The sequence below is a fragment of the Pagrus major genome, chromosome 13 (genome assembly GCF_040436345.1).
Source record: "Pagrus major chromosome 13, Pma_NU_1.0".
Lineage (NCBI taxonomy): Eukaryota > Metazoa > Chordata > Actinopteri > Spariformes > Sparidae > Pagrus > Pagrus major.
In genome coordinates this window covers 15,026,268-15,170,446 of record NC_133227.1, presented here as the reverse complement: position 1 = coordinate 15,170,446, position 144,179 = coordinate 15,026,268, and positions in this window count along the sequence as shown.

Sequence of the window (144,179 nt, the reverse complement as noted above, 5' to 3'; positions counted from 1 at the left end):
ATAGAATAAGAAGATGCAATAGCTCACAACATGCTTAGGCCTGCTAGAATATGAAAAGGATGTTGACCCAGCAAAGAGACTACCTCTGTCCCAGGACTGATGCATGTTACTCACACACTTTCAAATACAACTTGCACATTCTACTCAAGCTGTGATTTCATAATAAGTCACACAGTCACTCAACCACCAGATTTGTAATTTGTTTTTCTGTATGTGTCTTTAGTTAAAATGCCACTGCATATAGTAAGAGATTAGGATTCAACGGATAAAAGGAACCAGAACACATGTAACCAGACAAACTGTGAGCGCTTAAAAGTAGTGGTAAATTGTTAAAAGCCTTTGGGGAAAAGATTTGAAGATGAAGATGTACGTGGTAGCACTTTAAAAAGGTTAAAAAGATTCCACAAGTTAAAAGACAGAACATTTGGTAACAGCCTTAAAACTGCATTTACATGCCACCCTGTCTTTCAGCTGATGCTTTAGCCAAATGGTTGCTAGCTTTAAAATTCTACAATATGATGTGTTAGGGCTTTGTGGTTTACTGTTAATCCCTCTATATTCAACTTTAAGTTAAATTTGCAGCACCCAACATGGTTTGTGGAGCAAGACAACATACAAAACTAGAGAAGGCAAGTTCTGAAGAACTTGCGGTTGTGAATGCTCCCTGTTGAGAAGCTGAAGCCAAATGCGGATTGCTGGCTTTGAAAACTTTGAATAATGTCAAGAATATATGAAATATGTTGAATATTTTAAGGTTTTTGAAGAGCTGACGCCAAATGCGGATTGCTGGCTTTGAAAACTTTGAATAATGTCCAGAATATCTAAAAACTGTGAAATAATTTAGGGTTTGTTGAAAAGCTGAGGCCAAACTGAATTGGTGGCTTGAATTTATTTGAAGTCTCATCTGAAGACAATGAAGCTTCCTAATGGTTGGGTGAGAATGAAGGATTAAAAATAGAATATAAGCTGTGAGCCAAACTGGAGTATGAAGAGATGTTACACTGAGAATGAATCAAATACTCTGAATGGGACGGAAAAGTGAAATAAATGTCAATGTATCAGTGATTGGGAACATTTAAATATTTAGATGGAGATTCTGGCTTGAATGAATGAAAAGATAATAGTTAAATATAGTTACAATGATGGGAAATATAGTCTGTGTATCACTGTGTGTATTAAACTGACTCATTGATAAATCTGTCTCTCTCTGTGTTGGCCCAATTGATCTCGGTTGCCACGGTGATGGTAACCAGGGTGGTCGCGGTAACGGACTGTGAGAGTTGATTTAATAGTGATTTTAGCTGAGGCTCACCTCACATTAACATGCTTCTCCATCCAAAACAGTAACTGCTGTCACTCAAAAATGATATGGTCGATACTATTAGAGTCTTGTAAATATTTTGTGGAATTTGTGTGTGTGTGTGGTCAAAAATGTGTCTTGTGGAGCAGTTCAGAAAAGTGGATGTGTTTGCCTGCCTCCAGATATTTTCCCTCTCAGTTTCATGGGAGTTAATGCGGCAGTGGGTCGGTGTTCCTGTCAGTTAAACGTCCACTGAGCCAAAAGTTTTTGTCCGATTGCCTCCAGAGAACCACTCTAGCGACCAGCACGAGTTTTCCTACAGGCTGATGTTGTCATTTTTCTGCTGGAGTGAAATTTGTGGAAGCGAGCGCGAGTTGAAGACGAGGTTTTCTGAATTTTTTTGAGCTCCTCCCCACTCTGTCAGTTGACTCCTCCACTCTGGCTGTCAACATTCCACCCCATACACACCAATGCAAAAATCTGAAAGTGGCTGAAAAGTTACCAATGTTTGAACTGTGACTGTGCAAAAAGTATGAATGCTGTGAGAAAGATGAATACAGGCTTGAATGTAGACAAATTGTGGAATATTTCAGAGTTTGAATGGAGTTTCTATCTGGAAGTGTGAATGACTAGATGAGCTTTGAAAATGCTTGAAAAAGTGTGAAATGTGGGAATTTTTGAACATTCCGTCATCTGCTTGAATGGGAAAAAATGGCCGAAAAACGTTGAATATCTCTGAAATTATGAACGATATGAATGAGAAAAATAGACGTGGTCGATTCCCAATTGAGATGAATATTTGGTGTTTGAATGGAGTGAATACGTTGAAAAATGTTGAAGGAGTTAAGGGCCAAACTTTCTGACCCGGAAGATATAATAATAAAACAGAAGAACATATGTTGTGAATGCCTCCTGCATTCACAACCAACAACATGGAGCACAGGGGCGATTCTAGGATCAGACCTAAAGGGGTGCTCAGATCCCACATGTAAAATTCTACTGTGGATTAAATTCACAAACAAACAAACAAACGATCTTCCCTATCTCTCCACTATCTCACCTGGTTCTTCCTTGTCTCTTTCTCTTTCCTACTCCCTCTCTCTTTGCACTGACAATGACCACATTTACATGACTACAATAATGTGATAACTGGGAATAATCAGGTTATGATAATAATCTGATTTGACATGTTTACATGCACTTTAGTAATGCGATAATGGAAAAAAAACAACGGTTTACATGATTCAGTCAATTATCTGGATTTCTTTCCAAGTACATGTTGTAAAGCTGTTTTGTTTATGTTTCTTCAAAACTTCCTGTCACCATGACATCACTCATCGCGGCGTTGCCGCCGGTCGGGCCTGTCCTTATGTAGGATTTGATGGGTTTGCAAAATAATGCTCTCCTTCCACTCTGCATCTGCATCCGCTAGGGGTTTCAACAACATCGGATTTCTTTTATGTTTTTACACATGCGCAGATGTAAAAGAATGTGACCGTTTGACTTACTGAGTTTCAATTTTTATATTTGGTTTGGGTGCCAGCCAGGTCTCTCTCCTGGCATTTAAGATTTGTCAGTCAAGGTTTTTGTTTAGTTTGTAGTTTTCAACATTCCCCACCACATTCGCTGAACTACCCACAAACCTATCTCAAAATCTCAAAATTCCACTTTGGGTTTTCTTTGTTACTTTTAGGTCCATTTCCAGAGAAAAAAGAAAATAAAGTCCAATTCAGTTCAGCACTTAAGCAAAATTAAGTGCTGAACTGAATTGGACTTTATTTCAAGCAAATAAAATCCAGGTTGTCACACTCCTTCCCCCCTGAGAGAAGCCTGAACATAGGAAAGGCATATTTTGTTTTGTTTTTAATAATACTATCCTCCTCCATACTTGAGGCAGGAAATCCAGGGAAATCTTCCTCGTCGCTTTCCTCTTCAAGAATTTCAAGGATCCATCGACGCTGTTCCCTGTCCATCTCCTCAGCTGTGAGATAGCACAGCCTGAGTTGGGCCACATTCACACCACGAAGGTCTTCTCCAGTGTCTTCCAAGCCACCTCAAAGTTTAAAGGACTGACTTTCCTGGTGACACGATATGGACCTTTCCACCATGGCGCAAGTTTGGCTGAAAAGGACTTATTAGCTTTTAAATAAGGGTGAGTACTGATCCAGACATGGTCTTTTTATGAAAAATTCCCATCTCTTCTCCCCTTGTCATAGTTCTGTTTTCGTCTTCATTTAGCTTTTTCCAGGTTGCCGCTTACCATTTTCTTGAACTCTGCTATCTGATTAGCTGTAGTGTATGCAGGTGTGTCAGGATCATGTAGCTGTGGGTTTAGCTCAGCATCCAAGGGGCCTTTAAAAGGTGGTCTGACGTTGAGCCCTACAGGTATAACTCCTGTGGACTCATGCACCACTGAGTTCAATGCGAAGCGGAATTTCGGTAAGTATTTGCCCCAGCTCTTGTGTTTTTCCTCCACATATGAAGCAATCATGGCTTTCACATTGCAGTTAATCCTCTCTGTTAGTTTAGGCAAGGTTAGTTTGAGGATGATAGGGAGAGGTGCCTTTCTGCTTAAGGTTCCACCACCTGCAGGTTTCCTCAAAGACAGATGACACAAACTGGGAACCTTGGTCTGAGAGGATGAAAGTTGGAACTCCTCAGTGAGTCAGAATCTCTCTTATTAGAATCTGGGATACTGTCTCTGCTGTTGCTTTGCGAAGGGGAAACATCTCAACCCGTCTTGTGTAATAGTCCACAAAGACAATGAGGTAGAGGTTGCCATTGGAGCATCATGGAAAGCATCCCATTACGTCAATTCCTAGCATCCCAAGGTCCATGTACCAATGTTTGTTGAAGTTTTCCAGGGGGTTTCCGGGTCTCACATTTGTAGAGCTGGCAAACATGGCAGCATCGCACATATTCTCTCACATCCAGGCACATCTTAGGCCAATACACAAGGGCTTGTAACCTTTTGTATGTTTTGTATCTCGCAAAATGGCCAGATAGAGGATCATGATAATGGAGAAGCTGTTGGCGGAGTGAAGAAGGAATGTATACCTGGTACAGGGTTTTGGAAGGTAATTGTACCACTCTGTATACTTTGTCCTTGGAGCAGAAGCCCTGCTGGAGTTCCACTGTGGACAGGAAGCTGGTGCATGACTGCCCTTGCAGCGCCAACATCACACTTCGGGGGGGGGGGGGGGTCAGTTAAGGCTAGGTTGGCTTGGTCGGACAGGATTTTCTTTGCTAGGAGATAGAGCAGCAGATTCAGAGGCAACAGGCTTGGATGTTCTTTCTCTGTTCATACTGCAGCTGGTTCTCTTGGTCCTTCTCCAGTTGCTTACCAAGGCAGACATGTCCACCGGCAGAGGTAACTCAGCTACTTCTCAACTGACTGGCCACTTGGGGGTTAATGTTTTTCAAAATCAACTTTATTATCTCTTTTTCAATGTTTGGTTTCCAGCGCTTGCATGGAAATTCTTCCAACTATGGATTTTATGGCGGCCCACATCCTACCAATCTCTGGAAGTCCGATGAAGCACATTACGCAGGGTGGCAATGAGCTCCTCAGCTGTGAGCGGATTGAGAGCAAAGAAATCTTCACACCTTTTCAGGTATTGGGTGGGTCTGGTGTATCATTCAGTTTCCCAAATGTTGGAAAATAACGTATAACAGGTCTTTCCCGGGAACCTACTCTTTAATTCCCCATGAATGGTGGATTCTCCATGTGACCCAATATTGTTCACTGCCATGTCAGGCTGTACGGTGGATTGTAATCTGGGGCAGTTTGAAATGAGTAGGACTTTTCTTTCTGTAAAGCCTCAGAGTGGGTTTGAACACTTGCATGGCCAAAGGTGGTGGTAACTTTAGCTGTTTTCATTTCCTCTGTCAGTGTATGTATTGTGTTTTTCGCAGTGGGAAAGCTCCTCCTGCAGGTGAGTCATGGCATCAGACAATGGGGCGAGAACAGAGTGAAGATCTTTCAGCAGGTCAGTATGATGGTGATTTAACCTCCAGCCAAGGGACGCATTAAACTGTGTTCACAGATATTCAAGCAGCTCATCCATGTTTGACAACTGCTTTTTGTTGTTCATGAAATAGGTCTGTCAGTGCGTGTTCAGTATGAGTTGTGATTTCTTTTATCATTTGTTACATTTTTTCCTTTTGCTCCTGCTGTTGGTGATGTTGGTCCTTTTTGAAGCTGCTGTTGAATCCCACAGCCAGGAGCCTTTCTCTCCAGGGCAGAAACTGCAGGCTGAGGTCCTCCTTTTCCATTGCTGTTGTCTTTGTTACCAGCATTTTTGAGGAGTTAAGAGACTACCAAGCTCAGCAAATACAGAAAGGTCCATGTCCAACAGTGTATGTTGTGGGAGGTATACAGTATACATGCACCAAATAAAACGGAATATTGGGGGAAAAAAATAGGTGTGTTTATCGGATTTCTCATAATCCGATAACGGTTTTTATCCGATTAGGCATATCGCATTATGCTGTTTACATGACCACTTGAATAATCTGGTAACTCTCTAAATCAGATAATGATCGGTTTATTAGTGTGCATGTAAACATGCTCAGTCATACACAAACATATCGTATCTATTAGGCTAGAAAATTACTTAAAAGGAGTAGTTATGACACAAATACATGTAAGAAGAGCTTGGGAAGAATCTGCATTTGATAACTGTAGCCTCTATCAATACAAGGCTTAGCAATGTGAAATCTCAAATAGTCAGCATATAGTAGCTGATTTGGTATTATAACTGTTGTGTTGACTACTTGCTTGACTTTTTGCTGTCTGTCTTTCTCTCCTCCTCTTTCCTTTTTTGTACTGTCAATCAAAAGGGCACATTTAACAACACGAGTATATATATGTTATAATTAGAAGTAGGAAGAAGGGGGACAATCTATATCAATTTCTAACATTATTCTGATTGAATATTGGGTTACTGTGGGCAGTGCAATCAGGTAACATCATGCCTCACTCTGACCTGAACCTGGCTGTTTTTGCTGAGAAAACTTCTTGACTGCCTCCAAATTCATCCTGCAACTTAAACAGAAGAATAGACAGAAAGAACTATTGAGATGTAACGTAATTAGCTGTTATCTATTCTAGAAACATCTTAACCTCACCTGTCTCTCCTCCGCTCTGCTTGGTGTGTACGAGGAACCCCGCCCAATGTGTGTTCAGGGTAAACAGAGAGAGTAGAGAAACCATCTTGATAGTAAATGACAGCAAAACACAGTAAAGACTCAATTGGAGTTGAGATGAAACAAGTGCAAACCATCACTTACAGTTTTCCCTTTTTCTTCCTGTTTCTTGTTACTGTGTATGTACACATAGTCTGCAGAATCTACACAGAGAGGTGATGCAATTTCCCCACAAAGCTGACTGCTGATTTAGATGGCATTCTTTTAGAACTGCTCCAGGGCAGGTCAGCTAGCAGCTTATCATGTTGTATGGTTCATAGTTTACCAGTAGGGTGAGCTTAAAATCTTCTTGCTAACCAACAAATCTCGCTTTGTTATTCAGAACTCCGGAGCAGCAATGGCACGAGCCATCAGCATGTAGCTATAAATACAACAGCACTCCCTTCCTGTGCTTGTGCCATGTCCTTCAAGTGTGCCCCTGCCTTTTCTATTTGATACCTGCCTGGTGTGCACATGATACCTCAGGAGGCTGCTACATGGAGGATGCAGGATGGGGGATGCATGGTGTGAGACCTACTACAAATACATGTCTACACCTGCTGTTTGTGCATGCTACATCCATCAGAACAGTAATGCTTATATATCATTTAAAATGACAAACCAAACATGTATTTTATGCTACAGAAGCCTAATATTACTCAGCATACTATACAGTAAGATAAAGTACGCTACTGGGTCCAATGATTTACCAGGGTCACATTGATTGATTGATTTCAGTATCTATTTTCTCATCACAAAACAGCCAAGTTTCCCAGCAAGCCAATCTCACAAATATGGCATTTTGAAGCTGACAGTAACATTATTCAACAAGAAGAAACCCATTTTTGGTTTCTGCTCAATGAGAGTCAGACTTAAGATTTAATTAGGAAGTCAGAATACAGCTCTGATACTGAGAACACTGAGCCTTGAAACTGCACAAGGAAGGATGTTTTTGTAACATTCATGCATACCACCTACACAGTAATCTAGGGAGGGAAGGATCCTGGCTGTGTGTCTGTAGTCACTAGCTGATTTATGCGGACAACCTAAGTGACTGAATAAAAAAAGGTATGTTTTGAATGAATCCATTGTGGGCTTAGCATCCAATATGTCTTGTTAGTATAACAGTGGGAATTCTAGACCTTTGTCATATATTTTGTTCAGTTTGACCTTACATTATCAAATGTTTCAAACATTGATCAAAAAAATCCACAAGTTTGCTCAAGGTTACAGTGTGTTTCATCGGGTTGCCTGTTGCTAACTCTGGGATAGGCAAGTCGGCCAAGGAGACTATACTTAACACGTAAAAAACTTTAAAATATTTCCTCCTCTTGAACATTTGTGCCTGAATCAAGTCAGGTATATTCTCAACACCAATGGTGGTTGTTTAATGGTGTATTCACCGCCATCGCAGTGAGACTGACCACTGGATCATTTGTTGTTTTCGTGGTAGTCAGTCAGTGCTTATCTGCCCCAAACAGACAGATTACCTTACTGTACATTAGCCATAAGCTAACGTTAGCGTGCAACAGCACACGAGGAGGATGTGTACTTTGTGCCTGTGTTTAGATTAAGGTTAACTCTCAGAATCTAGAACTCAACAAAGACTCCAGTTCTCTCTCTTCTTATCCCCTCTCCTCTCTACAACGTTATGTCCACAAAGTACATTTCCCCTCCAGCTCCAGTCAACATTACAATATGTAAAAACCTGACGATGGAGGTCGACTGCGCTTGCTGCTACAGTCAGGTTGACAAATAGGTCTGAAGTTAATCCACGTTTTAATGTTTAAGTGGTTTAAGATTAAGTGGCCTATATGGCAAAAAAACCCCAACCTTTTAGTTTGTAATTAAATTTTAATCAATTAAGGTCGAGGATCTAGCTCCCTCTATTGGCCAGTCTACAGTGCCCCAAGCCCAAGCCAAGAGAACACTGACATCATCAGGGTTTCTCAGACTTGACAAAGTTCCTTCAGAACCACAGAAGACATCATATAACTGTTTTCACAGGAACAGTTGTACTTCACCTGATGACAAAACTGGTCTTAATGTGTAAAATCAGTGGCCTCTTTTAATGTAGGGGCAGCTGTCACCCAGTTGTCTTTTCCCACTGTAGAATTTTTTTTAAAGAAGAAGGATGACATGTATGTGATTGTTTTCATGCATTGCTTGTTCCGGTGACCGTTCCCCTGTGTCATCCAAACAAGGGAGAACAGATTACAGCTCCTAGAACACACCTGAGGCCATTGGGTTGTGTTAGCCTATGCTGGCAGCCTGTAGGCAGCCTGACCTTCAGGGAAAGTGAAGGAAGGAGCATGGTTTGGCAGATGCTTGAGGTACCATCCATCTTTTGATTGAGGAATCATATTATAACAGATGTAAGCATTGCCTCGGTGGGTAAATTGCCAATTTATGGGTATGTAATTAATTTTTGGGTTGAGAAGAAGGTAATTACCACCCAGGCATGAAAGTGATACGTATGTAGGAGGTGTTCATTAAAAGGCCTTGCTTCAAAGGGACAGAGTGGCACCCGGTTCGGATGCAGTGGGATTAAATAATTGAGCTAAACTTCATAACAGGTAACATTACTCTTACAGTGAACTACAAGTTCAGAGATAGAGAGAGAGAATTTGCTGACAGTGGGTTTTAATAGTAATTTAGGAAGGTTGATGAATGGGAAACAATATGTTTATGTATCTTATTTTAGAACATGCTTTGTTAGCTCAGGAGAGTCACACCCAACAGAGGTCTTTGGTTGCCACAAGTCTATGAAGTACTTTTCTCTCCTCAATAAACTAGTAACCCAACTAGTCTTTATTGTTTTGTTTTGTTACACCCCCTGGCATCTCATACAGATGTACATAGTATTCTTTAAGCATCTATATGAGGCACATCTGCACTAAAACAGTATTGTAGTTTAAAAAGTGATGAAGAGTAGGGAGAAGGTCAGGAGACAGGTGGGTAAAAAAGGGTACTGCTGTTTATGTCGTCTGCATGTTGAAGTCCAAGCTTACCTTTTTTAACCTATGTGTGTAAGTTTACACAACATATGTTGCGTATGTAAGTACAATGAATCACATAACGTACCTATGTAAGTTATGCCATGTACATAATGTAAAATGAACCCCAATCTAACCAAGTAGTTTTGGTGACAAAAGCTGACCAAGTTGTAGCCATTCACACTGTTAACCACATACTAGAAAGGCTTTCCAGCTTTCTTTGCTAAAGGGTACCTTGTGCATTACATGAGATGTGTGCGAGGTGCTGTAAAACAAAGTTGATATTTGACAACCTGGAAATGAGAACAGGTTTTGGACCCTCAGCTCCCTTGACAAAAGTATATGAAGCTTGTTCGTCTTGCTTGACTTTCTTCACCCGGTAGTCACTAATTGTTGGCAGGTAGTGTATTATGAGTGTAGGTGAGCCTTGTTTACTGAAAAAGCTGCCTGCTTCAATGTGAAATTGATTGGTATTTATGAGAGTGGAATTTGCAGCCCATATCACCAAAACATTGCTGTAAAAAAAGAAGCTCCTGATAATCAATAGAAAACTGATTCAGTCTTACAATAAAATAATAAACACTGATCACTGGAGGTTTGAAGCTGCATCATAAGATTTTGGCTGTAAGTGAAAAGATACATAGACACATTTTTAACTGCTTTTAAAGTTGCTCTGCAATGTCAATGTCTGCTACAACTGCCTTCTAAAATATCCTGCTTGCATGGGGCTACATTACCTTTGACATGAAGTCATATAACTGTCCATCTGATATTTGATGAATGTACGTCCAATATTGGCTTTCCTTCAAGAAATGAAATTAAAAAAACATACAGTCTAAACTCTAAATAACATTCATGTTGAATTGTTTTTTGATCCTACAAAATGTACCACAAACTATCTCTAGTTTTAAAATGATAGGTTCGCTTGAAAGCATAGCAGCCTGGTAGAGTAATCATAAGGATGTGTGACTATTTGTGAAGTGACTGGTACCAGATGACCCTGTGCCCTTTATCTGATGGGCACTCAGTGACAAATCAACCCGTGATCTGTTTCAACAAGAAAACACATGGGATCACAGAGGGACACAAGGGTAACTTAAAGGAATTGTTTGAAACGTGCTAAGAAACTGCTGTCATGGTGTTTGAGATAACACAAAAGTGATGGAGATAATGAAAAGTAAAGGCTGTGAAGGTTGGTGGACAAAAAACTACCACTAAAATTAAATTGCCATTTTTTTAAACTATATTTTCTTCCTCCTTCTGCAAATATATAATTTTCCAATAGTTTTTATTTTAAATCAAAGTCAAATCTAAGTCACTTTGTGATTCCAGCAAATACATACTCTATTTAAACTATATATCAACTATACCCCAAGTAGTGATAAAATCATTAACAAATACAAACAACAAAATTGGTTTTGTTAAGAACCTATTTTTTTTCATGACAAAAATGTGATCAGGATGATAAGACAAAACAGGGTTCAATTAACAATAATTATGACTAAATCTTCATACAGTATCGTTGGGGAAAGAGGTGATGAAATTACTGTGTTTTATTGCTGTCATTGGATGGCTGTACATTTCTCTTCATGCACCCCTGAATCATCTGTGACTGCACACCAGCAATGCACCATCAGTAGTGTGAAAGCCTGGAGCAAACTGCACCCTCCAGTTGTAGGAGAATGCCAACGTCAGACAGTGATGGGAAAAGTACATGGTGACAACAGCAGGACTTGGTCGGAAAAACCAAGTTGACATTTGGAGCCACTTCATATATAATGCAGCAGAGATAAAAAGTGAGTTTGTGACATTAGACAATAACATAACAATATTTTGAGGAGAGGATAATACAAGCCTGAAGGTACACCTCAAGGCACTCCAAACTGAAACAGAAAATGTTAAGGATGAGATGTTTAATAATATAACATTTTTGCTAATACTAACTTAGGTCCACTGAGTTAAGGCAGTGGTGTGAAATTACGTGACAACATGTGCACATGGGGGTTTAACATTGCGAATATTTTCAGTCCAAATTTATATAAATGGTAGTGTACAAACTACAATAACACTAATAAATACCAGTATAACACATTCTATAACTCTATCCGTTACAACACAACCACTCAGGCCTAAAAATAACAGAACTGTAAACATCTCCATAACAGTTCTTTTAGCCAAAAGCAATAACTAGACAAAGTCAAAGGTTCTTCATATTTTTAATAACTAATCTTTTGAATGTTGACTAAATTGAGACTAAGATGTTCATTGTTTTAGTAGACTATAATAAAAAGCATAATAACTGAATTTGATGAAAGTGAATACTCATTTTATTGATATATGCTCTCACCATGATAGTAAAGGTTTGTTTTTTTTTCTTTGATCAGTATCAATAAGCTTCTTTAAACCTATTTTGATTGAAGGTTGTAAAACAATTAAACATGAAAACCCATTTGGTGTGTAGTTTTTTTATTTGTAGTTCGACCATATACGTTGACTGAGAAAGCAGCTTACTATGACTCACGTTTATGTTACTTGTTTGGCAGCGACCTCTAGTGGCTGTATACACTATTACTGCAACTCTGCAAGAGCAACTCTGTCACAGTAGCAAACTTAACACAGTAACTCTCCCTTTCAACCTCAAAATTGGCCACTTGAACACAATATCTGGCTAGATTAATAAAGTGCCACTAAATGCATGCTCAGTCTGATTATTGAGCCAAGCTGAAAGCAAAATTAACACAATTTAACATAAAAGTCTTAAAAAAATTTACAGTATATAATGTTGAATCATTTTACATGTTGTACACATTGTTCTGAATGTAATTAGCTAAAATGCTGTGTGCTTATATGCTATAGTTTTATAAGAGAAATATTCAAATCGATCTGGAATCATGTTGGTGTCCTCATGTCTGCCAGGGTTAGGGTTAGTGTAGTAAGTAGTAGCCTAATCAGCCTATCACAGATTCTAAGGCAGGATAGATCTTTCTCACGGCAGATATTTTGACAGCAGGCAGGTTGTAAATTACACCCGTGCATCCTGCATGTGAAAAAAGGGTTAACCCATCGAAAAGGTAGAATTAAAATACATCAACATTAACCACAGAAATAGCTCAACGATATCTATAGGTGAATTTTCTAGTTTGTAATAGCAACATGATGTATGTTTGAGAAATATACAATTTGTAAAACATTTACTTCCCTTACAGAGATTTCAGTTGACAGTTTGTGTTGTCATGAAATTTCTGTTAAAAAGTTCTGTCGCACCATTTAATTACAATGAACACAAGGAATGGTTAAGAATATGCAATGCGTAAACCCTGCTCTGCTTTGACTGATCTCATTCTTCATACAAGAATAAACTATCGATTGCACATTGTTTGCCACAAGCAAAACTAAATCTTCCCACCTGTACTAACACAGCTGTTTCTGCAAGACACTGATTAGAGGCATGGTTTCACTCCAAGTTAAATTAGGCAATCCAGCAATCTATGCATGCTCTAAAATGGAAATTCACAGAGATGTCTCTTATCTGCAGTTGTGAGGAGCAGCAATTGGAAACAAACTCAAGTCTACACAGCAATTATTACTGATTGCTGATGGACTCTTGATTTGCTGTAGAATTAGAAGAGCAGAGAGCACCACTTGTCACTGTGAATATTTACTGAAAGCTGATATACAAATTAAGCCCCAATGGTTAAATGACTGCTGCTGGTTAGACAGTATAATTAAAGGTGGTGATGAAAGTATACATCATTTTAGGATTTATAGCACTTTTTTCCTCTTCTAGAAAGTGTTTGCTATTCTGAAAGTTTGGCAATGTTTTGAATTTAGGTGTTGTTTTAAAGGACAACCCCATCACTGATATCAGAGATACATCCACAAATAAAGCTCTATTAGAAAAAGCTGGTTTTTAAATAGCTTGATAAGGAGTTACTTTACCTAACATACAGTAGGTGGGGACCAGTTGGGGTGACATACTGACTACTCCCAGAGCTTGTTGGTGAATTGCTCACTGGCAAGCTATGTGGTAGCTCAGTAAAGGTGCGTTCACACCGGACCTTTTATTTTTGTTGCTGGCGACAAGTTTACATATTAAATCAATGCAAACGAGCGACTGAGCGATTAATCGCTCAGGTGAAAAATCGCTGGGGCTCCGAGCGACAGCGAAGGAGTGACGGAGCGAAAAAGCGCTCAATCGCTCTGTCGCTCGAGATGAGAAATCCCAAGTCTCTGGCCGTCAGTTGCTTGTCGCTCAGCGCTGATAGGCTGCTGTAATCTATGTGTAACTATGACAACTACTAAAACCATGGAAACGTAATACAACTCCACCGGTCCGGAAGTGCAAAGCCGGCTTTACGTTGACACACACACACACACACACAGCCACTCGCCAGAGACAAATGGCCAGGCGCTCCTCAGCTGGGATGGAGCACCTGTAGTTGGTGTCCAACCGGGCAATCCTGCCTCCGATTCTCACCAACAGCTCGTCAAACTGGGCCGTTGTCAGCCGCATATACCGTTGAAAACGGTTGGCGTCCAGACGCAGCTCCTGGAATAGCTGGTGGTATTCACTCAGATCAGTGCGCATCTTGAGTATGTTGTGGACCCAAACCCGACGACGCTTGGTTGTACGGTGCTTGTGGGACTTCCACAACAGGTAAACGGTGGCAACAGGTACAATGTCAGCCATGCTGGACCAATACAAACGGGAAGAAATGAGCGCCTCAGAGCGACGTGAAATTCACTGGAATCGCTTGAATGACGTCATCAGAGCGATCTGTTGAATTGTGCCGACGAGCGACTGCAGCTGAGCGACAGAGTGATTTTTTTGGAGCGACAAGAGCGGCAGCGACAAAAATAAAAAGTCTGGTGTGAACGCACCTAAACAATAACTGCCAAACTTTCCTCTATTTTCTCTCAACAATCTATTTACTTTCCTTCTTTGTCTATCAAAACAGCCTTATCAGGTGCAGTGTCCAGCCACTAACAGATTTTTTGCCATGCTAGCAGCGTTTTTTTTTTTTTTTTAACTTGATGCGCCAAATGGTTTATTATACAGAAACAACTGGGAAGTTGTCTTTGGAAAATGTCTGGAAAAGGGCAGGCACTTTTAAAAAATGCTTGGTGACTATACTTTACTAGGTGATTGGATGAACCATCTGTCTATCAAAGGCTAACTTCAACCAACAAGATCAACAGGAGAGACTTCTACCAGCAGAACCGGTTGGGAAATCAAACTCTTACTGAAGCCTGGGAGAAGCCTTTGGTGTCATTCTGTGCTCTTCTCTTACTGAAATTTACTCTCTAGTTCAGATAGAACTGATGCCATAGCAGCTACACTTACCTCTTTAAACTTTGCAAGATCACATGATCTTGCAAGTCCAACTGCCTCACAAGGTAAGCATTTTCTAGGGAAAGCAATGTTTGTACATTAGTCTGTCAGTCCAAGTTAGATCTTCTCAACAAGCACTGAGTTGAATGCCATCACATTTTACATTAATGACCCCTAGAGGATGAATCCTCCTGACCTCACTGATCCACTGACTTTTCCTGTAGCGCCATGATGAGGTTGACGTTTGTGGTTGTGACTGAAATATCTTGTATATATATATATATATATATATATGTTTGTTTATGACATGCCTGTAAAGGCAATCACATTACCATCATTCACTTGAATGGTGAACATTGTAAATATATATCTGCTAAATATCAGCATGCTAACATCCTGACATTAGCATTTAGGTCAAAGCCTCACCCCTTCGGAAGACAGAAATACGGTCTTTATGAAGACTGGATTGAATCGCAGCTCATCAGAAGGGGATTTGAGTAGTGTTTGAACTTGATCCAAACATTAAACAGTTTTAACACACACACTCCAGCTGATCTCAAACCAGTATTCACCACTGTACAAATGACAGATAAATGATTGTTGCGATTGTAAATATCTTGGCAGTGCTGTCAAGTTACTAGACTTCACACATAACATGATAAATATACTCTAAAACACACACTTTCCCACTTCACATTCTTGTTGTTTGTGTTACTGCTGGGAAAATAACAGGAGAGATTGCACTGATACACAGAGGAGGTATCTTGTATGTATGCAAACATTACTGTTGCCTTTCTGTTCCTGTAAACCAGTGTGTACTGCATAAAGATGGAGTTAGATGCCTGACAGGTTGACATATCATTCGACCGTTTACTGTTTCTGTATCATCAGTAGGCCGACACAATGTCCGGGTATCAAACTGGGTCAGACAAAATCAGTTGATACCTCCTATCAAAACCACTCACACTTTGCTCTGAGCCATTTTCCCAGCGCTGAATGTTTGGAGCTTCAGCAGGACGCAGCCGGCATCAGACTGCTGAAAAATAGAAGAAATGAGCCGTAGAAATGGAGCGTTTATACTTCTGCCGACATGCTTGGGGGAGTTTGAGAGGGGATATTTGTTAGCTTTAGGAAGATTTCTGTGACTCTCCTGATGGGGGCTGACAAGAGAACAGTTCATGTAAGGATTTTCTTGGAAAAAGTTGATGCTTAAGAGGTGTGAAACCTTCCATCAATATGATCAAAAGCCCAGGATTGAAAGATACAGACAGAGCAAAGCAGGAAAAGGCAAGGTCATGTCTAAATGAAAAAAAGCTGCTGTTTAATTATCCCAGGTGGAACCTTGGGGTCCATCTTTTATACTGATGGCCCACCAAGTGACCCTTTGATATCTTTCTGCTGCATGGAAGAGATACAGAGACAAAAAGCCCAATGCAACAAAACAGCCAACACAACAGCCTAGAATGCCATCTATCTGCATTCATAGTTTCCATATTTCCCAGTTTAGGTGTTGCAGTAGTTACACTGGAGTTACGTAGAGCACTAGGACATGACCTTTTCATTGAAAGAGAAGAGAGCCTTTAAATGGCTTTGTGAGTTCATGAAATGTTTTCAGTTTAGTTTTATTTATTTTTTTAACATTCTGTCTATCAGTATTTCACTGTTTAACGTGAATGGGAGGTTATAGGTTTTATCTTTTGATTGAGAAGAAGAAATTCAGTAATAAATAAGTGTTTCTGAAGTGTTTTTTTTTTTTTTTTTTTGTTGCTGCTGTTGACTTGCTTTAACTAAGAACTTGACTTGACAAAACCTTTGACTTGACTTTCCCAGCTGAGAACCAGGCCACAAAACAAGATGGAAGCAAATATTTTAAATTAAGAAATCAAGTTTATGAATGAATTTTTACAGTCAGAACAGCCAGTTCATTTTAAATGCCTCAAAGCACACAAGGAAATCACAAAAATCTGAATTGGAGTAAATAATGCTTCACCAGCAGAACCAAATTGTTTACAGTATCAACTTTTGTTTCACTAGAATACATTTGTTGTTCCAAATACCTGACCTCTCTCTTTACATGGATGGTATAAACCTGATAAAGTATGTTGATGAATAGATATGAGTTTACAATTACTTCCAATTCTTCCTTGGCATTGATGAGTTGTATAGCAGAGTGTACAGTTGTTCTGATGATGTAACTTCATCATTGGCTCACTCAATCTAGGACAGACTTTTGACTTTAACAGGGATGACTCCGTTTACCAGCGAAAAAAAAACTAAAACAAAGCAGCCCAAGTAGACCAATCACAGTGGCCAGAGATGATCCATTGCCATTCTGGCCAGTGCATGAGCGTCTACCAGGTGTGTGACTGGGTGTGTCACGTACTGCTCTTTTCCCAATCCACTATGTTTAATAAGTAACAAGTGAAACCTGGATGGTATGAAAGCAAAAAATAAATACATGTGTGAGTCACAGAAGAGAAAATCAATTCTTGAATGCCAGACATACAGTAACAGAAAGGGCAGAGCAAATATTGTCTGTGACATGTTACATTGCAGAGACTGTAACAGTCCAGATCCACCATGTAATGGCCTCAAAACAGCAAAAGCAGTACATGCCCCTTTGGTGATGTGGAGAAAACTTTAGGGTAAAAAAAACGGTGGTCTAGGATCAGAATGTCCACTGGTGACTGATTTAGAGCTTTGATGAGCGAAGACAGGCAGTGTCAGAGGGTTAGAGCCAAAACCTCAATTTGACTGCTGCTGTAACTCACATCTACAACCCGACCAACTGGAAGTTGGAAATGGAATTTGAAATTATGCAGGATACACTGATTTGTAAGCTACTCCTTAAAACTCATTTGCCTTGAACTACTTTTGCCGGATTTGCTTTTAATGTTGCTCTCTTTTTACTTGCCACAACATGCTAATAATCTCCTGTCAGCCTTCACATTTAGTACTTTCCATTTCTTATTTGTTTTGTTTTCACAGACCTCCTCTGCAATTATGACAAATTACTGGAGGTCCACAGGTAATACTAGTCCCATGCGATTAGAGCTCTAGAAAACCCTACCTCAGGGCTATAAAAAGGCAGTAAAACACCTGGTTGTTCTTATAAGTAGACAGATTTTGTCAATAACTGATCTAGTAGAAAGAATGGGGAAGCCATATCAGTAAGAGACTAGACTGTGACACAACACCGTCACACCATCTAGTGAATGCTCATCCACTCAATCAATCACACTTGTTTTACCTCACTTTCTATCACTCTCCCTCTTCACCTTCTTTGCCTCCTCCTTCAGCTGGGTCCTTTTTCTTTTGCAGTGTAGAGTTTTCACAGTTATTCCAGTGTTTCCACCATTACCTGGGGATATATAGCGAACGGGTGAAACGATGACTCTTCCTGTTTTGGTTGGGTAAGGGTTAGAATGGCAGATGCCCTTCCTTTGTACCATAATTTGTCATTTGTTTTTGGCAGGAAAAATCCAGTCTGTTGGTAGGCTGAATAGCATAGTGGAAGTGAGGTTTATAGGGAACTAATCTTTATACGTGTCATCTTCCTATGCCATGACACAATGCAATCTGGATTTACTTCAGAATGATAAATTAAGGCAAAAAAGTTGTCTATTGCCAGTTAAAGTTATGTACATAATGTTGGTACATTCATAACTGAATTTAGAAAAGTAACATAGTTATTTCAACCCAAATCACAACATTTTTAGACCTAACCAAAGTGTGAGTGTACGACTAAGTGTCACTGACACAGTGCAACAGTCGTTGTTTTGGGAGCGGTGTTATTTTGGGGGTCAGGATGAGGATGTGTTGGGCTTGTGTTGTTATTTCATTAACTGCAAAAATAGAAAAAATAAAATCTGAAGACCTTTCAATCATTATTAAAAAAATATAGATGTGAGTTTATCATCTAGATGATACTATCACATCTAATATTATAACTATATTGTAATCATAACGACCCCCATTTTCTCTTATTCAACACTGGCCCTTTCAGTCTGTCTGGTGATCTTTAGAAAATTGAAAATGAAATGTTAAAAGGAGGCTAAGGTAAGAGGGGAATCTTCTTAGTGTGATGTAAATTACAATACTGTGACAGTAAATCTCTACTTCGGCTGTAGGCACTAATGCACTTATGAAGAAGATCAAAAGAGTATCCGATACCAAAAGTGAAGAGATATGAAATAAACTTGATTGGAAGCCTAATAATTAAGCAGGCCTGTAATCAGATTAGAACATAGACAAAAGTATTTCACTCTCACAGTTTGATGTGTATACAAATATTTGAACACTTTCTCTCTTCTGGAAGATCTTTTGCATACTGATTAGGCTCATCACATTTAGACACATTTCCCCAAGCCTCCTGTGCTCCATTATTCCTCACTTGCTTCAAGCTGTTATTTCCAGTCACCCCCTTGCCAGAATTCTAATGATAAAATAGCAGAACTGCAGATACCGCTGCTCCACAATCACTCCAAGGTATTAGTATCACCACTGAGTGAACTGGTGGTCAAGGGCTGTCACCTGCAAATTCTTCCCACAATTGACATCCCATTCCTTCAAGGGGAGTTAAAAGGCACTTTAACCAGACCTGCTGAACTGTAAAGGAATATAAATGGAGCTACAACCCCAACTCAAGCCTGCTCCTATTCTCTCCATTTCCTATTTGGGGGTGTTCTGCTGTGTGTGAATTAATATTCTGACGAAGAAGCCATTTTCAATTACTGAGAGGGGTTTCTTCTGTAACTGAGGCCAGCTAAAGTTAATAAATGTAATGCCTCAAGTCCACAATGATGCAGATTGAATATTTTGGTCACAGAGCTGCGACTGACTCTACAAGGGATGGCTTCCATTCCTTACAAATATATGGTATCTAATATGAGAAACCAATCGTTTCTGCTATGCATTTAAAATAAATTGCTGTGGCTCACATTGCTGTCATGAGCACACTGTGAAGAGTGCACTTGATGTGTCCCCAAGTAAACATAGAGCTAATCAAATAATGACAGCATTGACTAAACTACCCCTCTCTTTGGAGTTATTGGTGTCTGAATACAGTCATTGTATTTAGAAATATACAGCATGAGCTGTAATATGTAGGTTATGTAGGTAGGTAGGATGAATTGTTAGGGCTACGTGGCCCTCCAAGTTTTTCCAGAGGCACACTTCAAACCGGTTTATGAGAACTCTTGGTTGTTTCAATGTATCATTGTCCTTTTCAATTGGTACTAGTTTGCTGATATCAGATGTATTCTGGTGCCTTTTAACAGGTGGTTTGATACATTTTTCTATCTTATTAGAACAGCTTTGTGGCACAGGCTCCTGATCTACATTTTGGGGGGGACAAAAGTGTGCGCTGCTGCTTTGTTCCATTCTCCACACAACTTCACATCCCACTGGGAGCGTTTCAGAAGCTGAACATCATGCCCGCCTGATGTTGACTTGCTCAGACTGTATTAATTTCATCATTTCGCCTTGATTTTTGTGCTTCTACTGTGGTTGAGTAGGCTACGTACTTAAATCGTTTCATTATTTGTCTGTTTTAAATGTGTTTATTGATAATATTTCCGACTTTGTTGTACTGTAGAACTCGAGTTGGCACCAGGAGTTTCATTTTGAAAGCTGACCAGATGCACTATGCCACTGTCTGACTTCCTTTCTGGCTCGATCTGCTCTGAGTAGATTGACGTGGCTATGGTCTGCTTCCATCAAAAATAGACTTGGCACGTATTCTCCGCAGAGCTGAGCAGAGAGCAGCCTCTGGGACGCTGCTGAAAGGTGCTGTTGCACAGCAGGTGGAAACATGAGCAATGGTTAGAACGGCCACGATCAGGTCTGGCGACCATATTGAGGCTGTAATGCACCCACGAAAGGCCCGATGGAAACTGGGGGTTAGTCTAATTTCCCATCTTACTTTCCTCTTTCCTGTCTTGTTGTGACCCACCTTAACTCAGCTGTGTGTATGTGTGCAAGCTATGTGTCTGGGTGCAAGGTACCAGTGAGCGTGTGGTATGGTTTCAGGTAATCTCTTAATAAACAAGTGTAACAGATTTGGTAATGAAAGACTGACACAGTGCTCTGAGAAATGCAGCAAGTGGATAGGCATGGTAAAAGTATGTGGGGAGACTAAACTATTAATTTGGGTGGGACTTATAATATCAGGGACCTCCATGGTTATTGCTGATTCATGCATGAGAGTTGTGCTTTTTGACATGTTTCAGTGTTGCATTCGATGGCATATGATGCTGGGAATTTAACTAAAGTCCAGCAGTAAAGTTGCTGCACTTGGTACTCAGTGCAGACAGGGCAGGGCAGGAGCATGGGTTGCTAATGTTAAAGCTCCACTAGATAGTGGCCAGGTAATGAAGCAGTGTTCTTCTTCATTTGATGACTTGATTGATAGCGTGAAGTTGTGAACGAATTGTGAGCAATGCTTTTCAATCTCCTACACAAAAATGACAAATGGCAGAAATCACCACAGCTGAAGACGGCATATTGGAAATGTCCGGTCACATTTACATAAATGCTGTTTATGGCAACTAATGATGTAAAAGGGTCTTGAAGGGTTGTCCCATTTTAACCACTACCCTTTGTTACCCTTTGTCTGAGGGGCAAGGGGGCACTCGCAAATGAGGGGAAGAGGTAGAAATTGGAAATGGGATTGAGCCTTTTTCTCTCCTTACACAAGAGCAATTTGAGCTGCTAGTCTTATCGATGTTGTCGCTGTTGTTGCTCTGCTGACATGACGTGACCTGACATGCATATGAAGAAATGGAAATCACCAGAAAAATAAACCTTCACAACATGTTCGCACACTGAACCGTGACTGGACTTCTCAGTGTTTCAGAATCTCCCCACGCTGCAGGCTGCCTCGCTATCCTTGCTATCCTCTGCCCTCATCCTGTTTGACCTGTCTGCTGCATTTGACACAGTCCACCACTACCTCCTCCTGCCTGGCAATCATGCAGAACTTGGACACTGGGAAAGTGAGGCTGGGAGAGCACAGTTAATTTCCTGTTAAGCCAAATGTACCTAGCAGGTTTCTTCAGCCTACTCTCTTTCTGTTTTCTTTACAATGTGGACGGCTCATCATGGTGTGTTGCACAAAGTCTCCAATTGCTCTGTGGACAAATAGGTAATCTTCCTGTGATATAAAAGGTTGAAAACCACAGCTCTCATGCCTGGCTGCCATCTCTGGTTCAATTCTTCCAACGACCCAAAGCTGCTGAACTTACTGATGTAATATTACACATCAGTGTAATCAAAGTCTTTAAACCTGAATTATTCCCCCTGAAATAAGCTTTCAATAGAAATTCATTGAACCGTGTAAAATTGACATTAAAAAAAAAATCTATGCTGAAACATGAAGTAGAAAACAAGATATTTAATGAATACCTGGACTATTAAATAAAGAAATCATTTGATTGCAAAGAAACATTCAGCCATGCATGAACTGCAGAACTTTTGCAGTTTGCAGAACTTGTGCATCAAATTGTGGAGCAAATTTTCCTGATTATAACTGAGTATCCTGAGTATTAACTTACGTCAACATAAATTTGTTGTGTGGTTAAAAGAAATTGCATGTCATCATAAGTGCTACTTATTTAACTACGCCAAAAGGACACAGCAAAAATGAAATCTTATTTTTTCTTTAACATATTACAGAAAAGGAACTTTACAATATATATGCATATCAGAACAGATAATATACATTACAGCAGAACCGAGAGAATGAGAGAAGGTAAGTTCTGAAGAACTGAAAGCAGAGGCAATAATGTTTGTATTACTATCTATCATGTGTTTTCATTGCTGTAGCAACGACAAAAACAATCTTATTAACCTGCAAACTGCTTGAGGCTGTTCCTCAAATTAAAAACTAATTAAAATAAAATGTATCCGTGGAAGAGAGTATTTAAACCTTGATAAGCTAATGAAATCATAAGTCTGGTAATCAATATGCATGAACAAGAAAAATAAACAAAATCAGCAATTAAGCTTGTGATCTCAGCAGAATACAGGGCTTTCAGACATTGTATATTCATCTGACATGGATGATTATGTAGAACTTTCAGTCTGGCACCTGTGGTGGGTGAGTATCATTCACGTGTTGCAAGGTATGCATATACTTACACTCATGTAATTGTCTGACTCAGTTTTGCGTGTATGTGTGTTTGCATGTGTACATGCACCAGGGCCTGGCACAGGAGTTTGCTTGCACTCTGGCCTGCTCACTAATTAGTGGCTGTAATCTGCAGGCTCACTCTAGGATCTTGGTTTCAAGGGCACCTGGGTCCCTGAGCATTGGTGCCCACCTGCCCAGCCGTCTGCCTCCCCACCGACACACAGATGGTTTGGAGCAGCACGTGCTCTTCGTTACCGGCTCCTTCTGAGTGAACTGTAACATCACTCCATCAAGGAGATAAAGACCTTTGTGAGACATGGCATTAAACTCTTCCTTAAATTTCCTGTCTGCTAGCCCAATTATTATAGACAGGGAGGTTGTATGTTCAAAGACAGATCAGTGTCTCCTTTGAATGGAAATCAGACCAGCAATCGTTTATATACTTAGGTACCAATTGAAAAGTCCATCGATTAAGTGAAATTAAGTTAGTGGCTGACTCTGGTTCATGGGTTTGTTTTTGTCTGAGTTATGTAAAGCATTGAGCTGTGATTCATAAAATGTGCCCCAGAGTTTTCTCATTATTTGCTGTTTGTGGAGCAGCTCCAGGATTTGTAACAGGGTGACATCATCACAGCAGTCTCTGTCCAGACTAAGAAGATTTGTAAAACATGAGTTAAAACTAAGCTCTAAAATTTCTATTTTAGGGTATACATTTCCCATTAATTCTTTGCACATATGCTCAATCATAAAATATATAGGTATAGATTAATCAATCTATTGATTTGTGTGGTCCTGTACTCCTGCTGCCTGCTGAAAGTGAGAGCAGCATAAGAACCCAGACCCATTTCTCCTTAAAGGAAAAGTATGGGGGATATACCACAGACCAAGTGGACCACGTAGAACACATTTCTGATGTTTTTTTTAAAAATACTACCCCTTAATGTCAAAGATCTGTGATGTTACATATTTGTCACATTGGGCGTTCATGGTAAACGTATTCCTTATTTAAAAATAAATCAACTTGACAGTTTTTTCTGCTTAGTAAAACAAATTTGCATTTTTATTTGCATTTCCTCAACATATATAAAAATTGTGACTTTAATAGTGCAATTTAACAACAAATTCTTGTTCAGATTTGTTTTTTATGTCACAAAATATACAAACTGAATGAAAATAAATAACACTGCCTCGTTGGAAGGCTTCTCAATAAGCTACTGTAACTGAACAACAGACTTATGTACTTCAGAACACATACATAGTGCAAAAAAACTCAAAAATGCTGAAGGGAAACACAACTTTTGTATTATCAGCACCGTGTTTCAACCATTTTTCTCAGTTCTTACATCTGTTACGCAGCTTCTGCAGTTTAGCCTTCTTTCCTCTGTGAAGCAAAGACGCACATCGCATTTCTCGCAGAGGTGGTGGTTGCATTGATTTTGCACAATTTGCAGCGGCCACGCTTGTCACATTTCATAGCCCAGTGTGCCTGGTCAGTGCGAACATCATCTGGAACTCCAACACGAACTCTCTTGGGAAGTGGTGGTGGAGGTGTGGCGTTAAGTGATGGGCGGCCTCTTTGTGCCTGCCAAAGAATGAGGCTAGTGGCAACCTCTGCCTGGAAGCTCCTTTGTTTCATTGGCTTTGGGACACCAAGTAGTTTACAGTCATGGCGGTAGATCAACCATGCATTAACAAGGCCTAACATGATGGTTTGCCAGAACAGGTAGAGGTACCACCTCCGTGACCTCATGTGGTACTTGTGCCTTGCAACTCATGCATCAAGGAGGTCCACCCCCCCATGAATGTGTTGTACTCCTTCACAATGTGTGGCCTGTTGACCTCCACAAATACCTTGTCTGATTTGCTCCAGCGTCGAGCTTTGTCCTGAGGCTCAACTGCACAGTAGGATGAGATCAGGGTAACAGATTTGTTGTCGTACCACTTGACAATGACCATGCTTTCCTCTTTCTCCACCCTGGCATCAACAGATCCTCTGCCTCTCTTGACAAGACTTTTCTCATCTTCAAGCTGACAACCAGCCAAGCAATTGCTACGCAGTGTTCCTACAAAGTAGATCTGTTGCTGAAAAAGCTTGAGCACCAGTGGTGCTGAAGAAAAAAGATTCTCTGCATATACTTTGTTGTTTTGGTTTGATGGGAGAGTTTCACACAGCTTGACCACAACATCACCTCGCATGCCAAGTAAGGTTTTTTTTCCAGTGCCACCTTCATAGACTGCAAAATCGCAGAGGATTCCCAAGGAAGAGCAGCAGCCCCAAACTTTTAATCCCCAAGGGTGGGGCTTGCCCTTCACATACATTATACATTATTGGGCTGTGTGTCCCTCTGAAGGACACCATTTGCTCATCAATAGAGTTGTGCTCTTCTGGGGTGATATCCAGTCATTGTTTGCAAAACATATCCAGCCATGGACAGATCTTCCAACACTTATCCTCTGCTTGCCTGTTTGACAAATCAGTGTTGTCAGTGAAATGCAGAGATGTTAGCAGGTTCTGAAAACAGTTGCGTGACATGTTGTCAGCCACCATAGGACACCTTGTGTCATTTTCCCAGTATGCACGATTTCCCGGCAGTTGGCAAAGGCCCATGAGTAGGTAGAGGCCAATCAATATTTCCAGTTCTTTAACAGTGGTGTCAACATTGTTGTGATATTCAGATTTTTGTACACTGTACAAATTTGTTTGTTCCTTCAGTAACTCAAGCATTTCTGGTGTTATGAACTTTCTGAAATACTCCAGGGGAGTAAGAAGATTGTCTGGAGGCGTGACACCTGGTCCTTTGAATGTGCACTCAGGGGCTTCAAAAGGTTTCTTTCTCCAAGAAAATTGTTTTTTTCCTCGGACGGTTCCTTGTTCAGTTCCTTGTTTTTTTCCTTGGACGGCTGTATTTTGCTGCCCTGGGTCCATGTTTGGTTGTGGTACTTCATCTAAATCACTTGATTCACTACTGTCTGAATCACCACTCTCACTTGACTCATCACTCTCCATGTCTTTGTTGTTGGGAGTGTAATTAGGGTCGTCAGGGTCTTCATCCGAGCTATCTTCACATCCCTCAAACTCACTATCATCTCCCAAGATGATCTCCAGTGCATTCTGAAGAGTGTATTGCGTATTCTTGTTCATACTGAATGAAAGAAACAATAAAAAATACAAAAAATAAGAAGAATAAAACAATTACATTAAAATGGGACCAGCATAGGATAGAAAAAAATTGTTTGTTTTATTTACAGATATGCAATTTCTTTCCCGTAATATATTTTATTAATAACTAAACAATTTGACATTATTTTTTGTTTATATTTGTTCAAATGTACTTTAAATTGAACAACAGAAAATATATTAATTCAAAATTATTGAAACAGCAAAATTAATTGAGCTGCTTATTACCATTTTTGTTATTGTGACAAATATGTCACAGCAGGTTTTCCATAACTATTCCAAGGCTAAAAGCCCAATGTGACGTATACATCACAGCAATATTTTCGTAACTTGTTTTATATTAATTTGTTCAAGAAATATGGTCAGAACAGGTTAAATGTAATACAGAACCGCTATTAAAGCATTAGAATTGTTAAATGAGTTTAAACCTTTAGTAACAAAAAACAAGCTTTTTGAAATTAGCTACTTCCTTCACTTTTGTTTACCAGTCACACCGCCATTTTGGAGAAGTCACATCCTGCCACAGTCACATGACTGTCACATGACCACCACACCAGGATGTTTAGTATATGTCACTTAGGGATTCATGAGTTAAAATCAAGTATAAAGCTGTATAAGGAAGATTCTAGGCCATTTAAAGTGTGTGTTGCACGGGTGTCACCATGGGTTATTATAAAGATGTTAGACATCAACATTAACATTATTCAGATTTAACATATAAGACATTGGTTATAAACATAGTCCATATTAATAATGGAGAAAGAGAGAAACAACATGGCCATCCGCCACATTTCACGTGATGAAGTACTGCGTTGTATACTAATGTTACTGCACTAGATAGCTGGCATAATTAAAAACTGCATTTCATCATTACGAACAAGTTAGATCAGTAAAAATACAAATTTGTTCATTTTTTATAGATTATTTTAGTATTGCCTGGCAATCATCTGGGTGAATAAGATGTCCAGAACATCATTGGTACCCATCTACAGAGCCCAAAGAATACTAAAAGACAACACCCAGCCCAGCTACAGTCTGTTTGCCCTGCTGCCGTCAGGCAAAAGATACAGAATTATCTGCTAGTACAACCAGATCACAGTCTTCATGATGTAATGGCTTGTGTGCTTCACATTTAGTTTTTTTTTTTTTTTTTTAAGTTGAAGTTTGCAACAAGTGAGCAGCTGAGAACTACCTGATTTCCTAGAAACTGTCAAAAGTAAGGTTACATTGAAAGCAAAGGTAAAAGTAGAAAATCATTCATGTCTTAGAACAGTTTGCATTCACATGTGCGGTCGGCTGTGTTACGGCTCTGCCAGGGCAGCGAAGCTGATCGGTTTCACTCTAGTCTATGTGTTAACTTCCACCGGGTCCGCTGCGCTGCGTGTCTGCTGCCTCCCAGCTCCAGCAGTCCACAGCCCTCCGGAGCAGATACGCAGGACTTCTATATCTATGTCGCGGGTGATTATGTAAATATTGCGGGAACTCCTCCTGCGCCGTGGCGAACTCAAAACGCAGCTGGTGGGGGTTGCAGGATGACGGACGACGGAGCAAAACCGTACCAGAACCGTAATGCAGCGGACATGCATCCAGTGAAATCTTAGCGTTATGTTGTCCTGCATCATCAGCCCACATCTGTAAATCAAATTCTGGAGACTGACAGCAATTCCTGACCATACTTATTACCAGGTTGTCAAGTACCGACATTTTGTTACACTCCTCAGTGTCTGAATGAGACACACCGGGCTTACGTCACGTATGGAATTTAAGCCAGGCATGTAACTTCACATACTTATTTGAACCTAAACTATCATCTTTTGCTGGAGAGTAACTAACCACTACATCAGCTACTACTAACAAAGTAGCCACGTGTGACCTAACCTAACAGTAACCACCTGTGACCGTTTCATAACATTAACCATGTGTTGGAATGTCTTTCTGGCAGATAGGCTTTCTTTCAGTCTCATAAAGGGTACCTTTTGTGCTGTATGAGATGCAGAGGCATGACAAAAAGTTGTTAAGAGTGAGAATAGGTTGGAGCGCCCTGGTAACTCATCTGGAAGAGTGTGCACCTCATGTACAGAGGCTGAGCCCTCAGCAATGGCCCAAGTTCGATTCCAACCTGTGGCCCTTTGCTGCATGTCTTCCCCTCTCTTTCTCCCCCTTTCCAGTCTGACTCTCCCAGCTGTCCTATTAAAATAACACTAAAAGCCCCAATAATAATAATAAAAACGGGTTGGCAATTCACGTAGTGAATTACCAAAATCGATGTGCTTATTTATGAACCCTGGTGTCAAAAAGAGTTCCCAAATTAGCTGCAAATTATTAGTCCTGAATGCAACTGGACCTCAAGGATGCTGCCTTGGGAAGAGCAGCAAGCTGGGAATGTGTTGCAGTCCAAAGAAGCTGCTGATCAAAGATTTTTCTGTTCTTCATGGCATTGAGTGTCGGTATTTGTGCACATATTGAGTATAATAAATGTCCTCACTCTTCTTCTTTCCATGGCTGCCCTTGGTTTTTTGTAAGCACTGGACCTTGTCTGCATAAACAATGAGAAACAGATAGCAATGGGACAAAAAGATGTATTTTTTGTACTAGACGCAGATAGCACTGTGTGGTCGCCAGATTTAACTCTTTCACTAAATTAACCAGATGGACAAATTCCTGTTGGGATGGCACCAAGCAGGTTCTAAAGATGTGAAAAACCCCTTATCTCAGATGTTAACCTGACTGTGCAAAGTAAATTACAAAACATACCCTCTCTTTAATCATTCCTGGATTTTTTTGCATCGAGTAGGTACGTCTAGCTTGTCATAATAATAGCCTGAAATTGTAACCCTGTCACTCCCCCCTGACCTGCAATAACCCTGTTCCTGCCATTCCCCATCATCTGAAGGTATCCACAAGATCTGTTGTTTTTGCGCCCCCCATTCATTGTCTATGTTGCAAGCAGTGCAATGCATTCTGGTAGTGGCGTGTTGTGTTTGGAGAGACAGGGCATCATGGTGCCCGCTCCTCATTTGCATGAAGTTGAATTCTGGTTACTTTATGCAAATCAGCGGCGTCTGATACAACACATCACCTGATTTCAAGAAAAGCTATAATAACTTGTCGAGTTCAAATGAAGTCAGATAATGTTATTGTATGACTTATTTCACGCCTAAACTGTCTTCAGAAACACATTTTACTGAGCCTTTATTTGTATTATAAGAGAAAGTTTCCAAATGAGTTTCCATGCTGGTCCGGTTTAAAATCCCAAAGCAGCAGCCCAAGTGGTCTGTTTTGGTCAGGCGTGCAAAGCTGGGTGGCAAAGTGTCATGTGGCCTCGCATCAAACGACGCCTGTCGACACGTACCCTGACTGCCCCACCTACCTGGGGCAAATTCAGCCCCGAGAAGACATAGTGAAAATGTATTTACACTTTACTGCTGATTGTTTAATATCTCTGACACACCCACCAAGCACGTGGCACACTATTTCACACCCTTTTCAACAATAAATGTTAAATTCGAAGACCAAAACAAAACAGTGCACGCCATTATCAGATTAAGCAAACCCCTGTTCCCACTTCCTTCATTACCCATGCAGAATATATACTGGCCCATTTCCACCTGGTCCCTGCCAGATTGTCATGTGTGCTTCTTACTAAGTAGTCCAGCCACTTCATCTGCCTGCCTACTAGGGCTGTCGATGAATATTCTAAATTCGAATATATATTTGAATATTTAAAAAAAACGGAGATTTGATTGTGAAAATTAATATTCGACTGTGGAAAAAAACACATCAGCGGCTGCTTTGCGAGTGGGCGCACTGCATGACGGGTCAGGGACAGGTCACTTGCACAGCGTCACTTACAGCTGAAAGTGAGATGCGACAAAAACGAGAGAGAAAAACGAAATGGCAGAAAGTTCAGAGCCAAACTCGGCAGCAGAGAGAGTGGTTTGGACTCCAAGCAACCTAAAAAGCCCCGGTTGGAAATACTTCGGATTTTGGTCAGTAGACGGCAAAAATGCGGAGCCTCGAGATAAAGTTGTATGCAAGCTGTGTAAGCTACAGTTAGCTTACCATTCCACCACTAGCAACATGAGGGCAGTTTGCGCATAGAGAGAGAGGGGGCGAGTGAGAGTGAGGTCTACGGTCTTAAAAGTTTTACGGTATAGGCCATTAGTTCATTTACTTATTTTGTAATGTGTAGGTATGTTTTCAAAGCCATGTTAAAACTGAAATAAAAGTACCTATACAAGTAGCCAGTGTTGGGCAAGCTACTTGGAAAGTGTAGTGAGCTAAGCTACCAGTTACTCTACATTAAATTAAGCTTCACTACACCGAAGCTACCCCCCAGAAAAATGTAGCAAGCTAAGCTACAGCAACATGGCAAAAGTAGATTAACTACATCGAAGCTATTTTTTTTTTTATATTGGAACAACTTCATTCCAAGGCAAAGCTATCTCAGTGATCAATAAAACTGTCAATCAGCTCACGTTCCATTTCCATGGAGGCCATTTTAGTTGGGTGGACCCTCTACAAAAGAAATAAAATTCTACAATTTTGTATATTGTATTATTCAACTACCAATGCACACTTAATTCTAACATCCATGGACAATCATGCACCTTACTACCATAGCAATATCCACCTGACTTGCACTAATGTACAGTGTCCTACACTGTAGCACATTAACATAATTAAACAGTGTATACTCAGCAAATAGTATATTATAGTTATAGTTTTCATTAGGGTTCTCTAGGCTGTATTCTAGTTTCAGCTTTTATATTTATATTTTATATTTGAGTTATTCTATTTAGTTATTTATATAATTCAGCCTTTTAATTGTATTTGTTTCTTTTACCTACCTCATTGTTTTTGTATTTTGAATCATGTCAAGTGGCTGTAACACTTTAAATTCCCTTTGGGATTAATAAAGTACTCTATCCATCTACCAGTATCCCATATAATTGGCAGTTTCAAAAGTGGTATTTTTAGGCCCACTCTGTACTAGTAGCTATATCTACATACATTTTAAGTTGATAATTTTGACTAACCACCATACTTTGATTTTGTGTTTCTCTGTTCCCTCATTTCCCCACCTCTTACCTCCTATATGTAACGTTACTGTATTTGTTTATTATTTAAGTTTGTCTTTTGCAAGTTGTTAGCTGGTGTTTGCAGACTGCACTGACTTGTGATAATTAGCTTGGTTGGCGATGGTTGTGTTAGCTTATTCTGGAATCACCTGAATGTGTGTTCTTAAATTTGTGTTCGAAGTCTTGGACGTTGAGAGCAGCTTCTTCTTGGGGTTGCACAGCAAGCACCTGAACACATAATTTTTCTCTGTTGTTTCATTCAAACTCATGTATTTCTCGAGGTACGGCCACGGCGACTCCCTCGGGATCAATTCGTCTCCGTCCTCCTCACCCTCTGCCATCTTTCCATCAAGTATCGTAACTCACTCAAGCAAGCTAACTTGTCTGTATTCCCCTGCAGCAGAGACGTTGTAGCCAGCCCAAGGATTGGTCCGTGATGTCACCGTCATACGGAAGTGCTTCTGTCGGCTCCACATACACGGCCGTGTATGGCGGTGGCGTCACTGACTGATCCTTTTATTTCAGACCGCAGCAGAAAGCTCCGCTACGCTGAGCTTCAGAGATGTTTGTAAAAATGTAGCTTGTGTGGACGCTACCGCACTACTTGGTTAATAAAAGAGCTAAGCTACTGAAAAGCTATTTGATTCAGAAAACAGCGACGCTACCACCACGCTACTGAGAAATGTAGTTAAACTAGTAACGCCGCTACTTGTAGCGACGCTACTGCCCAACACTGCAAGTAGCTATGTCTTGTTGTAATAGTTTGTCCTCCTGTTATTGACATAATGCGCAAATATAGATATTCGAAATGGTTCGAACCTATGTGTGTTTTTTTAGAGGGAATATTCGAACGTCATTTTGGAGCAATTTTGACAGCCCTACTGCCGACCCACCAGCCCTCTGGGTGACTCTTGGACTTCTGCCCTTTTGCCCGCCCTATGCTTTTTCTTGCCCGGTTTCCTGCCTGTTTGTTGACTCTGAAAAGATTAGCTTTTATGTTTATCTTCTTAGTCTCTGGGTTGGTTTTTGGGTCTAAATATGCATCCAAATTTTCCAATTGGGCCCCTCATCCACACTCACTCCAGCACCACCATCACTCACCCACAATTAGCTCTAAAACCAACATGGGCAATATCAAATATTGGTCATTTGCCTTTGTAGTACTCACCACATATGTGTACAACGGAGGCTAAAAAAACTTTGATGAAACTGTCTAAGAAGTCAGTGGGGGGAGAAATGTTTCACTTCTCTAGGCGGAGTGGCTTGAGAGATGACGGGAGGTAGGGTGATGATGCAGCAAGAGACCACTAGTCAGGCTCAAACCCTGGGCCTCTGCAGGGTGTCTGTATATGGGTCGCACGCTCTATCTACTGAGCTACTGGGGTACGTTGGGAAGAGACATTTTAACCAGAGCAGAAAGATCTTCATTGACTGATTTCATGTGTTTAAACACACTTAATAAACACAAGGTCTTTGTTTTAATGACTGAATAAACTGAATAAACAAATGGTCAATTTCAGAATAATATACGTATAGAATTATAATTATTGATGCATTAGTATGTTCCTAAGTTTAGGGCTGCAGCATTTAAAGGATTGACTAATTTTAATAACTGTATATACTGCTGGGTGGCTTAACCTATAATAATATAACCTAGCTACAACTTAACCCCATTAAAAAAACGTATGTGAATTTTTTAATATTGCTTTTGACCAGATTTACAGCAATATTTGTGACTTTTGTGATATTTACTTCTCTTGTAAAAATATAATTTCAATGTTAAATCTAAATGTTAAATATTAAATCTAAATCTAAATGTTAAATATAAAAGTTAAATATAAATCTAAATGTTAAATATAAATCTAAATGTTAAATATAAATCTAAATGATAAATCTAAATCTAAATGTTAAATCTAAATCTAAACCTAAATGTTAAATCTAAATCTAAATCTAAATGTTAAATCTAAATGCTAAATGTTAAATCTAAATGTCACGGGTGAAACTAAATATTTAGCTAATATGCAAATTCACACTGCCTGTCACCCGAAGTACCAAAATAAAAGCTACCGAGTGCTGTGGTGGCTCTACTGTGGTGTATGCTGTAGCTGTGCTAGCCCTTTTCAAACAGAGAAGCCGCATTATCACCGGAGCGGCGGTTTGCCAATTCTCCGCTGTTGGTTGTTCACACAGAGCCAAGCAGCGCTGGCGTAAAGACGAACCGCTGTGTAATTCACACAGAAAGCCGACACTGCGGCTCCTAAAGAGGCGTGGCGGTACACGTCATGTTGATGACGTTTTTGTGTGTTTTTTTCAAGGTATTTCCCCAGGTGTCCTCCATTGATAGGAGTCCTGTCAATCTAAACATGTACCCGCTGACTGTTTATAATCATATGGATGCTGTTATAATGTGCTGGGATTGAGATCCTGACCCACCAAACATCTAGCTGCTTGGCTCTGTGTGAACAAACACAATGGAGAATTGGCGAACCACCATCGAACCACGACAATGCGGCGAGTCTGTGAAAAGGGCTACTGTCGCTGTCGTTGCGGACGCATTGCTGAACCTCTGTATTGCCGCCAAAATGGCCCGACCAATGTTTCCAGCTGAGTCTCTGGACATGGTGGCAGGCAACATGAGAGCACGGTGAGGAGACGTGACTAACAGTGCAGCGCAATCACTCGCCTGACTACCCGAAGAAGACCGCGGATAGCGCTTGTTCGCGACAATGAGCTTTTATTTTGGTACTTCCGGTGACAGGCAGTGTGAATTTGCATATTAGCTAAATATTTAGTTTCACCATGACATTTAGATTTAACATTTAGCATTTAGATTTAGATTTAGATTTAACATTTAGATTTAACATTTAGCATTTATATTTATATTTAACATTTAAATTTAACATTTATATTTATATTTAACATTTATATTTATATTTAACATTTATATTTAGATTTAGATTTAACATTTAACATTTAGATTTAAATTTAACATTTAGATTTAGATTTAACATTTAGATTTAGATTTAACCCTCTAGGCGCCAGAGTTTATTTAGGAAAATATTCCGTTTGGATTGTAAGATTTCAAAAGGCTGTAGCTTGGAAGTGGTGAGAGATAAATTCATAGTGTAAATGAGAAAAATATTCATAATGACCTAAAGTTTGTGATGGGAGTAAATTTAATCATCTAATTTGCATGTTGTGACGTCACCAGGTGACTGAAAGTAACTTTCAGTAAAACTGATTTTTGAACATATTTACACAGAAAAAAAATATTTATATTGTCATCTCATCCTCAAAATAAAGGAACAGGAGTTTGATTGGAGTAAATTTACTAATCTAATGTGTATATCACCAGGTAAAATTCAGTAAAACGGAATTCTGAACATATTTACACAGTAGATTTTTTTTTTTTTCATCCTCTCATCCTCAGAGTAAATGAACAGGAATCTGATAGGAGTAAATGTCCTAATCTAGCTTGTAAAAAGAAAAGAAAACTCTCGCCGTGATCAGCGTGTGTTGCTTGTGTGACAGTGTGTGCAGCTGCAGCATCGTCAGTCACTCGTCTCTGACGAGCGATCGTCATCAGAGGGCAAATCGTCCCTTCTGAATCGCGATCAGCAAAGATCTGTGCAAGCACCTCATCCGCACTGTAAAGTCTTTTGGGCATTTTGTTTTTTATTACAAAAATCGCTGTCTGTCTCTCGATCTGTCCAGCACACTTCTGCCACCGCTCCGCGGCTCTCTCCTCTCCCACTCTGCCCGCTTAGCCGCTGCCGCTCCGACAGCCGGTGTTGGGTTTCAAACTTTTTTTTCTCAGGTATTTTGCATAGAAACACACCCCCAAATGACGTCAGGATTGAAGCTGTATCTATTGGCTATCTAGTGGTAGCAAGCAGTAACAGCACAAGGCAGTAGATTTAAAGATATGGGCTGTTTTAATGAGCAATGTTGCCTGTCGCAGTAATGCGACTTTGGCGCCTAGAGGGTTAACATTTAGATTTAATATTTAAAATTTAGATTTTTTATTTAGATTTAACATTGACATTATATTTTAACAAGAGAAGTAAATATCACAAAGTTCACAAATATTGCTGTAAATCTGGTCAAAAGTAACATTTTAAAATTAACATATGTTTTTTAAATGTGTTTTTTTGCTAAATGTGTCGAAAAGTTGCTGTTTATTTTAGCATGCGCAACTTTACAATCGGCGCCCCATACTAAAGCTTTAAAATAAATCTAGTGGGGAAAAATGTGATACATTTGCCACTGAGATGTAATTGGGAAGAAGAATATGGTCTAGGTTTAAAGGGTACTTATGCTGTATATGATTTTTGTGAGGGAAGCACCAATTTATGGTGACACCCTGCAAGTTAATGAATGGGCTGTCTACAGTGGAATCTAAGCACACCCCCAGGAGGAGGGGGGGACTCCCAGTGGCTGGGAGCCGGCTGGCAGTCGGCTGGCAGCCGAAAGGCAGTTGGTTAGCAGGGGGTTACAGCTGTAACTGTATACATATGTACATATATAGAACGTGGATGACTTATAAGGCATGAATGAATTGTGAATGTAGTCATTAAACTATAGCCACCAAAAAGCATGAATCAAAGGATTAATATTTTAAAAATGATTCAACAACACAAAAAAGGGGAAATCTTCACTAAGATAAATAATAACAAAATAAACATTTTAAAATTAGCTCTGCATCTACTCTCAGATTGAATGCATTAAAGTTATTTCCTGTTTTTCTTTGGTGATGGATGGGCTGATGATGAGGAAAACTTCCAGGAAAGGCTTACCTCAGGCCATAGAGGAGACAGTGCGTGTGTTCTCCAGTCTTGATGCATTCAGTGACTTGTGGTTTATTCATGTAGTAAATAACAGGCTTTCCTTTTGCCTTTACAAATCCTCTTTCTTCTCAGTTAGGAGATCATTCTGGAGTTTTCTTCAGCTCTCAGTAAAAAGTGAAAACAAAAGGCAACACCTAGTCAGGCTGTCAGCCGCATGGCCAAGCAGGGGGCTTCACAATGGAGAGACCAAAAAGGATGGCGAGCAAAAAGCCAAGAGTCAGATCCTTGGTGCTCTTTTACTGATTGTTAATGAATTCCTTCGTGCGAAAAGAGAACTGGTCTCTGCTTAAAGGGGAATAATTTGATTTCTATATAATATTTGAATTATACGTGATTGCAAATTGGAAAGTCACTCGTTCTGTCTTAAATATATGCAACAAATCAGAAGAACCAATGGTCTAAGAGTCTGTAAGATGAATAACAAAGAGTAACAAGTAACATAACATAAACATTTTCTTATCTGTAGCACAGGATTATATAACAGCGAAGTACATCTAAAATGATAATGATAATAGAAGTCAAATCATAAGTAAATACTGGTTAACATTAATACACTCGGGGTACTGTAGCAGATTTTGAAGCAGGGTTAGTTTCATAATATCAAAATGATTACATGTTCTGAAACACAATATATATATTTACACACTAAAGTAGATAGTTGACCAGCATAAACTACATTACTCTGCTTATGGCTGGGTGTTTTTCCCCTAGGATGGACAAGTATCTGCCTCAGTGCGTTGGTAGGTTTGAAGTGAACCAGGATATGTTTATGGAAGATCCTCCTGAGTTTCTCAGATATTCCTGCGACATAAGGAATGACAATGTTGTTACGTTTTTCCGCCTCTTCCTCTCTGTCTACTCTGGATATTTTAGAGGTTTTGACTGGTCCAGTTTGGGTTGCCACAAGTGCTCCCCTGATGTGCTTCTGTTCCTTCTCCTTCCCCTCTGTCTTTGTGGGCAGACAAAACAACCCCTTCATAAATGGATGGCACAACACAAGAGGGCTTCCTCCTCAGGTCAAGACCCTGCTGTCCACTTACATCTGAAGGAGAAAAATCATTCCTTTGAGGACAACAATGTAAACATCTTGGCCAGAGAAGACAGATGGCTGAAAGAGGAGTAAAAGAATCCATCTATGTCAAACTGGAACGGCCATTTTTGAACAGAGGAGGTGGCCTAAGACATTACTTATCACCCACCTACAATGCAGTACTGAGTTCCCTCCCCAGACAGCTTAACAACCATTCACACCTGGGCTAACCTAGCCCTAGCAACCCACATGAAGGCCGGTTGGGTCAACTCTGAAACTCAGAGCTTAGAGTGTCCTTAACGACTCTGTAAGGACACTCCCACACATAGTTTAAAAGGCTGCAACTCCCCTCCAGTTAGTTACAACTGAAGAAGCCTCTTGGATGAGAGGTGAAATGGCTTCAAGAAACTGAAACATGTCCAGCTGCCTGTGATACAGCACTTAGAATTACCAGGGTGACCTGGGTGACTGAGAACCTTCATCAACAAGGAGAAATCAGTTATTTCAAAACAGAGAGATTTTCTTTCATATTAGACTGTGATAGTTAACAGGTATATTCCTCCGTTTACACTTAAACATAAAAAGATGCCCTCCAATGAATGAGTGAATAGAGAAAATAAAATCAAACATGGATTGAAAAAATATCGAATGTATCAAATGACATTAAATCATGATTGAACAAATACATTTACTCGTGTTATGTCATTCTTGAGGGCTATACTATAATTGAGGTACTGGTCAAATGTTGTGCAGAACTGAAATGCTTCAGTATATGGTCTTTAACTGAGGTAACAATGACAGTAATTCAAACAAAAGCTCACTCATCTCTCCGTCAGTGGACCTGCTCTGCGTGGGGAAATTCAGCTCTCGCTCAGTTTCTGTTAGAGGTGATATTATAGGAACAGATTATGTCTTACTTACTTAAGGCCAGATAATAATCTTTTTTTTTTTTTTTTTATCTAGTTAAATGAGCATTATGGCATTACCCAACTTAATCTAGCTAAATTGTTATTTACTGGTCTGCCTACCCCCTCACCTTTACTATTTGCTCAGCTTCCCCTGTCACATGTTGCTTTTTCACTTCATTAGATCCACCAGCTATAGGAAAAAATCAGCAACTCCCACTGCTGTAGTTGACAAACTGAGAACACATGTGTGTGGGTGGTAGGTTTTCAAAGAAGCATCCACATATGTCTTTGTCTTCTCTGCTGAAAAGATGAGTACATCTAGGAGAGGGTTAACAAGTCTCAGGTGCCACTTGTCCTCTCCTGCAGCAGCTCATTGTCTCCATCTGCCTCTTGCGCATCACTCAATCCCACCCTTAAGTGTCACTGTGACACTCTCTTGTAAAAAAGAAAAACATCACAGGGGGAAAAGTATAACTGATTATACAATTTTAGTTATTCATAGTGCCTTTGCTTGGAAAAGTAACAAAGCTGAGGGATAAAACATCTATCTTTGTTGAAACTTTGAGTCTACCCATATGATGAACAGAATGTAGAAACTAATATCAAAGCAGCTTTGGAAACTGTTTGGAACTGATATTGGAAGAAATATTTTGAAGTCCAATTTTGCAAAATGATAAAAGGGGCGGTGATGGATGACTGCAGCTGACATCTCAACTTGCCTACATTCAATGTTTAGGCAATTGTATCCACATTTATTAAAACCCCAAATGTTTGCTGGGTTTGTTTTAAGATGAAGCACCTATCTTTGAAGCACTGCAATATTATACAGCCTGCAACAGTGTTGCTCTGTCTTCTGCCAGTGAGGGGCAGCTGCTGTAACAAGTGATGTGGTGGTAAATAAAATGTGTAAAATCTTCCTTTACTGACATTTGCTTCCTTTATAGCATTTAGGAAAGGCACATGTCATGGAGATTGGATTGAATTTTTCAAAAAGGATGACTTTAGTCCTCAAGGACATTGTATTTGAGAGTTTTCTACTTCAGTATTGTACTGAACATGCCTAAGTTTCATATTGCCAAAGTCCAGCCCGTCGACTGTGAAAGCAGCTTATTACGACCCATATTTGTGTTTCTTGTTAAGCAGCGACCTCTTGCAATTGTAGTAATTATTGCAACTGCAAAGGAGAAAGTGAGTACAAGTACACAGAGTGAAAAGTCCATATCATTATATAGGGAGGTCAGGGCAGTTCAAAATCAGTATGTCTCATATCTTAGAGTGTGACAATTGTTACGAGCAGTAATGTGATGCACCACTTCCAGACAAAGCACTGAGTGTGTTTTGAGCAAACATACCCACACAAATCTGATCCAAGGGAACATGGCACTGAATCATGATGCAAATACCTACTGCTACTCCGAACTGATAACATCAATGAAACTAAACTGGTAGATGAGAAAGTAACAGAAAGATTGATGCATGCAAACCATGTTGGCCAGCTGGATTTTCATTATCACTATGTGTATTCAGTTTACAAAGAGGCATCATTTCCATCAGAAGTATATTTGAGGTTGCTTATATTTGCAGCTCAACTCCGCGCATGTCTCAGTAAGGGAGGCCAGACTGGACTCCATTACCAAGCTGTCAGTACGTGATAATGGCAAGGGCACTGCTTTAAAAGCGATAATGACGGCAATAAGATTGGCCTCGACTGATGGCAGCAACTAACATAAACCACTGACTATGAAAATTAATGGATTCTGCTTACTCCCACATCATGTTTAAGTGCTCTAAGTTGAACTAATAACCTCTGGCCTAGAAAATATCAAGCATAAAATATATTGAGAAATAAGACTAAACTGTGCATTCCCTGCCTGTTCAGTTACTTTTTTCTGATTGTGCAGTTACATCACCCTGTGAGCCAGCATTCAACATAATTGTATATGTAGCTTAAAGTGCAACAACCGTTGCCAGAGTGCATGGCACACAGGTGGGAGGAGAGGTGCAAATAGGTGGGAGGTTCATTCAAATAAAGCAATGCAAAGAAATTTTTCGGTATCTTGGTGGAAAATGTGTCTTAGACGTGCTTAGAATAGACATCTCTCAATAATCTGCATTAAAAACAACAATTAATGCAGGAACATCAGTAAATCTGTCTGCCTTTATCTAAAAAATAATTATTATTATAGTATTTGATGTCCACAGCTGCTATATACTGAATGAAAAGCTTCTCCTTAAGTTCATTAAATCCCCGCAGAATCTGAAGGCAGCAGGACACATATGTTGACAAATCTGCAGCGTCTGACTGGAGAAGTGAAGCGCCAGAGCACAGTGTCTTTACACACAAACGTCTGTTGCGTTTACTTCGATGAAATCACATACAAATGAAACAAGGTTGCTACAGAGCTACCAATTAGACACATTAGACGTTTCAGCTATACTTAAGCATTCTACCTGTTTATATGGGCGTCACTGCAGTTCATTAATCTTGTGTCACAGCCTCTTTTCCATCTTCTTCTTTTTCCAAATTCAGCTGTTATTATTATGAAGCCGACCCCTGCTGTATCACATTTGAGGATGATGAGATAAAGAAGAGGTGGATTGATTTTGTCAAGTCCCATTTTACACCGGAAAAAGAAATAATTGGACTTTTCATCAGACAAACTGGGATCCACAGTAATCCACTGTTACTGGTAAATGGGGATTTCTCCCTCTCTGGCCTTCATCCTCCTGTCCCATCGACATCTAGTGTCATCTCCAGCAGTAACATTACCTGCCACCAATGACTGTAATTTTCCTTGTGTGCTTGCCATACCAACAGTAGGTAACTTAGTACACAGTAACTCAAACTACTTTTTGTATAAGGTGCAGCGACCCCCTAACATGATTTTACACTGTGTAGCCTAGCCTAATCCATTTCATATAAAGTTAGCTCATGTTGCATGTACATGTAACTTAACAGTTACTGTTATGTTGACAAATGACCGAAGGAAACAACTAAGTGAACTATTTCACAAACTGCAGCCATATTTAGTATTAAGGTCATGAAGAATGACATATTAAGTGTCCTTCTGACTTGCAAATGTTTCCCTGCAAGGTAAAAACCGTAATGGTTGTCCTCTTGGTCCAGTTGAGATTTTTTTTCACTTACATGCAATCATAAGTGCTTCTCATACTATTCATACATCTGAGGTCTTCAGAGGGCAGTACGCTACACGATATTTATTGGATTGGGGAAACAGACATCTCATTTAAGGCTCCATGTTCCCTTTTTTTTATTTATTTTATATTCAACTCCCCAGACACATTTGCTGATGCCAACCAGTCATAAACTGGCATGTATGCTGCCTCTGCATTATTTTTCTCCTCACTTTTGCAAATGTATCCACCATGATATCTTTTCCATAAACACTGTGTGACAGCGCTGATTTCCCCAGAGTCATATTATATAAGGTGAAATTGGTTCAAAGTCCCTTGAGTAATACACTACCAGTCTCCTTGTATTTTGAGCTCAACCTCACCCAATAACTCTGTGTACGTGCACACATAAACACAGGCACATATAAACACAGGCACACACATACAAATACACACAATAAACTTCTCCCAAAGGCACACCAAGTAAGACAGCATGACGTTTCTCACTTTCCCTGAAGTTCACTTTAAGTCTGTTTTCCTAGTCTTAAATAGAATGGTGGCTCTAAATTGCAAGAAAACAAAAAAAAAAAAAAAGAAACCCAACCGTATCACTCAACACTTTGCATTTTCTAAACATTTTTGTTTTCATAATCTCCTGTAGCAGACTGGTAATAAGCAATACTTGAGATTATTAATGCTTGAAAAGCATTAATAATCTACTAATTTAGTCTACTCTTACATTTCCACAGCAAATAGTAATGTCAGGAAATTACATTTCTATACTGTTATAATATATCCCAGATCCACAATACATTTAGCATCATTTTCTTGAGGCACAGTAAGTTTTTCTCCCTCTAAGCCCATTTTGGCTACTAAGTGCACTTGAATGGGAGAAGAAGTCATAAGGGGTGTATCAGTGATTGTATAATTGTTTTCATTTGATATTGATTTGCACCATCTGCAAGGCAATGCCAACATGCTATGACAAGTGGCTCCATCTTATGCCTGGTGCAAAGTGGCACTCAGCGCAGCTCAAGTGTCATTGCTAGCGCCCACGTTGTGTAAATAGCAAATGTTCTGGTGCCCACCTGTGCACCCCTGGGCCTGTTGGTCTTAACCTGAGGTGTGGTCTGGCGTGTTGATGGCAGATTGCAATCTTGAGGCAGCAGAAAGTGACTGCGCCATAGACCAACCAAAAGCTGGTCTAAAGTCAAAAGCGCAGACTGTATACTGCTATTTAGAGGACGCATTAGATGCGCCTGCACAGGTGGGTTTACACTGTTCATACGCTCTGATTTTATGATTTGAGAGGCTGCTTTAAGCAGTGACGTGCGGTGAGGTTCATGGCTGGTGCGGCAGCTAGTAGTGGCACTTCCTGCCTTTCACTCCAGTTGCCGGTGTCTGAGGCAACTCCGTAACGTTAGTCTGAAGCAAACCTTTCAGCTCCGGTGTTGGTCTTCCTTTATTTATTACCTCCTGTTTTGATTGAAAGTCCAGTTTAGAAAATTGTTTGAGCTTGGATATAAAATCCTCCATTGTAAATCCAGGCAGGGCGAGAGGGGGAAAAAATATCCCTGCACTTGACTCGCTCGTAACCATGGACTCTAAGATTGTTGCTAGCTCGCCGTCACTTACTCTGCAGCTGAAGAGTAGCATTTAGAAGTTCTGGGCTCATGAGTGCCCCCTACCTTGAGGCAAGAGAACTGCCTGCCTCACCCAGTGCCTCTTCACTGCCGTTGTAAGATCGCTGAGCACACGAAACAGGTTATAAACATATATTATATACATCAGCTAAACTATGGGAAGTCAGGGGGGGCATATATTAAAAGTGTTTGAAACATTTGATTGGCGACATACAGAGAGACAGTGACACGCTCTCATTGCATGGCAGAGCACAGTTTGTGAGGGATTGCGCAATCCAAGGTGAGGCTCAGCTTGCTGCTGCCTCTCCTGACCGCACGTCACTGGCTTTAAGTTATTTCAAACATTTTCATGAACGCAATTATGTCACTGTAACAAATATGATGGCACATTTAATCAGCAAAACTAAAAGCTGTAGTTATAAACTCTCCAAAGGAAATGAGTCAGGGTAATGTCATTAATATTTTCCTCCTTAAGGACGTATTTCTCCCCTCTCATCCCAAACCGTTATTGATCAGGATGATACTTTTTATGACCTGTCCTGCCTGATCCACTGACTTAGGTCAGCGCACACACAGAGAGGCGCTCAGCAGCGCTCCTCCTCCTGCTCCTCAGTTAAATATCAGTGTATTTTTTTATATACAGTCAAACAGAGTTGTTGATGGGACAGATGATTTTGAAACGGTGAGGCAGAGGGTCACTGGTTTATATGTGTCAGGCCCAGGTGCACCTGGCTCTTAAAGGGAATGGGAGACTACACTCAGATTGGTTTGATTTATGATCCACCCAAAACACACCCATGACTAATTCAGACTCTAAATACCACCTCTTTGCGCCCAGATTACCCACCATTTAACTAGCAAAATGGACTTGGACACACCCTAAACGCACTAGCGCGCTGTGCTTTAAATCGAGCAACATAGAACATCTAAATAAGGCCCTAGTTGAACAACACATTGTGCAAGGCACTTTCCCATCTAGTCCATGTTGTTTTAAAGCTGCAATGATGGATATTTGGCCACTACAGCACAAAACAAGACAAATGGGACGTTCACAGATAGACACTCAAAAGTTGGGACAGTGATGCTGCTATTCATTAAAATGGGAAGTGGAGTTACAGAGATTTAATAGGCAGCCAGCAGCAATACAGGGGAATGTTTGCTCTCTGATGAATTGCAAGTGACAACCAGGCTTTTTGATTCACACAGAAACTAAGTTGTCCACAATTCTGCTCCAAAATAGGAGTGGGGATCACTTCAGGTGAGACTACAGGATCATAATGCTGATCAGTTCTGCCTGTTTAGGCATCATTGTTGTTTTAAAGCAGTTTCAAGTTTGCATTCTGCACAGACAAAACAAAGCTATTCTCTAATTGGGGTAACAAACCTTGCTGCAGAAAACAAACAACTTCCTTGTGTGTAGTACGACAGCTCCATCAGAGAATAACTGTCCATTCAGAGAAGAGTATGTAAATGACATACTCAACATAACACAACCACAAAGCTAGAGCTTCATGAGAGGCCAGAGACTACTGACTACTTCATGTATGAGTAGGAGTCTATATCCATAGTAGCAGCTCTGTGAGGCTATAGTGGTACTTTAAGCTGAATGAAAATGGCAACATGCTAAAATGGTCACAAGAATAACACTAGCATATTGATGTTTAGCAGGTATCATGATGGTAGGCATTATACTTGCTTAGCATCATCATGTTAGCATTGTCACTGTGAGCTTCTCAGCATGCTGATCTTAGCGTTTAGCTCTCAATAGTTTTTGTTTTGTTTTACTTTCGGGACAGGCTCCCTGTGGGTGTTAGTGACAGCAGCAATATCCCAAGTCGGTTGGTTGTATGACCAAAAGAATGATCTAATGAGGTTAGATAGCTTTGGGTGTTTCCTATGTAATCCATAATCACGTGTTCACTTTATGATTGCCTTTGTTTTAAGTTGATTTAAACCTACTGTCTCATTAAAAATGCAAATTGTTTACATGTTAAAAGTGCCAATGCGACAAAAGTATGCTGTTGCGCTCAGAGAATCTGTTTCTACTTGTAGTATGCTCATCATGTCTCCCGGTTCTTTGTAGTCAACTGAGTTTTCCAATAATATAACGTGTAGCCTGAATCTATAGGCACTTCTCATTCACTGACAAACATATATCTCACTTTTCACAGCACTTGCGTGGCACAAATCCAGATTTTTTAGTGTGTGTTTTTTGACCTGATTTTTCTTATTCTTAAACAGAACTTTGACTCTTGGGTGCCTGACTGTGAGGAACCCTGGTGTCTTGTGACAAGGTCGTATGGACTGTGTAATACAGAGACAACTTCTCTCTTCCTTTTAACTTCCTGTCCCACATCTCCCTAATCTAATTTTGTAGACTCTGTTCAGACTCATGTTGCATAATCATATTTTGGCAAGTGAATGTCATTGATGAAAACAGAACAGAAAGTTAAAGTCCATTAGCAACACATCTGTTTCTGCTGAACCCTTTGGCTGAATGTGTACATATTCTGATATAGTGAATGCAATGAGTATTGTCGGCCCAAAAACTTGTTAAATTTGGTGATTTTTTTTTTCCCTCCCAGAAATAGCATTCGCATGTATGTAAGTGAACTAATGCCAATGCCATTATTTTAGCACATTACACAGGTTTTTGGTTTATCACTAACGGGCCATAATCCTCAAAGACAATATGAAAACTGTCCCTTATGTGGGGTTTAGCACTCCTCTCTCAGAGTTATACCAATTACAGATGTCTTCATACTAATACAGTCTGGACACCAAGTCTTGACACTAAATCAGCTAATGCTGAATAATGGCAAACAACAAACACATCACAGGTTATTGGCTGACAATTTCAAAAATCAAAACCACTGTTAGAGTATCACAGTCAGCAGTTAGAACTGCAGCAGTGGCTGTGACTCAGAGCTCAAGGAGGCAATTATTGGTCCTCAGTCAAATCTGAACACACAGACATAATACATATCATATATTTTTAGATACGATAAGACTTACGCAATATCCATTGCAAATAAATTTCTACAAATTTACACATTAAACATTTTCAAGTTAATGTAAAATAGTGAAGTGTAGTTTCAACAATTTGAATATTAGGTTTTACTTCATCTCAATAAACACTGCAGAGAATGTTCCTATATTTATCACTCACTATTACACCTTAGATCACTATCTTCTTTTGCATATAATGTGCATATAATGTCACTGTCAACAATGTCTACAATACTATATAATAGATATTCTAGCAGTATCTGTTGGAAAAGAATAATAACACTATCTGCAGATTTTTTGTTTTGTTTTTTACATTTGACCTTTTGCTTTTCTCATTACTTACTTGTTTTAACATTGATTGTTGTGTGTTTGTGGGTTGAGAGGCTTTCATAAATCTGCTTGGAAATCATAGGGGGAAAAAAAATATAATCATAATTCATTCATAATTTCTGTGATTCTTTGTATGTGTATTCATAGTTTCACCAATTTCTTATTTTCCCTGGATTGGTTGCGATTTGCTCTGAACATCCAAGAAACCCTAAGGATGATTTACGACATGTATTCATTTAAATAGTTGTTGCAAAATGTTTACAATAATAACATTTAATATTTTTTTTTATCCAAACAAAGAATTGTTCATTTTGAAATATTAATATCTTCACTATTTTTACTTTCTTGCAGCCAAATTTGTATTCTGTGAAGTATGAATATAATTTTCTATCTAAATAGTTGTTTGGTCCTGCATAGAAAAATTAGCCCTTTTCACAGAGAGATTCTGCTTTATCACCACAACAATTTCACACTGAAACAAGCAAACGTTGACATAAAGCCACTCCAGTGTGTCATTTCATACATCAGGTTGACGTTGCAGAATCAAAAGCGGTGTGACGGTATACATCATAACGTTGAGATCTGAGTGTTTTTTTTATTGTGTTTCCACCTGTTAATCTAAACATGTATCCACCGACTGTTTATAATCACATGGATGCAGTTATAATGTGTTGTGATTGAGATCCTGACCCACCATGCATCGTGGAAAGTGACAACAAGTTACGTTCTTTGCTCTAAATTACATCACATAATCACCATCAGAAAATAGCGACGTCTGGCTCTCACACGCGAGGAGGGATGCTGTTTTCAAGGGAAAGTTCACTGAAGTCTCTGTCTGGAGGGCTGACCGTCGAGGTGATTTTTTTCAATGCCAGTTGCCAGAGACACGATGTTAAAGTTTTTTGCTCTGAATCACGATACATAATCACCGCCATTCAACTACAGGAGCCGCCTGGTTCTCGCTGCTGGGGACAGACGCTGTTTTTTGTGCAGAAATGTGGCGAAGAGGCAGTAGGACAGACAGACATATGACAGACACTTTTCCACGTATAAATGCAGATTTTTTTTCCTCATAAGATGCTGAAGACACTACCTGCTACCTCATTACTGTTGTTTGGTCCTGTAACGTTGCCCTGTGTTTTGAAGTGTGGGACATTACTTTTATTTATGAGTGAAGGATCCGTTTAGTTGTTAGACTGTGAACTCAACAGACCGACACACTCCTGTCCTATGCTGTCAGCATTTCCATGGGGCTAGTGAGTGCCACAGCTAAATATAGCTTTAGAACTTAATACACTTTACACAATTTATTTTGACTTTACATTTTCCCAAGAAGGATTGTTTTAATTCTGTCGGATTTTTTATGTGAAAGTGATAATTTTCAATTCCAGACAGATAGTATGAAAAAAATAAGATTATAAAAGGTTAAGTATTATAATACTCAATCAATTATTAATCTTAATTACTTTTCACTGGCTGTAATACCACATTCAGTGTTTCTACTCTGTAGCTAGATATTTGTACTGTGTAAGGTTCTGCTACCTTTGTTTGATACCTATTGAGCCTGTTTTTCATTGGGTGCAGGAAATATACAAGTACAATAGGATTTTGCAAGGTCCCATGAATTTAATAGAAGTTTTTACATGATTTTTAGAGAAAGTTGAACATGGAAAAGTTTTGAATAGACTAAATCACAGTGTTCAAGTCTGAAACCTCTTCAAGAAACTGAAACAAGTCTAGTTGCCTACGATATAGCACTTAGAATTACCATGACCTGGATGACCGAGAACCTTCATCAACAAAACTTTAATTTGTTTTGATCTCAATACTGTCTGTGTCTGACTGTCTGAATCCTTTAGTGTCAGACTTTACACAAATATGAAATTGTCACCAAAAGATGTGCTCAATCATAAGCATTTATAGTATTATCATGGAGCTAATCAAATAACAATCATTGTCCGAAAGCATTAACATCAGCCATTTTCTTCATGAAGAAAAAATATTTCTTACTGCAGTAGTTTTGAACAATATGGGATAATGGTTGCCATTGCAGAGATCATTGTTAACCGTAACATCAAGGCTGATAAAGGTAAGTCAGTCAGTCAGGATCCATTATTGTAACACATCTAGAGCTGTTATTTACAGTCACTCCAGATGTCCTCAGTATCCTTCCCCAACCTCTCTAGCCTCAGCAATATTCCAAACAGATAAAAGCCTTTTCATGCCATGCATACACAACTCCTGTGAAATTTCATCTCATCAAACTTTAAAGAAAGATGAAGGACATCAATCCTCTCTAATGTGCTCCCATCAAAGCATGTTCTTGACATATAGCACTTCCAGATGTGATTTCAGCTCGCAGCAGAGAGCTTGGCCCGGTGCCACAGGTGTTTAAGACCTCAGCCAAATGGAGGCTGCTCTCCCATGTGGAGTCAAACATGATTAATGAATTGACTTCCTTGACAAGTGTGACAGGCCAGGTTGACAGCTGATGTCTCCCTTATGATACATCAGTCACTTGGAAGACTTCTGCACACAAGACAAGGGCATGAGGTGTCAGCCTCCCAGGCGGAAACTGTTGCATATGTGAACTAAATATAGGCCCTCTAAACTGGCTTTATTTATGAATTCGATTTTAGTCTGTAGCTTAGACATTAATTTGAATTTGATTGTTGTTATGGAGACAAAATATGATCACTTTGGCTGTATGTCTCCAAGGCCAAAATCAAATAAATTGAGAAAGTCTTCTAGTTTTATAATTAATAACACATTCAGGAGCTTGTTTAATAAAGGTCAACTGACAAATCCAACAAGGAATTTAAAATGTGGCTGTTGCTTTCTCTTTGAATATTATTTGTTGTTAAATTGTTAACGTTTCAGCTATTAGAGAGTGTTTTAATTGATGTTTGGTGAAAAATTAATCTATGGCTGGTAGAGGTTTTGAGTGATTTGTATATATTTGACTGATAACTGGTTTGATAGTAAATTGTACTACTGTTGTTTACAATACTATTTGGATGTAGTATTGATGATAATAAATTTAGTTTGTCTTAAACCGACACCAATCCTTATCTGCTGATATTCATTCAAAATAGTTTGATTGGTGGACTCCATAAAGGCCAGTCAGAGGATCCCATCAGATAAGCACACAAGACTTTCTTTACGCGTTGCTCATATGCCATGACATGCTGGAGGGCTGCATATTCTTACACTCGTGATGGAGGGGGGCGCTGGGGTGGCCAGAGATTTTATCAGGGTGGCTGTGGTCTGGCTACATCTTGGGGACACCACTGGATGAAGAGACTATCGCTTAGCAAATGACAAACTGAAATGACTACTACTGCCTATGCTGACAACAATGGAGCGTGTTCTTCCATGCTGTTACCATATTTAACTCTGTCACCACAGCAATATGTCAGCACTACAATCACTGGCTGTCTACTCAGCACAAGACCTAACGTTACGTGAATTATTCTGTGGTACCAGTCCTATTATCCCCTCAGTCACAAACAGCTTGCTGACAGGACCTCACAAATTCTTTTGTGCTGGTTAAACCAACAGGACACTGAAAATCCGTACTGAAATCAGCAGGAGTAGAATTATAGTTAGTTAGCTGCTAACAGAAGATGAGTAGCAGAGTCGTGCAGTGTGTTAAGGTAAGGGTGCTAGCAGTTAAGAGAATTTAGAATAATTTACAGCTGAGCTAAACACACAGCAGGACTGAGAGTTTCTGTTCAGAGGAACATTAAGTGTTAAACAGTGAACTGAAGTTTAATGTGACACCAGAGTTTACAGTACATAAATGTACTGACGTACCTTTGTTGAGTATAATTTGGAGGTAAAAGTACTTTGAGTCAAGAATACAGACACTTTACATCAGTGTATATTTTATCAAACTCAGGGGTGTCATTTTGTGGTGAAAAGTGGGGCTCAGATTAAAAAAATAATAAATGGTATTTGTAAGGCAATGTAATGGGGGATCATATGAAAAAGTGAGGAGACATTCTATTGCAAGCAGCACTGCACTGTAAGTCACCAAAAGATCAAGCAAATAAGATGAAATCATCATGTTTTGCAGGTTATTCTAGCTAGATACCTAATCAGTCCACCTAATGTATATCATTGTTTTTTACAGTATATGCTGATCACATCTATTGTCTCGAACTATAACAATAATAGTTCCTGCACATGTTGTAGGCTGTTGCTTAGCCTTAGTTTGTAATATAACAATTAATGGACAATTTTGTCATTATTTCTCACTTGAATCAGCAGCAGCCAGCTGTCAGAGAGGAAAGTAACCAGATACATGCTATGACCAGGGGTGTATCAAGATTATTTTCATGTAGGGGGCACAGTGGGGGAGAACAGATAAGTAGGGAGGACCACCCAAAAGCCACAGCCACTATGCATTCTGCCACCAAATTCTCTTTTCATAATTTATACTGCGCAATGGAAACAATTACTTTTCTTAAATTGTACAGTTTTAAGTGTATTTATCAGTAATCTTCAATGACACTTGCCCCAAGCAGGCATGCCTGTGAGTTATCTGGCGTTGAAAGAACACAATGATCAGAGGGAGGCAGGTGTCCCCCTGTGCACCCACAGAAGATCTGAATCTAGCTGTGACCAGGTGGAATATGGCTTCAGGCCACAAAGAATAAAGACTGAGACCCAGATTTTTTCATAAATGTTGTGCTACTCAATTATGTGCTCCTTTTATTTTTTCTTAATTCTGCTTTTTATAGTTCACTGATACATTTTAATTTTGTTCTAAACCTGTTTCTTTAAATCCATCAAATTATATAATTATTTATTTTTTCAACATTTTTTCGGTGCTTTAATTATGCCACTAATAACTAACAGCTATGGTTGTATAAAGTAAAGAAATTTGCTTTTGCTCAATTATTGGTATTAACCAATACTCCCTCAAGCAATCGGTAATTGGCCCTGATTTGGCTCTTGATTGGAGCACTCTTAGTCATCACATTTTTAAAGTCATCACTCTCATTAACAGAATCGTTTTGCTGGACGAGTAAAAACCTGCTGAAATCATTTTCAGAATTGGTCTGGCACTACACAGTGTTCTCACTTGTAATTCTTATAGCTAGTTCTCCTCGATCGCGCTTCAATAAATGTTTAAGTGTAAAACATCAAAGTCTCCTGAACCTTCATCATTAACGAGTTTACCAGTTCTTAAGAATTCCTTCACATCCACCATTTTATGAAGTGGAATAGACTTGATGATGGATGAAGGATTCATTTGACACAATTATGCAAAAACGAACACACCGTCAAAAATTTCGACAACACATTGTGTGAACCTGCAATCTCAACCAAGTTGATGGGTTGATCAAACTCAGCAGGCAGATTTCAAATAGAGAAGAAATAAATCAAAAATTACCCAAGATTTATATGTACAAGTACCAAACAGCCAGTGATGTCTCTGAACGATCCCCTCTTGAGGACCTCTTTGACCGTCAAAACAATTAGCATACATTGGACAATGTGAAAACACCATTTCCCCAGTAGCAAGTTATTTAAATGTATTGCATAAAGTTATATTAAAGACTATGTTTAGTGCCCGATGGCATCAATTTACTACTCCCAATATTATCAGTCAGGTACAAAAAAAATATTGTAAAAATAATTACGATAAGAGAAAGTACACAAGTCAAAACAAACACTGCAAAAATGACATTTTATTTATTTGACTTAAATCATTTTAAAATGTATTTATGTACTATTAATATAATAGTTTTTATAATGTTTTTTTCCTGAAATGTTTACAAGGAAGTGCAATACTTTAAACTTGTAAAAAACATATTAGAATGGGTATCAAAAGACGGATATAATTAATATACACAGAATCTGTAAATTTGTATCGAACATGAGCATCCATACAGCACAATAAATCTTCCTTTAAGCAACACCTCAAGCTGGGGAAATTCATGCGGATGTCCACAGACATCTTTCACTGCTGTTCAACCATAATGGTATTTAAAGCTTCTCAAAATGCTTAGGGACATCCCAAATCATGCGTGTCAGTGTTTGGGTGTCTCAGCATTATGCGAACAGACAGCAAAGGAGAAGTTGAGCAAACTGTGTCCCACTACCATGTACTCCTTCAAAAATTTGCTCAAGCAGCGTTGAAAAGGTCATTACATACAGTTGCTCCCAACTGTTTCAGTCTTCACACAATATCATGAAGAACACATAGTGTGTTGGGTTGTTTGCATGGTAACACCTCTCATCAGCAGTGGTGCTGAGCTTGACAACAGTATCTATATTACCAAGGTGACACTTTGCATAGTTGTCATAAGTTAGTGTTTTAAAGCATATGATATAAAAACAAAACTCACTCACCCACTCAAAACCAATATTTGCATGCCAAACATACAATATGCAGTAAACGGTTTAAAAATAATTAATCCATACATACGTTTTATTTGAGAAGTTGATTGCCACTGTTTGCAGGTAAGAAACTCAACAGGATTATAAAGCTGTATATGTCGTTATCATATCACTGATAGGAGTTATCCATTTATCATGCAGAGCCACAGATAAAAAGTTAAAAGTGCCATTTTTGAGAGCAACAGATGTGCTTGTGCTCCTTTAAAGCTGGCTGATTACATTACATTGTAATTCAAGAAAGTTAACAGAAGCTTACAGACTAGCTGTTCTGGTCTCGCCTCTAATGTAGTATAATCAATAATTAAAGCTGCTGGAAGCATGGTCGTCATTTTAGCAAACCTTCTGTCCGCCTTTCAGTTAGCAGTTTCATCCCTCCTCTCTACATCAACACATGAACATGCAGCAGTAATCACCAGACGTAGCAGCAGACAGGAGGACCGTGCCCTCTGCGCATTCATGAGCGGACAGGACCGCCTCTTTATGGAGTTCTCTGTCCTGATTGGATAAAGTAGGCAGGGATATCAGAATTATATTTTTATGCATGAGCAGGAGGAGGAGAGACATGAGTTACTGACCAAACACTCTCAACAGTGATTACTGTTGGAATATAGAGCTTGTTTGCATTTATTTTAATAAAAAAAAAATATATCACTTACGGTAGCTTAAATTATGGTTATTAAGTTAACAAAGAAACCAGTTTTTCTGAAAGATAATTACTTGATGATTTTTTAAAAACCCAGAGGGCCATGTAATAAGAGCACTGAAACACTCACGTAACCATCTGGACAGCATAAGTATTCAGTTTACGGCACAGACTAAAACAGTCCAAGAAGTCCAAATAAGAGTAAGGAGTAAGGAGTAAGATGGGGTGGACGGTCAGGACAAACAAGCACAAGGTTTTTATCCATGAGACTCCTTAACAAACCTAGTTAAGTTATGTCAAATACATAATAATAAGTTGAAGTTGAAGTTACATCGATAATGTAGGTATGTTCGTAACTGCAGTTATGTACAGTACATAAGAGCTTATAACTGAAGTAATGAATGTACATTAGGTATGTAACAATGTTATATTAACCGTAAACCACAATGTTTTTCTAAGCCTGACCAAACTGTGAGCAATTGATGAAGGTCTGGTGCGCCTTTCCTTGGTACATTGCAAAAGACATGTTGTTTTAGGAACTGTGATACTGTATATGTGGTTTTGGGAGTCACTAGCGATTGACCCATTTTGTTGTTTAGGTATGATGAGGTGTTGGATAGGTCATATCTTCTTGCTGAATTTCTGTGATGGCAACCAGTGATTGTTATCAAGCTACTTTCCAGTATTTGTTTTTGCATACACAACAATGCATTTATATTTTTTTCTCATGTCAGTTTTTTTCTCAAATCAAGCAAGAAGATGTGGCATCTTCTTGCTTGAAGACAAGTGTAGTCTGTTTGGATTGGAAAATAAATGGAAAAAGTTTAAATCTTTTCATTGAGTGCTGGACAAAATTTTTATTTTCCATTGTCACGTTTAATCTGGATAATTTAAGTCTTAGAGTATTTTGTAAACACCTTCAAATTTGTGGCAAGTGTTGTTAAATGACCGTCTGGGATTAGATAGCCAGAGATGTATCTTCAAGAAAAAAGGATACTGAGCTCTGTGACGCTGAAGTAATGTGAGGTGTAAACTGTGGCTAGGTTTTGTCTGGTTCACAGGATATGTCTTTGATGCTTGTGTATAATGAATACACTGAACACATGAATCGGAAAATAATCTAAATTGTATGTGCTGATACATGGAATAATTTCTGTGAAAGCTTTAAAAATAGGCAAATACGTAAACCTTCATATCTGCAAATGTTGCCCTGTTACAGACCTCCTATCCATCCTATAACCGACATTTCATTGTGTCTAAAATAATCCTGAGCGACTACGTGCACCAAGACCAGTAACGCTTGTCCCAAAGCCTTTAAATCCACTGGGTCATCCTTTCTGACTTTGCCCTGTGGAAGATGTTCCTGTTTAACAAATATGACCTCATCATTGCCTAGTGGAAGTCCGAGTAGCACCAATAGCAGTGACACAGTGTTGAGGGGCTGGTGCCTGCATTGCTAAAGGCAACATAACACCGAATGAGATGTGACAGCTGAAAGAGAAAACAGGCCCAGCTGATGGGGCTAAAACGAGAACAGAAGGTCCTCTGTATCATAATGCTTTACTATGTTCACAGTGGGTGTACAGTATGAAACATATGGGTGAATATTTGTGAATTATGGAGAATCTGCATAAAGATTAGGTTTATCGTGATAATTTTTAATTACATTTCACAGATTGTATGTGTCCAGTGTTCAGCAATTACTGGTCTCCAAAAATATGATATTGTGAAGAATGAGGAACAAGGAGGCTTCACATCGACTGTTAGTAAAAGATCTGAGCTGCCCTCATGAGGTAAAGGGAGGAGGTGTGTGTGTGTGTGTGGATGGGGTCTTGTTGAAATTGTTGTTTCATCAATAAATAATGGCAGACAGAACTCTGAAGGCCACACAGTGCCTCTGATCTATGATCAAACAGAAAGCAGTGTCCTGCTCTCAGACTACAAATACAGCCACGCGTCATGCATCAAAAGCACACACAGATGCATGCGTCGGCACAAGCACGAAGAGGGAAGTCAAACTCTTATGGAAATCTTAACAGTTAGAAAGTAAGAAAGTAACAAAAGCCTTTAAAGTTTGAAATGGGGTCATTTTTCTCCATCATGCTAATCACAGCTCCCTTGACTCTGTAGCTTTCTCAGTTTTGTGCAGCTTTCTTTGCATCTGCTTCTCAAAGCTTCCCACTGATTCACGGTACTCACAAAGCTTCTTATTTCTAGCAGGTAGATTTGAGGGCTCCAGCTAGTTTTCTGGCACTCAGACGCCAAGTGAGTGCTTGAACCTTTTCTTGTCGGGTGCGATATCCTGGCTTTGCTCCACACACTCTGTTCAATAAGGAGAACTGCTCCGGCTTCTCTGGACCCGAATGTTTTTCACCTTCCTTTCTGATGTGTGGAGTGTTGCTGCTGATCTGTCTGCTGCCTCTTTTCATCTCCTCTTTGTCCCCTCAGGGAATGGATCTCTCAGGCTGGTGGCCTTCCAGGTTTTTACCTCCAGACTTTCGGTTTTCTGCCAATTATGTTGGTACCAGCTTGTGTAACCATCTGTATTAGTCCCATACTTAAAAAAAAAAATACTATTGCATGATAGGATAACAACATTTCCTCATTATGCTAATAACTGTGATGGTCTGTGTAATTTCACACAGATATGTTTATGAATTTGTTAAGTTTAGGCACAAAAAACAACTTGTTTAGGGCAAGAGAACGATCACAGTTTAGGTTGAAATAACTGGATCGTTAAGTCGCGGTGGGAACTGTCAACTGTTTCCAGAGCTGACATTTTGGCAGACAAAAATCCTAATTCCTATTTCTATGATTTGCTTTTGGGCATCCATGAGCATAATTTATGGTAGGTGGGGGTGGTGGGGATATGTCTGATTACCTACAATTGTCTCTATCACTAGCTTGATATTAACTGCATGCACTCAAAAAATTATTCAAATTAAATTAAATTAAATAATTTTAAATAATTTTACTTTTAAGTATAATAATTGAAAAATTGAATCTACTTAATTTAAGCAGACTAAGTTATTGAATTCATTCACATAAACGCAACATGATGGAAATACTTTGCATTTAATTATATACTTACGTATATTTATCCTATATGTAATTGCAATACATAAAGTCAGTGTTTGAAGGATTTTTTTTCTTTGAGTGCATGCATTTAAATTATAATAATTTCCATTAATTTCCTGGATGAGAAAAAGGTATTTGCTCTCTTTCATCCCGACTCCTTTGCACGCAGCGCTGTGATTTCTGGAGTGCATTTTGGATGAATCGGAAACAGAGCTTGAGAATAGAGTGCAAGATAATCCAGGCTGTCGTGTCACAGGTGCTTTGCCTTCTGTGATCACAAGCTTATGGTACCGCCATCAAATTAAAACATCAAATGAGGAGCCTTATTTATAAAACTCTGCAGAGAATCCACACTACAGTAAATCTTTGCCTACATACAAATTAAAAAATGCCAAGAAAAATTTGTACGCTTGCCAGTACACAGTTACCTTTGATAAATCCCATATCAACTTGGAAATGTGCACATGTGGATCTGCCACATATACCGCCCCCTTAACACCCATATTCAACCATAAATGGTCAATGCAAAGCACCTTATGAATGTTAATGCATGGAAATGAGCCAGCTGATCAGTGGTTCTTCACAGTGACTCATGGCCACAACTGAGAGGAAGATGAAGAGAAGGGATTTTTGAAGCACAGAAAACAAGGTGTTTATGTTGAGGTGGAGGTTAAGAAATGCTTGTTAATTCTTTCATTCACGTTGTCCTCAAGCCGTGTGAGGACAGTGAAAGTCATGGAGCATAAGGCACAAGTGGCACCACAGTACTGAAATATTTAGAGCAATCGGCACTTAGCAAAATCGTCGCAACAATCAGTGGTATCCCTCACCCTGGGATATCACTTGAAAATTATAGTCTGATATGGGAACACAATTTATTTATTGATGTTTTGTTGCAGTCAAATTGGCCTGCGTTATGTTTAGGACTTGGACTAAAGCAGGGTTTAGTTCAACAATCAGCTCCGGCTGCCCTCTTTGCACTTACCTCACACTTCCAACTAATGGTTCCTACTTTTAACCTCTGTGCCTCTTCTTCCTGCCTGTGTGCACCTGAATATCAGAGACCTTCTTTGTAGAAGGTATTCACTGCTCTGTGATGACATGACTGTTTGAATGTACAGGGCTGTTTATGAGAGAAGGCAAAGAAGTCCCATCTTTAGAAACCTCATGATTTTCAAGGTCACAGTGACAGTATTGAAACAAGTACAGTTCATTTCATTAGGCTTGAGTTGTTTAAACTATAACAGACTAAAGCAGCACCTCCAGCTTCTACTACTAATCTACTACCGTTCAAGTTTGTGTGCCACCAACAGTTTAGAGCTGAACTCAAACTGACTTCTGCTCCTCTGCATTTAACTTCTTTTTTCATCTTTCTATTCTCATTTCTCTTTTATGTGGCAACATCCTGAAGCAAAGATGTTTTCTTTCACATTTCTGTTCAGCTCAGAAAAGGTTGATGTTCCTGACCTTTTGGATTCTCACACTCTGCTGTGCAGTAGGAGAACATGCTCTGCTTCTGCTGTGTTGCTTTGCTGTATCATCTCTGCTTCATATTTTGCTATTTCTTTTACAGAAAAATGCAAATGCACAAAAAATTGTTTCATTCCTGACCTTTAACCCATCATTATTAAGCCATCAACTCATAAATTAATCTGTTCAAACATAATGTAGTAGCGAGATAAGATTATTGCTATTTGTACACTGTACTATTCCTCCAAACAGTAATTCAAAAATAATCAGCTTACCAAACATGCAGAATATGTACATATCTGGTAAATTCCTAAATTAGGAATAGCACTGCTAAGCTAACTTGGTGACAAACACAGTTCATTTCCAATAATTTATTCACAATAAATGCATCATGACAGTTGGTCAGTGGGAAATTGTGAAGCAGCAACTGCAGAAAAGGTTTGGTTTGCATCTTCTTTAACTTAACACAGCTCCAATACAGCATAAAGTGATGGTTAGCAGTACAACAAGACTGATATTTGGTACAATTTAACTAAACTCCAAACCAGAGAAATTTAGGATGAATCTTTTTTGTTTATTGTTTCTGTTGTTTGTTAATATTTTCCCTTTTTACCCCAGACTTTGTTGTGCTGGTCAATTCTAAATTAAACAGCCTGTGCAGACTTGGGAGGGCCAAGTCTGCACAGGCTGTTTAATTTAGAATTGACCGGATACACTATGCCATTCCCGTGTCTGACTTCATTCCCAGCTCGATCTGCTCCGTGCAGCTTGATGCTGCTTCTATCAGCTTCCGTCAAGAATAGCAAAGCTGGTGGAACCACAAATACTATCTACAATGGCCACAATCAGCTCCAGCAGCCGGGTCATGGCTGTAACGTGACGCAGAAAAATGACTGAAACAATAAATTGACTTTTTTTTTTTAGATTGACAGCTAGAGCTGCAACACTTAGTTCACTGATTAGACGGAGACTTTGCTGTTATGAACAATGAAAGCTTAAATTTAGAAAAATGTTCAAGAGTTCCCTGAGTCATTAATGCTTGAAGTCACTTATCACACAATTTGGGGGTTTTGTAACCCTGGGGAAGTGCTTATAAGGTCACTGCCAAATCCAAACAAACACAGCACTGGTACAGAGCTGAGTTATAGGCAGGCAACACATGAAATAGCACCAAACATTAACTTATTCATTAAAAATAGTTATTGCTTTTTCTTATCAGTATGAGTTTAAACCACAATCCAGGGAAGCTGTAGTGTCAGTCTGTTGGTTACGGCTGTATTCTGAGGGACTTGCTTCCAGCACTTGTATAAACAGTGAAACAGTGCCATGACCGCACTGTGACTCGATTCAGAAACACACTCTTGGCAGTTAACAAAAGTGAGTTCTTTTGAAGGGTGCACAGAGTTTCTTCTGTAAAATGCAGCCTATGAGTGTGCAACACTGTGTTGGTAGGAACGTCCAACACTCACTGGCCTGGATACTTAAGCAGGGTATCGCACCTGTGTCATTATTGTATGGCAGTGTGTATGGGCAGGGACTGATATTTTGTTCTACAACTTTAGAGATGTTGCACTTTACAAGCAAGTATGACCACCTACAGATGTATTGATGATTTGCTCCACGGAAAAAATGTTGTGACTGATTGGTGGATAGAAAGCTCTTCGATAATGATTATGAAATGTCTTGTCATGCTAGCAGTTTAAACTGTAGAAACTGTGATACATTTCAAAATGACAAGAAAACCTCATTAAAGGAGCCACTTCAGAAAACACCGGTGGCAGCGACTTGACAACTGCGCAGTAAGCTTCAATAACAGGCTGGCCACACTGGCTGCATGAGCAGCACGTGTGCATGGCGCTATACTCGGCTTTTTCATTTCAGCATCCATGTTAACAGGTTAGAGCAGACACACTGGAAGCTGAGTCGCCTCTCACGTGTGTGTTGAGCGAGGCTGCCGTGGCACGTAATCTAGAGATTCGGAGTTTCGCCTATTTTTACCGCAAGACACAAAGGGTTCTCAGCAAAGATAGACCTGAAATCGACCTGTAGACAGTCAAATCGACATCATACCTGTGCTTTGCTGCAGTTTTGCTATATGTCACAGACATGAAGAGAATACACACAACAGATGAACGGCAGTTTTTTTCTTGTGCACTCTCTTTTTCTTTCTCTCCCTCCATCTCTCTCCCCCTCCTGCTTTCTCACTCTTTCAGTCGGGGTAAAGGAAAATCACATCATCATATTTGATGATTATCAAAGGCCAGCTACATGTTAACAGATAGGGAAGGAGGAACCGCACTGCAGCAGCAACACTGCCTGTGTGGACACACGCATAAGTGAGCCACAGCAGCTCAGCAACACAGCCATCACGCACCACACAAGCAGCCATAGTGTCCAGCCTGTAAGTGCTGCATTTCCCCTTGTATGCCACACAGAGGTTTGGGCTCAATTAACAAATGAATACATTTTATTTACATTAAGTTTCTTACAGCAGAGCCATCCCTAAGAAGCAGCGCAAACACACACTTCTTGTTCTCAAAGTAATATGTACGTGTCATATTCATGCTGTCACGGTGTTCGTATATCCCTGAACTGTTTCCATAACAGTGTGCTGAACGACATAGTCACTGCCTGGATTATGTTCAGAGACATTTAGGTCAGGTCAGGTATTAATTAACAGCATTTCCTCATATTAAAGGAAAATGTTATTCCGTCAACATTATTTTTCAAAACGTATTTGCTGTTGTAAATTAGTTGTATGTAAAGATAATTTCAAGGATGTTTGGCTGTGTTAGCAAAGTTGTCAACTCGCCACGTTTTGCTCATAAGCCAAGTCAGACCATTTCAACAGAGGTTTTGCCAGTGACATGTGGCAGTTAGGTGTTATTGTCACTGGTTCAGGTTACATTAGGTGAGTGTGCTATAAGTGTTCTCAGCTGAGTGCATCAACAATTACCTGAGCATGCATGTTTGCTTAGTTTTTAAGACATAACATTGTTATGACATGCCGAGTTCTGGTTGCAGTGAGCACATCATCTGACAAGATGTTTCAGAAACCTGGGATTTGCATTTATACCAGTTGTGTTGCACTCAGGAACTCCGAGGGTCACCAAATTGAATAAAATACAAATGTATATGTAATGTTGCTTTAAGGGATCATCCAAGTGATTACATCCAGAGGGTTGCACAAATGTCTACCAAATGCAATGGCAATCAGTTAAATAGTTGTTGGTGTCCTCTATAATCAGAAACTTAGGGTTGAAGACAGAGGCAGGGGTACAGAATTGTGCAACAGAAACCATACAAATGTGTGAGGCTATAAGTAAAAGGCAGACAAGGCTCAAGGCGTGTTAATTATGTACTGTCAATTTGAACTTTTGATATGTACCATACTTGTGTATCTTGAATCAACCTTATGTTCCAGTGTCAGATTCTGCATTTTATCAATCGATGCATCTTATTTTTTCCAGATACTGAACAACTTCATCAAAGGTTTGCTTTTTTATATGATGACTTTTCTATCAATAAATGTAACTACCCTTTAATCTATTGATGTATGTATAAAACTAGATAGATCAATACAAATAAATGTAAATATATTGAAATTTAGTCTGTGTTTTGTATCCCTCCCCTGTGAAGCTTATTTTAAAACCAGAGCAGGGAGAGATCAATGCTTCTTCCCCGTAGGCAACCACGAAGAAACAGAGCTTGCAGGTGGATTCTGAGGTGGATGCTGGGTTTGACATGCATCGGCAGCAGCAGCAGAAATGAGCAGCGTGTTTGTCTCATATGACATCAGAAAGTACGGAATCTGAACAAATAATCTTTCAGACCAACATTATATTCATGAGCTTATTTGTTCAAGACCCTCATACAGCTGCAGGACCAGTTGACTACAACACAAAATTATTATTATAAATAGACTTAACGCAGTCCACCACATAAATATCAGATAATACTGTAACAGTTGCATTGACCCTTAATGATCTGGGAACAATAGTTCATGGTCCCAGATAATGGCAAAGCTACGTTGGAGCTGTTTTGCTGCTTTAATTCTCACCTCTGTGTTGCTTCTCCAAGTTTGTTTTTGAGTGTGGGATGGCCTCATTGTTGCTCCTTATGGCCTCATATGGCAATGGCGGCACATACAGATGCCAGTGGCACCTTCAAATTCCACTACATTTTTGTTGTTTAACAGTTTTATTTATTTATCTTTTTTTTATTGCTGAAAAAAGGTTTTGGATTAAGAGCAGCAGACTTTGAGAGGATCACTTCCCATGGCACTTTCGACCATCCAACCTGAACAGCTAGACAGACAGACCAAGTGAGAAGAGAGGGGAAAGATCCAGGATGGGAGCCATGCTAATCCAGCTTGGCGTTAAGGCTGCTCCTGGCTAATGCCTGGTCGCAGGAAAACATGATAGAATGAAGGAGCTTATATCTTTCATTTTGTTATGCAATGCTGTGTTGTACAATGAAAAATAAATTATCTTGAACCTTGGACATATCAGGGTGGAATTAGCTACCACAGCTGGGGTTCTGAACGGTTACACCCGCCTTTCCGAAACCCCGCTGTTCCGAAAATAGACTTCCATTCTTCGTAATGGCGGGGTTTCCCATTTTTTCTAAAGACCCCCGCTATTCCAAAAAGGCTATTGGGGAACCCCTGACCCTAACCCTATTGGGAAGTAATTGGAACTTGAAAGTCGGATTCGGAACAGCGGTGTTTCGGAGTGGGGGTGTTTCGGAATGGAGGGGTTTCGCAATGGAGGTGTTTCGGAATGGAAGGGCCGTCCCCGTTCTGAACAACTATCAGTGAGCTTATTTTGGCCTGGGCACCACAATGAGGCGAAGAACACACTGCACTAAAATCTTACTTGGACAACTTACACACAGGGGAGATGATGAACAGTGTTTTTTCAGCTTTACAAGAGAAAAGACTGCAAGCCACAATCACATACATTTGACAGCCTCTGGCTCTGCAAAGATGATGTAGCTCATGTGTTAGCAATCTACTGCCAAATGAATAATTCACTAAATATTCACTAAGCATTGCTCTTGTTTGGCCTCCAGAAACTCCTAAGAAAGCCTCTTTAGCTGCTGTGGTCATCGGCTAGTCGCTAACTGTATCTGAAAATTGAAGTCTAGTCCAAGGAGTGTTAACCTGCATTCTTTCTAATGGCCAAGAGAGGGCAAGTCCTTCTGGTTTCTTACTTGTTTGTAAGCTGATGAGAAGATGATCCTACTTCTCACTTAATTAGTTACCTCAATAAAGAGTTTCCTGATGAGTTTATGGTCTTAATCGCTTAATCATTTGAAGTCCTCAACACAGGATAGTGTCCATTTTGTAAATTATGATCCCATTTAGTTTAAAATAGACAAGGGTATGATTTAGGTTATGGCGCTTCTACCACAGTGTGTCCTCAGGTTCTAAGTCAGATCCAGTTAGGATTTCCTCTCCTGCTCTACTCTTGTCCAAATATGTTCATTTCTGTCAAAAAAACCCCCAACAAGATAGCAATGGCCATAATGCCAAAGCAAGGGCTTCCAAATGGTAGACCACAAAGTGGTTGACGTCAAAACTTGGTCTGCAGTTAGATGACAATTTGTGTGTGTGTGTGTTGTTGTTGTTGTTGTTGTACAGCTGTCTGCTGCAGTAGGAAACACCCTTGATGAGAGTGCTGATAGTGAACCAAAACAGTTACTGTAAGTTGTGTGAGAGAAATGAAAAACAACGAGCTGAAAGACACTAATGAGGTCTGTGGAGCCGAGGAGAACTGCAGAGTTGGTGGTAATTCTTAAACGACCAGCAGTTTGACCCATTCTCTGTATGATAATATTGATTAGCGCAGGAGCAGAGACTTCATCAGCTGTCACTCTAATATACTGACTCACATGTCCCTGTAGCTGTTTTTACACTGCTGCCCAACAGACTGGATCAGTGAACACAAATACTTAATCAGTGCACACAACTGGAACCAGCCAATGGCCAAAGATTTTCAAGTGGTTCATTACAGTAATGAATCTCTTTTACAAGCATTAAGCATATAACGGAATCAATATCAGAAGGAGACTTCAAGCTTGATCTGATGCCCTGCTTCAACATCACTGAGTTTGAATAATTACAGGACCCATTGAGTCTGCTTTAGTACGTGGAAATAAAAACACATAAATGAAATCCATAACTGACCTGATGGTATTATTAGAATGATGTAACCAACAACCACCACTTACTACACTAAAAAATGTAATTGTTATATGTAAAGTATGGGGGAAAAAATGGAATTGTCATCTTAAAGCCATATTAACAATGACTACTATCAGTCAGCAACCATTTCAGAAAAAAAAATATAGATAAAAGAGTTGATGAAGGTTTGCTCTGAATGGAAACAGCCCTCGATGAAACTGAGCACATTTGTATGCACCATGAACACTGCCATACTATAGCTCCAATACCTTTTAAACCAATTGGTTTCTGCTTTAGCAATCTCTTCTCATATTAAAGCCTTGCAGCCTCATGACACTTGAATGCTTGTTCTTGCCTGTGCCATCCGTCGCCTATTCAGTGACAATCTATTACTTGCATCCATTCAAAGAGTGTGATGCTCTCATTGAGCCACCAATGTTCAGTGAATGCTCGCTGGGGATTGTTCACTGATGCCAAGGGACAGTGTTCTCACAAATGTATCCCCTCCAATGAATGTTAGCCTGTGTCCGCTATTGTTACAATGCCGTGGCTGGGTGTAAGTAGTGACTCACTGTCAATGATTGTTCCATTGTAAAGCTTTCCAGACAACACTCCAATTTCCCAAATCCCAAGTAGATTATGTGCCATCTGACTTTGTTAGTGGTTTTTGAATAAAATTTAAAGAAACTCTCTTTTGATTTGTGTGTCTGGGACTCATTCCTTGAAGTCTTGAAGCATATACTAGGAACAGATTGGGGTTTAGGGTTGAAAATTAACATCTAATGTGAATTCATCTGGTAAAATATAGGTGCAAACTTTCTTTAAATAGAAGTAGCTACATATATGTGAGAGTGACAGGTGGAGTAACGCTTCACTGAATTTCAAGACAACACAGACATAAGAAATATGCAGCTTTGCCTTTCATTGGGGTTAACAGCTAAAACTGCTTAGCACGTTTGATATATTTCTGGAGTTTGAAGAGCCTTGCTTCACTCATACTGACAAAATATGAATGTGTGAAAAACTGCATGAGTGATGTGATCTCCAGGACGGGTGTCAACATGATAAATTGTCACACTTTCCATCTTCTTTACAGACATAAGTTGTGTCAACTGTGAGTAATATGAGGCCATAAAAGTTGACGTTTCATACATTTCAGGGAATCAACAACAGCAAAAATAACTTTGACTGTGCTGGGCTGCATACTGTTTTCAAACAGGGCTCCCTGGATTCTTCTGTGAGATGAAGGGCACTGTGGTTAGCATGATATACAATCACAATTTAGGCTAAGTGACAATTGATGGTATAAATATTAAGTAGAAACGGATACATACACTGATTATCAACAGCTAATAAACTTAAGCTTTAATTTTCACAACCAATTTGACTCAGATAATTGCAATTCATCATTTTGAGTTTTTGGGATCAATGAGCAGAAGCGAGCTGTGATGTTGTCTAAAGTTGGCTGCAGGCGTGTCATTATGATAAATGGCTCAATCAGCTAAAGCTGAGGGGGCTTTACCTTATGAGTCACACACAGATCAGAAAAGTTGAGAGAGTTTTGGACACAACTTTATCTCGTACCACAATCACTTTGATAAATATGCAGCCTCAAGGGGAGCATCATGTATTGAGCAGGAATTAGAGTGTGGAAAAGAGTTTACCTCGAGCAGCAGTTTGTTTCAAGGATAACACTGGTGTAAGTCTTTTGCTTTTGTTATTAATTCTACTGAAGAGTCCAAACACACCATGCATTACAATGTCTCGTTTAATGCAGATTTGCCTCAACTCTGGGAAGTTAGAAGCAACTATGAAAATCTTCTTAAACTACAGTAAAGCCATTTACAGAGATAAAGTGCTGCCCTTACCTTTGTAATACATCATGTTAAACAACATAGGAACAATGCAAATTTTCTGTATAAGACCACAAAATGTCATTCTGTCATTCTGACTTGAATTTAAAGAACACTTTACATATTTTCTGTAGCAACAGAACATGTGAATCATGTTGAGACATTGTCCGCAGTTACAACTTTCACACATTCGACACTTGTCCATGTCAGACGTGTTCTAACCTACTCAATATACTCTTTTTAGTTTAGGTGAGTGTTGGAACAGGGGTAGAGTGTGCAGGACATGACACAAAAAACATGCTGCAGAAATTGCCACGTTTTGTTTATAGGACATCAAAGATTACGGACGAGGTACAGACCAGCCTCATCTGAAAGATGACCATATAGGTTGACTGTGAAAGCAACTTGTTGTGACTCATATTTATGTTTTTTGTTATGCGGACCTCTAGTGACCGAAGTAATTATTATGGCAGCAAAGGAGGAAGTCAGGCGAGATAGTACATAAAGTGACGAGTCTGTATAGGGAGGAGGATTGGGACAGATGTTTGGGTAAAACAAGCACGGGACTTTCATCCAGGAGACCGCTGTTACATCATGTACATTATGTAACTCAAGTTACATACATAACGTAGCTACATTCGTTGCTGAAGTTGCATAAGTAACATTTATACTAAGCCAAATCACAAAGTTTTCCTAAACCTAACCAGTGAGTCTATGATGAAGATCCAGTACCCCTGTCGCTTGTGTGCTCCAACATTCATGTTGCTTTGGGAATGGTAATAGATGTCCTTTAGGGGGTGACTGACAATCGACTTATTCAGTCATTTAGGTATGAGGATGTGTTGTGAGGTATGATAGAAACGTCTTCAACACTCCTATTCACTTCTCTCATGGGCTCAATTGGACATTACAAGGACTTTGTACCAAGGAGCTGTCAGGGTGAAGTCTGTTTAATGTCTGGGCCAACTGATTCAGACATTTGCGTTCTCACACACAGCTCCTCCGGGTAGGTGGAGATAAGTTCAGGGTTGCAATGCATGTGTGAGAGGGACTGTAAGTGAAAAACAATGGACTAATCCAATCATCTCATGAAATGAAGCACTAGATGTTATGCTTCTATAGACCATTTATCCCTTTGTGAGTTACTTTCATAGCCATTCTGTCACACCGCGATGAGGGGTGTCTCGTCTTGGGATTTTTTTGTCTTGTGAATTTCATGTTTTATTTTGAAAAGTAACTCTCCTCTCGTTTCAGGTCACTTGCCCTTCCTCTTGTGTCACCGGTCTGAAGTCTCCCCTGATTGTTTCCACCTGTTTCCCATTACCCTCTTGTGCTTATAGTCTGCGTCTCCCCGTACTCTTGTGCCAGAGTATCTCGTTTGTTCGTGTGCCTCCAGCCCCATGGTCAAAGTTCATGTCTCGTTCTTGTCTGCAGCATCTAAGTTGGTATTCCTTTTTTTCCTTATCTCCTCTTAAGTAGAGTGATTTTGAGTTGTAATTTTTCCAGAGCAGTGTTAAAGCTAGCCTTGTTTTATAACCTTTTGTTTCCCTCTGTTGGAGTGGTTTTGTGTTCATAGTTTTTTTTTTTTTTTCCTTGAAATAGTGTAGCCTAATTTTATAAGCCTTGTACCTCCCTTTGGTTGGAGCGCTTTTTGTTATTACATTTTCATAGCTAAGATTCCTCGTCAGAGTAGATCAATTTTCAGCCTTTTTGTTTCCTCCCTTTGGAGTGATTTTCTGTTGCGTTTTGAATTTTATTTTTTCCCTGTGCCTTTCCAGATAGTCTAGAGTTGATAGCCTATTTGTTTATCACTCTGTCTTAAAGTAAAATCACAGAAATAAAGCCTGCTTGATCTGCGAATTCCTCTGCATCTGAGTCCTCCTTTTAGTCCAGGCCTGACACATTCAAGTATTTCATGTATTCTGTTTACTTTTTCTTTTTTTTTTCTTATTTTTTAGGAGTTTTTGACACCAAAAATGAGGGTCTACTCTAGGCTGAGACCCGTCTTCCATCCAAGATTCGTGGGAATCTGTTTAGTAGTTTTTGCGTATTTTTTGTGAAACAAACAGACACAGGTGAAAACATAACTTCCTTGGCAGAGGTAAAAATTCATCTATGCTTAGGCCTGGAGGGTCGCTGGTCTTGCAATACACTGACAGAAACCCTGATTTGTGTGTTTGTCAACTCATCGAGGAGAAGAAAGACTGAGAGAAGAAAGAGCAAGAAGTGCAGCTCGTATCTATGTATCGATCATGTATCGTGCAGCAAATTAATATTGAACCTGTTTCAAATATTCTGAATCGATATGTATTGAAGAATCAATATTTTTGACAACACTACAGTGTAGTGTTTAATGATTTGACTGTTAATGTGCATCACAGTGACCTGAAGCCACCAATGATGGAGTAGATCAGTTGCAGTCATCAGGGGCGTATTAAGTCAACATCACTGTATGACATTGTAAACTGAGAAATGTTGCTTCCTTTGTACCATAAGTCACAGTTGATGTTCTTTCATCCCTGATTGCCTTTTGGTCCACTCAAAATACCATAAATAACTTAACCCGCTATATAAAACCAGCAGATACTGCAAAAGTACACAGACATAGGTGTGAATGTGGCATTTAATTGTATCCTGTGTACAAAATTAAATAGTTTCATTTTTCATCGCAATAACAACGCCAAAATCTTAAGGCATTTAAGCTTCAATATTAAAGCTGCTTGAGGCAAAAAGCACTTGTGCTCCTTAATGGTGTTAAATTAAATTAAATGAGCTGATAAAGCTGTTTCATGTGACATTCTTTAGAAATGTGTGCTGCTTTCATGGTATTTAATATCAAAGGGTGTCAAAATACACACAATACTCAGCAATTCTTATTAATTGGACTGACATCAGCAAAGTACTGCTTGGGGATCATCAAGCATCCTCATAATTACACTTTACCCAGACTAATGGAAAAGAGAATGTCTTAGAGAACGTTCATTCACACAGGCTCACTTAAGGATGTTTAACTTGAGGCAGATAGATTCCTTCTTGTACAAGCCAGAATACGGAATTCACTTTGAACATCTAAACTTGGACTGGACTTGGACAGCTTAATTTGCTGATGCAAATGAGTGTTGTGGTACTTTCTCAACCCGTCTGAACTCAGAAATGTGCATGGTCATTTCCCTCTGTTCTTTGCAGACACAGAAAATGAAGGCAAAGCTTTTACAGGCTCAAAATACAGTCGGAGTGACAGTCCAATTAATTCAAATAAATAAAAGATAAACAGAGCCAACAACAGGGTGTATGTTGCAGCAAGACATGTCATTCAGCTAACACACTCCCTGGCCTGCATTCTCAAATGCATTGTCATAGGAAATGGTTTGCACTGTTTTATGTCAAAATAAGCTCTTTCCTTGTACCTTTGACACACACATACAGTTTCATGACCAGAACTTCAAAGTGTCTCCTTTTTTCAAGAGCTACTGCCAAGGTGCCCTTGAGCAACGCAGGTATAAGATGCAGCTGCTCAGTCAGTACCGTAGATGTACGTATAATGGCACGTGGCAGCTCCCAGGTGTGAAGGTATGTATAGAATGTGTATGAACGTGAAGCAGAGCAATGCTGAAAATGAACATGCAGACTCAGCAAAATCCATTCCTGGTTGAATAAAGCAGGGAAAGAAGCACAGAAGATAAGGCTTGATTTTTGTGTTACACAGTTTAGTACTAACAGTTTTCCATATTCAAAATCACCAGATGCAAATACCTGTAAAAGCAACATCACAAGACCACACGATAACATTGTGACTAAAATGAAATGTTAACTGTGTTTACATGGTCCTCAATAGGCTGCTAAATTCTGCAACCCTTAAAGGAATAGTTTGACATTTTTGAAATACACTTGTTTTCCTCGGAATTGGATGAGACAGTCATTTCCATTTGTCAAACATGACGTTTTAATCTGTTCAGCCCAATAATCTTTCCCCTAACCCTGGCCAAGCCTTAACCATATTGTTAAATAAACTTGACTAAAACAGACAACTTTTTTTTTTTTTAACAGAGATGTATAATGGCTTTAGAAGGGACAGACTAATAATGTTGTCCTACTTGCTTATTGGAATTGAATTGAAATTGAAAATAATTCCTTAAAGGCTTCTGGAACTATGAATAGTGAGAAATGCTTGGTTATCACACCTTGGGTTGGGTACCGTACAGAACTCAGTACTTTTAAAGATACCAACCGAATTTCATCAATACTACGACTACCACTACTACTGAATACTGATCCAAGTTAGATTAATTGGTGCCAAATTTTGGTACCTCAACGCACATCTTTAGAATAATGTTATAGGGAGAAATGCAGAGAGTGACATGTCACCCCTGCAACACGGGTTAGGTGTTTCAGTGAGTCGGGCCAACGCTCACTGCAATATCTGTAATGTAAAACACAAAGCTGACCAGGGACACATATCGACCACGAGGAAACACCAGGTCAAACATAAAGTATAGCTAAACGATGACGAGTGTACCACGTTTGAGCCTGAGAGTCAGCTGACGTTAGCATGCATGCAGCCACAGCTGTGCTAGTTCTTGGAGAGTTGAACCCTCTTACATGAACTACAAGGAACCATCATCTTCATCGACATCTTTATGCATGCAATTAGCCGGTTTGAGAATTTGTGGTTGAAGATAACTAGGCTTTTTTTACTGTCTTGGTTGACGTTATATTAGCATTTTTACTGGCATTACCAAAAACTCATGTCCTTACCAACATGCTGTTTAGTATGCTACAGCAGAATTTGAGGTGTTATAGTGTGACAGAAACCCTTGTATTAAACCAATAGTATGTGAATTGCATACTCTGAAATATTACAGATTGCCAGCACTGCTGTAGTGACATGACTACGTTTCTTCTTCTTCCATGAAAGTTACTTTTTAGTCCAATACTGTGCTGGTATTCATCACGTTTTTCATTTTAGTCCATTTATCCAGGTTGAGAAAAGTGCACAGAGTAGAAACAGTTTCTCCAGCATGCTTCCAGGTATTTGAACAGCTTGCTTCTTTGAAGCAATGCCAGTCGTACTTGGTGACTTATTTTTTACAAGTGAAATTACATTTTCAAAAGATACCGTTGGGTACCAGTACCAGGTGACAGTATTGGCTCAAATGTGAACAGTACCCAACCCTAATCACACCACATATACAAAGCTCATTCTGTCTCATGATTAGTTTTTGACAGGTAACCACATGGACATAGAAAAAACACATGAAAAAAAAACACAAAAAACACATTTCTCCAATGAGAAACTAATGATACATTTTTGATTAAACTGTCATGATCTCCACAGCTTTTTGGTGTTAATAGTTTGCATACATTAGCACGTCCATTGCAGTGTATCAGACCAAAATATAAAACTGCACAGAGCAATTCAAACTGAACTTGGATCAGCATGGGTAGGTAGGTTCAACACTGAATAATGAATAAATGTATTTGCAGAACAGTTGGTGAATTGCACAAACATTTGTAACATGCTGAGTGCACATGCAGTCTGAGGTTTGCATGTACTGCAGGGGGACCTTGGGCAACACCCAAGACTAAGACAACTGACAGAACTGATGTCAAAATATGCAATATGAAGATATTTCATACTCAGTGGAGCAGCTCCAGATTGTCACCTTTCTATTTTTCCAATTTTCTGTATGAATATTTTCTTTAAATATATTTCACTCTCTCTCGTGCTGTTTCTCTTTGTTTTACAGCCAACCTTCAGCACATTTTCAACTGGTCTTAGCCAAAATACTGTTTGCCTTGCATGGCCTGTGATTTGCCAAATGACTTCTGATAATGCTGTCTGTTGTGGATTTGATAAGGGTTTCATATTAAATGACATGAGCATGTGTGATGTGTGTTTGTCGCCAGTCACTGATAGTGTCAACAACAAGGCTACAATGCAGCCAAACAGAGAAAGCCTCATGCAGTTATTTCTGGTTACAATACAAGAAACAACAAACAAACAAATGAGTAGTGTTACTAATTACTTTTCTTAGGGAGTGATAAGAAAAGCAATTCTTCAAATTTTTTGAGAAAAAGTGACTTTGTTTCCCACTGACAACGCCAACACTGTACACATGTATTTACCACAGCTCCAATTTCACCTGAGTGAGAACACCTACTGCACACCTACACACAGCACCCTCACACTGTGGTAAGTGGACTCCACAGTCTGTGTGATGGAGTCACGACACTTAAGTGAGATTGATAGACAAGGTGAAGAAAGGCATTATTGGTTTATTTAACTATAATAATGCAACCCAGCAAATTCAAGAGTGCTGCAACAAGTCAGGCACCAGACCCAATCTGTCAAATTACATTCAGCCTGGTATGATACTGCTTGGTCAGTTATGTGAGATACAATGACTGCCATGGACGGAATGTTATCACTGTGGACTGAATCCAATAGCGTGCAGCATGGTTGTTTTGTGGGAAGTACAAATTCTGAAACTGAGATAAAATGTATGGCCAACTTTTATGAAAAAAGATGCCTCTCACTCTAAAAACTGCTCTCTCTGATCCGGGCCCTAAAGCTGTCATCACACCATGTTGCAATGCAATAGCTTGGCTCAACTACCCATCCATTGGGATGATTGGATACAATTGTGGGTAATGGATTTATTGATAGCCAATAATATATTGTTGTACCATGATGCAAAGATACAAGAGCCGATTGTCCTGCCAAACTGGGAGTGCTTGCTGTACTCCAGGGGCTGTCCTGGGCTATAAACTAAACAGACAAAGGTGGTGCCACTTTCATGTTGTGGAAAAAAAACCTCCCAAAAATACTGAGCAAGGAGGAATAGAAAATATATCTCCTGTTGAAAGTAGTTATGTTTTTGTTTGACAAAGTTGGCAGACAGAGAGCAATGGACTTCACTTGACATATTGTTTTCATCTGATGGAAAACCCTTATTTTTGAACCCTTATAGACTAAAGAAATATAAATTATCGAGGAGTGGACACAATTAGGACTTTATGACTGCTTCAAAGGTAGAGTCACCACCTTTTTCCATCTCTTCTGCTTACCATGCTGACAAATCTGATAGAGTCATTCTTTGGTTCTTCTGTTTTTTGTTAAATGAACTGAAAGATTGAAATGTGGAGAATCTAACTGGTCTAACCATGTATAGTATGTCCATATTGTCAAATGTTAAAACATTTATATCATTATAAGCTGCTTTAAACTAGTTTAAATTGGTAGTTGGTGACCTGGTGGGTCTGACCAGGTTGAAAAACACTTGTAACGGGTCATAGTAATTGTAATATTACCACAAATCCTATTGGAAATCCTTAAGTACTAAAAGTAACATATTACTGTTACATGTTACTTTTGTATACTACTGCTAACAAGATATGACGTATAATTTGAAGGATTTACAGTTCTCGGGGAGTATATGTTGTTATTATATATTATATATATATTATATATATATATATATATATATATATATATATATATATATATATATAATTATTATAAAATATATATATATATATATATATATATATATATATATATATATATATATATATATATATATATAGATAGATATAGATATATATATATATAGATATAGATATATATTATATATTGTATATGTTAAAAAGTAGTATATAGCCTTTTGTGGCTCCAGAGGAAGCTGCATGTAATCTGATTTCCAGTGGTCTAGCATTGCATTCCTGTAATACTGTTGGACTCATTATACACAGTTTAAAAACAAATGATAAGAATCGATACAGCAGAAACAGAGATATTGTCGTTTTTCTTATTCTACACATTCTTCTTCCCTTTCAAAACCTGGCGCCGACATTACCCACAATGCAACTTGAGTGACATCACTGGAGGTAAATTATTAGATTACATGCAGCCTCCTCTGGAGCCACTAAAGACTTACACTAATTTTTCACATATGCAGGAGTACACCCAAAGACATCTAAACACACTTTAATGTGTAAAATTTGTGGTGTTACCCTTTAAGGTTAAGACAGGCTTAAAGATCCCTTACAGAACTTGTTTGCAGGATTTGGAACCTGAGCTGGTAGAATTAAAGGTAAATGCACACACCCATGCATCACATTATTTCCCTGTCAGACTCCTTGACATAATCTCTTTCATATAATCCCTGTGAGGAGAGAGAACATATTTCTCTCACTTCAGGTGCTTTGGGCACATATTTGCATTTACAGACGTCAGACTCATTTAACATAATTTCAGGACACCAGGCTCCCCCGTGACACCACTGGGGAGCTTTTTTTGCTCATCGTGTCCGAGTCCAGGTTTTCCTGTCAGGACTCCTTTATGTGAGAATATTGGGACTAAAGGTTAAAGGGTAATGCTGGCATTATATACACGCATCAATACACAATGTTAACTCCTAAAAAAAAAGCACTTCTGTGCTCCCCACTCCACCGACCAACATATCTTGATTGCTTACACATACTACTTCATTACGGACATAACCCTTCAATAATATTGACACATGCATACATTGTTAGGATTAACTGATCAATATTTCTTCCAAATGGCAGTTAATAAAAATAGATTTTAACATCCATGAATAACAAATGGTTATTTTCTTGACAATCCTGAGCTTTAAAAAAGACAAACAAAAAACTGCGACTACTTTGAATTTTCAAGTTAATTTAAACTAAGAAGTGATTAAGTTCCTGCAGGAAATCTTTGACATCAGGACTCAATGTAATTTTCCCAAAGACTTGCAAGCAGACAAGTCTATGAGGTGAACTTTTTCTCCATTCTTCGGGAGACTGAACCAACACAGAAAGCTTCCCCATAAACTAAAAATCAAGTTCTCATCGCTGGATGTCCCAACAAGCCGCACAGAGTAACTCTGACAGATGATGATGACAGAGAGCGTAACAAAGAAAACAGTATTAGGCTGTTTCAACAGTGCACCACTCTGGGTTAACAGGGGCTGATAAGCCACAGACAAGAATACAGAAAGATGTAAACATGGACATAGATAGACAGACACAGGGGAATAGAAAAAGTCTTACCTGGGAACACAAGCACAGCAAACACCCATGACAGGATGATGAAACATACTGAATTATACATGCTTCCTAAGCAGTGCTGATTCTGATCTGCTCGTTTGTTTTAGAGATGCTCTTTTGTATCTTCTCACAACAGGGCTTCAGAGAGCTGCCCACTTTGCTTTTTTTTCTTTCTCTGCCTTTTCCCTGAATGTCAGTTTAGATAGCTTTTCATCCCCACTGGCGGGCTGTATTGAAGATGCTTTAAATCCAGTGCAAGTAGTAGTTGGCGACACACACACACAGAGAGGCTGGCTCCTCACGCAGTATTCGATCTCCCTCTCTTCCACGTACTACAGCACACAGAGGGACCAGCACTCTGCATGACTGGGGGGAGAGGAGGGGGAGGGCAGTCTCTGCTCAACTGCCATTGGCTGAAGTGTTTGTCGATTATCCGCGAACAGTCCTAGCTCTGTTTTTTTTTTTTTTTTTCTTTTTTCTTGGTGGCTTTGCATCCTCAACCGTGCTTTTTCCTTTCTTTGCCCTCTGACAGAACTAGAGCAGGATTAACAAAGATGATGCAGGATTAATATTCAATTAAGGCTAAATAAATATCAGCCTCCTTATTAATGCAAAAGGTGACCTGGGATTGGGGCAATTTTCTGAAAATCATCCCTTGATATGATTCTTGGTGTTGTCAGACTTGTCATGAATGTGCTTTATTGAGGGATTTGGATGCAGTATTATGACAGTTTGGACTGCTGTGCCTGGTTAAAGTACATAGCTATGTTAATTTCTGTAGAATAGAAACACTGCTGGACAGAGAGGAACATAATGAGGTGTTACACTCTGTGTGATGAGATTCTCCCTCAAATTCTCGAAGGAGTCAAAGGAGCTGATATGTGATTCATTTAAAAAACTGGTTGGAATTCCCTGCCCCAGGAGTGTAATATATTCTTCTGCTTAAAATGACCCATTTTCCAAATTGTAGTTAGTAGGGTTAGTTTGATCCAGCTGGGATCAGCTGTCATCAGAAACGGACGTCGGCTCACATGATGCTTGGGGGAAAGGATGTCTAATTTCTCTTAAAATGTATTTCCTCGTTTCCTCTCTCTTCCCATGGTTTCCTTGTGCGATTTTATATACATTAATTAAAAGTCTGAAACCCTCGACATAGAGTGAAATATTGCAAAGCGTTGTTCTACTCCTACCTTTATGAGCTGCTGCAGCCCCTCACACTGAAGCACTTGCCAGGTGACATCGACTTAATCTGTGAGGATTCAGGGCATAAGATATAAGGCCTCTCGTTGGGGGATGGGCTAAAGACACAATGGTAAGATTCATGTTTTATTTTTTAATTTTTTAAAGTGTTTTCCTACAGTGTGTTTTTATTGTACAAGAAGCTTCTAGAAGGAAGACTGGTTGGTTGGCAAATGGACATATTTTTGCTTAGCGCACAGCTACTCCCCTTACCTTTTCAGTGTGAGCATCTCCTATTAGTTGGTTACATAGTCCTTGATGGAGTTGAGGAGTCTATAGTGAAACATTTTAAACTTGAATGCATTTCAAACAGTTTTAATGAAAGTGCAGTTTCCACTTAGTAGTGAGCTCGGTCATAAGTACTGTTAAGTGTAAAATTAAACTACTTTGGAGTGCTTGATTTTCCTTTTTGACTTGAATATTACTTGAACTGGACACACTATTATTTAGAGACTCTTATGCAATGCAAAAATGGCATTAATGTTGCACAGGACAAAATGCACTGACACCGCTGGCATTGGCATTGCTAGCAGCTGGGAAGCCAGTAAAGGGATCGTGTTCATGTCTCTGCACTACCCCCGAATGAAGGAGAATTGGATCATTGGGGGTTTGTGTAAAATCTCCAGTAAAGCTACTTGAGTAGGTTACTTCATGTGTATTAAAGGAAGCATGTGGCAGTCTACATGTAGAAACAGCTTCTTGTTTTTGTTTAACTGACTTAAAAAACAAGACTCTGAGACATATAGTCATTTGCACACATCCTCTCATTTTGTAAAAATGAAAGCAACATTAAGGTATGTGTCATTTTACTGGAATCCCTTCAAGGACCGTTCGAGAGCATTCTGGGACCCACCACCTTAAACACAGAGGCAGGCCACTTCACTCTATGCACTTTCATTATTGGTAAACTTTCTTTTTATTAAACCAGTGACAAAAACTGGCAAAACTCCCAGTCCCTTTTCATATGCAAATGTATCCTGTGGCAACCTCTTAATAACTTTATTATACCTAATTGCCAGAGATAGTTGTCCCAGAGTGCAAAAAAATTGAAAATGTCTTCATAATATATAGAAGGATAGCATTATGTCTAATGAAGCTGACATAGCAAATGTCATGAATTCAATCAACAGTTTTGATAAAGGTAGAAATATATGCTTTCATCATGCATGATGCGAGAGGTTCCACACCTTGATTAGATGAAAACAGACCATGGAACCTGCTGAGACCTATCAGTGTCCACTTAAGGTCAAAGTCCTCCTTCTCCTGTCCCTGATTTCTTTTCTTCGCTCAAAGACCATCAAACATCTCTGGCACATATACATCTGATAAAGAAAATGTGAGAATGTTGCCATTGTGAGGAATTTCTTTGTCATCTTTACAACATGGTTCTATTGAGATTGACTACAGTGTCTGTCACAGCCACCCCGACCCCCCCTTTTTGACTTGCAATGTTTATTTTGTTGAACCATCTGAGGGAGTTGAGCAAAAGAAAAATGACTTTCCAAAAGAGTGTCAAAGAGTAACCTGATTGTTTGTTTTTAAATTCTCTTTCATGACCTGAAGATTGTTCATCATACCCTTTTCAATGAAGAAGAAGAAGAAGAAGAAGAAGAAGAAGAAGCATAAATCAAATTGTGCTTCTTTGTGATTTTATCCATTAATATTGCCTTTTCTTATAGATAAAAAAAAAAGTTAAGTTGACCCAGTGATGATTAAGAAAAATGTATTTCTCCTCCTATTTTTGTGAATGCACCATGACCTCCTACGGACATCCACTCCAGTGGATGTCTGCAACAGTTTTCTCGTTTTTTGCAGTGATAATACTATCATGGTACAGCCGAAATAAAAGGGATGCTCCACTCAAACATAATTTTACCTCTTTTCAATATATTGGCAATTTAAGGGAACATATTGAAAGAAAGACAGATAAAAAAGTATATATTTATTGAGAAGCCTAGCTGATAATGTAGAATAATTAGTAAATGTAATGTTATTCATTCTCAGAGACCATTCTATTCATTGCGAAAATTCACAATAGAAGATAGATGGAGCTGACAAGCAGTGAAGATGATTCTGTGGTCCTCCTGCGTCTTGAGCAAAGAAAAAGAAAGTGCTGGGTCCATCCCCCTCTCTTCTCCCATGATCTTCCCTCTTGTTGTGGACATATACTGTTTGTCTCGCATGTTGCCATACAGTAACACTGTCTAATGTACATATAATAAAATTACTGTCATGTACTCTCAATTTAAGCCAATCAGAAGAAATAGATACATTCAAGGAGGATTGATGGAACAGGACAATGGTTTGGAAAGAGTAGTAACAAAAATAGCTTTATTGGCAACAGTGCCACCTTTAAGTGCAAAACATAAAATATTTCAGATATGACTGAATTCCTTTCTTGTATCAGAAGTTATCAACAACTCAGAAAATTAAACTGAATAACGCTTAATAGAACAACAAAACACTTCACAGTATGAGTTACGAAATATGGGCCCAAAATAATAAACAAAACAAGAAAGAAAATTCAAAAAGAGTCCAAAGTCAAGTCTGGATTAAGTCTTCAGTGTGTTTGTGTAATAGTTCATCTTCAGTGTGTTGTGTAATTGTTCATCTACCCGGGTAGTGTGATTTTATGTTTTATGTCTTATCTGTATGAAGAGATGTTTTTTCCAATGCACAGTGAAGCTCCCGTTGACGTCACACCCTCCACACGTACAGGCCTGCGTCCCGCTCCACGATCCACCGGTCTAGGCTCTGGCTCTCCATCAGAATCCACTCATACAAAAAAACCAACCTGCATAGGGCAGTAGTAGTAGCATCTCTTTTAAATAAAATCTTATTCATCTCATTAACCTCTCTTCTTCATGTATTTATCTTTTTATCTATTTACCTTAACTGTACAGTATTAACTCTTTTTTTTATCTTAAATCAATGAACATGAATTATTCAATGACAAAGTATCATATACAGCTGCACAATAACCTTTTAACAGCCAACACACAATTATGTATATGAATTTTAAATGGTTTGTCATCACAGCTTAAAGCTATGGTCTACGATCTGAGAAAGATTTGAAAAAAGCATCCCTCCACACACACACCCCTCCCCTCTGTGCTCCTTAATCCCTCCCCTCCGAGCTCGTATCGCTCTCCCCTCGGAGCCTCCCGCGACACACCCCCTCCCGCAACAAGCAACAAGAGCAACAAGCCGGCCGGCAGAAACCAAATACGGTGCCAGCTTGAATGCGGAGTAACGATGTCGGATTCACAGGTAAAGTTACTACAATGCACGTTGAAACTAACGTAAATCTTGTAAGTCATTACGATGTCCACAGCTAAGCTCCACAGCCAAGCTAGTGTAACGTCATTAGCATGTTACAGCTACGTTACGTTACAGCTAGGTAATAAGTTACTATTTATCAACAGCTAAGTTAGTCACTTCTAAAAGTTATTGAGGGCCAAGAGACTAACAGATGCTGCCGTTAGCTTTAATCGTAACGATTGCTTCCACATTGTGGCTGAAAAATAAACCTACATGAGCCTCGGACCAGCTGTGTCCCAGCTGTTGTCTGAGTGGCACCACGACCGCGACACAAACGTGCCCTGTAAACTGTAATCTCTTGTTTATGACAGATAAGACACACAAATACACACATCGTAACGCCTATATGATAATCCATCATATTGATTTAGCAAAGGCTTCGTTGAAAACAAACGGACAAGACCAGGAGGAGGGTTAGCAAAACAGTTGAGTAGTGACCGGGCAAGAGGTTTTTATGGAGAAATAAATCCAGACAGGATGAATGAAACCCCAATGTGAAGCGGAGGGTTTCATTCATCTTACTTGCACTGCTGCTTCATTTAGCTGCCACGAGCAAATAAATAGGCTGATTTGTTGTAAACATGATAGCAATGTTAGCTTACAAGGCTAACATAGAGGCTAACGTCTCTAAATTGCTTCGACACCGCCTAATAACACGGACAAAAACGGCAGCTTTCACAGTCATAAGCCAGCATCGGCATGAAAGTTATCTTTGTTACAGCATCCACAATAAAGACGACGAAAGATTACCTGTTCAACAGAAACTCTGCTGTATCAGAATAGCTTTAGCTTGCATTACTTGCTGCTTCATTTAGCTGCCACGAGCAAATACATAGGCTGATTTGGTGTAAACATGATAGCAATGTTAGCTTGTTGTTAGCTTACAATGCTAACATAGAGGCTAACGTCTCCGTCGAACAAATAAACAAGTGTTGACAATACTGCAGAGACAGAAATTGTCTCGACACCGTCTAATAACACAGAAAAAAACTAACGGCAGCTTTCACAGTCATAAGCCAGCATCGGCATGAAAGTTATCTGTGTCACAACATCCACAATAAAGACAAAAGATTTACCTGTTCAACAGACACTCCGCTGTATCAGCATCGGGTCCATATCTTCACGGAGCTTTCGCCACCGTTCAAATCCAATGTTTACTCGGGTTTGAGCCCTCTTTGTTTACATCTCCGCTTTGTGTCTGTCTTTTCAGTGACAGACTTTCGCTTTCTTTCAGCCTTTGCCGGTGGGGCAAGCTCTGCTTTCCCTCCGTACCTGAACTGCTCAGGGCAAAACAAACCTCTTGTCCGCTTGTAGTTTCAAATGCGGAAGTGGGTCGGGACGAGGCGTGAGCAGGAGAGTGCGCGAGGGGAATGGATGGGAAAATTGACCAATAGGAGCCATGCGGGCCGCATGACTCCTATTGGTCAATTTCTTTTCAGTTTTGCAGGCGCTAGAGAGAATGGATTTATTTGGTTCCTTTTACTCTTCACATTGTGTAGGTCATACTATTGGGCCATAACCATCATCTAAATAATGTTAATAATAATGATCAATCTTTCAAATCGTAGACCATAGCTTTAATGTACACAAATTATGAAATCAATGACTTTCAATAATGTTTTTACCCAAGAAAATGAAATGAATTATCTTCTGTAAACTCAATTGCACACAGCTGCGTGTGTTTTAGCTCAACAACCAGCTCAACCCAGTTTAAACCAGCTTTCTTAGCTGTATAGCATGTGCTAGTGCAATTAACACAGATGTCATTTTTTTCCCACAGGAATACACAATAAAATACATTTTCAACCTCACACACGTTTATCTGTCTCCATTTGGCTTTTAAACACTATCACAGAAGCATAACTGTACACAGTGGAGACATATTCAATAAAATAAATAAGCAAGTAAGCCGTTGTCGGCATCGCTAGCATGCTACACTAATCGTTCATAGCATTTACTCACCAGAGTTTTCACTCGATAAAAATCAATATCCACACGGTCAGGTTTGGCAAGAAAAACCCCTCTTCCTTGTACGGAAGTCCTCCAAACTGATAACTCGAACAAAATTGTAGTTTTAACAACTTTACAGGCAGTTATCAACTTTATCAAACTCGCTCGTCTCTCGTGTGGTGCTCTGGTCTGCATCGGTCCATGGAAAAAACAAGGAAACTAGGGGCGCTGCCAGCGTTTGTGTGGGATGAATGCGCACCCTGCTGGTGAAACCATGCTACTACATCTGAAATCTACTAGGCTGTATAGCTCTTCACATTGTTAAGCTGTAAAAATTGGGGATTACACTGTGTGTGTAACTAATGGGTGTTACATCCTCCCCTCCTGAATCAGCGTGCGTCCCTGCGATGCATAACTTTACATATGTAACATCTGACCAATCTTAGGTGTAGAAGTGAAGTCAAGAGCTTGCGTAACAACTTAGTCTAAACTGTTCAGAATAGAGTGCATAACAAAGGCTAAGGCTAACCCTAACCCCTCACCCTGGTTCATGCATTTCCTGTACAGGACGCCATTGTCTAGTACGAGTTGGTCAAACACTCGAAGCATGAGTTGAACTTCTCGATCTTCTTGTTGACGAACACGATAAGTGAGACATTTCCCCTTACTGACAATGTCCATGACTCTACTGATTTGAGGATTGTTTCTTTGCTCTGCAGCCCAATCCTGCTGCGACATCTGTGGTAAGGTGCTGGAACCAGGCAGCAGGTCAGCCTGCGAGAATTCAGCTGGAATAGTACTCACATCAATGGCAAGACACTCTACTGTGACGGATGAGTGGCTGCCCTCTTCATCATCTGGGGTACTGTGTAGCTTGTGTCTCTAACAAATAGCTTTGAAAGCTTCTTTGGGGAAACTGAGCTCATCTCCTTTGTGTACAAACTTGGAAATGAACTGTCTAACTCTGTTGTCCTCGACTTGAGCACTTTGATCAGTTTCAGCAGGATCATGTGGCCATCTGGATAATCTGTCGTCGTCAGCATTATGTTTGCCAGCTCTGTACTGTATACTGAAGTTGAAATTGGATAAGGCAGCGAGCCACCTGTGTCCTGCACGTCGAGCTTGGCTGATGTCAAAACATAAGTCAGAGAATTGTTATCCATCATGACCATGAACTCTACACCGTCAAGGTAATCGAAAAATTTGTCAGTGACAGCCCATTTAAGAGCTAAAAATTCAAGTTTGTGAGTGGGGTAACGCCGCTCACAGTTTGACAAGCCTCAACTTGCATAGGCAATTACCCTCATCTCACCATCTTGTTCCTGATAAAGAGATGCCCCGAGCCCATGCAGGCTGGCATTAGTGTGCAAGACATATGACTTACTGGGATTGACGAAGCCAAGCACCGGGGCAGTTGTCAACTTTTCGATGAGTGCTTTAAATGCATCCTCACAGTCTGAGGTCCATCGCTCATTGACGGGTCATTTTAGGTCAGAGTTCGAGAAGCACTTTGAACTTGTGGACTTCTTCCGAGGTGGAAGGTAACCAGCAGTCAAGGCATGGAGTGGTTTGGCAATTTTCGCGTAATCCTTAACGAACCTCCCGTAATATCCAGTGAATCCTAAGAAAGATTTCAGCTCACTGATGTTGGTTGGCCAGGTCGTCAGAGGGGAAATTTTTTCTGGGTCAGTCTCTAGTCCATTTTCTGAGACAACATGACCCACATATTTCACTGACTTTTTGAAGAAATGGCACTTCTCAGGCAATAACTTAAGGCCAAACTCCTTCAATCTGTTTAAGACATGCATGAGGTGACATTCATGTTCCTCAAGTGTGTCAGCGAACACAATGAGGTCATCAAGACTTCTTTGAGGTTGAGAGAGCCCATGCATTTCTCCATAACTCGTTGGAAAGTTGAGGGGGCGTTCGTGACCCCCTGGGGCATCCTGTTAATCTCCTAGAAGCCCATATATGTGACAAAAGCCGTCTTGTGCCTGTCCTCTTCGTCTACCTCCACCTGATAGTAGCCCGATTTCAAATGCATAACGGAAAAACATTTGGACCCTGTGAGAGCGGCAAAGGTTTCCTCTATGTTAGGCAAAGCGTTCTCATCCTTTATGGTCTGATTGTTCAACTTTCTGTAGTCGACACATAAGCGGATGGCGCCGTTCTTCTTCTTAACAACAACTATTGGTGAGGCGAAAGGGCTTTCTGATTCTCTTATGATGCCTGCATCCAACAGTTCTTTGAGATGAAGCCTCGCAGCTTCATAATCTGATGGGTGAATGGGCCTCGCTCTCTGCTTAAAGGGTGTTGGATCTGAGAGACGGATCTTATGTTTGACTGCAGTGGTATGACCATGGTCGAGGTCGCCTCCTGCAAAAACTTCATGGATGGAATTTAGTGTTTTCATGATCCGCTCTTTCCATTCCTCTGAAAGTGAAGAATCGGTGAAGTCAAAGGTTACTTGGACGGTGTGGTCTGTGGAACTCATAGTTGTACTCTCAGCTGTACTGGTGGGGGTTTGTGACACCTGATTCTCTTCAGCTTTGTCTGATGAGGTGGACAGGGGAGAGAGAGAGTGAGGGATGGAAAGCTCTGCTATGCTGTGGTTTGGGGGAACTGTTATGTTGTGTGCTGTCTCGTTCTTAAGCAGAATGGGGACTTTGAAGCATGTTTGCTGAGGGCTTGACATGACATAGCTACAAAAAGACAGACCACTGGGTAGACTAGATTGAGTGGATGGCTCTACTAAGAGCGGGTCCCCCTTGTTTGTGGGTACCTTTCTTACATAACCACTCAAAACCCTCTTCTCACCAGCTGGGATCACAATGGCTTTCTTATATTGTAGCTTTACTCTCCTCACCATATCATTGTTTTGTTTGGTCTGGCATGTGCTGTAAAGATCGCGAATCAGGGGAATGTCGGTGCCTAAAAGAGCCGGAAATTCTGCATTGGACCTGCAGTCTGGGACAACTAGAGCTAGCGTGCTAACAAGCTCAGCCTTACCCGTGATGTTTTCTGGGAACTGTATGCTTATCGCAATGTAGCCCAGTTAAGGCACCTCTTGACCTCCTGCGCCCTCAACTTCAAGGATGTCTCTAAGGGGCAGAATCGGTAGGGAAGACAGGTAGGTATCATTAAATGACTTCGAAATGGTGGTAACCTGTGAGCCAGAATCCATGATTGCTTGACACTGTACTGTTTCAATGTTTACGACCGCAACAGATCTTGGGCCTACTAAACCATTAAGAAGCTCATCCTCAAAGGTTTGTATATGTTCACATTTAGCTTTCTTTTCTTTGTGTTCTTTCATGGGACTCTCACCTCTCTCTGTGGCTCCAGTAGGTCCCTTTACTAGGAGCCCATCCTGATTAAAAGGTAGGTCTTGTTTAGCTCTCCACTCGTCTTGCTTTGCTTTTAATTCTTTGTATTTTCTGTCCACAGCATCTTTGTTGATGGGGTTCTCACACACCTTGGCTATGTGGCCGTCTTCGCCACATCTGAAACTGAACCAGGCTCTAGGCTGAGGTTTGTGTGTTACCTGATGAGCTTGAGCCTCAGCTCTAGGCGTGGGTAGGTTTGGTTTGTCTGTTGATATTGCCTCATTTTTCCTCTGTTTCTTAGGTTTCTTGGTGCTGAGCTGCAGTTTCAGTTCAGCAAGCTGCTTCTTTAAACTTTCTGTCTCTGCAATATATGCCTGGAAAACACTTTCATTGGGATCACCGTAAGGAGGTAGGTCGGGCACAGAATGCACATTTGCAGTGACCTTTGGCTTTGAGGCTCCAAAGTGACGGTTCATTCGATCCAACTTCGTTGCCCTTCTATCCTCTTCTGTTCGTAGCTGTAAGAGTAGCTCTGCAAAGTCAAGATGTTTTTCAGGTTTCAGTTCTAATTGCATGATGAGATTATGATCCCAACAGCCACGTTTGAATTGTTTCAGCAGATGATGACTTGCAGATGACTGACTCACTCCATCTCTCTTCACAGCAGTGCTGAGCAGCACCTGAAGCCTCTGCAGGTAATCTGAAGCTTTTTCACCAGAGTTTTGGTGTGTGTTCAAAAACCTGGCGAAGATTTCATTTCAATCTTCCACCAGACCATAAGCAGAATCCAACAGCTTCACATATCTCTAGGATGAGCAGAGGAGCCTAGTTGTCTGACAACAATTGAGGCTGGAGGAAGCAGACTCTCCAATATTTTCCTGCGATGAACATCAACAAGGGCTCCATCTTGGAACAAATCTACATGGAGACACCATGTTTCAAAGTCAGCTTCTCCAGGAGGCTATGGCACTTTGCCTGAAAAAGTACATAGCCACTTGGATGGACTCTGAGATGTGGAATCGTCATTTTTAATCACATGTTCAACCACAATGCGCTGTACATCAGTTGTGTTTAGCTCATCAATTCCTAGTTCCAAGGGTTTAATTTTTTTCGTCTTCTTGCGTAATACAGGTTGAAACACTTCCTTATCTGGTTTGGTGTTGAGTGGAGAGGAGGTGAGTTCACGTTTATCTGTCTCTGGTTGGCTTTTAAACACTATCACAGAAGCATAACTGTACACAGTGGAGACATATTCAAAAAAATAAGCAAGTAATTAGCCGTGGTCAGCAACGCTAGCATGCTACGCTAATCGTTCATAGCATTTACTCACCAGAGTTTTCACTCGTTAAAAATCAATATCCACAGAGTCAGGTTTGGCAAGAAAACCCCTCTTCCTTGTACGGAAGTCCTCCAAACTGATAACTCGAACAAAATTGTAGTTTTAACAACTTTACAGGCAGTAATCAACTTTATCAAACTCGCTCGTCTCTCGTGTGGTGCTCTGGTCTGCATCAGTGTATGGAAAAGACCGAGAACAGAGAAAAAACAAAGAAACTAGGGGCGCTGCCAGCATTTATGTGAATGTGCACCCTGCTGGTGAAACTAAGCAACTACATCTGAAATCTACTAGGCTGTATAGCGCTACACATTGTTAAGCTGTAAAAATTGGGGATTACACTGTGTGTGTAACTAATGGGTGTTACATTATTTTTTTTCACTCCTTCAACTATACAAAACAAAGCAAATTAAGCTATCGTTTAACTGCCTGGAGCACAATCGCTACTGTATCATCTTTCGTACATCCTTTGACTTGCAATCAATACCTACCATCCCCAATTCCAAGCTGTTGTGTAATCCTATGCATTTATGCTGGCTCTGAATAGTCAAACAACCCTAGTCCAAAGGCTTTTGATGGATGTGAAGAAAAAAAAACTCAGACAATCAGACTGATTGATTTTTTTTCCTGCCCTATGTGCCATTTCTCCTTTATCTGACAGCAGTAGTAGTAAGTCGCACAAAACATGATGTGATGAAATTTGGTTCATCCTCACTGTTATTGAAATGTTCCTGCCACGATGCTCTTTGACAAAGGAGAATTATGCCTCAGCGCTGGCGCAGAAAATGTTTTGTTTATTTCAGACTCATAATCAGCAGCATTCAGTTGAATGATTAAAGCCAACTGATCTGCAGCAGTATAGTTAAGACAGTTACCTTCTAATTGGCCATTGATAGCCTCATTAGTAATGCAAAGCAAAATTGCATCTGATGGTTGGCAATCTAACAATCATGAGCCTTCTCACAACTGAAAGGTGAGATGAATCATGCACAGACAATACATGACATCCGGACATTTAGAAATGCATTTGATTACAAGGATTAAAATCTTGCAATCTCTAAGGTAAAATCATTATGTCAGACATACAACAGCGTAAAATGGCTGCCTGACATTAAGGTGTGAAGCTCTTATTTGCACCCATGAATGATGAAGAAGCATGCTGCTACATACTCGCATCACCAAGTATCTGTGAGAGTTTGTACACCAGCAGGATGATTCAGAATTGAATGATTCTGCTGGTATACGAAGTGCACTTAATCGGGGGAGAAATGCAGTTAGGAAAACGAGTGTAATGACATGAAATTGTTTGGGTAATAAAATAACTGCTGTGCCTTTGTTTTCAGGGCACAGTCATTTGTTCCTGTTCTTATATGCTGTGACATGCAAGGTCGACAGTTTTAATGGGATCCTGATCCAAAAATGCTCTTTGTGACATATCTAAGAGACAGTGAAATACATATTTAAAGCAAGAAAATTAATAGATAAATAATAATACCTCTAAAATGTCGCATGTTAAGAGCAAATAGTCTGAGGAGAACAGTGTCACTACCTAATTGTCACATTTGTTTTTGTAAATCAATTTGATCAATAGTGTTACACCATCCTAATATGTGTAAGAGACTTGTGATGAGTAGCTGTCATATTTGATGAAAATGTGTTTGTTGCCATCTGTTGTTGTCTCTGCTCTGATTTTGTTTCATCCACCAACAATAAAAGCATGAACACGTCCCACAGAGAATACACAAGCTTTTCCCAAGGTGCTTTGCTTCGTGTACTTGCCCTTGGCATAAACCTACTGTGATCTGAAAAACAATGTTTTTGTTTTTATGGCGTCATTACTTAGAGTGCTTTGAATTCTGCTGCTCATATCCGACTGAAGGTTTAACCGTGGCGTATTTTAAAAAGGCCTCTATCTGATTTATTTTATATTGTCCATTTAGTTTGATTCTGATGATCTTGTAGTTTCCATGGGATTTTCATTTTCATATATTTCTCCTGAGCTCTTTACACTAACACATACTTTACAAGGTTAGTGCAATGCAATGGAAACTGCTTAAACACTCATTTACTGTGGTCAAAATAAAGAAACAATATGTAGTATATTCATGTCAGTAAATGCTTTTTTCTGCTTTTTACTGCCAATTCATAATACAACAGTGGTAAAACCTACATTCGGTTCATGGGAGGCTTATCTTTTTTTAAGGTTCCTCAGCTCAAACTGTAAGAACCAGTCTACCACGGATAAGCAATGAAGCTTGGATGGATTCAATGAGATCCTTAAAAGAAAATGTCTCAAGGCAGAACCATGGTCCATGAAACTACACAGAAGTGATACAGACACTCACTTGAAAAATGTAGCATAAGCACGAGGTGCAGTCTGCTCATTCTGTTTCATAGTTGCTGCAGCCTGTAGCAACTATGAAACAAGCTGACTCCATCTGTTTGAGGTCTTTTGCGCTAAAAACAACCACAGCTTACCAGTTTTTTGGAGACTTTAGCTGAACATGTCCGCATGTGTCTGCATATTTATTACACTTTCTCATCTCTTCTCTTCTCTCCTAGTCTATTTGTTTTCTCTTACTTCTGTGCAGTAGGTACAACAATACACATTCTTCTACAGACGCCATGTTTGTTTGCGACTGCAGTCATGGAAACTCTGATTACAGCTATATAGTCACTTTCAGTGTAGTTTTAGTATGTTAAGCACAGTAGTGCAGTTAAATTCACAAAGAACCTTCGTGTTTTGAATGTTTTGTTGAACCACAATTGGCTTACTTAAATAAAATTGTACCAAAACCTCTGAGATCTCAGGAAAAATAAAATAAATATAAAAATAATAAAAGGAAAACAAAAAAAATGAGTGCACTCAGGAAGTCCTACCACCCTTTTCCCCAATGAATGTCAAATGAGGCAGTCCGAGAAGAGTATTGCAGGATGAAATGGCGATGTGGATGATGATCCCGTGGCAGAAGATGGAAAGCAACCGGGATGGAGATATGGACAGACGACGTTCCACTGAAAGGCTCCACAAAAAAAACAGCCTACACAAACGTGCAGGAAAATTATTCATTAAGTCCATAATAAATGTCCATATATATATATATATATATATATATATATATATATATATATATATATGTATATATATATATATATATATATATACATATATATCTACACTGTACTGCAATAAAATTACCGCTCCAGTGTCCTCTTTACCTTTCATTAATTTATAGCAGCTGCCATGAATTTATAATAACCTAGAGCCACTATAACGCAAACTACAATACCCTACAACATGAATTTACATAAACATTTCAAAAATGTAACCACATTGTTTCCCTGAGCCTACAGCTCACAGTGCAACTCATATAAATTCAACTTAAAATTACAAAATTAACGGCTAAGCAGGGTTCACACAGCACATAAACACTGTTATCACATGTTCATATATTCAAGTTACCACCTTTTTAACAATATCCCGACTGGTTTTGATATGAGTTCAAGGCTAATCTTTATGGTTTTAGCAGCGCGCAACAAGTTGCTAATATAGTTAGCATGCTAATGCATCGTGTTGAGTAGCGGTCTAACTCACCGGAATATCAATTAATAGTTCCTAAGGAGTTCGACGGAGTTCTACACGACGTCCACATTTATCAATGTTTACTTTCTGTTTCAATTATCAACCTTTTGACTTAGGTTTATCAAGCTCAAAGCTATGATATTTCTCTAACATCCACACCGACCGGGCAGCAGGCGAGAGGAAAAAAACAAATATATACGAGTGAGATGACGACTCCTAGCACTTTTTTTCGCACCTAAACAGAGCGTACTGAATGCGCCTCTGCTGCCACCTTGTGACCAATTTAGAAATAGGTTATTTCTTTGAAAAAAACTAAATTTAAGAAACAAAACACATGAAATGCAGCTTAATTTTCAAAATAATGGATAATAATAATAGCCTGGAGGATTTACTACCCGGGTTACATGGACGAGTTTTTCCAAATCCTGCCGAGAAGTCCTTTTACCCTTGATATATTCTTAAGGTGATAGTAGGCTGATGTAATTGTCTTAGTGTGGCTGCTGAAATTCAGTTCTGAGTCCATGATTACCCCGCGGTTTCTGGCTTGGTTTGTAGTTTTCAACATTGCAGATTTAAGCTGAGCAGAAACTGTTAGTCGTTCTTCCTTGGCTCCAAAAACAATTATTTCAGTCTTATCTTTGTTTAACGGAAGAAAACTCTGACACATCCAATCATTGATTTGTTCAACACATCTACTCATCGTTTGTATGGGATTATAGTCCCCTGGTGATATGGTTATGTGTGTGTCATCTGCATAGCTATAGCTAACAGTTTTCATGGCTTGGGGGAAGACGCCTGAGAGAAGAGACATGTTGACAATCTGTAGCAGATCTGGGGTCATGCAGTCTGAAACCTTTTTGAAGAACCCTGCTGGTAATATATCAAGGCAGCAGGAGGAAGCTTTCAAATGCCGTATTATGTCTTGCAGGTTTTTGTCATTGATTGGATCAAATAGTGTCATGATATTAGAGTTGGTTTTAGGTGGACACATGGACAACACACCTCCTGTACCTGGTAGGGTGGCACTGGCCGCTTGTCTAATTTTTTTTTTTCTGACCAGAGACCACCTTCACTTTAGTGGGTGCAATGGCATGACAACTGCAATAACCAAAAATGTACTGAATAAAATAGCAGAAACCAGCAATGGACTTTATAAAATCGCAGTAACCAACAATGTACTGCATAATGTCAAACTAACAAGCGATATACTCAAAAGAATCAGATTGTGCCACCTGGGCCATGTGTTGTCACTTCAGTTTAAAAAATTACTTTGATATACATAGTAATTTACTGGGTTTATGGACAGTACATTACTTGATACTATTTCACAGTATACTGTGTATTCAGTCAGCAATTAACAAATAAAAAGTTATTGTGAAAATCACAGTAATCAAGCCCCTACTGTAAAGAATCATAGTAGATAAATATGTCATGTAGAAAATCACAGTAACCACCAATGGACTGTATTATATTACTGTAACAACAATGTACTGTATCAAACCGCAGTAACCAACAATGCACTGCGTTAAAATCAAAGTAACAAGCAATGGACTCACACTCACAGGCTGGCCACGCTGGATGCTTGTGTAGTATGGTGGCTGCATTGCTGAGCTGCTGCTGCTCACCCACGTGTTTAAATACACATAGGCAGCATTGCTGTTTACATTTTGTTTGACTGATAATTATCAATAAATATGTTGATGTAATTTTCCTTTACCCCTATTGAAAGAGCAAGAAAGAGGGAGGGGGAAAGAAAGGGAGCGAGGGAGAGAAAGAAAAAGAGAGTCTTCACCTGTTGTGGGTATTTTCTTTATGTCCATGACATACAGATACAGAATCTAGTGAAACGCTGGTATGCTGTCGATATGACTGCCTACAGGTCGTTTTCAGGTCTATTTTTGGCGTGTACCGCACACTTGCCGCAGTAGAAAGAGGCGAGACTCCAAATCTCTAGATGAAGCGCCACTGCAGCCTCACTTGGCACACGCATTAGAAAGACAAGTGTCTGTGCACAGAAAATTACTGTATACTATTTCACAGCAGAATGTATTAGTGTATTCAGTCATCAATTACAGCAAACAAAAAGTGACTGTGAAGATCACAGTAATCAAGCCACTACTGTAAGGAATCACAGTAGATAAATATGTCCTGAATAAAATCACAGTAACCAACAATGTACTGTATAAAATCGCACTAATCATGTGATTTGGTCAACTAGGCTATGCAGGTGCTCAGTAGTGCTCAGAGTACTCATTGATGTATTCAAGAACAGACCCATAAAATGAAGCTGTCAAAGAAATCCTGTCCACTAAAGACGAGAAAAAAAAAGTCGGACCCTTCCTGCTTCAAGTCCTGGTGGCACATTAACAAGAGGATCAAAATGGATTTTAGCAGATGAATGTACTTCTCCGGCGACATGCTAGCTGTCCGTCTGTGTCCGTCTGTATAAATTCTCGAAAGAATTCAGTAATGGCTGAGACTGTTCTTTTTATTCTATCTAAACTTAAAAAACTCAGTATTTTGATGTCAGAAATATTTTTTCATATACAGACTTTTGAGATTACTTTGTGTGAGATATTAGAGTTTATATAGTGACTTAGTTGACATTACTGCTGTTTATGTTGAAAAAATACCTTTTACATTTAAAATAATTCAGAAGTAATGAAAAGGAACCAGTAACAATGTTGATGAGGAACTGGGCTGATAGGGGTATGCAAATAAAATCCTAACAATACTCCTTTCTACAGCCAGTTAGTGACTTCATCCTGGTTATGGCTGGATGAGAAATTTGCTGTTCAGATCCCTTCACTTTAAGCCTTGTTTATTCACACTTTTTTTTACTATTACTTTTTATGGAGCATAGTGATATCACTCACAAAAATGTCAATCTTTCAGGACATAGTGCTTGGTTCACCAGAAAGCATATAATAGTCCAAAATTGTGTGAGAATGCATATTTTTTAGTCAAATAATAACTCCTAGAATGCCACCAGGCCAAACGACCCCACCACCACCACAGAACCTAGGCCTTGCAGAAACCTAGGGAAAACCTTGTATTTGTATTTGTTGTTTCTAATGTGTTTCTAATATTGGGGTCTTTCTAATATTGTGCTCTTCCATTAAAGTTTCATGATCGCAGTATTTTTTAAAGGTCTTGTATAAGATTTCTCAATTTTTCAGGTATACTGTGTGTACATTGTTACTAACAGCACTTGTTAACCCCAGTTCAAGATCAGTTCAGTCACTCGTACGTACTAAAAGATAATTGTAATGTCAAAAGATCAAAGACAAAAAACGGCATAACTGATGTTATGTGATTTATTTATTTTTGTTTCAGGAGACACCTTGACCAGTGGGCACTGGATGATGAGTATTGAATGCGATTTTGCACTGTGCTACATAATCCAACCTTAAGAAGCAGGAGGATGCAGCGTGTACAGTGGAGTTCATTAGGAGGTAAGGTTTGACTCTCACAATCTCAGAACACGCTTTTTACAAATGCAGATGTTGACACTATTAGTAGTATATGGAAGCAGGAAAACCCAGAGGAAAAACATAACACAACAAGATGTCTGTCTCTCTCTGTCTCTTTTGTCTCTTTTGTTTTTCAACCCACCTTAGATGAAACCATACCCAGTCAAGGCTTTCATGATATGGATCTAAATCGGGTTTGTAAAATATATATACATTAGTGTTACGACCCGGCTCGTTTTGGAGAGCAGTAACATATTAGGGGAAAAGAAATGAGGAGGAATGCGACACTGGGACAGGTTCTGGTTAAAGTCAGGTGTTTAATTAACTAAGGAGAGTGCTCTTGCACCAGGAAATATAACAGAAAGAGGGTAAGGCTATACAGGTGCTGATAAATAACCAAAACACACAAAATAAAGTTGAATAACTGGCAGTCAGTTAGCTCTTGGCTCAAAAAAATATACAATAGGGAACAAAAATAGGTCAGCACCCATTAGCTCACAACACACAATGGACAAAAGCAAACTAGCAGTTAATCTGCAACTTAGAAGTCTCAAACAAGAGTGTCCAACTCTTGGTACTCTACATCAAACCAAACAAAGCACAAAAACTCCGACAGGCAATGCTAAAGAATATACACACTATAAATACTCTCTAGTCCAACACAATGGTATGCAACCCACAGCAAGGCAACTGATCACTGGTTCACGGCCCCTGAACTGTGGACACACCAGCTATTTAAAGGGCAGCTGGGGTTGATTGAAGACTCCTGATAGGTTCGGTTGAATCACAGCCACACCAATCACAGACGCCAGCAAACGGCAACCAGGAGGTAGGCGGTCTCAGCTCCAGAAGGACCAATCCTCGACAGGGAATCACACAGCTGGATTTGCATAACCTGCAACAGCACTCATGGAAACATAATACATGCTAAACGGCAGCCACCGGCAGCCGTAACAATTAGAAATATATTTTATATTCATATATTATTCTTTTCTGCAATATATATGGACATGAACTTCACAATGTGATGTGTCGCCGAGGTTAAAAGCTGGCATATCTCCCCTCCACTGACCAAAAAACACTGGTGGCTCTGTGACACACTGTCTGTGCAATCAGAGCTTGAATGTCACTCACTTTTAACCAACCTGAGTATCCCAAAACTCTTAAATCAGATCAGGTACTTATTAATATTTGCATATGGTTGATAAAAACGTTTGTTAACATGTATGTCATCAGATCCACAGCTACTATCCTATCATTACTTAACCATAATTAATCATTAATAAATGCACTTTGTGACCCTTATTGTAAAGTTGTATTGTAAAAACATGCATTCCTTAAGTAACATTTCATAAATGCAGTCCTGAATAAGCACTACTTGACCATAATGAACCATTTGTTAGTGTTCTTTGCGACCCTGATTGTAAAATTGAAAACATGTTGTCTTTGGTATGTGTGTAATGCATCATACTGTAACTGCACAAGGATACTTAATAAGCATTAACTAACCGTTATTACCGATTTATTAATTTTTTTTTGTGAACCTTTATTAAAACATACAGTATATCCCTTAAGTAATACTTTGAAATGAGAAACTGGTAAAAATGTAAGTAAAATAATTTCATTTACTTTTACCATGTAGCGTAAAGTCTTCATCTTTTAAAATTTAGAATAAATCATGAAATGTTTAATACATACAGTGATTTCTTCAAATTTACAAGGTTCATAGAAAATGTTATTAAATGGTTAATTTTTGTGAAGTATTTATTTTTCAGCACTGTAATGCATTTATAAAGACTTACTGAAGGGATACAGGTTTTAAGCTTTATGGTAAAGGTCACTAAGCAGCATTCTGTTGCACACTTAGACACATATAATACAGACTTCAAGGGATGCACATGTTTAAAACAATTCCTTTATTCTTTCTTTCCTTTTAACAAAAACCAAAACAAAAAACAAGCACATCAGCATAACATGGCTATATAGCCTCCTGCAGGCTAGAACTACTAAATGACTAGCGCTAAAAATGCGCTAACAGTTTTTACAGAGGGAAGGTTACTTCTTGGATATTAATATGATTGGCAGAGTAACCCTTCAGATATTACTCTGGTTAGGGAGTATGGTGTTGAACAAATGCACTTATGGTGAATGGAAATAACTCAAGTCGAGGCATCCAAGGCATTTCGTAGGTAAAAAAGTTTAAAAAGAGGAGTTAATATAATGTTTAAAAACTCATAATGTGTAGTTAACAAGAACATCATTAATGAATGATAACAGACATATGAGTTATCTGTGAGTGAACTGCTAGCTACAAGTTATAAACATTCATTAGTAATGTTATGTCTTCATAATAATAAGCCAGCAGCAAGATATAGCTTAGTGACAAGGCCAACATCAAATGTCACGGTACTGCTGGCAGACACACAGACACCAGACACACAGGAGCTTCTTTCCTCAGGCTGTTAGACCCCTTAGTTCATTCTTAGACTTACAGTAGACTTAGACTTTATTATCCAAAGCTGAAATTCCTTTTCACTTAACCCACTGTCCCCATCAGACAGACCGTACATACAACAGACAGTATACAAAAACAATACATACAACAACGCACAGGCACAGTAAAAACACACAATACTTGACAGCAATTACAAACCAAATTCCCAAAGCGAGGACCTTCTGCACTTCAGTGCTCTGTACCCCGACCCTGAAAGCAGTGAGGTGAGCTGTTTCCTCACCATAAAAAATAGTTTTATCTTATAGAATCTGACTCGGTGGCAAGCATTAAGAATAACTATATAGAAATAGCTAATCGTATGGCCTTGTTTGCTTTCATAGGTCATATAGATGCATCAGTGTTAAATTTGAGACTGTTTTCTTATTTGCTTCCAGATGGTTCAGTTGGATGAGCAGTGATAGATGTCAAAGCTGTACGGATAAGAATAGAGCACTACCTACAAAAACTGGGACCTCACCCACAGAATGTCACATGAGAAGACATCACAGTTAAGAGAACACACTGTTTGACTCTTTTGACAGCAGTTAGTATGGAAAGTGAGGACAGTATTAAAGCACTTTTGAGAAGATTTGGCAGAAACAACCTAAACTCATCAGATGACCTTGTTTTTGTTGTCGGGTTTTTTGTTCTTTTTTTTTAAATTTATGATCAATGACATAATCTAGCCATACTTGTAAAATAAGGGTATTTTAGTCTCCCACTGTTACTTGCCCTTTGTGATTGTTTGATTGTGATTAGCATCTACGATTACACCATATGCTATCTCTCCAATATATGTAATAAGCAACACTTGCACTGTAGATGTAGCAGCACTTTGTGAGTCTGATATATGTTTTGCCATAGGCCTATATCAGTTATATTTGTCAGGTTTACTGTGAAATAAACACACAGTAGACTACGTCTCAACCCTAGATTCAAAGCTAACTTGACACAAATCTTACCTAAAGTAACAGAAGAACCTTCCTTGATAAGTCATTACTGTAACACATATATGAGCTATAATACTTCAAAATCTCTCCACATACATTCATTCTTTTAACCTTCACCTGAAAAACAAGGTTTAAAGATTACAAGGTTTAAAATACATTTATTGCCATTTTTTAAACACAAATGTTAAAAAAATTAAACTATGTATGAGTCTGTGTATTGAGGATGAATTGAGGAGTCTCACATCCTGGGGAATAAACTGCTCTGTAGTCTGGTGGTATGGCAGTGGATACCTCTGTATCTAGATCGGTACCAGTGATCTTCTGGGTGCTTTAATCACCCGCTGTAGAGCCTTCCCGTCCTGGGTCGAGCACGACCTATGACAAATTGTGATGTTTCCAGTCAGTGGGCTTTCTTTTGCTTCTTCTTTTCCTATTGTAAAAGTTCACCCGAGTATGCCTAAAGGAGGAATATCTTAAAATAGTAGATGCAAACTAACTAACTAATGAAAGGGAGCCTACATATTTAGAAATACATGAGTGCTTTGTGATTACATCATGAACTCATCCTTATTAGTAAATGCTGGCTAGCTATAAACTTGGGGAAAAATTACAACATTTGGAACATTTTCTTGCACGCAGGACTCTAGTCAGGATTTTTATGAATACTGAAGTCATGCAAAGGCCTACTAGAAGCAGCATTAAATACAAATGAGAAAAATGTTTTATTAAAAAAATCTTAAGCAGCACAATGAACCAGAAGAGATTGACCTCTCTCTCATGCATTAATGACTTATTTATTGATATGATCCTTCGTATGGGCGCCCATTTCCACCAGTTAAAGACAAAAAATTGTAGGAGATATTTATGAGAAAATTTCATAACTACGAGTTAGAAAGTTATGAGTTTAATGAACTGTTGAATTCATTATTTTATCATATTTATCATATTTATTATTCTAATCTCATAATTTCAACAGTTTTTTTTAACTATGACTTTTATCTCATAATTTTGAATTTCAGTTTCATAATTTTGACTTTTTTAACTGCATTATTTCTACCTTCTATCTCAGGATTATGGCTTTTTCTGTCATTATTATGCATGGGAATATTTTTTCATCATGCGTGGTTTTCATCTTATCCTTTCGTTTACGGGGGGAAATGGTCATCCATATTCATCACTGTGAACCTCGCAAAAAGCCTGGCACAGGACACTTTTGGAGTAGGTGATAACAGACAGCGTGACTGCAGCAGGTAGGCTGATGGTTTATTCAAAGCTGCGGCTGTGCACTGTAACTTTTGTCATAATGTTTTTCCCACTGCGAATATTTTTGCCACTGAAAATGTCAGAGCAGAAACCCCTAATTGAGTCTGTGCACAAAGCCTGGACATGTCATGTTTTAAATTAATATAAGTTAATACTTTGTTGGCTCGGGTCCTAAACACAGTTTCTGTGGTCTGTTCCAGTGCTGTAACTCTTGGTTACTTGTGTGTGTAGGTTGGGTGAAATGCAGCCCCTCTGCCCTCACACACAGTGACACAGTGAATGACAGGACAATACTGTATGTTCCCAGCTAGTTACATGTATGTCACATAATGTTATGAGTTGCGCATGCAGAGCTGTTCAGCTTTACTGACAAGAAGATACCAACCTATATTTAAGTACATTTTAACATTCAGCTGGATTATGCAAACTGTGAACATTTTAGTGTGCTCCAGTGTGCTCCGGGCGCACTTCACCTATAAATATATCCATGTATTGATGCATTGGTATGATGGAGGAAACAGTAAAATGAAACAAAAAATTAAAATAAACACGTTGTTGATGAAGTTGAATGGTAATTCCAAGTGCTGTATCGTAGGTAACTGGACTTGTTTCAGTGTCTTGAAGACGTTTCACCTCTTATCCAAGAGGCTTCTTCAGTTCTAACTAACTGGAGGGGAGTTGCAGGCTTTTAAACTCTGTGGGAGTGTCCTTACTGAGTCGTTAAGGACACGTGTGAGCTCTGAGTTTCAGAGCCACTTGTGGGTCATTGACCCAAAATCAACACGTTATTTGTCCAAGAATGTCTGACTGCTCCTTGTCTTTAAGTCAAGAGAAGTTCTGCAGGCCAGGTAGGTTAGCATACATACAGGGACAGGCACCCTGGGGGTCCAAGGTGCTGTGGTCCGGTCCCTTTGTTAGAACAGTTCACGCTTCCTTGTGAACCTTTGGCCATGTCTGAAAATGTGTGATTGGTGAAAGTGTTTCAGATAGGAGTGGCTGCATCCTGTAATGAGCAATCCTTCTGCCATTTGGTCTCTAGGTCCTCCGATGTCCTTGAGAAGAATTTCTGATCTGTGCGGAGTCAGTGTGATGACTCTCAGGGGGTTTCCTAAAGACACCGGGCTGGCTGAGAGGTTTCCTTGGTGAAATTTAAAATTTACACATAGTTGATCATCCCTTCATGTGATACCCGAGATGGTTATTGCACTGTGAAAATCCCATACAGTTGCAACCCTAGCTGTCTGTCTGTCACACACACGGCAAAGGGACAAGGACCTCATGTGTATTCAGGTACATCTCACAAACTTCATGGTGCATTAAAGTGCACATTGTAAACTCAGAAATTGATTTTTTAGATGATGCCATTATGGTCTTCTTCTTTGACTACAGCATTCTCAATAATGAGATTAAAATCAGAACAATATCCTGGTCATTTCTCCTTAGATAGATTTTAACCATAATTAATTACTGAAACCATTTAATTCAATTCATAATGAAAACATTAATATTTTCGATAATTCCCCTGTTCAACTTTCTCTCAGAATCTCAATCATATCCAAGCAAAGTTCTTATTGTAACTGAAATGTCCCTAACCAAATTGATTTTGAATCGAACCGGGACCTTGTGAATTGGAATCAAACTGATTCGGGAAATCAATGGCAACACCCAGTTCTAACAACAAAACACAAACCTTCCTCCTTGTTTCTGATTCAGTCACCAACTCTTCTGAATAACAGGGGTTCTCTTCTACTGTGTGGCCAGCTCATTTGTACAGTGCTTATATTATTTATTTTTTTTTTTTAAGCACTTTGTTCTTACTTTTGCAAAAATCAAGAAGGATGCCACTTTAACACAGGGGAAACAGTATGATGCCATGCCGAAAAAACTGTCCTCAGAACAGTTCATGTCTGACTTGAGGCTCATGATGTCCTTAATGAGCTGGACCTTTTGTCTGAATGCCTCAAGAGGAAAACAGCCTCTGTAGTTACCACATAAACTCTCAGATTGCAGTTCTAATTGTATTGGGGGGGCTTAGATAGAGCTGAAGTAGCTGCATCTGTGGACAAAAACAACAACAAAAATCTTCCGTTATCTATGACACTATAACAGTGTCCAGTCAACAATCAACAAGCTGAGTCTCAGTCTGACCCCAGCAGAATTAATGCTGCTTTTATGCTTTCTACAACGAAAATCATTGTGTGGCTAAAAAAGGAACTGTCTGCTAATAAGTTCACAATAATTTGATACACAAATCATTTCCTACTTGACATTATTAAAAGAGCTCCTTTTCATTGTTGTTGAATATTTACGATTATTACCACCTGCCCTGTTTAGAACAGGAGGCTAGTTAAGCTTGACTTCCAGTAATGCTTATTTTCAGATATGTAAAGTAGTCTGATCCTTCATGCACCATGGTGCTTAATAATGACAGCTTTGACTGAACTGTTTGTCACATTCAGCATGAGAGTCTACATGCTACAAGTCAACAAAGCACTGCTGCTACTGATAAAGCGTATTACTGTGAGGATGATTCAGGACGACTCAGTTGAGAGTATCAACATTTTTTTTTATCAATATCTAGATTTTCAACTGAGTTGGAAAAGATTTGAGCATTGTATGTCTCTGCAAGCCACGGCTACATTAAATTTGTACATTTCATTTCATGTCATATCAAGAGTGGAGGCGACAACTAAGCGAGACAGCTGCCAAAACAGAAACCACTGCTCGAGTTTCAACATTTAGTAGCCGTCTTTGTGTCAACAAAACCAAGGATTTTCCTCAATCTAAAAAAATGTTTTTAGTGCCTTAACCTAACCAAACCTTATCCACAGTGTTGTCAAAAACATATAATTTAAATATAAAGAACCCTAACATTTAAACATATTCCTAAATGCTGTAGAAACGATGATATGGTATGAGATGTACAAATAAGACAATTGAATTGTACAAATTAAACTAGGATTTTCTCAGCTGGACACTAAGAGGACATTTCCTCATTGAGATTTCAGTGACGAAATGGAACTATGCTTTAAAAGTGAGGGAAACAATCACAGTCACAAAGTTTGTGATATCCTTCCCTTCATGCCTACAGTAACTTATGTCTTGCATTGTTGTTGTTGCTGCTGCTAACACTCTGTTGGTCTGTGAAGTGGAGATGGCATGTTTCTTTTATGAAACACATGGAGACATACTCCTTTATTCACCAGACAGAAAGTAACACCAGCAGGACTGTGTGGCAGTCAGACCCCAATCCCTGCCACACATCTCCCCGACCATGATCCCCCACTAGCCTGCTGAGCGTCACTTTCATCTGGTTATAATCAAACTATGACACCAACCAGTAACAGGAACAGCAGTCCATGAAAACATGACACACTAACAGAGGCAACTACACATGCAAAGGGGTTTAGAGAAGAAGAATCTAAAGCTAACAGAGAACTCAAAGGAAAAAGCAGTGGCAGAGATAGAGACAGAAGTAAAGGCAAAAGAAGCAGTATCATCTACAGCAAAGACATGAAAGCAAAAGTTGGAAACAGAGAAACAGCGTAGCCGGCACAGCTATCTTCCACTTGTCAGTGAACAATACACTATTTGAGCACATTTTAACGAGTCTGGTATATAAAGTTCTGTCCCTTACAATGACTTTTTGACATTTGGAGAACTTGCTGTGAACTGTGTGTTCTGGACCTTGAGGCGAATGCAGACAAGCATCGGTAGAGCAGCACTGGAGTGACCAACCAGGAAAACCCTCCTTAAACCATCAAAATAATGAGGCATGGGGAACTGGGTCAAGAACAGAAAATAATCTCTTCAGTCCCAACTAGAACAATTCCAGTTCCAATCACAGACAGGGATGTCATGGAGGGCAAAGCCATGTTAACTCAACCAGAGCACCTCCTTAAGGTCTGTCGGTAATTCATGAAACTTAGAGCAGTTATTATGTGGATATAATCATCATGTATTAATCTGTTATTGTAGTATATTATAGTTCCTTTGTCAAAGGCCTTGTTTTCTCACAGTGGTGTGGTGGTTGGGCAGTAGACATCAACCAAGTACCAGCTAAGCAAAACCACTACTCATTCATACAAATGTACTCACTGCTGGTTATTGCTTACCAACTCAGTACTTTTGTCTATCTCATGATCCTGTCAGAGTGGTTATTCCAGTGCAGGTTGGCCATGCAGCATAGGTTACCATCGTCGTCTAACCTAGTTATAATTAAATCAGCTTTGTGATCCCAGAAAACCCAAGTGAAACGAAAAGATACAGTATCTGCTTAACCCACAAGCTCCACTTGTGAAACAGGTTCCTGGTGTCAGTCCCAACTCAGTAAATGTTGAGCAGGTTTGTTGGGTCATATCTGTTTGGGTGACAATGCCACTGTTGACTTCAGTTGTGTTGTACTGTAGATACTGCATCATCTAGCATCACTATTGTAGTTGCAACATGTTGGATGTTATGTATAAGCTTAATGAAAGAAGACAAGCCTCAAGTAATGGGTTTATTATCTGGCATGTGAATAACCTGGAGTTATTGTTTATCTATGCACCTTTGAAAGATGTAATATGTAGGAATTAAAATGTTAAAAACAATGAGACTAGGTTTTTTTTATATATTGTGTTGATTTGTGTATTGACATTAATGCAAATGTGCCCAACAATTTCCAAACTTAGAGAAATCCACAAGTTTACTCAAGGTAATGGTGTGTTTCTTTGGTCGCCTGTGTCACAGTCTGCTCATCTCCTGGTATTATTCCACTCACCTGTCTCTGCTCCACTCTGCCAGTCAGCCACACCTCCTCATCAGGCCAACTCTCCACACCTGTGACAGCCTGGCTGCATTTAAGCCTGCTCCTGTCTCTGCTTCAGTGCCAGATTGTTCTAGATGCTTGCACCAGACTCTCCAGCGATTTTCTGCCTGATCTCCCGGTTCCGACCCTGCTTGCCTCTTACTATCCTGCCTGACCGATCTCCTGGATATTACCTCAGCCTTCTGTCTTCGACCACGAGTTTCGCCTATCCCCTCTTGGTTACACACCTGCTCGGCTCTGCGGCTACACAGCCCACCACTGGACCTGTCTGCCTGCTAGGTAATCCACCTGTTGCCGGCTTTGCCTTCAGTCAGCAACACCAGACTCACTCCTTCACTGATCTCGCAGATCACTGTGAGCAAAGACTTTTCTCCTCATCACTGAATATACTGTTTAAGACTCCGGTGATAAATAAAAGTCATTACCGACTCATATCCTGTCTGCCTGTGCTGCTTTTGGGTCCTCACCATACCCGTGACAGCCTGTCATTATAACTTCTTGGAGACAGTCAGAGAGTGAGGTAGGAAGTCAGTGAATTTGACTCAACTAAATGTGAATAAACCATAAGAAAATAACCTTGTCTGTGAACATTTTCATCTGAGTCACATGCATAGATTTTCATCAGCAGTGGTGGTTTTTTAATGGTGTGTTGGCCACCAGTGAAGCAAGTTTGACCATGGAATAATTTGTGTTATACACTTTACTCAGGCCAGTGTTTATTTGACCCAGACAGATGGATAGCTTTACTGGACATTAGCCATTTTAACTTGAGAGCAATGACATTGGGGGGTTGTGTGTCTGTGTGTTTGAATTCAGGTAAACTCTCACTCAACTGAGCACTCACCAGAGACTCTGGTTCTCTCTCTTCATTTACCTTCTCTTCTCCGTAATGTTACATTCATGAAGTAAAGGACATTCCTCCAGTCGGCAGTCAACATAATGGAACATAAACACCGGACAATGGAGGTCACCTCCGCAGATTGCTGCTGCAGTCATGTGGATAAACAGGAGTGAAGATAAATCCACTTTTTAACTCCAAAAGTTAAAAGTAATCTCTGAGCTCTCCTCCCATCGGTAAACAGCTCTGGATGAGAGCAGAAGCCGATGTGACTCTGTGTGTTTATTCCTACAGAAGGTCTGATTCTGCACCTTGCTCCCTCAACATTGAATAATCCTGAAACTAAATCCAACATAATTACTCTCCAAAATCACACTAATCATAAACTAATTACATCTCATGGATGAACAATCTTTTATTAACACAAATTACAGCTACTGGGTATGACTGACACGATGTATGACAGTATAAATGACCAAGACTCGATTCTTTGAGACTAATAATGGTACATTAATTTGCATTTTCTTCACGAACGAAAGACTATTTTAAATAACAAAGCCTGTTCCTTGCATCTGTATCTGGTGCCCCGCTGTGCAAGTATGTGCTCACATAATAGTATATGTTGTAGGTTTTAATAAAAAGGTTGGCTGCTAGATAATTAAGTGAGCAGGATTGTTACAGCAGATATGTGGGGGTATTAATGAAGGTGGGATGTGCAGAAAGAGAAAAAGAAAGTGGGCCCTCTAGGATAGCCTGTCAGGCCTACAAGATGATTACAAGCTCAATTTCAAATTGAACCCTTTGAACTGTCAATTGCAGCTGAACAGAGTTTCCCTCCTGCCCTCTCTTTTCCTTTCACACAGACCCACACCAACATTCAATTTTAGACTTAGATTTGTGGCTGGCGCTGTGAAAATGTCTGATTTTATATTTGAGGGTGGTGAGGGTAAAATTTGTCTGCACAGCACTCCGACACACACACACACACTCACACACACACACACGCATGCACGCACACACACACACACACACACACACATTATACACAAATACGCACACATATGTACGTACACGCGCACACAGAACTCCTGACACAAACATCAATCATCACAAACAAACACCGACAGACTTTATTGCAACATTCAGCTTGAAGAACCTAAAGGTTTAAAGAGAATTTCAGAGGGAGGCCATGATGACTTGCATTTGTTCTGCAAATGTTTTTTATTTATCTTCTTGTTCTGTTATTTGTTTTTATGGATAATTGATAAGTTAGATTACTTTTGAGACAAGCTTGGATGAACGTCTTACTGAATAAATGAAAAGTGAAATGATTGATGGGTTGTCTCTTCCATCAGACTACAGATCTGTTTGATTAAGAGCTGTAAAAAGAATCCTTATTGTCTAGGAGTTAGTAACAATGAGATGACAACCTCTGGAATGCATCATAACAAGTAAAAAGACAGTAAATGTGATTGAAGGATAATTATTGTCTCTGGGGCTTTAAAATCTATCACACAAAGCAAATGTAGTGTTGACAGTTCATATAATCTAACAAAACATAGATCTTTAATTAACTTTTAGAAAAATATATGTAATAGGGTTTAAGATTATACCTGACATGATTGTCTATAATTATCTGATTATGTTGCTACGATACTTTTTTGATGGAAAAAATGTTTTAATGTGTCTTTATTGTATGGATGGGAACTTTTCAGTCCACTTGTCAGTGCTGTTTTATTATAAGCGATCTCGTTGAGTTGACAGTCTTATGCATACATCAGTTATTTTAATGGCAATTGGCACATTATTGTATCTCTCCCTTTTTTGAAATCTCCAAACTGAAATAAATACAAGGAAAGATCAATCTGTCCTTAAAAAAGCCAGGAAAGCAAAGGGGATTGAAAAAAACTGGCCCTTCAAAATTAATTTCTCTGGAGAAGGAAAACTGCACTAACCCGAACCCCTCGTACACCTTGTGCACCATCCACATAACGTGTTATTTGTCTTTCCAGTCACATGATGCATTTGCTGCTTCCATGGGGGAGGGTTTAGGATCTCATTCTATTGAAACAAGTGGTGGGCCCAATTGGACCACTTAGGGGAACCATGCTCTAGAAAACATTAGAAAGCCTTTTTTCATTCTAAGACTGTAGTTTATTTCTCATAACATAACACTCATAATTTCCTGTCATTATCTGTGGCTGACAATTGAGATATCAGCTGTTCTCATCAGCTGGTTGCATCCATCCAACAGCACAGCAACCCACCAACATTGTTAGTCTTGCTGTGTCCTTTACTAAGTTCTTGCTGCTGTTTGGCACACCCCTCCACCCCCCTATCACCTCACAGTCTTCGCAGATTCAACAGCATCATCATTTCATCAGCTTATCTCATTCAGCAGAGTCATTAGCCATCTCCACCAGCATCTGGACTGTGTGGGGGGTTTCAGCTTGCTGCTGCTTAGGATAGATGCCCCTCGATCACAAGAGTCTTAGAACTGAAGACTTTCTTTCATGACTTAATTATCACATATCATCTGTTGTAATAAACAGTTGTCTTTATTTCATACCGGTTGCTTCACTAATTGAACTGCAATCTTGTCTGCTTGAACTAACGTTTAAGTATTACTAATTGATTTATTCATAGCCTTACATTTTGGGGAGCAAGTAACTGCTGCCTGGATCATGTTCAGTGGCAACATTATTTTTTTCCAGTCAAGAAATGTTTGCACTGCACTGAAGAAGTATAAAAGTGGCAGGACTGAAAGGTTGCACAAACAGTGGATTTATGGCTACATATGTTTCACTTCAGGCAATGAAAGCACTTTGTATAGAGGCGTAGTTTTACATATTTTTATTCTCTTTCTAGAAGAGAGTAAGATGAGAAGATCAGCACCACTCTCATTTATGTCTGTCAAAAATGAAGCTAGAGGCAGCAGCCATTAAGATTAGCTTAGCATCAAGAGTAGAAGCATGCTAGCCTGCCTCTGTGCAAAAGTTAACGAAATCCACCCACCGACACCTCTAAAGCTGACTCACCCTTTTGAGCAAAACATACCAGGAACTATGGAACCAGGGCCGGCTCTTGGCATAGGCCATATAGGCTGTTGCCTAGAGCGCCACATGCTGGAGGAGCGCTGCAAAAAAGGCTTCAAAAGTTTAGTTCCTCATCAAAAGGTTCTTGGTCCCCGGGGAAAGTTCCTGCAGTGGAATTGCCCTATAAGTAACACCTGACATGTTGTTTGTTTATTCCATATAAGAACTGAGGGGGCTGCTCAGAGCCAATAAAGAGTAAGGAAACGTGATTTAAATTTTTGTATTGGTTGTATTGTATAAATATCTTATTTTGCATTGCACAGCGTGCATATTATATAAGTCAAATCTAATATGTGTCCATTTGAATCTTAAGATTTATTATATCACTAGTATCATTGTTATTATTGCAGATGCCCTTTAGTTTATTAGTTACAAATTTTTTTTATTTGTTTATTTGTTTAAAGATAAATTAAGTCATGTACATAAATTGAAAATAAGTACCGTGGGATCATGGGAGTTTGTTGTCTTTTTTTGTTAAACAGCCTCCATTGATATTCAAATATATCAAATGACTCAGGTTCAAATGTTGATGAGGTAATGTATTGAAGTTTAAAGCAACATTATGTAGAAATTGGCATTTTTTGCAATTTTGCGCCCTCCCACAGTTTCTGAGTGCGACACCACTGTCATAAATACAAATCTCAGGTCTGTAACGATTTATCAGACGTAATGTACTCTAGGTGCTAACTACAAACAAAACTCATTACATTATAACAATGTTATGTCTTGAACACTTACCCTGTGATCCTACCCCCTCACAAGTTACATAGCACAGAAACAAGTGATAGGGGGGAGGAGTGGCAGAGACACCATTCACCCCATTACAATCACTGTACCATCAAAATGATTGTGAAGCTGTTATTTTAAGGTAAAAAAAAGTTACATAATGTTGCTTTAATTACTGTTACGTTTAGTCTCATTTACCGACTTCCTTCCTCACTTTCTGACGTGTCATCTGATGTCAATTGTGAAAATTATGGATTTTCTGGGTTTGTATATTTGGGATAATGTGAAAATACAAGGTCTGGTTGTCTTGATGTTACATAGTATATCTTTAAACGAAATGTCTTATTATTAACTCCACCAAGGAGGTTATATATTTTTTTCAATTTGTTTTGTTTGTCTCTATGGAAAAACTACAGGACAATTTTCAATGAAAATTGATGGGAGGGTGTCAGCAAGGAAGAACAAATCAAATTTGGAGTGGATCTGTAAGACGGGGTAGATGCATAAAAATGTCTATTCTGTTTTTAAAACTTTAGTCCAAAGAGCTTGGTGGAATGCGTGTGCTCACTTAGCCATCTTGGCACGCCCCTTTCTTTATTAATATCTTACTATATTAAATTGTCATGCAATTGTTAAATGATTAATCTGATGTTGCCAGGTAATTCAGTTCAATTAATATTCATGGTGCATACTGCCTGACAAGGACATTGTGTTGAGCCTTAATATGAGCCCTACTTTGTGATTAATGTTTCTCCACAAAACAACCATCATCATCAAAAAAATTAAATAATGATTAAGCTTGCGATGATTAACCTTGGGTCATACAGTGACTGGCATATACCTGCCTCTACAATGCTTAAATTCAATTATCAATTTCATATGATTTCATCTGAACAACAAACCTGGAGTATTTCTTTGTACTTTCATACACAATACATCTTCCTTAAGAATTACCCAAAAATGTCTTGGTTTTTATGAAATAAATAAGAAAATAAAAAATGAATAAATAAATAAATTAATAAACATTATGCTTTCACAGTCTGAGTAGAACTATCCATGACTGATTTTGATATTCAAAACAAGTGCAATTACCCTTTTTAAAATTGTTTAAAAGTGCTGACATCCTATTTATCATATTTGTATCTTTGTGACTGTACTTGTATTTACAGCCTTTAAAGGTTATTGGTTGAAAGGCCAGATGTTGCATTTTCAAGGATGCATTTGCCCATTAACTCTCTAGGATTGGTGAGATCTTTAATTCAATGAATTGCCATTCTACTCTTCAAAATAGCACAGCAACTTTTTTTTTCAAAAACCAGAGAAAACATTTCTTTTAATCCTAAAACAAATTAAAGCAACATTATGGGACTTTTTTTAAACTTAAACTAACAGCTTCAAACTCATTTTGATGGTACAGTGACTGTAATAGGGTGAATGGTGTGTCTGTGTCGGTGTCTATGTAACTTCAGTGAGAGGGTAGGATCACAGCGTTTCATACATGTGTACTTACTTACTTAAAACTTGTGTTTTCCAGATATAATATTGTTATGAAGTAATGAGTTTTGTTTGTAGTCAGCACCTACATTATATCTGAGAAACTGAGACCTGGGATTTGTTTTGTTTCTTCACTCAGAAACTGTGAGGGGCACCAAATCACACAAAATGCCAATTTCTACATAATGTTGCTTTAAAGAAAATGAAAAGGAACCTTTAAATTAGGGGTGTCTCATTTACCGGCATTGAAGATAACTGTGATATTTAAGGAAATTAAATATTGATGTTGTGTTTATAATACAGTCATTATAATATCGTAAAAACAATCCAGCCCCTCTTAAATCTGTTCTGTTCTCGCAGAAGAAGCCACAGAAACTGTTAGCTAGCTAGCTACTAAGACAATGTGTGTTTCATAAAAAACTCAGCGTGTTCATGGTCTGCAGGAAATGCCGATAACAATGACCACAAGAGGGGGAAATACCACCACCCTGCTCCCCCACCTTCACCTTCAGCTTCCTGCAGATCGTCCCATAACACAGAGAGTACGTTGCAATTATCTGGCTACCCCTGAAACAGGAAATGTTACATTAAGGTCTTAGTTTTGTTGTTATAGTTAAATTATCATGGCGTGGTCCCTCCTGGTTAACTGTTAGGCAGCATCAACGAAATGAGAGAGAGACAGGGTTTCAGGTTCAACAGTGAGTGGACAAGAAAAGAAGCAGACATCTTATGTTAGTGGAGCACAGTGTTTAGCTTTGTGATATTGATATTGTTTCAGCTGACACTGTATTAATTCATCAGGTTGCCTTTTCACTGTCCAAGTGTAATTGTTCTTATTGTACACTGTTGTATAGTTATGGTTAAACAGACCACCTCCCTACACTACATTTTTTAGTGTTATTCAATTGGCAAAAATGAGACAAAACTCACAATAAACACAAATACATTTAACTGATAGCATTTTCTTCAAAAAAATTCTATAGATATTGCAATAATATTGTTATCATGAATTCTTTTGGCCATGATAATCATCAAGTGGAAATCTGATATCGTGACAGCACTACTTTAAATACTGATAATGAACTCTGGTTTTCTTTTTCCACAACACAGCTCAATGGTTGGACAACAGAGCACCTGAAGCTCTGTGTATGAGATAAGAAAATGTCTCTCCAAAGCCTTACCATATGAGTCTTTTTTTAGGTTTACTCCAGGGGTGGTTGAAATTGGCAAAAATCTTCATACCACCACAAATAGAACTGAGAGGCCCTTATTTGTGGTTGAAAGAACACATCACTATAAAAGTGACAAACTGTGACACCAAACACCTGTACACTTGGGCTGGTAAATACTTGGGCTGAAGAAAGAGCCTTTATTGACAACCAGAGACTGATGACAGCTTTTGAAGAACTTGTCGTTCAATTTTTCTGCTTTACGCACAAGGCCACTTCAATAAGTGCATACTACATTTGGAACCTTTTCAGAATGATTTTGCTTCCTCAAGGGATTTACTGGAGGAGGGCAGGGCTGTGTCCATCCCTTCCCCTCATTCCTCTTAACTTGCCAGCAACACATTAGGAGTAAATGTTTTGTCCAACAGAGAAGGTTGTTTACGACTTGGCATTCCTCACAGGGTTAAGAGTGATGAGATTTTGATCCCTTGTGTGGAACTATTAGCTCCCCTCTATCCCCCTTGCACAGATGGTAGTGCGCACTTCACTCTCCATTTGGCCACAAAATGGGAGGCTGGAGGACAACCAGATGAAGAGGGGAAATTGCAGGCGGGCTAGAAGCAGGCATAGAGTGACTCCTTGCCTTTCCCTGTCACCTTTGACATGGCAGATTCATCCACAGTGATGGAAACCTCCAAGGGAGGACATTGATTAGCAGGAGTGGAAGCAAATATAGGCTGTTGTTAAGAACATGTCATGGTGCTCTGAGCTTCCCTGCTAGCCACCCCATCTGTGTGTGGGGTATATTACTCATACTGGCCAGCCACTGCCAGGGCTTTAATGAAAACCAAAAACCTGGATAATTTCTGGGTTTTTAGAATGGTTAGGACATTTTTGAAACTACCACCAGCTGCCTGATACCAGCAGAAAAAAAAAGCAGAAGAGATGGTGAAAATATAAACACCAGACTTCAGAATCAGAATCAGCTTTATAGGCCAAGCATGTGACACATACAAGAAAAGTGACTCCAGCGTTTCAGTGCTCTCAATGTACTTACACGTATAACAGCTAAGAACTAGGGCAACAAAGCTGAACAAATAATGGTAAAAAAGAAAATATTCTGTGACCACTACTCAAAAACTTCTATTTTGCATTTGTTTCAAATGTAATATTATTTTTCTCCTTATGAAAGATAATACCAACTCAAAAGCCAAAAGTTAAATCTGAATGTCAGAATATCTTAGTACTTGGTATGTCCCCCTTTTGCTTTAATGACAGCATGCACTCAAGCAGGCATGGACTCCACAAGTTGCAAAACCTGATGACTCATGTTATCCCAGCATGATCTGACAGTGTTTTACAATGCTTCTTGTGATGTCACAGAATGCTTGGCTTTCTCAGTCTTCAAGTGCCCCCATAAATGTTCAGTGGTGTTCATGTATTGATGATTTCTGATGGTTTGGTCACGCTTTGGATACCAGAACTTCATGAAGACCAAATAAGACCAAGGAGTCCTGACTGTCATGGACTTTCCTCCACAGTCACCTGATCTCAACCCCATTGAACATGTATGGGAACAAATACAGCAAGTAGAACAAATATAAAGACAAAAAGCAAGAAGGGCTTCTCAAAGGCTGAGAAGACGAGAAGCCGCAATATTACGTGGTAGAAAATGACAATTAACACTGAAAAAGTATAATAAAAATAATATCTACAATATGACAGAAAAATGACAAACCGTTTTGTCCTGGAAAGTGAAACTATTCAACAGAGAATATGCAAAAGGTTTACAGTATGCAGTATAAGAATATTTTAAATGTGCAAGATAGTTTACCCAAGAAGATGTAATCCAAAAGAGATGTGCATTTATGTAGCACATTGAGTCAGATGGCATAGCCCTTACATAAATGTTATGTGTATTGTAAAGGGCACATTTGTGGTGTGAGATCTTAGTCCTGGTGGACTGAGGAGAGTGTCTCAAACAGTTTATGTCCGGGGTTGGCAGGGGAAAGCACTCCCCAGGGTCCAGGAAGGGTACAGGTCATGGATCACCTTCTCCGCAGAGCAGATGATGCGCTGTTGTCTGCCCTTGTCGCAGCGACAGTGGTGTCAGCAGGTGTAACTAATGGTATCAAGAATTTTATTATCACCTGTAGAAGAGAATGATTTTGACTTGTATAAAAAAATAATTTGTTGTATTCAGTTGTGCTCTTTATCCATTATAAAATAAAAATAAAGGCCTGTACCTGAATCTCACAGGCACTGTCAAAGTTTAAAAGTAATGCAGCTGTGTTCAGCCCAGTTCACCTTGTTTTGCACATGAGACTCTCAGTACATCAACAATCCAGTACAGCCATTTGTGTGTGGCTGCATGCAACGCTTAATTGCCGTCATTATGGTCATTTATTCATAGGGTAATTCATTAAAGGGTGTGTTATGTTTGTGAGTAATGATTCTCAAGAACCGCTCGAGTGCCGATGGGAGACAATGGCAGACTTGACAAAGAAAGTGCATTTAGAGGTTATGCCAATTTTCTAACAGATGCTGGTATATTCACCCGAGAATTTTCTTTTATTTCATCCACAGTCACTTAGAGGCATTTTGAAATGTTCTCCGTTCTCAGCTGTGCTGGTGCTAATCCCTGAAAACAATATCCTCTTTCTCTCGGGGCTCAAAGGTAAGCTCCCCCCCACAATGATCCACTTCAAAGTCAGTGATGGGTTGTGCTTTTCTATGCTTAATGCTATTTGCTTTTGCAATTTCCACATAAAAAATGAGTGCACTAAATGAAGAATTCTTTGATAAACAGGCATTTCAGCAGCCTGTTTGTGGGAATTGAAAGGGTATTGGCATTAAGCTCATTTACCTGAACATAATTCCATCAGTTGTGTTTTTCAGAAGAAAAGCTGATCTTGTATACAACAATTCATATACCGTGTATTCACGATGCTTGTAAATGTAGAATCTACATGTCTTTACAGATAGTGTAGTCACATGGGTGAGAAAGAGAAGACTGTGTTTACTATAGAAACTGTGAAGCACCTCTGTCTCAGACTGACTGTATTATCTGAGTAGCTGAGGGGTTAGTCAGAGGCGTTGTTGATAATTCCTTACTGCCATACCCTTGTGACTAATGACTCATATGCAGAGGTGGGTAGTAACAACTTACATCTTACAGCAGCTAATATGTATAGTCAAATTGACAGTGCACAGTGCAGCGGGCTGTAGTTGTCTGAAGTCAGTAGAACATCAGAGAACCGTGCTGACACTGAGCTGACAGAGAACAGTAAGTGTGTCCGTTGTGTTAATGCCAATATGTTTGATGTATACACACAGTCACTCCCAATTTACGAATAGTGCTCAAGACGAAAATTGTTTAGGTAAAGACAAAAAAACCCTACAACTCTTCCAGTCAATTAAAAAGTAACTCTCAATGACAAAATTATGCCCTGAGTACACTATCTGAATCACTGCACCATGTAATTGACCTTGCCAGCTCAATAAAATTTGGGACCAGCCCTTTGTTGAGTGTGTGCAAATGAAATGCATGTGTGGTGAAGTGCATTTGAGGAGATCCTTACATAATTACATAAGGTTTTGTAACCAGTCACAAGCTATACAAAACCCCAAACTAGTGGTTATTAATTTGGATACAGAACACAAGGCAGATGGAGCGCGTAATTGTAAAGAGTCGCCAAGCACACAGCAGAGTGTTTAATGGAATTAAAATGTGATTTTACCCTGTAGGCAGTAAATCTTATCTGGTCTCACACAGCTTAGACTGCAGTGATGCTGTTCATGTATACAGACATCTGTATGTTGTTCTTTCCATTGCAAAGACTACATGTAATGGTACAGCAGCAACAGTTTAATCTGATATAAGATGTTAAGGGCTCAATGGTGTTAATTTACTGAAGCAAGTGCTGGAAGAAGTATTGAAATCCTTAAGTTCAGGTATCAGTAACACACTATATTCCTAAGTCCTGCATCAAGAAATACTCTTCTAAAGGAACATTGACAGCAAAATGTAAAGAAAATGCATGTGACTGCTGCATTTCTAATATGGCGGTATTTTGTTGATGGCCACAAGGTGGTGCTGTGGGTACCGCACTTTAATATGTCACACACATGCTCATGCAGAACTCATGTGCCAATTTTCAGGCAACTGATTAGCAGAAACATTGTGTTATATATGTTATATTTAGGGACTGTCAAGCGCTTAAAAGAAATTAATCTAATTAATTGCTAATTTTGTTATTCATTGCGATTAATTGCCGTAAGCATTTAAAAATATTTCAATGCAAATGTATTTTTGGTAGATGAGTGAATCAATTAATAAATGGACATTCTAAACTTTAAAAGGAGGTGATGTTTCAAGTTTGAAGTGTTCTGATGGTACAAAAATTCCTTGCTGCATAAAACAGCGCTCCTGTCAACAGTTCCATCTGGGCATTTTTTGAAGCCCCACTCCAGGGTGTTTTGCTATTTCTATGATTTTAGTCATCCACCAAGCTTGGCTTCTGGTGTTATAATAAAGGCTGATTTATGGTTGCACGTACTGTAGGCTCTACACAGAGGTAACCTACGCAAGTTGTCTACGCCATTGTGAGAATTTATACATTTGCGCCAGTGTGTCTGCGTTGCTGGCGGTGGTGATTGCTAGCAGATTTTCTGGTTCTCAGCAAAAATCGACCTGGAACCGACCTGTAGACAGTCATATCCACATCATACCAGCATTTCACTACAGTTTTAATGTCTGCATGTGTAGAATATGTCACAGACATGAAGAGAATACACACAACAGGTGAGGAACAGTTTCTTTCCTGTGCACTCTCTTTCTTTCACTTTCACTTTCTCTCCTTCGCTCCCTGTTGTTCAACCTCCGGCTTTCTTGCTCTTTCAGCGGGGTAAAGGAAAATCACGTCTTCATATTTATTGTAATTTATGTGAACATATAGGGCAGGCAGGAGCCACGCTGCAGCAGCATCGAGCTGCCACACAACCTATGTGAACACAAACACGCGAGTGAGCCACTGCACACTGCAGCTCAATGATGCAGCCGTCCAGCATGTTAGGGTGTGGCTACCCAAAAAAAAAAAAAAAAAAGAACAAGATGGCGTACTGCTAAACTAAACCAATGGGTGATGTCATGATAGGTTTACACTTGATCACACCATGATCATGCATGCCTAGTTAGTGAGCATAGCTATAAGTTAACAGTTGACTATAGCCAAGTTGTCAATGTTAGCATGCAGTACACAGCTGCTGGTCAATATCAAGTGCTTATGAAAGTGTATAATTTTAGTTAATTCTTTAACTCTGACACAGGATATTTTCATAACACAGTACCTAGAAACTTGAAGAGAGATGCTGGAGAGGAGGACGGCAGCCAGCATGCTGCTGTGGGAGCTCCACTTGGGCTGAAGCAGCAGGTGAGATTGATAGCATTATATACTGCTAAATTATATATCTCTAGTACTTGGGAATTAAAGTATTTGTAGTGGAGCACCTATATAAGGTATTGTTTAATGATAATTGCGTTTTCTCATCCCCTGTTCCAAATTTTACCAAGTGTTATCACCCTACACTTCAGTGAGCTGTTTCAACTGTGGGACAAAAGGACTGTTAAAGGATTCTCTGGTTTAATGTGAGACATCTGGGCAATGACTGACATACTGTTTACTTCACATGATAGTAGTGTCTTCATGGTCTTCGGCAGGACAGCATTCCTTTTTGGAAACATGAAATCGGCATCAAGCAGCTCACAACAGGAGATTCTGAATTATTATTCATCGACCAGTCGCCTTAAATTTCAGTATGCTCAACGTTTTCCCACATAGCTGCAAGGAGCCTTCAGTGCTCAGTAACTGGGGGAGGGGCTTTCTGCAGAATTTATATGAAGAAAGTCTGAAAGAATTATGAAAGCAATGTAAATTACTGAGCTGTTTTCTCCCCCGACTTTAATGGCTGAGTGAACTCACTGAGCGAGGACCAGGTTTTCATAAGAGAAATACTACTCAGTGTAATAAAACACGTATTACCACTGTTGAAACAAGATCAAAATAACCAAATATGAATGTTTATCCAAAGCTTAATATTAAAAAAACTATGATTTCAATTTGTAATGAAGGTATAACACAGATTTGTTCAGTAATGCTTTCCAGTGAAGACCACAAAATGTATCATTTGCTCATGAGAGATCCCGTTATATTCTATGCTGCATGCATACTGCATTGTTTTGTTTGAAATTAATTTACATTTTAGTCCAGGATGGAACTCATCAGTTATAAAAGCCAAACTCCTTTTATTGGTAGTCTCTTAGGGTATTAAGCTGACAGGCACCGGCTCAGCATAATGCGCCAGTAACGTGTCCTGCATGAGTAGTTTTGGGACAGCGTCAACACTGAGAAAAGCTGCAGCAAGGGGAAGGTGTAGGATGAATGAACTCCACACAGCCCCTACAGTACTTTGATACAACAAATAAATTCCACTGGAAAATGGGTCAGCCCACAGGTGCATCAAATGAAAGGTTATCTAAACTGAGATATCAAAGTCTCATGCGTCGCTATCAGCACGCAAAATGGGTTGCTGTTCCAAATTGACACAGCAGTACATTGACAAAACATGCTAATAAGATCTATTTGCTTTGAAGAGGAAAAATAATGACCGTCATGGCCCATCAGATAAAATAAATGCCTACAAACCCGATTAGAGCAGGCTTTTATGATGGATGAAAGGCACTCACTGTAATGATTTGTTAATAATTTGCACAACTGACGGTTTGCACAACAATGGTCTAATTACAGGAGACTGTTGGGATGTGACCCATTTGTATAAAACATCTGCAGCCGCTCACCATCAGTATGATTCACTGGTGTTTGAAGCTCCTAAATTGTGACAGATGAGTGGAAATAACGGTAGGTAGCCGAGCAGCCCTGTGACTGAGTGCTTAGCATTGTGGGTAGGCAGTCATGCACACGCTGTGGGCGGACAAATTGCCAACATGCCAGGGGAACAATCGAGAGTACAGAAAGAGCTTTGTGACAAATAACCGAACTTTCTTTTGGCATCTGTCAGTTGCTCATCAAAACTAGAAACTAATCAGTTGGCGTATATAACTGGCAGCTGACAGCACTTTGGTCCTATTGTGAAGCATGGACAAAATAGTAACGGATGACAGTGCAAAGCTACTTTTGAAACTGTTGTGAAGTTTTGGTGAAGGAAAGTCACATCACTCTAGTGAATATGAAATGATTTCCAAGTGATTTTGCTCAATGTGTCATGCAGTCACGTTTCTGTCTCTCTCTGTGCTCTGAACATGCGAGACACTGAGCAGACTGCATCAGAGGGGTTAAGAGACTACTGCTACTCAAGTTGTTTCTCTGTTTTTCATGTCAGTGTTAATATTCCAGACTGTAGCACTCATATCCAGGCGGTCAACATATCCTCTTTGGTGCAAGACATCAACGCTCACCACAAGCTCCTAACTTCGATGATGTTGAAATAATGGAATAAAGAGATGACTGAGGGCATTTCTATCACCTCTTAGTGTATGCAGTGGAGCTTGGACTTTAAAAGAACCAAAGAGGCCTTGAACGAACAACACTAAAGCCTTTTTCACACAGAGATTCCACATTATCGCCGCAACAAGGCTTCGCCTTTACACCGCCTTTGTTTGTTCACACTGAACCAAGCAACGGTATACATCATAACGTTGAGATCTGAGTGTTTTTTTTATTGTGTTTCCACCTGTAAATCTAAACATGTATCCACTGACTGTTTATTATCATATGGATGCAGTTATAATGTGTTGTGATTGAGATCCTGACCCACCATGCATCATGGAAAGTGACAACAAGTTACATTCTTTGCCCTAAATTACATCACATAATCACCATCAGCAAATAGCGATGTCTGGCCGTCAAGGTGATTTTTTTCAATACAAGTTGCCAGAGACACGATGTTAAAGTTTCTTGCTCTGAATCACGGTACATAATCACCGCCATTCAACTACGGGAGCCGCCTGGTTCTCGCTGCTGGGGAGAGACGCTGTTTTTCGAGCAGAAATGTGACGAAGAGTTGGTAGGACAGACAGGATGATTTTTTTTTTTCATATAAGATGCTGAAGACACTACCTGCTACGACATTACTGTTGTTTGGTCTTGTAATGTTGCTTTGTGGGTTGAAGTGTAGGACATTTCTTTTATTTGATGAGTGAAGGATCCGTTTAGTCTTCAGACTGTGAACTCATCAGACCTACACACTCCTGTCCTATGCTGCCGGCATCTCCATTCACGCAGACACCGTCTCGCCTCTGTTACTACCTCCGCTGGCAGATCATAGGTGGAATGAAACTGTCCCCCCATTCTGCCTCTGTAACTTTCACATAGACGGCACGGCGGAATATCGGCGCAAGATTTTCTCATTCAAATGCTAACATGATCAGAATGAAAGTGCTCCTCATCAGAAAAACATGACCCTATAGGTCGACTGTGCAGCAGGTTATTACAATCCATCTTTATGTTTCTTGGTAGGTGACAATCTCTCATGACCATAGTAATTATTACAGCAAAGGACAAAGTCAGGTGAAGAAGTAGGAAGGTGGATGGGGTGGATGGTTGAATACAACAAACACAGGACTTTCACCCAAGAGACAGCTGTTCATGAATGTTAAACCAAAAGTCAACGGTGAGTTATTTCATATTGGTAGTTAAGTAATGTCACATTCATACATGTAAGGTAATTTCAAATGACATATGTAACATATGCACAAGTTACCTGACCAAGTAGTTTTAGTGCCTAAACAGTCGTTCAGGTATGAGGATGTGGTGGTTCAGCAGGTATATTGTCTACATTATTTATCATCTTAGTTTGGTATGTTAGCATGCTTACATTTGTTAATTAGCAGTTAACAAAAGTGCAGCTGGGGCTAACTGGGATGTCATTAGTTTAACTGGTACATAAACCAGTGTATTGGACAAATACATTATTTCACCTGAAGGTAGTACTCAATGAGAAGTTTGATTCACACTAGTCAGTTACTGAGCAGGGGATCACCAGTGTCAATTTATAATCTGGGGAACATGAACTACTGCGCCAAATGAAATGCCAATACATCAAAGAGTAGTTGAGGCTTATCAGTCTGCACAAAATTGGTGGACCAACTGAACTTATTTAGTGCTTGGATACAGACAGAATCACAACTTCCAAACCCTCTGCATTTGTCTTTTTAATGATGTTATTTCAAAGTGTTTACATCTAAAATGCACGTTTGATGCTGTCTAACAACAACACTTTCACAGATGTTAGGTTGGAGACCTAATTTACCCATTGGGCCACAGACAGCAAAATGACAGCCTCAGTTTATCCCAAATAAGCAGTTAGTCTGAAATGTCGCTGTTGGGCAGATATCAAAGACTCTAGCAAAGCAACACAGTGCTTAGAAACATCAGGCAGGTTCAGACTCACATGTTTAACTATATTCTGTATCTTTACACATTACAGTTGAAGATGACAACAGAAGTAAACATGCACATGCAAGCACTACATCATGTTTATTCAGTCTATTGGCTGATTGTATTTATTTGAAAAACAATAGGAAATGATGATTATGATGGCATTAAAAAAGAATAGAATGTGGCTACAGAAAGGGAGGCGTCATTCAGTCACTACAATTGCTAGAGCCCTTTTTATACCATTTATGGAATTTATAAAGTGGATTATGTACACATATATGATAATAGAAAACATAGGTATGTATAATGTACAGTAATTATATGTAAAAAGCATTGAGTTATGAGTCAACCACACCCCTGCACAAATTAACACACATATTGAAATACAAAATTTGGCTCCAGCAAGGTTCCTTCATTCCCCTGTGACTATGCTGCTGCCATGTTCACTGATCCTGGTCTTGAAACATCTGCTGGTTTTAACTACACAGGCACATCACAAGGACACCTGTGTTTGTATATCACATTGGTTGACATACAGGTAATGAGGCCTATACTTTGAAAAACTGTCCTGCGCCAAGGGTATGCAAGTCATAGTAACTGCTCAAACTACTTTGAAATGTTTGGGAAATTCTCTGGTGGGTAGATTTCAGCCCAGTGTCCTTCACATTAAATAGTAAGCTGAATAGAGAATGTGGGCACGGGCTTAACCAACTATTCATAGCTGATATTAGGGGACTTGGATGCGCTAATTAGTAATGTCCCTGTTTCTTGAACTTACTAAGAGGGTCTATCTGAAGTCTATCAAATTATCATAGAACATGCCATTAAAATGATAAAGTGAAATATGAAAGTGAAAGTTGATAAATTGCTGCAAATTATATAACAAAGCTGCTGCTCAGTTGTATTATCTGTCACATCACATCATCATGCTGTAGCCATGGCATTATTCATAGTAAGCAAAGGGGTGAATGACCTGAAAGGACACAGAAGGACAAGCATATCTCCAAGTAATAGCAGTTTCTGCCATTTGACATTGCCATCAACTCGGTGTACACTCCCACCATTTATCTGACATAACTCCTGCCCACATTTCTAGCAGAAACAGAGTGCTAGTACTGGTGTGTGTGTGTGTGTGTGTGTGGGTGTCTGTGTGTGTCTGTATGCGTGTGTGCTTACAAGAGACACATGACCACCACCTCTTTTAATCAAATGTGCAGCTGAGTTCTAATCGCAGTTGACGGGTTAGTTCCTGATTAAACTTGTTTGTTTGCCGACTGGAACACATAGACTTTATTAATGCATAAGACTGCACTGTTTAATTCAAAGCTCGTGTGTGAGGTGAGTTTGAGAATGATGCTGCATATTTACTTTACTGGATATATACTGAGCATTTATTCCTTGTTGGTTGAGTCACGAATGATGTGATTATTCAAGGTGAACAGCTCCAGTCACTACCAAAATCAATAAGCTTTAAGATGATCATGTTTTTCAGCAAGGACACAAGTTCAGCAACTAGGAGACAACTTGCATTCCTGTCACACACTTTTCTACCTTTACTCTGTGTGTATTGTTCCCCTGTGTGTGCATTTTGAATTCAAGATGCAGTTTTGCTATATGAAAATCATATTCTCTGGTCCACTCTGCTAACTCTTATGCCATGCTAATGAGAAATTGCGCTCAAAAAGACTGATATGCCTGGATATGCTAAGGTTGGATGCATGAATAAATGAAAACCTTGGTGGTCCCAAATGGAAAAGATGAATATGCCTTTTTTTCCCTTGACCCTTGTCTTTGTGAGATGAAATCCTGCTAGGCGATACCTTGCCTGAACTTCAATTTATAATGTGATGAGTAACAGCTGACCATAAGCTTTATAATGGATAAGAATGTTTTGTTAGCGTTCAAAACCTAAACCTTAACCTTATTACCTAAAGTGTTTGAAGTTTCTATGCCAGGTATGTTAGTAAAGAAAGTGATTTTTCAGTAGCAGAATGTTTTGATTTCACCAGAGTAAACAAGAAAACAAGACTGAACTTGGGTGGAGAGGCAAATGCTCTTCACACACATAAGCAGGGGCAACAAATGGTTTGAATGTAACCAAGAAGCTGGATTATTGAATTAGATGCACTGAGATGAATACTGTATTTTGCAGATTTGGGGAGCTTGAGACTTGAGCAACAAATCATAGTTTCCATCTCCAAACTAATAAAGCAAACAAAGTAACAGCAAAAGTAACCATTCTAGGTCAATAATACATGTATACTCTTTTTGGTTTGGTTTTTGTTTTCAGTTATTATTAAGCAGGTCTAGGTGCCATACAAAAACTGTATCAGTATCCAAATGCTCCCTCCATCGAGAAATGCACACATCCCATATTCAGGGACTGTGCCTTCAACCAGGTCACCAGGACTTCTGTAAGGCTGTGATGTCACAACTTATCAGTCACCGCCCTCATCCATGCACCCAGCACAGCCTTGGTTGCAAAAACAGCAGCAAAGCTGATGTGAAAACATGGTTGGTGGTGCCTGCTCTGACCTGTGAGATCTGACCAATCAGAGCAGACTGTGCTTCTCAGGAAGAGGGACCTTAAAGAGAAAAGCTCTAAAATGGAGCATTCAGACAGAGGGTGAATAGTGCAGCTATAGACAGCATGAGAAAAATATTGTGTTCTTCAAACATTAAAGCATGTAAACATTTTGTAGTCGGCAACCAAAGTGAAAGTATGAACCTGAAAATGAGTGTTATGTGGGATCTCTAACTTCATCATTATATTTCCGAAATGGCTGATCCAGAGTGCTTAGAGAATGCTTCTTGATAAATCAAGTCTGACTTTTCTTTGCAAGCCCACTCAAGTTGCAACAACTCATTTCAATTTAGTGGCCCACTGAGAAAGTTTCCTGGGAATGTATTAAATAAATGTCCATCTTTTCATTGTAGCACATTGGAAATTAACTGAATATTATTACCAAATAAATGATAATATTGATTATTTTATAATACATTTTAAGGTAATTATTGTCATAACTTTGGGGCAACAAAGAAATGTCACATATGTTGCTTGATAGTTACCACCTATTACCATGAAATTTCCTGACCTGTAAAATGAAGGGTGACCCATATTGGTTTCGGTCTTGATGTCAGCCGATAAGTTTGAGGTAATTTAAAATTAGTGTCTTGACAAGTTGGCTTTTCACACTGTAGTTGTTCTACAATTTCTTGGTCAAGTTGTATAAGTGTATAAAAAAAATATTTAAAAAATATGGCTGATATATTATCATCAGATGTTTTAAACTTCAAGATATTTTCATCAGTCAAAAAAATCCATTAGACGTTGGGCTATAGCAGAAACATCAAGTTATCACAATATGAACAATTATTTTCAACCACATATCAAAGATTATTTCATCATAAATATTTGAAAAGTTTTTATTGATGGAGAAACTTTTTTAGACTTTGCGTTTATGACAATAACAAACAGATGAACACACAGAGCGAACACAGTCTTAGATTGCCACACAGACACTCTTCATAAGAAAGCTTTCAGAGAAGCTGAGAAGCCACCAATTAAAGAGACAAAAGAAGTTGTGAGTGCTATTTGTTTGAGAGGCATGTCTCTGCGAATCAGTGTTTCTGCCTACAATAGCAGAACATCTGACAGAGAAAAGCTGTTATTTGTTCTTTCCAGAGTTCCCAAATGACAAATCAGCATTGCTAATAGATTTTGCACCTAGCAGTTCAAGGCGACCTCCTGCTGGGCCTAACGCACCATGGTCAACAGTCCTCGCAGTCTGTCCACCACACTCCCTCCGGAGATTGGCAAATTGCCTTACACACTACACAGGGGTTTTCTGAGGGAAAGAGCCTCCTATTTCCTATTCTTTGTAAATCAGGGGTTTGATACAAACATAAGTACACAGTAATCCCTCAAAACAGACAAACAAGGTTGAAATGAGACAAGAGACTGAAGAATGAAATTGTGAGGGGAATTACACAGACACAAGTATCTTACTTCTCTGTAATAATAATACGATTATGATAATCTGCCACTTCATCATTTGGAATTGACTTTCATATTGTTGCTCTCTTGTTTGGTACCATAAGGACTCAAACTTTAAAGAAAGTGTCTGTGATTTTGCAGTAATAAATGCTTAGCCTTATATCTCACACATTTCTAGACATGCCTTTGGTTCTTCTTTTAACCATGACCACCATCATTCACTATCTTTATTATTAAACCTAACCAAGCCTAAACCACGTAGGAGGCATTTCATACCATAGGTACAATTTTGGAATGCACTGACAAAAGGATGTCCAGTTGAAATGGTCATAGATGAGACAACACTCAAGTCATTTATGAACCATTTTATTGTTTAGGTCGGTCAACCCCATTCCTGTATTTAGGCATTTTTATGACAAATCGTATTTTTCTGAGACCTTTTCTGACAATGTTAATGAGCCACACTGTTTGCCAAATAGTTTTTGACTAATTACTTTATTTTGTGCTCAAACTTCAAAAAATTGAGCTGTTGCTACAATGATGCATGACCATGACCACCACCAGGAAGAAACACTGGTTCGAGTTGCAGCTTTTTAATTCAACTCAAAGTGGTTTACTGTTTCCCATGGAAGAAGCTGCTATTTATTGAATATAGAAAACTGTTGTCACCTTGGCTGTGAAGAATGCTTCCCACAGTACAAAAGGGATCATATCTGAGATAAATGTAAGCACCCTAATTGTTGCCCCGAAGACAAAAAACTAATCCAAGATGAGAAAATGCTTCATTTCTTTTCACCTGCTAGATTTCACTTTCATTTAAAGTAGGGGTGTAACGATATTCTTGGTTTCGCGATATGATTCCGTCGTGGGACTGTGATGACAAATACCACCAGATCACATGGTTATTTTGCTTGTAACGCTTATGGATCTAATGTGTAGCATACTAAACACAGGCTTTTTGATTAAACTATCAAAATGTTTATGAAAGAATTAGTTTCTCTGTATATTCCTGTGTTGGACTGCACAGAGACACACATAGACCCACTGACCCCTGACCTTAAGGAGGAATGATGAGGCTGGACTTCTCATGCTCAATTCCACCAGATACGTGTCCGCTGCGTTACGGCTCCGCCACGGCAGCGGAACTGATCGGTTTCACTCTAGTCTATGTGTTAACTTCCACCGGGTCCGCTGCGCTGCGTGTCTGCTGCATCCCAGCCCTCCGGAGCAGATACGCAGGACTTCTATATCTGGCGGATGCCGGAGCACGACGTAGCAATTCAGCCGAATTCAGCACAGAGCAGACAGGAAGTCAGACACGAAACAACAACATGACATCCGGTTAATGTTCAAAATAAAACACTCGGTGTTGATGCCAGCACAAAAACCTCAAAAAAGAGACAAATACAGGCTCTTCTTCTAATCCTTCAGTCAGGAACACTTTGTGTTGTTGTGTTTATAACACATACCTTTAACTGCGGTTGCGGGTGATTATGTAATTCTTGTCCTGACTCTGTGCTTTTGCTCAGCATCCTTTTGGGCTCACCGTGGTGAAGGTTGAATGTCTGTTTTATTATTGTATGTTTGACTCAATATGTCTCATTTATTGAATTGTCCTTTCAACAAAATTCAACAATTGTATTTTCAGCCATATGTACACACATACATGTCAATAGGTTAGTGAAAGGGAGGTGCATTCATGGAAGCTACAATGTCACCATTGTCTCACTTACCAATTGACCAACAGCAGACCCTGTAGGACTGTGAGTGTTGATCAATGGGAAAATATTTTACTTACTAGGGATATAACAAATACATTTTTTAGGAAAACACAAACATTGCGTTTTTAGCCTCTTTCTGGTACTCAAGAATACCTGTATTTCATTTCATAAAATAACCAAAACTATGTATTATTAGGGTTTTTGATGAGGTTAAGCCATTCACTTCAACACATTGATATGCACAAGGCCTCAGTGACATCAATTTCATCAAAGTCTCTGCCATTTCCCTGTCAGCTGCTGTGGATTTCCAAAGACCACACAAAGGCATACACGGTCAATTAGCTTTCTAGCAAATTAGTATATGCAATCATCCTGGCTTACATTGTGTTTACCTAACGTAATATGCCACTTAGCACAATATTTACAGGAAAGAAAAACTGATTGTACAGCCCCACAGTGTCTCACATGTGGACCAGGATTTTCAGTGAGAGGGATGAGGCCAGCAATCTCTTTGTCTTTGTAATGTTTGAGTAGGCAGTCATCTTGGACGCATATTAAAATATTTGACAAGAGGAACAGCCTGGAAAAGACAACGCCAAGTGATCTTGCATACTCTAATATTCGCATTAGGAAGGGAACTGCCTTCGCCCGGCTGGAGATATTGGCAAAGAAAAATTAGCGTATTCTCATTTTAGAAAAAGGCACAGGACTCTCTAAGTCATGCTTATAGACTATTGATTGAGATTAATGCCCAGGCTTATGGAAATGAGCTCTAAAACAATAGCCCATTACATTGGGTAATTGATCATTTGAAAAATCTATACCAATCCTTTCCCCAGGCAGGAATTAATGTCTCTGTGGACCATAATTCATTAACTGCTTGGCACACTAGTTGGCATTATTTCAAAACTGAGAAGTTAAAATGCAAAAGGAGGAAAATCTCCTGCTGACCTGTTACATAGTCATTGGATTTCCTGCTGTTTTGCATGGCCACCCTGCATACCCAGCTCTTCTAGTCTCATGTAATGGACAATAATGTCAGGATAAAGGGTTGACAAATGATGCATTATGTCTGAATGAATGTAATAAAGTCTAGTTTTGAACAAAAGGATATAATTTTAATGATAACCATATATCAGTTTGGCTCTTCTTGATTAAACTGTGCATGAAATATATTTCCAGACACCGGAAACCTTATTCAAGGAGTAAATCTCACTGTAATTACAGTATGATGGTGGCATGTGCTTCTTGAATTAGTGTCACAGTGGAAGAAAACCTGCAATCATGTCTGGTTAGTGGTCAGGTTCCTACCATTTCCTTGTGGATTTGGATGACCTGTCTTGTCTGACAGTTCAGGCATATTTAACTCACCCAGAATTTGTGTTCTCAAGGCAGCGATCAAATTTCAAATGTGGGGCACATCCTTCGAGGGTGCTGGAAAACATGCTGATGACCCAGCATGTGATATTAAACTGCCATAAAAAACTCAATCATGTCAGACTCTTGTGTGATGACGGCAGACTGAGTTAAAAAGTTCAAGGATTGCACTGTATGTTCTTCTGCTCCTTGTCTGTATTCAAACTTCTTTTAAACTAACTTACAAAAGGACCAGCAGAGTCAAGGATAGCGAGGCTGCATGAAGATGTAGAGAAATCAGATAAGTGGCCTCATCTGAGGCATGCTGGGAATTCAACACATCCTTATACCTTAACAATTGAATACATCAATTGTCAGTGATTCCTTCCATTGTGAAAGAAGCAACTGTAAATCTCTGGATATTTTTTTGCGGCATCACCCCCGCAAAATTATTTATGTACACAATCGCCATCTCTGGTGTTATGGACTTAGTGGTTTGTCTCCTCTCTTATAGTGGCTAAACCAAAAGTTATCCAGCTCGGCCAGGGTAAGTCTCTAGTGTGCATGTTCTATGAGCCCCACGATGAAGCTATATGGAACATCTGGGTTATTTCATACCAGGATGTCAAACCGTTATTGTTTTATGCGCCACTGAGCAGCTTTCATTGGAAGGAACGTGGCTCCACCTCTGACACTCTATCCAATTCTTATTTGAGGTCCATGCTTTCTCTACGGCAACCTCCTCCCTATGCAGACTTTATTGCGCTATATCATCCTTCACCTGACTTCCTCCTTTGCTCCTGTCATAATTACCACTGCCACTAATCTAAATGTGTAATAAACTGCTTGCACAGATGACCTACACCACTGTCTCTCTGGTGATATATTGGTATACATCGGTTCATCAGGATGTCAACACACCCTGTTGGCACACCATATAAATCTGGAAGCAAGCCAGACAGTTAAATCATTATAGGGCAGAGATAAACAAACACAGGTGGACACTAATAACAGGCCGTCAAAGGCTGGATTCATAAAAAAAAAAAATATATATGAATTTGATTAAGAAAAACTCCTCTTGTGCATCTTGCTGGGTTGAAGGAAATCTCAGGCTCTGATAGAGGGAGTTGCTGGATTTAGAAGAAGTTGCTAACTTATCCTTGTTGCTGTCTTGTTGTGTGTCATTGTGTGTGTGTGTGTGTGTGTGTGTGTGTGTGAGGGCAATGAGGGTCTGTTAGTCTCCTTCTGAGGCACAGAGAGAGCTGAGACTGACATGAAGGACATAGCAGACTGAGCAGCAGGGACTGCTACTACTCTTGCCAATAGTCCTTGACAACAACAACACCAGACTGCAGCGCATTGCGAGAACCATGTGTTGGTACTTTATAAAGCACCCAAGCAACTGAAATCCAAACTGATTTGCAGGCCAAGTTTGAGGTGCTGAATTGCACATCCACTGAACTTGAGCAATCGTTTTACAAGAGGAGAACATTTCTGCCAAGTTGACCAGATTGGCTGAGCGAGCAGATGAGCAATATAACTTTCAAAGTAAGACATTTGCCCTTCAAGTTTAATCTGTGTCTTACTGAAAAAAACATGCATGAACATGTACTGACTATACAGTATATGTTCATATACAGTACAGTTTATTTTTTCTACTTACTTTCTTACTTCATCAGCTTATATTGTACATGTCAGGTAATACAGTTTTAATAAAACCTGTTGTTCACGTATGATGTCATGGTCAAACAATGTTGACCATATGGTTGTGTGTCACAAAGTCTGTTTAGGTTTCATAGAAAATCAGATAAATTATGTAATTCAATTCAAATAATAATCCAGTAATCTAATAATTATTTTTTTTAAAAACCCTCCATTCATGTTTCTGAGTAATTCAACGTTCAATTTCAATCCATTATTTGTAGTTTGAACACACAACATCACGTTTCTATTTTAGAAAGAGTTCTAAATGTCCTTTCTGCTCTTAACCTTATAGATTTTGGCATTTATCATTTCAGTTTTTATCGTTTTCATGTAATTTCTTTGTAATTTCGAGTCTTGAATATTTTATTGGCATATTTTCATATTCATATTAATATACATTGAACACAACAGCTTTTGCAAATGGGATTCTGCAATGTATATACTGCTGATGGTCATTAATAATTTGTATTAACCTGCTTTACTGGCTCTTTAACATGGCTTTAATCTAGTGTCATTTAGAATAAAGGAACACCATGCACCACACAGAGCAGAGGCCCTCTCTGAACCTATGTTATCCTTATTCTTCAGCATGTCTTTACTTTCTAAGATCTTAGATTGTTTAAAAAAATATATATCTACACTGTCTTCAGACTATTTAGCTTCATAATATTTTAGGATTTATTTTCTGTTTTCTGGTTTATGTCACAGAAGAATTATATCAGAGGACTATAAAAGTAAAATCTGCCCTTTAACTTGGAATGACAGTATCACTACACCTTAGTTTTCACCTCGTAGTTTTTACCTTTTTATAACGGCATCTAACAAACTCATGACCCATATTGATGTTTCTTGTTAGGCGGCGACCTCTACTGGCCACAGTTATTATTACAGCAGCAAAGGAGAAAGTCAGGCAAAGTAGTATAAAGAACAACAACTCACATGGGGAGGAAGATGAGGACAGATAGACAGGTCAAACAAACACAAGACATTTACCACTGTCTGTGTCCAGTTTGAAGCTAAAAGTTAACAATGAGTTATTTTAAGTTACTGTTAAGATAATAACATAGTAAGTAATGTAGTTATTTTAAATGGCATTTATGTAGCAATTTATATGTATAAATCACCTTTTTATTGGCCATATGTGAGCTGATTGCAACATGACCTGAAACATGAGACCTTTCCTGTGTGTCTCTGTTGCCTATACAAGCCTGTGGACGATTTGTTTAAGTTATGTAATGCTGCTGAACTGTGGCTTTCTTTGTGACAGACGTGGGTCAGGTTTTCCACAACATTTCAAAGGATGTGATTTGACATGCACACTCTCCAGTGCCTTTTCTTGGCGCCTCTCTCTTCACCCCGCTAACAGGGAGCAACAGTGGCTAATGTTAGTTAAGAAATGGAGTCTGCTAGCATAAACTTATGACTGGTTTCCAGCACAACACAGAAGTTCCTGAAAGGTAAACAATGTTTTAAGTATTTTTCTTACCTAAACCTAACCAAACTGCAAGCATATGACAAATGTCTAGTATACCTGTTGCTGGTATGAAAATGTGTTGAACTATCATTGGCCACCACTTTGGCCACACACACATGAATGTGTTACTGGTATTCTATTGGTTTTCAGTGACATTCCGAGGATACTTCATTAGGATACTTTAAGATCAAGACAACTCTCTGAGCATTAACGATTATATACATTTTTTGCTCCTTAAATCAAGCAAAACTTTGTCAAGCAGTACATGAATTTCTAGAATTATTTAAAGCTGTTGTAACTCAATTTCAAATCTCTGATAGTGAGGCTGGTAGCATTAAAGCTAAGTGAATAGGAGAAGGCCAAGGCTTTTGTCAGTGTAGGATTTGGAATGTGCGAATGTGTTATTTCCTGGAAACAGTTCATTGTAGTGTGGTCCAGTGCAGACCAAAGTCATAAAGTCTCAGTATAAGAGATTTGTTTGTGAAATTACATGGTAAAAATAGTGGAACAAAAGCAAAAAGAAAGCAATTCCCAGAATGTTGAACTATTTCTTTAGTGCTCACTTACTCTAAACCATGTTATTGAAAGCTTAATATGGCATTGGTTCGTATCAAAATTAAAACTATTGTAACTATTTTTTGATCATACAAATGTGACAACATTACACCACCAAAACAAACAAACAAACAAACAAACCTCTGATCTATGACCATATAAAAAAGAAGTGCCCACCCATGAAAACCCAGTGCCCCCTTGCTGATCAATGTCCGGTGCCGCCGTGGAATGAGTTGCTTTCATAGTCGATCTATATGGTCATTATTCCAATGAGGATGGGCTGCTTGGTCAGAACCTTATTACTCCAAGAGTGCAGTCCTTTCATATATTTTTTCGAAGTAAGTCATCCATGTTTTAGAAAAACAGTAAGAAAAAGGCAACACAAATTATTGATAGAGGAGCCATACAGAACAGGTGTCACGATGATTCAAGAAAATATTCAAAGTCAAAAGCAGCCAAGGATGGCCCAGATGTGGACGTGTATCTACAGAAACAGAAGCTGTGTTTGAGAAAATGCCACATGGTGTTACTTTGAGGTTTCAGTCAAGAGAAACACCAAGCCTGTTTTCAACGGAGCCAGTCTTTTGCTATTCGGAGTCACTTGATAAATAGCTGGATTGACTAGAGGCCAAGGGCATGTTATCAAAAGAAGAGAATGTGCTAAGGAACACATGACAGAGGCAATAAGCTTCACTTATACCACCAACACATCGATGTATGCTTAAATCCACAAACCTAACCGCTGCCTGATATGGAAGACATGCCACACAATGAATACTGCGCAAACACCAAGGATTCAACACTTACAGGAATTCCACTTTTCTGCTTTTCTTGTTGGCAGGAGCAGACTAAAGCCCTCAGGCAGTGAAAAATGTCACATAATCAGTAAAAGTCTGAAAACAGATGGGAAAACTGGATGAGGTTCTCAGTTATATTGGAGAGGCAAAATGCAGATTCACCTTGGTACCTAAATATGGTGAATCCTTTCATATAGCTGATGTATTCTCCCATTTTCTCACACTGACTCTTTAAAAAAGAAAAACAACTGTACAATTCATTAATTTCACCTCTTAAAGCATAACATACAGTCCAAAGTGTTCTTAAAAAATCCATCACAGGCTCAGCATGTAGCATCACTGAGGCCTATAATGGCTATTTATCCCACTGATGTACTAAGATATGTGCTTAGAATACAAGGACATCAATCAGAGCACATTAATGCCTTCTTCAGGCCAGCTGACTGTCTGCCACCTTACAGTACACACATAAACACACCTACATGAAGGCACATACACAAAAACACACATCCTCTCTGGCATGTGATGCATCAGGACTGTTGACAGATGAAACAGATGTAGATGGGCCAACACCTGGCACATTTATCAGTCTCTCCTTCTCTCCCTCCTTCCACCATTTCTCTCTCCCTTAAGCAAGTCATCAGTCAACATTGAGCGTTCGCTCGGCCGCATCAGGTAGACGGCTACGAGATTCATTGTATTGAGGCAACATGAAACCAGCATCACATCTGCCCACCGAACTGATTTCTGGAACCCACTTCATATAAAACCACAACAGCAGAACCTGGTGTGAGTAAATGAACAGGTCTGAGAGTTTTTCATGCAAGCCTCCCTCTTGAGTGGTGGGTGAGAAAAACACACTACAGGATAGAAAATCCAAACTGGTAAATGGCTAATCTTTAAGTGCAAAAAGAAGAATAGCAAACCCCCTAGGCATTTCTATTCTTAAAGGCATCTTCAGTAACAAAGAGTACAACAAAAACTTTCAGCACAACAAAACCCATAAAGGCACCATTTGGGCATCTGTTATGTACAAAATACACCCATGGGGTTTGCCATTGTGTATTGGAAACAGTGAAACAAGATGGGGGATCTGTAGGCAATGCCAGAAGAAATAACAACACTTGCAGTGATGAGAGCTGGTAACAGTGTTTCACCCTAACATTTCTGAAAAGAAACTTAAGAGGAGGACCTGCCAAAACTTGCATCTACCTGCAGCATAGATGAGTTCAATGTTGACTCATCACTGCCCAGAAAATGAGCTGGTAACAGTGTTTCACCCTAAAGTGTCTGAAAAGAACTCTAAACAATGTATCCACTTCCAGTCTCAAGTTTCCTTTCAGACATTGAAATATGAAACCCCTGCTCATATTTGGGCTGTTTTGACTCAATTTTGAGAATTTTATATATGCAATATTGTTCCTGGCTGAAAAAACAGGTGGATGAAAATCTCGGCAGGTCCAAAATGTGTTTTACCAAATAATGTAATTAAATTTCTTTTCAGACTCTTTAGAGTGAAACACTGGTAGCCAGCTCATATTCCCAGCTGTTGTGACTTCACATTGAGAATTTCATACATCTAACACTCCTTCATGCTGAATAAAGAGGTGGATACAAATCTCGGCAGGTAAAAACAAAACATCTGGCGATAATGCATCCGCACTGCAACTTCATTTCTAGAGATCAATGAACCAAATGGTCTTATTAGCACATCATTTATTTGATTGCGTTTGACAGAGTGTATTTGAAAACAGACAGTAAGTTTGGGGGGGTTTTTTTAAGTTTTTTTTTTTAATGCCAACAAGTTCGCCCTGATTAACAAACACATTTCAGGAAATTTCAAGGAAAATCTACACCTACTTCCACTGAGTCTAATAAAACACTGATGACTAGACATTCAGATCATTTGTCATTAGTGATGAATACCCACAAACAAAATTATATAGTTTAAATTGTTTGCTGCCGTGGAAATCATCACAATGTCTGGTAACGATGATGATGGTGATAGTGATAATGGTAGTAGTAGGAGTCAAGCAGGACCACAGCACCAGGGCCAACCACAATCCATGGGAACCTGCAGGAGGCGAAAGCACAGAGACTTGGGGAAGAAGCCAAGTTAGTATCATGCCTTAATGAGACATGAATGTGTAAATATAGAGGGAGAGAGAGGAGCTCAGTGCATCATGGGGTGTCTACTGGCACTCTGAGCCTATGGCAGTATAGCTAAGGGCCTGTGCAGGTCCTTTTATCAAAGTGGAAAGTTTTAAGTATACTCTTAAATGTAGAGAGGGTGTCTGCCTCCTAAACCGACACTGGAAGATGGTTCCACAGGAGAGGAGCTTGATAGCTAAAGGCTCTGCCTCCCATTCTACTTTTGGAGACTCTAAGACAAATAAACCTGCATCCTGGTAGTGCAGTATTCTAGTGAGGTAATAGGGTACTATAAGGTCTTTAAGATATGCAGTTGCCCGGCCACTAATGGCTTTGTATGTGAGGAAGAGGATTTTAAATTATATTCTGGATTTAACAGGAAGCCAGTGCAGAGATTCTAATATTGTAGAAATATGATCTCTAATATGAGTTCTTGGTAAATATGCAGTAACATTTTGGATCAGCTGGAGAGTCTTTATAGACTTATTGGGTCAGTCTAATGAAAGGGAATTGCAATAGTCCAGCCTTGAAGTAACAGAGGCGTGGACTAATTTCTCTGCATCTTCTTGATACAGGATGTTCCTGATTTTTGCAATGTTCCACAGGTGAAAGTCAGTTTATGAAATGTGTTTTATGTGGGAGTTCAAAGACAAATCCTGCTAAAAGATAGCTCCCAGATTCTTTATGGTGGTGCTAGAGGCCAGAGTAATGCCATCCAGAGTAGCTATATCATTAGATGATATGTCTCTAAGATGTTTAGGGCCCAGCACAAGTTTTGTCTTCAAGTTCAGTAGCAGAGAATTACAGGTCATCGTGATTTATGTCCTTAAGACATGCCTGAACTTTAGCTAACTGATTAGTGTCATCTGTCTTCATGGATAAGTACAATTGTGTATTGTCTGCATAACAATGAAAAGTTGTTTTCTAAAGATATTCCCTAAAGGAAGCATATATAAAGCGAATAGTATTGGTCCAAGCACAGAACCTTGTGGAACTCCTTGACTGACTTTGGTATGCAATGAGGATTCATTGTTAACCTGTACAAACTGAGAACGATCTGATAAACCAGCTCAAAGCAGTTCCTTCAATTAAATGTTCCATTTTTAGTGTTAGGATGTGATGGTCAATGGTGTCAAATGCAACACTAAGATCTGACAAGATTAGCGCAGCAACAAGTCCATCGTCAGATGGAATTAAGAGGTCATTTGTAACTTTGACCAATGCTGTTTGTGTGCTATGATGCACTCTAAAACTTGATTAGAAATCCTCATTAAGATGTTGCTATACAAAAGACTTATTTTTTATATAATAAGGCTTGACACAACTTGGTGTGTAAGACTACTGTCCATCAAGAGCAATATCTTGGTTGTTTTTGGATAAATAAGCAGATCTACAGTTTCAGGAGTTAGACTGCTCAGCTGTGCTGTCACCATATCCCCAGCAGTGGAGAATACTCTCTCAGCTGCAACACTGGTACCAGGGGTGCATAGGTAGTGTTTAGCCAATCTTGCCAGCAGATGGAAAACTGTCTCATGAGACCTCCACCAGTAACAGGGTTCTTCTGAGAGAGACACCAGAGGAGCCTCCAGATACTTCTTCAGCTCCTCCTCAGCTCTGGTGCTGGCAGATTTACAAACAACACTGACCTCAGTAGATGTCTTGCCACAAATGTCCTTCTTTAAGGGCCTTCTTCTGGGCCAAACTCTGGCATCTCAGTACTGTCCTCAGTCTCATCTGGTCTCAACTCCTTCTGCAGAAAAAGAGTCAGTGGTTCATCATGGTTCATCCTCTACTTTGAAATATTATACTGTATCTTTATATACAAATGTACGGTATACTTTATGAAAATGTGTTTTTTAAGAGTAGACTGTATTTAGTATTGCTGCAGCCTCTGCAATCATTTTGGCATGGATGTCCAGCTGTTCGTCTTTAGCAAGTAAAGGCAGGGGTCGAGTGTGGAGGCTATATAAAGAATGCTGTTATTCTGCACACTTGTGTATCTCTTAGCCAGTTCTCCGTGGATTGCCACTTTGATTTCCCAGATGATTGGTGTGTCAGTGCCAGCAAAGCCTGCTTCTGTGTTGTGAAGCAACTGAGCATGCTAAGGAGCACTCACTGAGAGTGTAAGTGTAAGAGTCCTCCAATATGATGTTGGTTTGTGTCTTTCATTAGCTTGAATGCCGAAGCTATTTCTTCAGCATTGGAGACGTCCATTTCGCTGAGTGTGCAGATGTCAGTTCCACATTTTCTCACCTGGAGAGAGGAGGATACAGCACACTATTCCACCTCGTAGCGACATCGATTTTCAACTTGTGTGGTGGCAACTCTAGAAGCTTCTGTTTCTCCGGCAGGGCATGATTTGCGATGGCACTGCGTGGGAAAAATCCCCTGATTCGCCTAATCCTTGCTGAGCAAAACACTTGCGTTGTATTGTCGATCTGCGCAGCAGCAAGTATGTTGGCAGCATTTTCTATAACAATCACCAAATCCACGGTTGTCACATTCCAGTCATTTGCAACTGAGTGAAACTTGGCATTCACGTTCACAGCCGTGTGGCTTTCATGTATCACCCGAGTTTGAACAGACTAGACTCAAGCTTCCAGGCATCCCTGATGAAGAAGTCGTAAAGGTGACAAATGAGCTGCTATTGAGTCCGTGCATCACATATAGGAGCGACCCTGGTGGCTTTGGTCAAGGCTTCCCTGACTTTTACTTTTGTCTCTAGTAAAGCTGAGGTACCACTCTCTCAGTAAAATACTGACACCATGGTAAGGTGTACTTTGGCTCAATTGTGTGCATCATAAACCTAAAGCCTTTGTTTTCAACTACGCTGTAGGGTTTTTTGTTTTTGCCCATTCAAAATTGGCTGGGAGTTTGGTGAAGTGGAGCAATGTACATTGGACAGCTGCCAGTCATTCCTTCAACTCTGGATGGTGGCATACAATGTGAGCCCAGGCATTTGTAGTGTTCCCAAAGTGCTTGACTTTGATTTTGCAAACTTGATATACTGAACAAGCTCCTTCTTCCCGAGGATATTGTAAAATCCAAAGTATACCCAGATGCTTGCCTTCATTGAGGACAGGACTGGCTGTCTACAACGTCATGCTGCTCCATTTCAGACAGGCTAATGTTTGCAGCCACTGACTGGCCAGCTAGCCAGTAGCCACACTGCTTGCTGCCTGTACTGGCTTCCACAGAACCACTGAAATCTATGGCTATGCGATTACATAATCAACTACGGAAGAGGAAATGGCGCACGTCAGGTCAAGCAAGGCAGATAAAACACTGTAAAAAACTGATTTGGGGGAGTTGTGAATAGGTTCTGAATCATAGAAAAGTAGAATTGTGATTCTTATGTGAATCGATTTTTTCCCCCACCCCTGGAATGAAGGAGGGAGCAGTTTCGGACAGAAATATCGTCTGTTTTTTTTTTTTTTTTTTTTTTTGGGGTGGGGGGGTTGTGTTTTCTTTATCCTTTACAAAACATGGCACCTGCATTACCCATAATGCAACTCAACCACTAACAGTTTCGGTCACGGATTCTTGTGTACAGTGTGATTTTTTAAAAATAGAAACGTTTATAAAACAGGAAGTCGGTGATTAGTTGAAAGTTTGTGACTTCACTGCAATGTGATAAACTGGTAGTGCTCTATTCTACTGATACTACTGGACACCACAACTAATTGAATTTACAGCAACATGGCAGAGGTCGAACTGTTTCCAACTGTTCCACTCATGCAAATGAGTTTGGGCCTTTGAAAATCCTCTGTCATCAATTTGAACAGATCTGACACATTCTCTGGCTTGTGGAGAGCTGCATGATGATGTACCTGATTCAGCACGAGCAGTTACACCACTGTCATGTAAAAACTGAACAGGACATGAAATGTTACCGGGGTGTGTTCTGTCTCTTGTTGAAGCCTTGTACAGTCCTCTGTGATAGTGTGATATATTAGACTCTCAAATTATCATTATTTTAAGCAACATTATGTAACTTTTTTTTACCATACAATAACAGCTTCAAAATGATTTTGATGGTACTTCTAATAGGGTGAATGGTTTCTCTGTCACAGCCATTCTGCCCCCATCACTTGTTTCTGCACTACGTAACTTCAGTGAGAGGGTAGGATCACAGCGTTACATACATGTTTGCTTCAAGATACAAGTTTTCAAGATATAACATTGTTTGTTATCATATAGCATCTACATTACATTTGACTAGTTGTTACAGACCTGGGATTTGTATTTAAGACAGTGGTGAAGGTTCCAACTCAAGTTCCATCAGTCTACACCAAACTGGATTTCAGCTTTCCCTCAAGGAATTTCATCGTGTCTTTTTTTATCTCGATCTTGATTTTTGTACATAGCCTAAGGAAACTACACATACAACAATATTAGGGATGTAAGATACGATGTGTGTGTGTGTGTGATGTGAATTACTTACACATATAAGTGTGCCGATCAAATAAGTTTTATTACTGTTGCCAGGAAAATTATGTTTTCATTGGCAGGAAATGTCAAGAGCCGAAGAACAGATTTCCAATTAAATCTGGTGTACAGCTTGGAACAATTGATTTGATTTGTCATCTGGATGCTGTATTTGCTTTGTTTAATGAATAAGCCTTTTCTAGGTAATAATTACGGAACTAACAGACTTTATTTCAAAGCTCAAGAATATGTTTGTCGAGTTCAAACAGATCAGGTCAAGTTTAAAGATAAGTGATGAAAATGCAGCGAGTGCAACAGCAAGCTGGATAATTGTTGAGTTCTTGTGTTTTTGTTAAACTGCATTTTGAACAGATGTGTCAACAAATAAAAAACAAAAAAACAAAGCAATAAAACAAATGAAGCAATTGATGTTGCATAATCATCGCACCACCGAAAGTAAGCTAAAAAGAAAACAGTAGCATCTTGAAGACAAAAAATTAGCATCAGTATCATAGAGTTGCTTCACTCTCAAAACTCGCTGTGTAATCTTTTAAATGTACTTGAATGAATTGAGTTAACTTCAGTAAAAAAATTAAGTAGGTCGGAATAACTGTTTATTATCATGACATAAACAAATAATATTAATAATGATAATAATTGAAATACTAGATTTAACTGTAAAACAAAATATTATTTAACAAGACAAATATGCTACATTTACTAAATGTTTTCTCTCAAGTTAATTTCTGAACATTAAGGTGAACTTATTTGGATAATTTTGCTCTACAGTGGATTACAATAAAGGACAACACTAAACTTAAAAAGACTAAATAGGGACAGCTGGTGAGTGAAACATCCATAATTAGGCTTTTAACTTTTAACTTGGTTATGAAGAAATCAGTTAATCTGTTGTTTAATCTGTTGTTTAACTCCATGATTACAGCATTGCAGCACCAGTCTGTGACTGCCTATTAACAGGTCTTGAAGTGATGACCGCTGTGTCTATTTTTTGTTAATGTTATTCTTCATGTGTAAGAAAGACAATACTGAGACAGTGCACCTGGCCCAACAAGCAGCTCTGAGGACCAGGGATGTTCTCTTTGCCACAACAGTCAATGGTGTCACCGTCATGTTTAGTGCAAAACCTCCTCAATTTCTTACATGATCGATGATGATGAAGAATACTGATTTGGAATAAGTAATGATCGCAGTTATTGAAAACTGATCAGCATAATTACTTATTCTCAAATATTAATAATAATAATAATAATAATAATGTTAAGAAAATAAAATGTAATGTAATGTAAATGTAATTTTAAGATAAAGTTAACTCTCGGATTTTTTGGCATTTATTTGCTTATGTCCAACTCAAACAATCACTTCAGTGATATTCATAAATATTATTAATGTAGTATAACTTTTTATTATTGTAATATTTACAAAGCCACTCAGCTAATGTGATCTCAGTTCTTTTCTCAAACAACCAGCTAATTATTTTGGAGCATGTGATGTTAATGACTAAATGAATAAAAAGGCTGAACTGACACAGTAGCTCCTGCTCAATGCTGTGCAGAAGTGGAGTGAAGAGGGGAGATATCTGCACCTGTCAGGACATTATCAGTGTCAGGAGTTGACAGCTCTGACTGAAATACAATGTCAGCCACCCTTTTTCAGTGTCATCCCACATGCTTACCTGCTGACAGCTGTGCTTGACTTTGACACCTGAGGTAAGCAGCTTGCCGGCACTATGAGTCAGGAGTGAAGGGAGGACTGGAGTCACTCTGGAGGTCAGACTTGGAATGGCATTCTGTTAATCTAGTTTTAAATGCATAAAAGTTTCATGTAAGGTAGCATTCTGCAGTTTTTTTAAATGAATACACTGTATTTAATATTGCACATTCATTTGTATATATGAAATAGCCAAGAATTATTGAGTGGTTCTCAAATGGCATCACACTTCAAAATCATTCAAAGACAGAAGACAAAGGTTCCATTTGTCTACAAATTTGATGGTTGCCTGTCATTATCTGGGGCTGTCAATTGATATCAGCTGCTAACGTCAGCCAGGCACATCATCCAATAGCACAGTGACACACCTTCACTGTTAGCCTATCATCTTGCTGCTGTCTTTGTAATAATGAGTGTCTCCCTGCCTTTATTTAACTCACGCTGCTGTTTTGTGCGCATCCACACACACACAAATGTTTTGCTCTCATTTCAGCTCGAATTCTCGTGAAAATGAAACATCCACATACCTTTTTTTCCAGTTCTCGTAGTAGCAGCAAGCTGATGTGATTATCTAGCCTAAAGGAGAAACGTCTCTTCTCCACCTGTACCTGCTCACACAGCTTCACACTCCGCTGCAGTCAACAACCTGATCACCTCCATGCAGTCTCTGGCTTATGTCATCCGAGCTATCCATACTTCAGTCAAAGTAAAGTCATTCATCTGCGTTCCTCGTCGCTGCCATGTGCATGCAGCCTGTGCAACATCGCTTCATATCCATGCCATTCATCATTCTCCAGCCCACAGTATTCATTGTTCTTTTAGCTTATTTTGACTTCCATTCCTGAGAGTGGAATTCCTGAGAAACATATCTTGGTCTTTAGCTTGCTAAATGCTTGACTGCTTGATTGTCAAGGCCTTTTTACCAAGGCTTTTTTTTCTGGGCATGGCTGGCTGATAGGAGTTGGTGTTGATTTGAGCAGATTGGTGTTGATTGGAGCAGCTCAGATAATAATACTGTAATGAAATGAAACCCCAATAATCTGCTATATGAAGCAAACAGTTTTGCTACCTGTAAGAGTTTTTATAATATCGTCAATAAAGATTTTATATGAAAGGTTTGGTTGTTTGGATTTGAGACCAAAGCTTCCCTTCAATAGTCTGGAGATGCATGAGCAGACTTCAAGGTGACCAGGGGGAATGATCCTCTGAGAGACCTGCTGTATGTCCATTTGTCCTCTGTTTATGATTACCTGTTCAACACTCCTGACCTTTGTAGCAATGAGCAATTAATTTAATTTGTTCAGACTCACTTGTTTTAAAGGAGAACAAGTCTTGTTTAATAAAGCTATATTTAAATGTGGGTTTTACCTGCTATTGCTTTCAAGACCAAATAGGCCTATAAAGCCCTGTTTAATGAGCTACACTGAGCTTCATAGACAGAAGTATCAAGATTATTATTCATATCATGCGTTTGACGGGCCTTCTTTGTTTATTCAGCCTCAGATGGTTTCAGATCATTATAACACTACTTGATCTTGTCTTGACAGGTAGGATTCTTCATGAGCATAACTCTATTGAGCTGTTTTATATTTCTTGGAGCAGCAACAGAGCTTCGTGTGAAGAGGAAGGACTGGGTACTTTGGTAATGTTCACCAAGATGGTTAAACAAAGAAAAGAAGACCACTTAACCTTGATGAACAGAACACCTCAAGAGAAGAGATACAGATCAGTTAACATGTATTCCACCCTCTGATGATGAGGAGCTCTCCATGCTGAGAGGGGTCAATGAGGACTACTGCAGATTTGGCGAAGTTTCTCTAATTAGTCACAGTCTAGAGTGAGTCACTATATTATTGAGAGTTCTTTGTAAAAGCACTGAAGCAATGACTGCTTATGACTGAATTCTATGAGAGATTTATTTTGTGGTTAGCTTTTAGTAAATACTTTAGACTTATCATCTTAAGAAATAAATCAAGTAGCTTTTGTTGAATGTTATTATATGTGTCACTATAATCACACCCTTACCTTACAGGCGACAGGAAGCTGTGGCTTTTCAAGGCTCCTCTTATCATTGTGGCAGCAACACAAAACTGCCTATGTGTGCTGTTTGCTCAGTGTGGCCATCACTTTTAATTGAAGGTTCCGTCTTCATTATGTGGCCATCTGAATGAGGAGGTGAGCCACACTAGATCAATTGTGTCATGAACTGGAGGTCACCTCAGCTGTGCTTAACGGTTTACTATCAGCTCCTGTTTTGCATGCTGTCACCAATTTAAACTTACTTTACATTCCCCAAGAATCTGAGGCATCTGACCTTGACTCCTTTACAGCCAGCAATCTGAATGGCAATATGGGGTGTTTGTAAGACCTCAACACAGAGGAAGCAAGATGAATTTCTGGTAGTTATCACTTAACATGAACACAGCGTCTGTCATCACTAAAAATCACCATTTTCCTCAGACATACAGTACATCACTCATAAAAGGATCAGTGTCAGAATAACCCGATTGCCTACACCAACAGCCATCTTCTCCTAACAGCCTCGAACACATTCAATGTTCAGCTTCATTGTAATTTTATACAGTAATACAGGATTGCACAATGGAATGCAGTTGTAGCCCCCTCCACACTACATACATCGGGTGTCCCAATTCTCGTTGGGATAGAGAGGTTGGGGTGAAATGTAGGGCTACATGGCCCTCAAAAAGGAGGTTTTTCAGAGGCACACTTAAAACCGAAAGTCATTTCAATGTATTATGGTCCTTTTCTCTATAACAACCATAAAACAATCGCCACTAATTTGCTGTTGTCTCAGGAGCTAACTAGCTAGCTAGCTATCATCACAGTGTTATTGCTGATTTGTGTATGACTGTCAGGCATTAGAACGTATTTCAATGTTGCATTTCACCCTTTGATGGCATATGATGCCCAACATTTAACTAATGTCCAGCAGTGAAGTTGCTGGACACCCCTCCTCTAAGATCAGTACAGACTGGGTTGCTAATGTTAGCATATAAAGCACAGCTAGTGGCCAGGTAAAGGAGTTATTTTTTATTTGATAACTTGACTAGTACATGAAGTTGTGATGGAAATGCAAGTGTCCCTAATTTTGTATCTCCATCAAATAAATGGCAAAGATTATGTTGGAAATTATTATAATTATTTTTTACATAAACACCATCAACCACTAATAATATACTAATAATAATGTATGAGGGTCTTGAAGGGTTGACCCATTTCACAGGAGGAAATTTCATCCACAAATACTCATCTCATAACGCTATTCTGAGGGGCAAGAGAGCAATCATAAACAAGGGGTAAGGGTAAAAATTGGAAATGGGATTGAGCCAATAGTGTGAATGCGGGTTGTGCAAAGTTAATGGTGCAGTATGTATGGAGAACTGTGCTGTCTAGAACATCTATACCGTATACAGTTGAGGTTTATGAGAAGACATTTACACATGGTGGTGTGCAGATGAGTTAAGGAGTCTCATCTTGAGGAAATAAGATGCTCTGTAGTCTGGTGGCAGACACTTCTGTATCACAGGCTGTGTCTGAAGTTGGTATTGTCTTTTAGTATCCTTTGCTCTGTGCAGACAGCTCACCTGGATGGTTTCTGTTGCCCCTCTGTAAAAGTTGACGAGAACTTGGTATGGAAATTATTGCCTTCTTAGGTTTCCTGAAGGAACTCAGTTCACTCATTTGGATCTTGCACATAGTTTGCTGCTGTGCAGGATCCATACCCTGTGATGATATTGCCTCAGCATTGTTTGGATGTAACAGAGTCATGACCATTATCCAGACAGTCTAAAATGTGTAGAGCAAGCTAAAGACGTTTTTGATCTCTCATTACACTCAATCAAATCCCGCTTTAAAGAATGAGCATCACTCCCAACATTTCAGGAAACACTGATTGCAAACAGTGGTAGCTGGTGTCCAGCCCGCTGACATAGCTGAACTCAATGAAGATTGCCAGCAATTTCTTGATTCCAAAAGGCAATGCTCCAATCACAGCAACACCAGCCTCCTCACACTTACTGACTCTGGGAAATTGGCTGCGGCACAGAAGCTTTTACAGACTCTGGCAGAGGAGTCTGGACCTGGTGAACGCCTGATAAGGCTGATTTGAATGAGACTGCATTCTCTTTTGTTTTGATTACAGGAATTATAAATATCAGCAGTGACCCCACTTGTGATGCAGCCTTAAATTAATATATTGCAGCTGTAAAAAAACAATGCAGGCAGTCTAGTTTCAGCATGACTCAATGATGCCCTCAAGTGGCCTGAGCCAGCCAGCTGCAGCCAATAAACGGGCAACACCATCACAGACAGCAGATACTTATGATTTTGCTTTTGTGATAAACTCTGAATTAAGTTTGCTCCTCTTCAAATATGCATTCAAGAACTTTCATTATCACCATCTGTGTGTGCTTTTCTTGCTCTGTGCCAGATGGATGATGCAGGATGGGATGACATGCATGACTGTTGGTGACAAGTAACCATTGTTTTTGCACAGAGAATGTCTAAGTGCTGAAAATGCCTTGACTATAAAGTGATCCATGGCCTGTGACTTCCTTTCTAAAATAAACAGTGCATCAAAAGTTTTCAGCAAAATTCTTCAAAGACACACACATATCCTTTGTAATTGGGCTTCCAAAGGGGGCACTTGTTCATTATAGGTCTCAGATCCAGACTGCGTTCCTGCAGTACACAAATGGTCCTGATACGCACTATAGGCAACTTGCCTGCCTTTGTGTCTTTGACTACATCAAAATAATTGCACGCCTTATTCTGTGGGTAATTCACTGTTGCTGCACAGCAGTAGACCGCTCAAACATTGTGACACAAGCAGAAAAGTTTGATACATATATTTTTTGCCAAGGCTGGTTCATATAAGAGAGGCAGTGGGTCTCATTTGTGTCTAGTGAAGCCTCCCTCATATG